This window comes from Beta vulgaris, chromosome 1, assembly GCF_026745355.1.
Source record: "Beta vulgaris subsp. vulgaris cultivar EL10 chromosome 1, EL10.2, whole genome shotgun sequence".
NCBI classification, from domain to species: Eukaryota; Viridiplantae; Streptophyta; class Magnoliopsida; order Caryophyllales; family Amaranthaceae; genus Beta; species Beta vulgaris.
The window spans coordinates 44,923,955-45,068,133 of record NC_079202.1 but is presented as its reverse complement, the minus strand read 5'-3'; the positions used below and the strand labels follow the sequence as shown (position 1 = coordinate 45,068,133).

At 35.7% G+C, this 144,179-nt stretch overlaps 9 protein-coding genes, 1 non-coding gene and 1 pseudogene across 19 annotated transcripts; 6 read left to right on the top strand and 5 right to left on the bottom strand.

Annotated features, from left to right (window-relative positions):
- Positions 1-10,826: 10,826 nt before the first annotated feature.
- Positions 10,827-11,837, bottom strand: LOC130592204 (uncharacterized). The gene is made up of 5 exons (XM_057396398.1): positions 11,785-11,837; positions 11,515-11,694; positions 11,317-11,427; positions 11,164-11,230; positions 10,827-11,076 (listed from the first exon to the last, which is right to left on the bottom strand). The coding sequence occupies exons 1-5, from the start codon at positions 11,802-11,804 to the stop codon at positions 10,963-10,965; spliced, it is 492 nt and encodes a 163-aa protein (XP_057252381.1). The 5' UTR covers positions 11,805-11,837; the 3' UTR covers positions 10,827-10,962.
- Positions 11,838-15,631: 3,794 nt separating this feature from the next.
- LOC130592199 (uncharacterized) lies at positions 15,632-16,975 on the bottom strand. Its single transcript, XM_057396396.1, has 2 exons — positions 16,643-16,975; positions 15,632-16,445 (listed from the first exon to the last, which is right to left on the bottom strand). Exons 1-2 carry the CDS (start codon positions 16,957-16,959, stop codon positions 15,761-15,763), a joined length of 1,002 nt encoding a protein of 333 aa, XP_057252379.1. The 5' UTR covers positions 16,960-16,975; the 3' UTR covers positions 15,632-15,760.
- Positions 16,976-17,552: 577 nt separating this feature from the next.
- LOC130592203 (uncharacterized) lies at positions 17,553-18,517 on the bottom strand (annotated as a pseudogene).
- A 9,523-nt stretch (positions 18,518-28,040) lies between these two features.
- Positions 28,041-31,184, bottom strand: LOC125499640 (uncharacterized). Its single transcript, XM_057396394.1, has 6 exons — positions 30,985-31,184; positions 30,740-30,898; positions 30,548-30,666; positions 28,832-29,059; positions 28,469-28,748; positions 28,041-28,378 (listed from the first exon to the last, which is right to left on the bottom strand). Exons 1-6 carry the CDS (start codon positions 31,064-31,066, stop codon positions 28,347-28,349), a joined length of 900 nt encoding a protein of 299 aa, XP_057252377.1. The 5' UTR covers positions 31,067-31,184; the 3' UTR covers positions 28,041-28,346.
- A 6,603-nt stretch (positions 31,185-37,787) lies between these two features.
- Positions 37,788-53,030, top strand: LOC104892900 (CLP protease regulatory subunit CLPX1, mitochondrial). Of its 4 annotated transcripts, none has more exons than XM_010678925.2 (15): positions 37,788-38,843; positions 39,754-39,812; positions 39,994-40,085; positions 40,171-40,250; positions 41,348-41,398; positions 43,339-43,413; positions 43,534-43,611; positions 48,581-48,637; positions 50,092-50,162; positions 50,253-50,352; positions 50,526-50,630; positions 51,846-51,908; positions 52,115-52,237; positions 52,331-52,480; positions 52,676-53,030. In XM_010678925.2, the coding sequence occupies exons 1-15, from the start codon at positions 38,046-38,048 to the stop codon at positions 52,739-52,741; spliced, it is 1,968 nt and encodes a 655-aa protein (XP_010677227.2). In that variant the 5' UTR covers positions 37,788-38,045; the 3' UTR covers positions 52,742-53,030. The 4 variants fall into 4 exon arrangements, 3 of the variants coding, with proteins under 3 accessions (XP_010677227.2, XP_010677229.2, XP_048498696.1); XM_010678927.2 differs by having other exon boundaries at positions 52,331-52,490; XR_007273217.2 differs by lacking the exon at positions 52,676-53,030 and having other exon boundaries at positions 52,134-52,237; positions 52,331-52,470.
- Positions 53,031-68,772: 15,742 nt separating this feature from the next.
- On the top strand, positions 68,773-73,717 carry LOC104894097 (uncharacterized). Its single transcript, XM_010680266.1, has 5 exons — positions 68,773-68,855; positions 68,905-69,005; positions 69,088-69,969; positions 70,065-70,701; positions 71,026-73,717. The coding sequence occupies exons 1-5, from the start codon at positions 68,773-68,775 to the stop codon at positions 73,715-73,717; spliced, it is 4,395 nt and encodes a 1,464-aa protein (XP_010678568.1).
- Positions 73,718-75,414: 1,697 nt separating this feature from the next.
- On the top strand, positions 75,415-96,726 carry LOC104892916 (uncharacterized). 4 transcript variants are annotated; one of them, XM_048642747.2, is made up of 10 exons: positions 75,415-75,897; positions 77,807-77,921; positions 78,059-78,183; positions 78,968-79,124; positions 86,043-86,310; positions 86,405-86,507; positions 94,491-94,602; positions 95,367-95,545; positions 95,629-95,749; positions 96,062-96,726. In XM_048642747.2, the coding sequence occupies exons 4-10, from the start codon at positions 78,978-78,980 to the stop codon at positions 96,389-96,391; spliced, it is 1,260 nt and encodes a 419-aa protein (XP_048498704.2). In that variant the 5' UTR covers positions 75,415-75,897; positions 77,807-77,921; positions 78,059-78,183; positions 78,968-78,977; the 3' UTR covers positions 96,392-96,726. The 4 variants fall into 4 exon arrangements, with proteins under 4 accessions (XP_048498704.2, XP_048498706.2, XP_048498714.2 ...); XM_048642749.2 differs by having other exon boundaries at positions 77,762-77,921; XM_048642757.2 differs by lacking the exon at positions 77,807-77,921.
- Positions 91,523-91,629, top strand: LOC125494533 (small nucleolar RNA R71). Its single transcript, XR_007270780.1, has one exon. It is a non-coding gene; the product is annotated as a small nucleolar RNA R71 (small nucleolar RNA).
- A 6,290-nt stretch (positions 96,727-103,016) lies between the features above and the next one.
- LOC109135367 (uncharacterized) lies at positions 103,017-111,910 on the top strand. 4 transcript variants are annotated; one of them, XM_048642759.2, is made up of 10 exons: positions 103,017-103,292; positions 105,654-105,940; positions 107,134-107,283; positions 107,394-107,595; positions 107,959-108,203; positions 108,314-108,515; positions 108,876-109,120; positions 109,234-109,444; positions 109,801-111,195; positions 111,646-111,910. In XM_048642759.2, the coding sequence occupies exons 1-9, from the start codon at positions 103,223-103,225 to the stop codon at positions 110,736-110,738; spliced, it is 2,550 nt and encodes an 849-aa protein (XP_048498716.2). In that variant the 5' UTR covers positions 103,017-103,222; the 3' UTR covers positions 110,739-111,195; positions 111,646-111,910. The 4 variants fall into 4 exon arrangements, with proteins under 4 accessions (XP_048498716.2, XP_048498724.2, XP_048498721.2 ...); XM_048642764.2 differs by having other exon boundaries at positions 103,018-103,292; positions 105,654-105,916; XM_048642775.2 differs by having other exon boundaries at positions 103,018-103,292; positions 105,646-105,940.
- Positions 111,911-123,229: 11,319 nt separating this feature from the next.
- LOC104892922 (hypothetical protein) lies at positions 123,230-126,740 on the top strand. The gene is made up of 3 exons (XM_010678948.4): positions 123,230-123,467; positions 124,401-124,572; positions 126,471-126,740. The coding sequence occupies exons 1-3, from the start codon at positions 123,275-123,277 to the stop codon at positions 126,562-126,564; spliced, it is 459 nt and encodes a 152-aa protein (XP_010677250.1). The 5' UTR covers positions 123,230-123,274; the 3' UTR covers positions 126,565-126,740.
- Positions 126,741-127,454: 714 nt separating this feature from the next.
- LOC104892932 (probable beta-1,3-galactosyltransferase 8) lies at positions 127,455-129,465 on the bottom strand. Its single transcript, XM_010678959.4, has 8 exons — positions 129,214-129,465; positions 129,060-129,124; positions 128,759-128,952; positions 128,376-128,633; positions 128,183-128,270; positions 127,978-128,103; positions 127,760-127,869; positions 127,455-127,603 (listed from the first exon to the last, which is right to left on the bottom strand). The coding sequence occupies exons 1-8, from the start codon at positions 129,463-129,465 to the stop codon at positions 127,455-127,457; spliced, it is 1,242 nt and encodes a 413-aa protein (XP_010677261.3).
- Between the last annotated feature and the right edge of the window lie 14,714 nt (positions 129,466-144,179).

Below are 144,179 nucleotides of genomic sequence, written 5' to 3'. Positions count from 1 at the left end.
AATTCTTTTCCCCACACCTGCATTTCACCTCTATTGGTCCCATTTTTCCTCACTTCTATTTCTTCAAAGAACAAAAAAAAAAGCTTATATTAAAAACTAAGAATCAACTCTACAGTAATTCCAGAAGAATGAGAGAAAAATTATATATAGTAGTATCGATTTGTTCCGATTGACGGGGAAGTGAAGTATTACCTGAAGGAGAAAATAGGAGAGAGATAAGAAGAGAAAGGTAGATTTTAAATAAAAAAAACCTTTTAAAGACCCTTTAAGAACCCTCCCCAACCCATGCCAACCCTTTTAATCTCTGACCCTTTAAGGACCCGCCCGTTTATACTAAGGGTCGGGTCATGTGTGTTTTAAAAGGGCTCATTGAGGGTTTTTATTGGGGCCCCGCCCCAATGAACAGGCTTACATATATGTAATTGCAGTAAGACTATGTACATTAATGTAATTGCAACACATTTTCAGCAACAACATGAGGATACTAATAGGCAATCGTTACACCCATCATAGAGGAACAGAACAATCCAAAATATTAGAAAATAAATATAACAATGAGGGCATTACACATAAATGGTTGAAAAACACAGATAATGAGGGAATTGAGAAATTTCGAGGCAAACCTATACATTAGTAGACTGAAAGAAGGTGAAGTAGCACGCAAAGACAAGCCCACGAGAAGGATCTTCATCCAAATCCAAAAATACTCATAATAAAACCCATTATTGAATCTTCTTCCAAATATAGCTCACGGAGAAAAACTTCACTTCTCCCTATTTTTTCCCTGAATTTAGTAAACCCAAATATTTCAGAGAAAAAGAAGAAAATGATTAGGATTGCTGACATAATATCTCATCAAAATTAAGTAAATACACTTCTATATTTTAAAGAAAAGAAACACATATATTATAGATGTTTACTAAGCAAGGCAATCAAACTGATATAATTGGCAAAAATCAAAAAGAGAATAACAATAAAAAAAATTAAACATTGAAAACTCCAACAACAACATATAAGATATTAGTTCATACCCAAAATTGGAAATTGAAACACCATTGCATCCTTCACCTTTGCGTGCTCTGCCATAGATAAACCCTAACTTGTTCAGGAACTGAAAATCAATGAAATGGAGAAAGATCTGGAAAAGGTGACTTTTGGCAAAAGAGGAGAGAGAGAGAGAGAGTCAGACATTGAGGAGAGAGAAGAGGAGAGATAACGAAAGACAGTGAAATAAGGCAGAAAGAAAATATTGTGCGGCTGAGATGAAGGCTCAGATGAAGGGCTCAAATTTGCCTAATCTTATGAACAGTGAATTTCAAGGATTGCTCACCCATTTCACTATTGATTGCTACAGTAGCAATAATTGCCACTTTTGAAAGGTTATGGAAACGTATAAACATATTTGAATTTAGAGTTTTAAGACCAGGAATGATATCGAATGCTAAAGGTCACAACCCAAATATCTCAACAGGGGATTCTAAGACAGGAAATGTGTTTCTCCACTCCCAGTATGTTACATATTAGAAATCCATTTTACACAGTAATAAAAGAGCGACATTGAAGGGACAACACCTACTTTATTACCGCAAATGACGAACCATACTCGAACCAAAATGAAAGGGTCCAATAAACAAGCAAAAATCTAAAATATAATCAATGGTGCTCCTACCAGTCAACATTGTCTACACTCTACAAAAGTAGTCCTATACCGAGCAAGCATTAAGTGCAAGTAAATTCATGCAAATTTGGTAAGCTTGCTTAACAAACCTAAACCTGGAGCAAGCATTAAGTGCAAGTAAATTCATTAGGCCTCATAGCTTCAATAAGTATATAGGGAAAGTGTGAAATACTTAGCTTAGCAAAACAATGACGCACAAGAGAGTTCAAGATATAATTTTTCCTTGAAGCATTTCGTCGAACACGTTGAGTGCATTACTAAGATCACCAAATTAATGGGCATATCAAAGAGAAAATTGTTATTGAAGAAATGCAAGAGTGTTTTTTAACGTGCACAAGAAGTGGTTTTCCATTGCGAAAATCTGAAAGTCAATGGGCACATTTAGGAGACCAATGAACCCTCTTCCTTTATATGTTTATATATTACCCCAAATAATTGAAGTTTTTGAAGCTAAGATTGTCAATAACTTATGAAGAAAACACAAAAACAAATAATGGGCTCTCCTCTCCTCACTTGAGCATAGAAGCTAGGAAGAACATAAACAAAAAAAAAACAATAAACTGGCAAACTTAACCTTACAACACAGTCGTGCATAATAGTAGCTCTTACATATTTAACTTAAACTTCATAAATTAAACTTAAAATAGGTGAATTTAGGGAAAATTGAAAGGAACACTCACCTCTTCAAGCAATTCAACCAAAATCACCACATCTAGCTAGAACTTGATCTTCCAAGTTTCTTATTTTTCTAGCTTAAGCAAATGTTCTGTACAAAAGAAACCAGAATACAACAAAAAAGATTCATAGTCCAAAAAAAAAGGATATGAAAACTAACTTAGAATCAAAGGAAAAACTCCAAATATAAGTGATTGCTCCATAAAATTTAGACCCACAAATAAGGGCAACAAAAGTATGAGTATTTAGTCCCATTTAGTAGTGAAAGGTTGACACTAAGCAATACTACAATACTGAAAAGTAATACCAAGATTATCCATTTACATGAGAAAAATAAAGTTTGAATAAGATTGCAAAATAAAGCTGTTAGAAGCCTAGCTTGATATTTAACTTTTATACAGAATTGAATTTCCAAAATAAAGCAGTTAGAAGCTTGATACCAAAGTTTGTAATCTAGAAATTCCTACATAAATATTCAAGTATTCAACTATACATTAATAATTCAAATGACTACACAAATTAGCCTTATCATAAAAACAACTCAATCATAAGATTAGCAATAACCTCGATCTTTCTCCTTTTTCATGCAGATGCTACACACCACAGCAGCAAGTTTATTTGTGGTCTCGTTGATGTTACCATTTTGAGTAGTACTCCCTTCCAAGGATGCCTCGTCTGCTTCTATTTTTTTAATCTCATGTAACAAATAACATCCAGTTCTGCAAAGAGAAGTAAAATCATTATGATTTAAGCACTTTCTCCCCCAAAAAATCTAAAAGATAGTTTGATGTCGCTTCGACTAAAAAATCATAGTAACATTGAAAAGGGCATATGGTACCAAATGGTAGTTAATTGCAAGCTCTTACTTGAGTACAAGAAAATTATTGGCCAACTCAATATAGTTTTCCTATGAGACGTGTAACTTTCCTTGTAACTGATCAATCAAGAAGGATTAATAGCATGTTAAAATCATGAAAAATATATTACATGAGAAGTAAAATAACTTACAAGTAGTTCAATTTTCTGGGAAGAAAACCAAGTACTATAACTGTAGATCTCATATTTGAACTACCATATTCATCTCAATTACATATCGAACACCTTAAACAAACATGATCATTGATAATCATCATAAGAAAATCCAACAGTTTTGACAAGTCAACACTTCTATACCTTCGTAGAAACAATCCAACTCGGAACTCGGATATGATAACAGAAGAAAAATATATCAACTTCATGAAATTGGAATAGTATAATTATTATAAACATATGAATTCATATAGAAAGGAAGAAGGAAATGGAGAAGAAAAGGCAACATTGATATTGATTCAATTTGGTGCCTCGAGTGTGCTTATTACTGGCTTCATGAGAAATTTGTTAGCATCAATCATTTCCTTTATTATCTAATTGTACCAGCAACCCATAATCAATGAAAAGAGAGCAATGTACATCAATTTCCTTTTTACACTAACCCATATAAATTAATCTCCATATATATCACAAAATAACTACTACTCACCTTATGTAAATTAAGTTCTCCAAACACAAACAAAGAAAAGTAAACCCAGATCCAAAACTTAAATCGAACCTAGAAAAGCCTTATTAGATAACACAGACTTATTAGATAAAATACAATGAAGTAAAAGCTGAACAATAATAGCAATCTCTTCCTTCCTCAGAGTAGTTGGTGTATAAATACACATATATAAAGAAAAATTAAACAAAACTCTAAACCATGAAAAATTAGGGCTTTAAAATAACAAATAACAAATATCAAATCAGAAGAATACCACTTTGCTTTGCTTTAAGTCGGATCAAAGTCCCCTGGGCCATGGTTGCTTTCTGATCTAGGCTTCCTCTTCTCCTTCACAATCACACTCCATCAAATTGAAACCCTGAAACTCGAAAATAAACAGAAAAGGATGAGAATCCACATCAAGTAAATGGGAGGAAGAAGATTAAACCAAAAAAATAGAAACCTAAAATTCGCAAATAACTAAAAAAAAAGGAGAGGATTTGCTCACTGTAACACAGAAATGAATGAAGGAGAGTGATAATGGAGAGTCATGGAACAGATTCTGATTTCTCACTCAAATTAGTCTGAAAAATACAAGTGTTCAATCTTAAAGCTTGTATGAAGAATTACTCGTAAACATACCTTCGATTTTTCGGAAATTCGAGTTTCGATTTATGAAATCCATGAGAATTATGTGAGGTTTCTTCAAAGCCCAATTACATCCTAGTAGAGAATTGCTTCCTTCATGACCTGCCAAAACAAAACCCCAGACATCTGCGATTGTCGATGAAATTGAAGTCCTCTTGAGAGAGAAGGTAAAATTCCTACAAGATGAAACCCTAGAAATTGAATAAAGAAATTCAAAGCGAAGAGAAAGAGGAGAGAGAAATTGATGTTGGCGGTTGTGTGGAGGAAAAACCAAAGACAGAGAAAGAAGGGTTAGGAGAGGACACAAGAGAGGAGGAGAACAATCGGGTGGTTGAGAGTGAAGGAACAATAGATGGCTCAGATTGGTTGGTGCTTATGAACAGTGAATTGCGGATGTTTGTGACTCAGAACACTGTAGAAATGAACAGTGCCCAACTTCCAACTTTTTAAGGGTGTAAGATTATTGTCTTAATTGTTAGTTGACAAAAAATTTAAAGTTAATATTGTAAAAAATATATTTTGAGATGTATTTGACAATATCTCATGTGACCCAATTTTTTCATTTATATAAATCATGAATGATCAAAGTAAATTATATGAATGATGTCAAACTAAGAGATATATAGATTACATACTAAAAAAAAAGTTGCATGTCTACTTTATAAAGAAAGAGGATAATGTTTTGGCCTAGTGGTTAAGATTAAGTTGTTGTGAACGAAGGTCACGGGTTCGAACCCTCCTCCCGTCTTTATACTTTGAGATGGAGGACATCAAACCTCTATAAAGAAACAATATCTCAATTTTACTATAGGAAATAATAAAAATCCAAAACCACATATGACTATCTTACATAGAAATATTAACCTTCAAAGCAACATCAATTAACATCATCAACTTTTATTTTTATTTTTTAAATAAAATCTCTAATTAATTGCACAATTCCTGATTAATTGTTAGACACAACTTTACAACTTTTAGTTTTATTATAAAAAACATAAAACAACCTAAGCAAGCTATCGTTTCTTAAATAAATCAAAGAGGGTGATACAAGGAAGACGACTTATGATATTGCCTTGGTATGAATTGGGAACAACATATTGTTGTCTCTTTTGCCCAAATAAAATAAAATTGTGTTGTTGTTTAGCAAAGAAGTAATTTAGAGGTCATTCATTTGGAGAACAAAAATGACATCATTTCTAAAAAAGTTGTTTCGTTACAAAATAATGGGGGAAGTAATTTGAGCCCTCATTGAGAAAGGATAAATACACGAAGTGTAAAGAATTGCTTTTAGCAATAGTGAGGAAGGATTTCCTTCTTTTTTTTAGAAATATTAGGCTCGAGCTCGAGCTCAAGTCCAAAACTTACAACTTAGCTCGAGTTCGAAAGGCTCGAGAAGCTCGCAATACACTTTCAACCAAGATTATATTTTATAAGCCCAAATATTTGATAATTTAATGGCCCAACGTCCAAACAGTTGTTACCAAAGCCCAAACATATAACCAGCTTGCTATAGGGAACTAGAAGGTGAAGGCTTTCTTTTATAACAACTTGTAAGCATTTCCTCAAGCTATCCCACCAATGTGGGATTTGTATATGCCAAGAAGGCTTTCTTTTATAACAACTTGTAAGCATTTCCTCAAGCTATCCCACCGATGTGGGATTTGTATATGCCAGGAATTTTGTTTTTCAAGGTGAAACTTTGCTCTTTATTTTTCTATATGTTATACAACTTTATTATTTCTTTTTCTATGGTACACTGCCTGCCTCCACACCTTAAGGGCAACAACCATACTTACTGTAATTACATTTGGTACTCTGTAAAAATTTTAGGTGGTTATGTTAGTTTCTTGTGTATGATAATAAACTTATTTGAAGTTTGTCTTACTTTTCGTTGTATGAACTTTTCCTATCAGAAAAAAAGTAGTAATTGATTTTTAGTATTTCTTTTTCTTCTTTCTGATTTTTGTCCATTTTTTAAACGAATTTAAAGACTACAAATTCATTTCTTTTTATGTGCTCCAAGTCTTTAACAAGTGATTTTTAAATCATACATTTTTACAATCAATTTATTTTCTCCCAAATAAATGCGATAATTTGACTACATTTACTTTTTATATGTAGTACTAAATTTGACTAAGTAAAAGAATAATTATGTAATATGGTGAACTACTCGTTAATCTCTATGTTACTTTCTAATTATCAACTCGTTATACTTTTTGTTGATAAATAAGTAATTAAGAAATTAATGGGCAAAATTATGTGTTTGAGGTATTAAAGTTAAATTTCTTGTTTTTTAAAAAAAAAGTTAAAGTGCTACATATATCGAAAAGATTATGATTTATTAAAAAAGAATACAATGAAAGCATTTTCTAATAACTGACATGAAAATTATAAACTTTGAGATTGACTTGGTTCTCATTACCGATATGTGTATCATAAAATATTGTTCATTTTCTTATTTTACTTAATATGTTCATATTAGATGGTTTGTTGAAGACCCCCCAAACTTAAAGTCTTGAATCCGCCTCAACCCCTAGTTGTCCCAAATCATGAAGCGAAAAAGTACACAAGCACTACAAGAAAATACGTCATCAATGACGGTTAAAAGCCGTCGCTAATGAGGAAATCCCCGTCTATAAAATGATTAACAACCGCCAACCGTCGTTAATAGTCGGACGTTGCAGATATGGTCGGTAATTAAGGAATCAACGACAGTCTGGCCATCAGTGAAAAGCCAACGACCATTCTTTACCCAATCACCGATTGCTTCGAAAAGCCGTTTGAAACACTGACGGTTTAAAGCCGTCTCTAAAATAATGACGATGCTTAACCGTCGTTAAATCAACGACAGTTCATAGCAGATGTTATTTGAGCGACGGCTTTAACCCGTCGCTAGCCGTCATTGTTCTTAATTAAATTCCCTGGCAGCAATACTTTCTTTGTACAACGACCGTTTAGCCATCGTTGTTTGATGTTTAGCAGTCGTTATTATTTTAAATTACATTAAATAATATTATAATATTATATATTATGATTAAACCTGTACCTGCTGCACGACATTACCGAAATATACTACATTAAACCTGTTCCCGCATCGTCTCCTTCGCATTCTATATGTTAAACTAAAAAAAATATGCAATTTAAATATGAAATAGATTAGATTTATGTACACAAAAAATACATGCCGATGTCGGGGAATAAGTTGTAAATATCTATAATTAGACAAACTACCTAGATTAATTATATGTAAGCAAAATAGATCCTGGTGTCGGGAAATCAAGTCAAAGTCGAGTTCCGAAAAATTATACCTACACAGCTAAAATCAAAGGTAGATATATGCCAATAAATATAAACACTAAATGCATATATATAATTAGACTAAGTATGTAGAAACTATAAGTTAGTAATCTAGTTACCAACCAAACAAACTATACTGTCGCGGGTGTCTCTGTAGCACCAGTGCCACCACCAGACCCTGGGTCATCGTCTGGTCTGCGTTGTGGAGAGGTTCCTGTGTTGCAAAGTGGCCGAAATTAGACATGTTCCGCATCATTTCCTGCAGGAGGTCCCGATTTGACTCTTCCAGCTGTGCTGCGACCCTTGCTTCCACTTCTTCTATCCGTGCAGCGACCTTTGCCTCCACCTGCGCCTCAAGCTGAGAAAAAATGGACGGCTCATATGGTTGTGAAGAGCCATCTCCTCGCCCAGATGCAGAGTTGTAATACAGGTGATCTCCCTGACCCAACCCCTGCACTTTACCTATGTCCCTCTCACCGTCTCCGATCCCAATACAATAAATCAGGGTTCGGCTATGACCCTGAGTGGTAAAATCATCCAGCTTCTTGTTGTATGTCTCCTGCATTTGGTTAAATAATATACTCATATTCACACATTTTAAAGCAATATGGCCTAAAATGAGCTAAATGACATATATTTGGTTCTAACTATATTTTATTTTGTAATTTCAATCAAAAATACAATCTAACACATCAAACTAAGTATATATAGGATGTCTGAGATATTTACAACTCAAACTAACTCAAAACTACTCATATTCATGCATTTTGAATCAATATGGCCTAAAATAAACTAAATCACCTATATTTCGTTCTAACTTGCCTATATTTGGTAATTTCAATCAAAATACAATCTAACACATTAAAATAAGTATATATAGGATGTTTGAGGTGTTCATAACTCAAACTAACTTAAAACTACTCATATTCATGCATTTTCAAGAAATATGGCCTAAAATAAGGTAAATGACCTATATTTCGTTCTAACTTACCTAGATTTGATAATTTCAATCAAAACTACAATCTAACACATTAAACTAAGTATATATAATATGTTTGAGGTGTTTTTAACTGAAACAAACTTAAAACTACTTATATTCTTGCATTTTCAAGCAATATGGCCTAAAATGAGCTAAATGACCTATATTCGGTTCTAACTTGCCTATATATGGTAATTTCAATCAAAACTACAATCTAGCACATTAAAATAAGTATATATATAGGATGTTTGAGGTGTTTATAACTCAAACTAACTTAAAACTACTCATATTCAAATGAGCTAAATGACCTATATTACGTTCTAACTTGCCTTGATTTGGTAATTTCAATCACTAGTGGAAAAAAGCAGTAGGGCTGCGCTGAAAATGGCATGTAGGGCTGCGCTTTTTGAGGGCAGCCCTTTCCATCGCAGCCCTTCAGTATTCAAGTAGTTTTTTCAAAAAAGCGCAGCCCTTCTAAGCTAGAAGGGTTGCGCCTCCTTCACAAGCGCAGCCCTTCTAAGTTTAGAAGGGCTGCGCTAGTTTAAACTAGCGCAGCCCTTCACTTTATATTTTTTTTTTTTGCTTGCACACAGTCTGCACATACCAGCAGCACAGCCTGCACCCATACACCAGCCCCACCCCTACCCATAACCTCCCTTGGACAAGAAAAAAAATGCAAATTGCAATACGATAATATATGACAAGTGGAGAAAGGTAATAATTAACTTCAAATATATTAAAATAATGTAAAAAGTGTACATAGGATGATAGAAACTAGCTAGTACATTGTTTGGAGCGAAAATCTCATCCTATGCAATCATCGGTAATGTGGGACGCCAACTTATCCCGAACTTCGTCAATTTCTTCTTTGGTGAAGTTCCTCAAACGTGGTATGGAACTAGCATAAACCTTGCAAAACAACCAAGGAATAAACATATACAAAAAGTCAATCATTTTACCGTAGTTAGTACTTCTAAAAATGACATATATCTTCCCGAAATGGAATCAAAATCAAATGCAAGCCTAAAAGTCTACACACTAGTTATAATATATCTCATATAATCATGTTCAAAGAGAATTTGAGGTTAAATCACTTCATAACTACATTTTGGGAGCGAAAAGGCCAAATAGGCCAAAATAGACCGGAAATGGATTTTCGTTCCCGAAATGCAACCAAGAACAAATTAAAGCCTAAGAATCTACATACTAGTTATAATATGCCTCATATATCATGTTCAAAGAGAATTTGGGGTTAAATCACTTCATAAGTACATTTTGGGAGCGAAAAGGCCAAAATAGGCCGGAAATGGCCTTTTCGTTCCCGAAATACAACCAACAAGAAATAAAAGCCTAAGAATCTATATACTAGTTATAATATGCCTCATATAATCATGTTCAAAGAGAATTTGGGTTAAATCACTTCATAAGTACATTTTGGGAGCGAAAAGGCCAAAATAGGCCAAAATAGGCCGGAAATGGCCTTTTCGTTCCCGAAATGCAACCAACAAGAAATTAAAGCCTAAGAATCTACATACTAGTTATAATATGCCTCATATAATCATGTTCAAAGAGAATTTGGGGTTAAATCACTTCATAAGTACATTTTGGGAGCGAAAAGGCCAAAATAGGCCAAAATAGGCCGGAAATGGCCTTTTCGTTCCCGAAATGCAACCAACAAGAAATTAAAGCCTAAGAATCTACATACTAGTTATAATATGCCTCATATAATCATGTTCAAAGAGAATTTGAGGTTAAATCACTTCATAAGTACATTTTGGGAGCGAAAAGGCCAAAATAGGCCAAAATAGGCCGGAAATGGCCTTTTCGTTCCCGAAATGCAACCAACAAGAAATTAAAGCCTAAGAATCTACATACTAGTTATAATATGCCTCATATAATCATGTTCAAAGAGAATTTGAGGTTAAATCACTTCATAACTACATTTTGGGAGCGAAAAGGCCAAAATAGGCCAAAATAGGCCGGAATTGGCCTTTTCGTTCCCGAAATGCAACCAACAACAAATTAAAGCCTAAGAATCTACATACTAGTTATAATATGCCTCATATAATCATGTTCAAAGAGAATTTGAGGTTAAATCACATCATAACTACATTTTGGGAGCGAAAAGGCTAAAATAGGCCGGAAATACAACAAACAACAATTGGAAACCTAAAAGTTACATACCTTTCGAAGATCAACAACATCTTTGCAATAGTTGACGATATCGAGCATGAACCTCATGACGTAATACCCACACGCAAGTCCACCTTCTTGTACCGGACACTAAAATTCACCAAAGATGCAATAAATGACATGTTATATGTGTATTATGTGTTTGTATAAAAGGATGCAAAAAATATTACATGTTACCTCGACTAAATACCAAACAGGAGCTTTTCCTTGTCGAAGTCCAGATGAAGTAATCTTCTTCATCACACTACATCAATACACATTATTATAAGATTAGATGTACATTTAATATTTAATAAGCTAAGTGTGCATATATAGTTTCGATTAGGCTACCTATTTAACAATGATTTGACTAGTAAGGACCGTATTGTTCCTTTACGCAAAGAATCAAAGTGGTAGACTTCGTTACTTGACACACATATTGCAATGAGTGTCCAATGGTTCCTACAACAATAAAAATAATGTTATTGTTATCGTAGAACAACTAATAGGTCAATTTAATTAATTAAAAAGTCAGTTTAAGAAGCATACGATTCAATGTAAGGAAGAAGAACGATCTTATATCCAAGACGAGAACATGCGTTCAAAGAATCCTTGAGATATACTTTCACCTCTTTTTCGTTTTGTACGCAACTGTCATCTCGTACAAAGCTTGGACATAACCAACCAAAGATTGGCTGACTAGATCGCCTCACATCATTGTATAATAGCCTGAGAATTCATATTGATAAAAATAAAACTTACTTATTATGGAAGTTATTATTAGTTGGATTGAATACTACTTAATTAATAAAGTATTACCTCATGAATGTTTGTATCATGGAAACATTCAACTCTTCCCCAAGTAAGAATTCTTTAATATCACCTTAGAAATGAAGGTCGATGTTTCCTCATCAATGTAGTGGAATTGGTGGTGCGACAACTTAATCTCAATCATTGCTTCATCGGCTGCATCGCTAATGCACTCATGTAGCCAGAAGCACGGTTTAGTAAGGCGTTGCACCACCTCCATATCCGTAATGAGTGGATACTTTCCTGAAGAATTCGTTCCCACTTGGGCACGTCGGCCTCCCTGAGGTGAAGCTACCTTCTTTCCCTTCCTGTCGGCCTTCCCCGAACCCTAGTAATTAGTTAAATTAAAAGATATTACTGACAATCATATATAGGAACTATAAAAGAAAACTATGTATATAACTTATGTTAGAGATTGTACCTGATTGACTAACCGCACCAATGCACGCGGCCATAGAATATAACTGCCAATGGAATCAGACAATAACTGTAGACCAACTGCTGCATTCGGCAGCGGAAGAGGAAATGCTTCGAAACCGGCACAATGTCTTAACGCTGACCACATAGTGAATATCAGCTACTGGCTGGTTGTGCAATAGTGGCCGGTCCCTAGGGGGCTGTACAGATCCATAAGCCACGATAATGAATCTACCATGACCATCTCCTTGATTACATAGCTCACATGGTGTCTCTTCCTTTAAAAAAAAACTCTATTCAAGGTTAGTCTATGAAACAACATATTTAAGAACAATAGTTGTGATATTAAACAATTACCGTTAACTCCGGTTGTGGACGAGGCTGCGTAGGAACAGGTGCGTAGGAACAGGCTGCATAGGAACATTGCCCTGCGTGAAAGCACCAAAAGTCGGTAAGCCCATCTGCGCCAAAATGGCGTTGAAATTCTGAGTCATCTCCGCTCTGAGCTCCTCCCGAAGTTCGGCTTTCATAGCCTCCACATCTATGGAAGGTGATGAATTGACACTGGAGGTAGTGGATCTGGACGTAGAGGTGTATTGATCACCATACACCTTTCTCACCCCGAGGCGGACACCTCCTACGCCCCTCACACGTCCATACTGGTCCCGTCCTAGAGTCTCGTGTAAGGCATCAACTTGTCCTCTAGGAGTGAACTCACCAGCTGCCTCCTTTTCCTTCAAGCCAATCTGCATAAATGATAAGAGAGAAATACTCGTGAGCGCAGAAGTTATATTATTATGTAAACCTTATCAATAACTTATAATATGTACTTACAATGGCATTAGCTATCTGTTTTGTTCCGGGATCAGGTATGACTCTCTGTCCCTTTGCATCAACCCCATGCATGGAACACCACCAATCGAGCACTCTATCTGGTTGCCGCTGTGCAACTGTCGTCGTAGAGCTAGTGCCCGATTGCGTCGTGGGGTAATGGTCATACATCCACGATTCTTCGCCTGACCATACGATGAGCACCCAGATGGTGATAGTGCTTCCTAGATTTTGCATTCGCGCTATTTTCTTCACGAATTGCCTGAAACACACAAATATAAACAAAGGTTAGATATGGTGTTATATAATATTGGATCTGAAGTATTAAATCTTAGCTAGTAAAAAATTCTTACAACAACTTCTGGGGTAGTTGTTTTTTGTGCAACAAATGCATGCCACTGCTCAGCTGTGATATGCCTCCATATCTGATATGGAAGCTTGGAGGGATCCTCGAATGATGTGTCATGTGAAGCCTCAGAAGAAGGTGTTGCTTCCCCGTCGTAGATTTTCTTCTTCTTTGTTCCCCCGACTTTTCTCCGCTTCGTGATCCACCCCGACACTAGCTTGGCCTTGAAGTCTCGAACTTTGGGCAACTGCGGATAGAAACAATTCTTCTTCGCTTCATCATTTGGAATATGGAATTGATTCTACAAAGAACGCTTTCACAAATTAGTCAATATTACATAGTATATTTAACAAAGTGTTAAAATTCTAAATAATATACGCGAATCTTACCATAGTATCTTCCCAAATCATCTTCTTCAAAGACTCGGGGACCTCTTTCCATGAGTGGAGAATGGAGAGCTTATGCATGCAAATCCCAATTTGCATGGCATACTTTTGACGCCATTTTCCACAAGGTTGCCCCAATGATCGTACTCCAAAGTCATTAGGGTGGGTTTCCCTAGTGACTTTGTAGGTCCCCTTCCTTTCCTCTTTTTCGTCTGCAAGTTCTTACTTGCAATTGACGTTTGTATACCTTTTTCTTCACGGCGAGCCATAACCATTTGCCGTTGTTCCTTTTTGTGATCGAAACACTCATCCTCGGTAGTGTGTTCCGCACTCGTATCCGTATGCACATCCTCCATGTCCCTGAAATGGTAAAAAAACATACGAATTAATTAAAAAAAAAAAAGGCAAATTAAAAATGTAACTAGTAGGAGGGGGGGGGCAGTGGGGGGGGGGGGGTAAGGTGCTGCAGGGGGGGGGGAGGGGGTTGCAGGGGGAGGGGGTGTGCAGGGGGGGAGGGGGGAAGGGGGCAGGGGGGAGGGGGGGTCTGCAGGGGGGAAGGGGGCAGGGGGGGAGGGGGGCGGGGAGGGGGCAGTGGGGGGGGAAGGGGGGGCAGTGGGGGGAGGGGGGTCTGCAGGGGAAGGGGGGGTGGGGAAGGGGGCAGGGGGGCAGGGGGGTCTGCAGGGGGGAAGGGGCAGTAGGGGGGGGAAGGGGGCAGTGGGGGGGAAGGGGGGTCTGCAGGGGGGCAGGGGGGGGCGGGGGGGAAGGGGGGCATGGGGGGAGGGGGGTCTGCAGGGGGAAGGGGGGGGGGTCTGCAGGGGAGGGGGCAGTGGGGAGGGGGGGGGTGTGCAGCAGAGGGGAGGTGGGGAGCAGGAGAGGGGGTGGGGGGGGAGGGGGTTGGCAGCAAGGGGAGGGGGTGGCGGGGGGGAGGGGTGTGCAAGGGAGCGAAAAGGCCAAATAGGCCAAAATAGGCGGAAATGGCCTTTTCGTTCCAAAATGCAACCAACAAGAAATTAAAGCCTAAAAATCTACATACTAGTTACATTATACATCATATAATCATGTTCAAAGAAAATTGGGGTTAAATCACTTCATAAGTACATTTTGGGAGCGAAAAGGCCAAAATAGGCCAAAATAGGCCGGAAATGGCCTTTTCGTTCCCAAATGCAACCAACAAGAAATTAAAGCCAAAAATCTACATACTAGTTACATTATACATCATATAATCATGTTCAAAGAAAATTGGGGTTAAATCACTTCATAAGTACATTTTGGGAGCGAAAAGGCCAAAATAGGCCAAAATAGGCCGGAAATGGCCTTTTCGTTCCCAAAATGCAACCAACAAGAAATTAAAGCCTAAAAATCTACATACTAGTTACATTATACATCATATAATCATGTTCAAAGAAAATTTGAGGTTAAATCACTTCATAAGTACATTTTGGGAGCGAAAAGGCCAAAATAGGCCAAAATAGGCCGGAAATGGCCTTTTCGTTCCCAAAATGCAACCAACAAGAAATTAAAGCCTAAAAATCTACATACTAGTTACATTATACATCATATAATCATGTTCAAAAAAAATTTGAGGTTAAATCACTTCATAAGTACATTTTGGGAGCGAAAAGGCCAAAATAGGCCAAAATAGGCCGGAAATGGCCTTTTCGTTCCCAAAATGCAACCAACAAGAAATTGAAGCCTAAAAATTGGAGAAATTACACACACCTGAGTTTATGTCTCATGATTATTGAGCTTCCGCCTTTTCTTAGGATCCTCAAGTACATGTATCCCTTCCGTGTGATCTACACGCATATAATTCTCCGACATATTTACATCATCTTCCACACGAATTTCAGGATAGGTAAAGGGGGGAGGTCCTCAAATGCATCATATTCTTCCTCATTATCAACATCACCAATACCGAGGATACTCCTTTTACCAGGTACAACAATTGACCACTTATGATCAGCAGGATCAGTTACAAAAAATACTTGCTTCACTTGTGATGCAATTACAAATGGCTCCTCAGTTTCACGAAACGACTAAGGTCAACAAGGGTGAAACCGCAAGGATCATCGTTTCTTACACAACGGCGATTATTGTCAACCCACGTGCAACACAAGAGGCAAATATTAAAAGTACAGTAGTCCAGCTCCCAGATTTCTTGTATTCGCCCATAGTAGTTGCTTTCAGCATGTACAGGCGACTTATCTTTCGAGCTTGCATATTGTGTAGACGACGCCACAAGTGAAACACCACTATTTTGTTGCGATCTTGACTTGAGATCTTGACGTTCAGTCCAAAAAGTATACCCATTAATATCATAACCCTCATAAGAGCGTACAGCTTCACGAGGACCAAATGCTAACCACTTGACTGTTTCAGGAACACTTTCATCCAAATCATTGAGTACTCGTTTATGAAACCAATCAATGAAAGTCTTGTTATGCATTTGCGTCAATGCCCTCACTCCTTTTCCAGGATTGCTAACACGTAATTCCTCCATATGTTCACTTAAATAAGGATGGACATCTGGTACGTGATGCAATACAAATAAGTGAGCTTGTTTACGCTTTTCTACGGAAGGTGTGATCAATTTTGAACCAATTGTACCCTTGCCCTCAAGTCTGCCCTCGTGTCGGGATGTCGGAAGTCCAACAGGATCAACACTAGCAAAATACTCAGCCACAAAATTACTGATCTCTTCACCCACAATCCCTTGAATTATACTACCTTCTGGTTGTGCAGGATTACGAACTTTATCTTTCAAAGTTCCCATATATCTCTCAAAAGGATAGCACCACCTCAAAAACACTGGACCACACAGCTTAATTTCTCGAACTAGATGGACAATGAGATGGACCATAATGTCAAAGAATGCGGGGGGAAATACATCTCAAATTTGCATAGAGTTTCAACTACTCTAGTCTGCAAGGAATCGAGGGTCGACGGGTCTAGGACTTTGCTGCAGATTGAATGAAAAAATGAACACAGTTCTGTAATGGTGTGCCTCACATGCTTTGGAAGTATCCCACGAATTGCAATCGGTAAGAATACTTGCATCATGACATGACAATCGTGCGATTTCATACTCGATAACTTCAACTCACCATTTAAGGTAACAAAGCGCTTCATATTCGATGAGTAGCCAGTAGGGACCTTAATGCCATACAATGACTCGCAAAAAATCCGTTTCTCTGCACGCGACATCGTGTAGCAAGCTGGTGGCAAATAATTCTTCTCCGAATCCTCCACCTTTTTACTTTTCTGATTTTCATCATCAACCCTTTCCTCCCCTCTTTTCTTCTTCCTTCCGTCCCTTTTCTGAGCCCACAACTCTGGTCGAATCCCCTCTTTTTCCAAGTAAAGTCGTGACGCCTTAACATCTTTTGTCTTGCCCGGAATATTCATAAGTGTCGCGATAATAGCTTCACAAACATTCTTCTCTATGTGCATGACATCCAAACAATGTCTGACCTTTAGATCTTTCCAATATGGGAGTTTCCAAAAAATGGACTGTTTTTTCCATAATCCTGTAGGTCTATCAACCTCACTAGCAGGTTTACCAAAGACTGTTTCAATGCCCTTCACCTGATTATAAACTTCAGTACCAGTTAATGGTCTATGAGCAACTTCTTCTTCAACCGTCCCATCGAATGCCTTCTTCTTAAACCGATAGGGATGGTCGCGGCTGAGGAGCCTTCGTGTGCGCATATACACATGTTTGCAGCCCTTAAGGTGTGTAGATTTCATGTCATCTAAACAAATCGGGCAAGTTGTTTTCCTTTAGTCTTATACCCAGATAAGTTCCCATAAGCTGGATAATCGTTCATAGTACAAAAAAGCATGGCACGCAGAGTGAACATCTCATTAGCATACGCATCAAATACTAACACTCCTTCGTTCCACATCTTCTGTAAATCTTCAACAAGCGGCTGAAGGTATACATCTATGTCATTTCCAGGTTGTTTGGGCCCCGATATAAGAAGCGACAACATCATGTACTTGCGTTTCATGCACAACCAAGGAGGCAAGTTATAAACCACTAAAACTACTGGCCATGTCTATGCTGCGAGCTGAGATTGCCAAAAGGGTTCATGCCATCCGTACATAATCCAAGCCTCAGATTCCTATCCTCATTACCAAATGACTTATGCACCCTGTCGATAGTTTTCCACTCAGGCGAATCAGCCGGATGCTTGAGCAGACCGTCTTTCTTCCTACGATCTGCATGCCACCTCAAATTCTTCGCATCTCCTTTCATTGAGAACATGCGCTTAAATCTAGGTATTATGGGTAGATACCACAACACCTTGGCTGGTGGTCCTTCACTACCTCCAGCTCCTTCACGCTTGTACCTCGACAATCCACAACGTGGACACTCATGTAAATGCTCATACTCATTACGATAAAGCACACAATCGTTAGGACAAGCATGTATCCGCTCGTACTCTAAACCCAAAGGACACATCAACTTCTTCGCATAATAGTACGACTTTGGCAGTTCATTTCCTTCAGGGAGCATCTCAGCTAAAACTTCCAACAACGATGTGAAACTAGAGTCCGTCCAACCAGCGTTCGACTTAATGTTGAACAGTGTTACCACCGCAGAAAGTTTGGTGTACTTTGTACAACCTGGATACAACGGCTTTTCAGCAGCCTTAGACATAGACTCAAAAATACGAGGTCGTCTACACGACTGATCTTCAACCTCGTGTATCATCTCGTCTACCCGATCCCTATCATCATCTCCAAATTCATCATCCAAATTCTCATCCCCTAACTCATCATCATCCTTTTTTTTCTTCACATACATCATTCTTTAATCCAGAGCTTCCCATATACCTCCCCTGCTCACCATGCCAAATCCATACATGGTATTGAGGCCTAAACCCACGGCGAAATACATGCTCCCTAACCACATGTATACTACTAACCTTGCTCACATTTCTACAATCCAAACAAGGACAATAAAAGTCGACTGCTCCAGAGGATGTTTGATATTCTAATGCACTTCTACAGAATTCCGAGACCCCATTCACAAACTCAATCGATTCACGACTACCATACATCCAAGTACGATCCATCTCATTCAAGAAGACCACCTCTAATAATTAAACACAACATTCATTATAATGCATCAATCATTATTAAAGTACACACACTCACATATTCAAATCACACACGTATACAACAAGCTAAGATAGTCACATGTTCAATTGTATGCATGCAGTCAAAGGTCCTTATCACTCCAACCTAACCCATCCTTGGACGTCTAATCTCACTAGTGAATATATGCCAACTTTCAATTCTAAGGAAAATCCGGCAGCATTTCCCTACAGTTCTCCAAGTACACAATGTAGATAATTGCTTATCTACATATGTACCCAGAGAACAATGTAGCGAAACGATAAGCCAAGATTTTCCTCAGAATTGAAAAGAAGACACACATTCACCACCTAAGTGAGATCAAACGTCCAAGAACAGTCCCAAACCGGGGACTATTCAAGACTTACCCCTAATGAGTAAGTCTTGAACGGGTATCTAGGCATATATGATGATGATTCAAACAACTATTTATATTTTCATTATATATAGCTAAATCACATTGCGTTTTCATACAATCTCATATCAACAAATAATATATATTATATTCATTAAAAAAAATACATATACATTCATAAATTATCAACTTTGTCTACATGTTAAAGTAGTTACCTCTTAACACCAACGACGAGCAATGAAGAGAAAAGAGATACTTGGAACTTTACTTGCCTTCCTTAGCCTCTTCTTCCTACAATTGACAAAACCCACATTGCACATTAACCATTTAATTCAATTAACAAAACAAAAGTAACTTAAAAACAAAATTAACCCATACCTAATTAACCACTCAAATGGTGGAGAAGAGAAGAAAATAAAAAAGAAAGAGAAGAGGGTGGTGCGCAAAGGGGTGGTGCGCAAGGGGTGGTGTGCGCAAAGGGGGTGGTGTGCGCGAAATGTGGTGTGCGAATTGGGGTGGTGGTGCGCGAAATGTGGTGCACGAAGGGGTGGTGGTGCGCGAAGGGGTGTGTGTGCGCGAAATGTTGTGCGCGAAGGGTGGTGGTGCTCGAATTAGGGCAGCAAAGTGGTGATGGTGGTGGTGGTGCAACACTCGAAGAAGTGAAGAGAGAGAATGAAAGTGGGAATATCGCACTTGGGGTAGTAAGAAGTGAAGAGAGAGAATGAAAGTGGGAAAATGAAGTAAAGGCGCGCATGCATAGTGTATATCGAAAAAAAAAATTGATAGTAGGGCTGCGCTAGTTTCAAAAAAGCGCAGCCCTTCCTAGAGAAGGGATGCGCGTTTTAAAAACGCGCAGCCCTTCCCCTACAGAAGGGCTGCGCTTTTTTATAAAGCGCAGCCCTTCTGTAAGTAGGGCTGCGCTTTTTAAAAAAAGCGCAACCCTTCATACAAAAGGGCTGCGCTTTTTTTTAAAAAGCGCAACCCTTCAATTGTAGGGCTGCGCATTTTTAAAATGCGCAGCCCTACTTGCGCAGCCCTTCTGCTTTTTTCCCCTAGTGAATCAAAACTACAATCTAACACATTAAACTAAGTATATATAGGATGCTTGAGTTGTTTATAACTCAAACTAACTTAAAAATACTCGTATTGATGCACTTTCAAGAAATATGGCCTAAAATGAGGTAAATGACCTATATTTCGTTCTAACTTGCCTACATTTGGTAATTTCAATCAAAACTACGATCTAACACATTAAACTAAGTATATATAGGATGTTTGAGGTGTTTATAACTCAAACTAACTTAAAACTACTCATATTCATGCATTTACAAGAAATATGGCCTAAAATGAGCTAAATATTTGGTTCTAACTTGCCTAGATTTGGTAATTTCAATCAAAAAGTATAATCTAACACATTAAACTAAGTATATATAGAATGTTTGAGATATTTATAACTCAAACTAACTTAAAACTACTCATATTCACGCATTTTGAATCAATATGGCCCAAAATAAGCTAAATGACCTATGTTTGGTTCTAACTTGCCTATATTTTGTAATTGCAATCAAAACTACAATCTAACACATTAAACTAAGTATATATAGGATTTTTGAGGTGTTTATAACTCAAAGTAACTTAAAACTACTCATATTGATGCATTTTCAAGCAATATGGAGCTAAATGACCTATATTTGGTTCTAACTTGCCTAGATTTGGTAATTTCAATCAAAACTACAATCTAACATATTAGACTAAGTATATGTAGGATGTTTGAGGTGTTTATAACTCAAACTAACTTAAAACTACTCATATTCATGCATTTTCAAGAAATATGACCTAAAAAGAGCTAAATGACCTATATTTCGTTCTAACTTGCCTAGATTTGGTAATTTCAATAAAAACTACAATCTAACACATTAAACTAAGTATATATAGGATGTTTGAGATTGTTATTTCACTAGGAACAATACAAGAGGGGGGTGAATTGTATGTGTAGAAATAAACGTAACTTTTTGCGGAATTTCAAACTTAAACAAATAAACAAGCTAAAGGAACACAAGGGATTTTTACGAGGAAAAACTTATTGGGCCCAATAAGAAGAAACAATCTCGGCCACTAGGGATTTTAAACTCAACTCTTCCACTAATTAGGCCAAACAATACTTTGTTACAACCTAATTCTACTCACAAGCCACACCTTGAGTTCCTAAACTCAAGTTCCTGAACCATTGTTCCCTTAACAGTTGTTCCTCTCAACTTCACTTGAAGTTTTCTCACTTTAACTTGCTTTACTCAAAGCTTCTCTCTTACAAAACTTCACTCAAAGTCCCCTTACCCCAAAAATCAAAATACAATTGATCGAATAAACTTAGTGGAATTAGAGTAAGAAGGCAAAGAACAAATAGCTTTTATGAGAGAATGAAGGCACTGACACTATACTTTAAACTCACTAAATCACTTGGTCAGACACACTTTGGAACTTAATTAGACATTAGTATTTATAGTGGTAGTAACTTAGAAGTTAGAACGTGGGATTAAAACATGTATTAGTGGAAAAACCATTATTCCATGATGTTCCTTACTCAGAGGAACACGTTCCTTAAACATCCCATGATCTCCATGATCACTGTTAAACATGGGAGTGTTTTTAGTTACTGCTCCTTAATTTTAGCAACCACTTTAAGCATTACTCGAAAATCTGATTTAATTAAAAATATATTAATTAATAAAACCGAAATAAAATCCTTTTAATAAAAATATTATATTTAAATTATTTCCGTAAAAACCGAAACAAAATCCTTTTAATAAAAATATTATCTTTAAATTATTTCCGTAAAAACCCAAAAATATTTTTATTATCTTTGGATAAATAAAATCTTTTCCTCAAAAAGATTTTCCATAAAATCAGATTTTTCCTTAAATAAAACGGTTACCTAGATTCCAGGCATAATTTACTAAACTGCCATAAATGTACCGTTGTAATGTTTCATCCTAAGTCTAGTTCCTTTGACTTATAAGTTTAGCGCCAATTCATCTGTTCCTTTCCAAGGAACAACCGATCATTCTCATTCTAAACTGCCATATTTCCTTACCATCTTCACTAGTTCCTTTACAATGGAACTAGAAACAAAAAACCTCGCTTTAGTCTTCTTGCTCCAATGCAGCTCCAGTACCAAATAGAGAAAGATCTTCATTTAGTCTTCAAAATCCAAACTTGATTATTTCTTCCTTGACTTATCATTCTCTTTGTTCCTTTCATTGATACCTTGAAATTCACTCACTTAAATAACTTGTTAGTCCAGTACTTAGTTTGCATCTTTGTTCCTTTGTCATCATCAAAACTAGGGTTCAACAATTTCCCCCTTTTTGATGATGACAACAAAGGTACAAACTAAGGAAATAACAAATAACATAAGAGAATGAAAAAGACAAAATAAGAAATGAAAAAGCATGAGCAAGAATCTTAATTTTGATTTTTCATTTACCTCTTTTTGTAAATTGTGATTTTTCATTTACCTCTTGGATTAAGAACCTTAATTTTGATTTTTCATTTACCTCTTGTTGCAAATTTTATTTTTATTTAGTAAAGTTTGTTCAGTAATCTTTTTCCCCCTTTGTCATGGTAAAAAAGATCAAACGCTTCCCTTTTTCATGAATAGTGATCAATACCTTGAGACCATTAACAAGCACCATAAAAATGGTTAAGTTAGGATATGCAAAAGCTAGACTAGCTCAAACATCAATCACAAAATACTAGTCATTCCAAGTAAGAAATTATGCACATAAATCACAAACGAAGACAAATATAGTCATGTATTTAGAGCACTTGTTCCTTAAAGTACAAAAAGAGACAAGGAAAGAAAAGAAAAGAAACAAAAGCTAATAAGTCTTGTTCCTAGAAGAGAAACAAGAACTAGACGTTAGGAAGGGAAGGGGAATGGTGTTCCTTAACAACTTCTTCTTCAACCATATCTTCCAACTTTTTCTTCAACCACATCTTCCAACTTCTTCATCACCTCTCCTTGGTGCTCATCAAGTTGCTGCTTCAAACTCTTAATGGCTTGGGCCATTGTCTCCATGTTCTTTTGTTGTTCAATCACGCTATCACTTAGTACTTTTATTAAACCCAACATCTTATTAGTTTTGGCATCTAAAGTCCAGTGAAGGTGATTATAAAACTTAATCATGTGTTGTGCAGGAAGACAAACTTCATTAACCTAGCCACAATCATCTGAAGGAACTTGTTCTTCTCCCTTAGAACCAGAGGCAGTAGATGGTTTTGGTGGAGGAACTGGGGTGGTTTCTTGTGAAGGATCAACTGTTCCTGGAATAGAAGCAGATGAAGAAGTGGTAGTATAAATGGGAGGAAGAAAAGGTGGTGGTGGTGGAAGGTCAGTAGAGGTAGAGGAGAAAGGGTTGGGGGCAACCATCTCAACCTTTTACTGTTCAAAGCTAGAAGGAACAGAAAAAGACGAGGAAGAGATGGAAGAGAGATTAGTGAGGGGAACAGAGATTTTTGGTGAGGGTGGAGGAGTTAGTTCCTTAGGTGAGTTGTGTTCCTGTTTCTTTATATTAGATAGGACTAAAGGAGAGTACTTATTTGAAGGAACAGGGACAGTTTGAGCAACTTTCAACCTAGTGTTTTGTCTAACTCTTTTAGGAACAGGAGGGGTAGTTTTTTAGCAATGGTTTTGCGCCTCTTTGATTTTTGTTCTTTTGATTCTGTAGGAGCAGGAACTTGTTCCTCCAGAATTACTTCAGTCGGTTCCTCTTCTACTGCCCCAGGCAGTTTTCTCTTGTGAGAGAAATTGGGAGCAATTCTCCCTTGAGTCAATATGCCCTCTTGCACATAGAGATACAAGACATGTAAAGTTTTTTCATTGAGAATATTACCTTGTTTTATTCCCAATGTTGGCCAACCGATTGTTTTCACTTTAAAGAGAGTAAGAAGAGAAGTAATTAAAGCTTCATAGCCAACAGCACAATTATTTTCAATGCAATGAGTGAGATGTTGGATAAAGAGTGAAGGAAAGTTTATTTGAATGTGTTGGTCAAGGCAAAACATGTAACACATATCCAAGAGACCCACTTCATTCCTCTTCTCAGTTCGAGGAATGAGTGCTCTCCAAACAAGATTAAATAAAATTTTGTAGACAGGAGAGAGAAGGTTGTGGTTGATTTTGTTTTGGCCAGCAGTTCCCCAAAAAGATTCAACAATCTTGTCTTGAGGGAAATTAGGAAAGGAGACAGTTCCTTTCCTCTTAAAATACACATCAGTTCCTTTGCAAGGAACTTCCCAAAATTTTGCCAAGGTTTCTTTAGAAGTTTTATTTTCTTCCCCCTTACTTCAATAGTACAAATTCCATCAGCATTATTGAAATTTGCACAAAATTCATCTATAGCTAAAGGAACTAAGGCATTGTTAAATGCGGTTTCAAACAGGTATTCCATACCCTGTTCCTTTAGTATGTCGGTTAATTCATTGAATTTTACTTCTTTGGGCCACTCTAAATCTACACAAAAACCTAAGACATACCTTGATTCACTTCTTTCTACTCGTTTCTTGGAGGAAGAAGCAACAGTTCCTTTAGAAGGAACAAGTGTAACTTCTTCTCCCCCTTAGCTTGTTCCGGGGATTCTTCTTCATCATCCTCCCCAATTAGTTTTCTTCTTCTCACACTTCTTCTTGGTGATTTCAATTTTTGTTCTTCTTCCACCATGGTTGTTTCTTGAGATTTTTCGATTTCTAGGGTTTTTGATGGAGAAGAGGGTTTTTCCATTTGAGAGATTTTGGGAGATTTTGTGTTTGGAAAAGGTGAATTGCATGAGGTTTTTGCCATTTTGTGAAATGAATTTGGGATTTTATGGCGCGTGAAGGGGTGTGAAGGAGATGAATAATCACTAGTAGAAAAAAGGCTACTTGCTGCGGTTAAAAAGTGCCGTATTGCTGCGGATTAGGGCGCGCAACAATTAAGGGCGCAACAATAGGTATTAATAATATTGCTGCGGTTTTAAACCGCAGCAATATAAGGAAATATTGCTGCGGTTTTAAAGACCAAACCGCAGCAATATTAAAAATTGTGGTGAAATAATTGGCCCTGACAGGTAATATTGCTGCGGTTTCTGGCCCAGAACCGCAGCAATATTACCTTTTTTTTTTATTTTTTTGTTTTATATTAGTGAAGAGGAAGCTATATATGCAACCTTGATGAAGCTATGCAACAATATGCTAATAAATTTTCTGCATAAATTTCGGCAGAGCTCCATTTGTAAATTGGATAAACCCATAATAGGGACTTAATTAACCTGTACAACAACCAATAACATCTCCGAATCCACCATCCAATCAAATCCAAAATCCATCAAACAACCACCATGATCTCCAACATACATCATCCAATATTCAAGCCAACAAACCAACATCATATTCAACCCAACCAACATTATAAATACAATTCCATAATAATCCAACAAAAATATTTAGCGCAATCCAACATATATATATCATGATAATCCATCACTACAAAGTTGGTTGTACAAGTTGCAATAATGTATATGTTCGTCTAAAGTTAGAACAAAAAAAGAATATTAACATAAACTAACTAACCTATGCAATGCACTTATCAACAAAGTATCTTGCCCACTTATTCTTCACCTTATTGATTTGATCCTCCGTATAAGGATCTTTGGTAAAGGTTTGAGCAACCTGAAAATAATTTACCAAAGTTAGCATCAAATAGTTATAAAATATATTAAATATGAAATGAATAATTATATAAACTTACTTTGTCCATATCCAACGAACCAAAATATGAAGCGAGTACGTCAAAAATGTACCGCATCACAAAATAACCGCACTCCGTGCCTCCTTATTGTTGCGGGCACTTTATCAAAAGTTATAAGAAAATGAGAAAAATTACCGCATAATGAGAATAAAGTAAGCTTTAAATTGAATCAAGCAATTCGATCAATACATACCTCAACATATTTCCACAAAAGCTTCTCTCGACGAACTCTATGGCCGCTCATCCAAAACCTCCTAAAAGCACTAGATAACACAACATTGTTTGATTTAGTCCTTAATTGTGGAATGTTACCATCTCAATTCATATAAAGTATATCAAACATATATCAACTTACGCTATCATAGGCAATTTAAGCTTTAACTTCCGCTGTTTGTGATAGCTGGCAGAATCGAAGATATAAACTATCCCAGGCAAGGGACATATGGCAAGGAGCATCCAATGTTGGCTATTGAAAGATTAAACAGCAATAATTACTTGAAAAATCACATATCATGCAACAATAAATATTTGTAGATATTAAGAAAGAATATTATTCTTGAAAGATTGGCGCGAACATGATACTAGCATTTACATCGACGCATCCAACCATAGCATGCAGAATGTACTTTGTTACTTCCTCCGATGATGAATGCGACTCCATAATGGTGCTTTGCGGACACATCCAACAAACACGTCCAATAGAATCCCCAAATCCATCCAAGTCCGACTGCGTAGCCCTAAAAATTGGCAAAAGTAAACTATATGTGAAAAATACAACTACCATATAATTAAATGTTAAAAAAAAGCATAGCTTTGATTATTGTTACCTCATGTACACTTGGATAATAGAAATATTAATCATTTCTCCTCTCAAAAACTGACCAATATCCTCCTTGGTCAGAAAAGCGGTGCCATCATCTGTCAAATAATGGAACAAGGATCTCGGCAAGGTAACACCAACAACATCATCATCTGCGACGGCAAGGGAAAGCGTATCTGCTAACTCCCTGCAGTCCTCAGTAAGGGAGTCCAAGAACGACGAATCGTCGATAACTGGACTAAACTGAGAAGCCGAACCGGCTGATAAATGCAACTGGCTAGAAGATCTAACAGCCTCCCCCGAAATCCCTTTTTGTTTTTTAGGTGTCGGTGTAACCTAATAATTATTTTTCAAAACGGGAATAAGATTATGAAATTTTTAAATTGAAAGCTATTATTTTTACAAAATTGGAGGCCTATATGAACAATTACCTCATCACTTAACATTTGTGCTAAATTTTTTGGCCATTGCACCCAAGTACCCAAAGCAGTAGTTGTAGTGTCGATCTCATATGCAGGGACATGAACAGGTAGTGGCAAATGACCATATTTCTCTATAATTCGATGAATTTTCACTTTCAGGTGATCATTCATCATTCTAGACCCATGAACTGTAGTGGTCTCATCAAAAGCATAAGAATATGCATCTGCCACTAGACAAGTCTCTCCACTAGTTGGATCTACCAAATAATCGACATGGAACCTCGTCCTAACAGCAACACGTAATATTGATATTATTTGAATAAAACACACATGTAAATATGATAATTATTTGTATAAAGGACTTGTATATAAGATAATTTTTTGTATAAAGCACATGTATATATAATAATTATATGTACCTTCACCTGAGGAGAATGAGTGTCTGATCCAGATAATGGAGTACGTAGATGAGTGGGCTGTGAAGCAGCTATCTCAGGAGCTGGCCCAGGAGATGGCCCAGGAGGTGGCCCAAGAGGTGGCCCAGGAGATGGCCCAGGAGATGGCCCAGGAGATGGCCCAGGAGATGGCCCAAGAGGTGGGCCAGGAGATGGCCCAGAATATGGCCCAGCAAATGGTGAAGCAGATGGTGGAATAGGAGGCTGAGTCGGCTGTGTAGGAGGAGATGGCACAGCAAATGGTGAAGGGAAAAAATGATACAGCCCAGGTGACTGAGTAGGTGGCTGAGTAGGTGGCTGAGTAGGTGGATGTACATGAGAAGGAGATGGCCCACCAGATGGTGAAGAATATGGCCCGGTAGATGGATGTGAAGGTGAAATCATCACATTCTGCATATATGTGGCAATGTCCTCCCTCCACCTTTCACTCATTTTCTGTATGAGTATCTCCTCTTGTTCCTTCATCGATCTCCTATAGTGCGTACGAGGTACGTGCCCAAAAGCCTTGGTATAGCCAACATTAACGCCCCCAAAATCGTAACAGCGACCCGAATGATCTGGCTTCTCTCCAAGAGCCATAAAAAGGGCGTCTCTGTTACGAATCGGAATGAACTCACCCTTGGCTTGCTTCTCCTTGTACTCCAACTGCCCAAAAAGCAAGTTAACAGTAATAATGTAGTTAATAAATGAAAAAATATTCATGTCAAACTAAAAGTTAATTATAATGATATATACATACGTATTTGTCAGCTGCTTTCTTTGTTTCCTCATCTGGAATGAATCTCTGTTTAGTAACAGGATCTTTCTTATGCATCGCGCACCACCAATCATCACCCCGGTTAAAATTGGAGGACACCGAGGAGGATGGTGTACTAGAAGACGATCCAGAATCAAAACTAGGTGGACCGAATTTCTCCTGCCTCCACAACTCTCTAGCATCTCCATAACTCCTCTGACCTAAGTGGTGATGATGTGTGTTCTTCTTTGCGCTCTCAAGCGCCTTTTCTCGCTTTTTCTGCAAAATAAAAAAACACATTAAGTTAGTATAATATTATTTAAATCAATAAAACCAAGTTAATAATTAGAATATAAACTTACTATAGCATGATCTGACATCATCTTTTCTTTGAAAGTGGCCCAATCCTCCTTCTTGATGTGCTTGTATACGTCTGGCGGACTATCACTTAACTTCTCTTTCTTTGATCTAACTCTCGTCATTGTTATCCAACCAGATACCAATTTGCTCTTAAAATTCCTCCATCTAACGTTCACAGTAGACAAGTAGAGCTTCTTGTATCGAACCTCGTCGGGAATGTGAAACATGTTCTGTTTTTCAAAATGGCTAAAATGACTAATTTTGGTTCCAACTAGTCTATATGTTGTGTTACCAATCAAATCTACTTATAAATACATGAAACTAAGTATATAAGATATGTTAGAGTTGTTTACAACTTAAACTAGCATGAAACAAGTCATTTTCATTCATTTGGGAAGAAAAAGGCCTGAAATGGCCTAAAAGGGCTAATTTTGGTTCCTAACTTGTCTATATGTTGTATTAGCAAACAAATCTACCTATAAATACATCAAACTAAGTATATGTGATATGTTAGAGTTGTTTATAACTTAAACTAGCATGAAACAAGTCATTTTCAATCATTTGGGAAGAAAAAGGCCCGAAATGGCCTAAAAGGGATAATTTTGGTTCCTAACTTGTCTATATGTTGTATTAGCAATCAAATCTACCTATAAATACATCAAACTAAGTATATATGATATGTTAGAGGTGTTTACAACTTAAACTAGCATGAAACAAGTCATTTTCAATCATTTGGGAAGAAAAAGTCCCGAAATGGCCTAAAAGGGCTAATTTTGGTTCCTAACTTGTCTATATGTTGTATTAGCAATCAAATCTACCTATAAATACATCAAACTAAGTATATATGATATATTAGAGGTGTTTACAACTTAAACTAGCATGAAACAAGTCATTTTCATTCATTTGGGAAGAAAATGGCCCGAAATGGCCTAAAAGGGCTAATTTTGGTTCCTAACTTGTCTATATGTTGTATTAGCAATCAAATCTACCTATAAATACATCAAACTAAGTATATATGATATGTTAGAGGTGTTTACAACTTAAACTAGCATGAAACAAGTCATTTTCAATCATTTGGGAAGAAAAAAGGCCCGAAATGGCCTAAAAGGGCTAATTTTGGTTCCTAACTTGTCTATATGTTGTATTAGCAATCAAATCTACCTATAAATACATCAAACTAAGTATATATGATATATTAGAGGTGTTTACAACTTAAACTAGCATGAAACAAGTCATTTTCATTCATTTGGGAGAAAATGGCCCGAAATGGCCTAAAAGGGCTAATTTTGGTTCCTAACTTGTCTATATGTTGTATTAGCAATCAAATCTACCTATAAATACATCAAACTAAGTATATATGATATGTTAGAGTTGTTATAATTAAACTAGGATGAAACAAGTCATTTTCAATCATTTGGGAAGAAAAAGGCCCGAAATGCCTAAAAGGGCTAATTTTGGTTCCTAACTTGTCTATATGTTGTATTAGCAATCAAATCTACCTATAAATACATCAAACTAAGTATATATGATATGTTAGAGTTGTTTACAACTTAAACTAGCATGAAACAAGTCATTTTCATTCATTTGGTAAGAAAAAGGCCCGAAATGGTCTAAAAGGGCTAATTTTGGTTTCAACTAGTCTATATGTTATATTAGCAATCAAATCTACCTATAAATACATCAAACTAAGTATATATGGATATGTTAGAGTTGTTTACCATAGTGTCTGTCCACATCACATTCAACAAGGTAGGAGAAATGTGTCTCCATGACCAGTTGATGTTCAGCTTCTGTATAGAAAGACCGATCCAAACACCATACTTGGCTCGCCATGGACCTAGTAAAGAAACAATTAAAAATCCAAATATGAAATTGTAATAAGCTAAGTATGATAAATTACATCTATTTACCTGTTGGTCTTCCCAAATCATCGAACTCTAAGACCATATCTCCTGTGTTGTGGAGATTCATCGTGGGACCTCGTTTACTCTTTCGTGTTGCCTTTGGATTCCCACTTGACTTCTTCCCGCTCCCCTGTGCACCATAATATGTAGTGGTCTGACCTGAACCTAACAATCAAAATAAGAAAATTAAATTAGAGAACGAACAAGTAAATTACATAATGAATATTTAAAAAATTGAAATAAACGCGAACCTGACGGGGGTGGCTGCCCATCACCTGTCACCTCAATGCCAAGTAAAGCATTCCTATCAGCCTCTAGCTCAAATCTCTCCATCCACTCATCTAATGCATCTGCATCACGATCACTGGCCTCTCCCTAGTCAGGCTCCTTTTCTGGGTGAAAAGGGGCATCAGAATCCGATGAATGCTCGCTCGAATCGTCACTAGCCATATCTGTAGCATATAGATAGAAACAAGAAAGAGTGTTAACGAAATTTAAAACAATATACATCATCACATTATTGTAACAAAATTCAAAACAAGTCAAATTACTCATATGGAACATTTTTTACCTTTAATTTTGGTCAATAGGTTGCTCAATGACTGTTATACTTCTTGGTGATCCATTCGCATGTAACTATTTTCAGTATCAATCACATTCATCATATCGTCATTTGGGATTGAGAAAGGGGGGATGTCATCAAACTTATCATATTCTTCTTCGTCGTCAACATCACCCACTCCTAAAATTCGCCTTTTACCATTAACAACAATGCACCACTGAGTGTCTACAGGATCAGATACATAGAACACTTGTTTTGCTTGCGATGCGAGGATAAAAGGTTCTTCAGTGTCACGCAGACGACTCATATTGACCAGAGTAAAACCGCACTCATCCTTTTGCAAACCACGTCTATTATCCGCCCACTTGCATCGAAAAATAGGCATAGTGAAGTCACAATAATCGAGCTCCCATATTTCTTGAATGATCCCATAATATGATTGTGTAGCATCAATCGGAGTTTTATCCTTTGCACTCGCATACTCCCTAGATGATGCAATCGTTGAAACCCCACAATTCTGGACCACCTTTGATTTCTTATCCTGACGTTCAGTGTAAAAGGTATAACCATTGATATCATATCCTTCATAGGAGTTAAAACTGTCACGTGGACCGTATGCCAACCACTTAATTGTATCAGGTACATGATGGTTGTTTCAGACAATTCACCGATTACTTTATTGTGAAACCAGTCAATGAACGACCTGTTATGCTCATTCATCAATGCCCTCTCCCCTTTTGACGGATTTTTGTGACGCAATTCACGCATATGTCTTTCTAAGTATGGATTAACTTCAGTAACATGGTGCAACACAAAAAGATGAGCTTTATGCAACTCATCCAATGAAGGTGCAATATGTCGCATTCCGACCCCACCTTTGCCTTCTAATCTACCCTCGTGTCTCGACTTTGGAAGACCTATCGTCACACCTTAGCAAAATAAGAAGAACAATATCCTCCAACCTCTTCGGCAATTGTTCCTTGAATAATACTCGCCTCTGGTCTTGCTGGATTCTTCACTTTCTTTTTCAAAGAACCCATATGTCTCTCAAAAGGGTATGACCATCTTAAAACACAGGACCACACAGCTTAATCTCCCTTACCAAATGAAGGACTAAGTGAACCATAATGTCAAAAAAAGAAGGTGGAAAATACATCTCAAATTGACAAAGTGTATCACCACCTCATTTTGCAAAGCATCCAACCTATCAGGATCAAGTACCTTGTTGCATATGGTATTGAAAAATGAACACAACCTCGTGATAGCAAGTCTGACATGTTTTGGAAGAATCCCGCGTATTGCAATCGGCAAAAACACTTGCATCATCACATGACAGTCATGAGATTTCAACCCAATTAATTTCAGATCAGTCATGGAAACAAGTCTTCTCATGTTAGATGAGTATCCAGTGGGAACCTTAATACCGTATAAACACTCACAGAACAATCGTTTCTCTTTCCTAGACAATGTATAGCAAGCTGGAGGCAAATACGTTGTTGTTCCCTTTCCTTTCTTAGCCTTTTCCTTAACCTTTGGCCATAAATTAGGCCGAATCTTCAATTTCTCCATATCTCTACGAACCTTAAGACCATCCTTAGTCTTTCCTGGCATATTCAACAGAGTACCGATAATTGCATCACAAAATTTTTTTCAATATGCATTACGTCGAGACAATGTCTAACTGGTAAGTATTTCCAATAAGGAAGTCTCCAGAATATAGACTCTTTTTTCCAAACGACACCATCGTCTTCCGAAGGTTTAACCCCCTTACCAAATATTGTTCCCATCCCCTTAACACGATTATAAATTCTTTTCCAGTTAACGGTATAGGAGCTGGACCATTTTCAACAAACCCGTTAAATGGTGCTTTTTTCTTTCGATATGGATGAGAACTATGTAGGAATTGCCTATTAATGATATAGACATGTTTCCCACAATGTGGCAAATGTGTAGCCTCCATGCCATTCTCACAAATGGGACATGCCTTTTTCCCTTTGACCTTATACCCGATAAATTCCCATAAGCAGGATAATCATTTATAGTACAGAATAGCATAGCACGAAGCCTGAAATCTTCATTAGAATACGCATCAAACACCATAACACCTTCGTCCCACATCTTTTTGAGATCTTCGATGAGAGGTGCAAGATATATGTCTATATCATTTCCCGGCTGCTTAGGCCCAGAAATTAAAAGAGACAACATAATATACTTCCGCTTCATGCACAACCATGGAGGAAGATTGTATATCACTAAAAGAACAGGCCAAGTGCTATGTTGACTACTCAAAGTACCGTAAGGATTCATTCCGTCCGTACACAATGCAAGTCTCAAGTTCCTAGCTTCCTGACCAAAGTCTCTATATCTGGAATCGATAGCTTTCCATTGAGGAGAATCTGCTGGATGCCTAAGCATCCCATCTTTCTTTCTGCGATCAGCATGCCATCTTAGGTTTTGTGCATCTTCTTTGATAGAAAAGAGCCTCCTAAACCTTGGCACAACTGGAAGATACCACAACACTTTCGCAGAAGGCCCAGTATTGCCCGGTCCGGGCACAACCCCATCCGGCAATTTGTAGCGGGACTTACCACACCTCGGGCATTCATAAAGGTCCACATACTCATTTCGATACAACATGCAATCATTCGGACATGCATCGATGCGCTCATATTCCAAACCCAAAGGACACATTAATTTTTTGGCATAGTAGGTAGATTTTGGTAACAAATTACCCTCAGGAAACATATCATGTAAAGCTTCTAAGAGTTCTGTGAAGCCTACATCAGTCAAATTATGTTTCGCTTTTATGTTGAAAAGAGTTAAAATCCCATCAATTGAGTGTATTTTGTACACCCTGGATAAAGGGGTTTCCCAGCAGCTTCAGACAAACTGTCAAACACTCGTGGCCGCTCATTAAAATGGTCACGAGCCCCTTCCAACATCTCACCTATTTGATCACCAAACTCTTCATCCTAGTGTCACTATTATCTCCGTTGTCATTTTCATCACCTACTACATCATCACCTTCAATCCTAACATGATCTTCTATCACAACTTCATTCTCAACCCCGACATTCGACATATCAATTTCTAATGAATTACTAGTGCCAACATCAACATTAACCCTATCCTGAGTATATTTTCCCTGCTCACCATGCCATAACAAATATAATACTCAGCCCTAAATCCACGACGGATAAGATGATCCCTTATGGTCCTAATATCAGAAATCATATTCACATTGTAGCAATCAACACATGGACAATAAATCTCAGCCTCGCAAGTAAGTTGTTGATGTTCTACAGCACGTTTACAAAACTCATTCACACCTTCTACGAACTCCAACGTATTCCGCTTTCCATACATCCAACTTCGATCCATTTCTAAAAACCCCAACACATACATATATACAAATTATTATCAATTTAAAATTCACATAACTCCAACACATACAACAAACTAATATTCAATGCATGCTTCCATTGGGTCCTTATCACTCCAACCTAACCCATCCTTAAACGTCCAATCCCACTAGTGAATGCATGTATCATCTTTGATTCTAAGTAAAATTCGGCAGCATTTCCCTTCAGTTCTCCAAGTACACGATAAAGATAATTGTTTATCTTATATGTACCCGGAGAACAAATTAGGGAAATGACTAACCGTATTTCACTTAGAATCAAAGAATCAACACACATTCACCACCTAAGTGAGATGTGACGTTTAAGAACAGTCCAAAACGGGGACTATTCAAGACTTACTCCTAATGAGTAAGTCTTGAACGGGTATCTAGGCAATATGATGTACATAAAAACAATCGCATTCAAGCGATTCCAAATATTCACCAAACAATAATCGCATTCAAGCGATTTCAAGTTATCATCAAACAACAAATACCAAACCATTCCTTAGATTTCCCTTCCCCTCCCATTGGTAAGTCTATCAATATAAAGGCATTGCATTCATATCACTTTAAACAAAGAATTACAAAAACATCACAATAACTTAAGCATAAACAATCCGTATAACATATTAGGGCATACAAAAACTAAAGCAAAATTATCACAAAATCAGTTTTTAATACTCAAATCTTATAACTAAGCATATATATACTTTATACTAATCATTTTAAACTACAATTTAAGCCAAAAATTTATTAAAACACTAATTAAGAAAAATTTACAAAAAAACTAACCTAAGATGACAAAACGGCGAGGAACAAGCTTGAATGCACCGGAAATTCTGAGGAGAGGCGCTGGAGGAGAAGCACCGGAAAAATTGAAGTGGCGCCGGTGAAATAGAAGCGGAGGTCGATTCGTTGGAGCAACGAAGAAGAGAGGCGGCGGAGGAATTCGAACTCGCCGAAAACCAAGGACTGAAACGCCGGAAAACGAAGGGGGGACGTCGGAAAGTTGTTGTGAAATCGCCGGAAGAACGAACGTGTCGCCGGAGGAGAGAGAGAGAGTGTGTGAGGGGGTCGAAAGTGTGAGAGACGAGACTGAGAGAGTTTGAGAGATTGTGAGAGAGTGAGCAATTCGACAAAACCCGCCTCCTTTTTTTTTTGATTGCCAACGAATATTGCTGCGGTTTCCACGTGGAAACCGCAGCAATATTTGCTGCTATGGGCCCACATGTTTTTCAAAATTTGTCCGTTGAATAATATTGCTGCGGTTTTTGGCGGGAAACAGCAGCAATATTGTAATTTTCAATTTTTTTTTCTTTTTGCGTGTTATATTGCTGCGTATAGGTAAAACCGCAGCAATATCAGCGCAGCAAATAGCATTTATTCTACTAGTGAATGGCGAAGATGAAGCGACTAAGGAACACGGATTTGGGATAAAAGAAAGAAGAAGATGCATGTAACAGTAAATGAGGAGTTATATGCGGAAAAAAAAACAAAAGATAAAAGAGAATCATGAATTGATTAAATCTGATTCCTATATTTTGGGGATTTTCGGATTTTTTTGATTTTTTATGGACTTTTTAATTTTTGGATCGGAAAGACAATAAACTCTAAGGAACTTGTGCTATAGGAACAACTTATGCTTAATATCAACGTTCTTCATATTATGCATGTTTCTTTAACTTAGGAACAATAAGGGGAGTATTATGTGACATTTGTGAGTTGTTTTATTCCTTTTAATCCATGTTCATGTTTTTAACATCTTAATTTGCAATGGTCTTAGGCAATCAATCACATTCACTTAATATCACAAAGAGTGAGACAAATCAATTCAGACATGAGGGATTGGAATAGGAACAATTACTTAAGTTTATTAAACCTAACTCAAGCCTTAATTTTTCATATCTATCTCTTTGTAGAGGCTTAGTTAGTATATCAACAATTTGGTTTTCAGTTTGACAAAACTCAAGTTTAATCAAACCTTTTTCCACATTTTCTTTTAGAAAGTGATGTCTGATGTGTATATGCTTAACTCTTGAATGATGCACTGTATCTTTTGAAATACTAATGGCACTAGTATTATCACAATAAATAGGAACACAATTAAAGTTTATTCCATATAGTCACAAAGTTGTTGTTTTATCCAAAACATTTGAGAGCAATATGCAGCAACAACTACATATTCTGCTTTAGTAGTGGATAAAACAACTGTGTTTTGTTTCTTGGTGCTCCAATAAACTAAACTATGACTAAGAAATTGAACCAAATCTGAGGTGTTTTTCCAATTTACAAGATTTCCAACATAATCAACATCAGCATATCCTCATAACTCAAACGTATCACTTCTTGGATAGTAGAGTCCAAGATCATCTGTTCCTTTAAGATATCTAAGAATTCTCTTCACGGCGGTTAGATGAGATTCCTTGGGATTAGCTTGAAATCTAGCACACAACCAACACTAAAAGCTATGTCTGGACGACTAGCAGTTATATACAAAAGTGAACCAATCATGTCTCTATATTTTGTTCACAAAATTGTTCACAAAGACCTTAATATTTTTAATTGTTCACAAAGAGTAATATTAAGGTCATTCTATATTTAATCATACAAATAACATAATTGTTCACAAAAGTAACTATATTTCTCATACAAGTAACCTCATTCGTTCATAAGAGTAAAATGATTAGTAATCCCTTTTGTTATAAAAATAACCATATTTAATTATAAGTTTTATACCCTGTTATTATTAAGAGTAACCAAATATTCATGGTATAAGTAAATTCATTTGCTTATGATAGTAACTCTATTTGTTCATAAATATTTGTGCACAATGGTCAACTTCAAAGACCATATCTCATAATCTCACATCACATTCGAAATCTTTGAAAAATTCAAAATTGAAATGAAAATTTGACTCAATATCTTTCCAACAGCTGATCCAAAGCTCAATGTCAACAAAAAAATAAATGAGATACGACCTTTTGAAAATATAAGTGTGGCCAACCAGACACTTGTAAAACTGGGCGAGTATCAAAATCTCCTAGTATAAAATCCCTTTCTTTTTAATTTAAATCTCCCTCCCCCCTTCCCATTTTTCCTTTGGGGTCTCCTGCTGCAAGCGAGATGATAGGAGAAAGCATACATCAAAGAGAAAAAACAGGAGAAAAGCGAGGGAAAATATTTGCTCAACTCAAATCTTTTCATCATCTCTCATTCTCTCTTCCTAGTTCCTACAATCCTACCTACACTTTCGCTTCTTCTCCAATTCTCATTTTTCTCTCTCCTCCATTTCTTTAAAATCACAATCGATTTCTTCTCACCAAACCCATGATTTACCAACTCCAATCATGTTTCGCTTTCTCCGCTGGACAAGATTGGCCCAATCTTCCGCGAAACGAATTCTCTTTTCCGGCGATACTAGGAGAGAGATTCAAGCTCCGCCGTCGTTGTTCTTTCGTTTTCCGGCCACAAATCAAGAGAGATTTAAATGGGGCGGCGATTTCCCTAATCGCCGCCGAATTAAGGCCGAGGTCAATTGCCCTAGGTGCTCTAGGATTATCGATGTTCTTTTTTCGAGTAATCGTCCGTCAAATGGTAATGGTAACGGTAATGGTAATGAATGTGAAGCTGTAAGTGTTTGCCCCAATTGTAAGTCTGAATTTCACTTTCAGCCCTCTAAAATGGCTCCTCTTGAAGGGAGTTTCTTAGAAATTGGGAGTTCTGAGGTTGTTAATAATAATAATAATAGTATGATGAGTGATAGTAGTGGTAGTATTGGTGATGATAGTGATAAAAGAATTAATGATGATAATAACATTCCTTTGCAATTTTGGGAGGTTATAAAGAATTCATATATTGGTGGTGCTGGTGCTGGTGTTGGTGGTGGGGAACCGCCGCCGGGTGTTGGGAATGGGATGATTGTACACAATCCACCGAATCCGCCCTATGTGCCGGGGGCGCATTTTATTAAGGCGAATGGTGGTCATGGTCGTCGTGGTGGAAAGGGGAAAGATAGGCGCAATGGGGGAAATGAGAGTGGTCAAACTAGTTGGGGAGGAGCACAGTTAGGGAAGGATTTGCCTACACCAAAGGAGATTTGTAAGGGATTGGATAAGTTTGTCATTGGACAACACCATGCCAAAAAGGTTTGTTCTTGACTGTGAGTTTATTGATTAAGCTTTTAAGAATTATTTGTTGTCACATTTAAATTTTTAATCTTGTAAAGCTTGTCATATCTGATTTGGTAGCTTAGAGAAACTTCAAACTTGTATGGTGAAATTAGTTAGTAGAGTACTTTTTATCATGGTTAATATTTTAATCTCTCCATTCCACATTATTTTGCGCCCTTACCTTCGAGATGGAGATTAAGGGTCGTTTTGCTCAAGATATGGAATGAAAAGGGAATGGACACAAGTAGAGAAGGGGAATGCTAACAAAAATGATTACCTTTATTGAGTGTCTGGTTCAAGCCAAGGAATGGCAATTATTACCACCAAGTAATGAATTTTGTTACTTGAGGAGGAGGGTAACAAATTGAGGGAATCTATTACCATTAAGTAATGGTAATGGATTGATGAGGGGGTGAACCAAACAAGTAGAAAGGGAATAGGCAATTAGTTCCGTTTCTTGGAGCCGAAAAATAGTGAACCAAACGACCCCTAATAGTGAATAGAGAGAATAAGTAAGATAAAGTATGGAGTTGGAGAGTGAACAAGTTTGAGAGAATGTTTACTTGGAAAGGCTTGTTTGCAACTAATACTTCGTGGTATACAATAAAGTGCGTAAAGTAATTTGCAACACAGGGAGTACAGGGTTGGTTTGCTTAGCACCTATATCGTACCATACCATAAATGCACATCTAACCCAGTGCCTTAAACAAGGGTCTCGTCTAACGTGTAGTAGAAGGGACAACTGTGGTGATCATAGAAACACTGTTTTCATTCAACCTTTAAACCATGTAGACCTATGTGCTAGTGGTGATTCCTTATTTCGTTTTCTTGAAGGTTAACCAGTTTGAGACTTTGTTGTTTTACGTTAATAATTATCATTTTGCAGGTCCTCTCTGTGGCTGTTCATAACCATTATAAGAGAATACAACATGCTTCATTGAAAGGGTTTGTCTCAAGGATAATCCCCATTTTCATGCTTTCTTCCTATCACATTATGCATTTCTTGTGGATTGGACAAAAACATGTGCTCTTGTCTGCGAGTTTTGAAGTTATTATACCGTATATCTTAGGCTATTTGTTATTGGTTATTATGTTCCATCCTATGCTTATATAGTGTTGATACTAGATCAGAAGCACAATTCCATGCTCCGGAGGCAGAGAATGATGATGTTGAACTAGAAAAGAGCAATGTCATATTAATGGGCCCAACTGGTTCTGGTGATAATCTAGAATAAACATTTCTTTTTGGAAAGTGAAAGTAATTTATACTTTCTATCTAATTTTGGTGCTTGCCAAATGCCAGGTAAGACACTTCTTGCAAAAACACTTGCTCGGTTTGTAAATGTACCCTTTGTTGTTGCTGATGCAACAACCTTGACAGAGGTAAGATATCTTTTCTTCTATCTTTCCAGGTTTTTACCTTGATCATCTCACAAATAGATTTCATGTTAAGGGATCAGCATAAAATGTAAAGTGTTTTGGGTCTGGAATAAAGTGTCAAGCATTTGTACACAAGTTTGAAATCAGACGCAATGTGTGTGCAGTGTATAAAAGAATTATATTAAAATTAGGGGAATTAAGATTAGTTTATTTCTTCTGGAGACTACCTCTTAACAAAGAATAACTGTTTCTCCGTTTCAAATAAATCCTACTTTTAAAAGAAAAAGTTATTTTAATGGGTGAAAGTACAAAAAGGCCTTTTAGCTTTATATAAAGCATAGATATGTCAGAATGTAATGTGCTGTATATTAACATTGGCACTTGAGGTTAAATTGAAATGAAAGTCGAATAACATAGGTAAAACGAGGAGGAGAAGAGAAGAAAAATGGGACAGCTCAGTGATGCTTACACTTTAATGTAATCCTATATGTTTCCTCCAACTTCTATAACTTTACTATGTTTAAATTGGGGTATAAGTGGGAGTATACTATATAGAGCTCCGCCTTCTAAGCATCGGAATTAGAATCCCATAATCCATCCTCATGGTTTGCAGGCTGATTTGTGATGTGGGATTTGGCCAAATTTCCCCTTTGGCTCTACCATTAGCCAAGGCTAGATACACTAGATTGCGCAAATTGCTAGGGGGTCCGTTATTCAAACTACTCCTCTAATTCCGATCTAAATGTTACACTTGGTATGGGCAAGTTCATTTCATAAAGAAAGAGAGAGATAAGAAGAGGAGGGAATCTTGCCTGTTTGGATGAGCAGAGACATAGTGAGCAGCATATGTTGAAATTGGTATGCTACATATAACTTGAAACGTCTAATGATGTGCAAGTGTAACATCTCATTTGCAAAAATTAGTGCCTCATGCGAGTGATGCGTGGGCATTGTTCTTGCAGTTGCCACTAGACATCTTTTATTCCTTGTGTGTTTTTATGTTGAAGTTCCAATACCTTTTATTTCTATCATAGGTGCCTATTGGACGCTTTAGCCTCTTGTTAGGTGCTAACTTAGGTATGCAATACCTTTCTTTGCAGGCTGGCTATGTTGGAGAAGACGTTGAGTCAATATTATACAAGTTGCTTACGGTATGGCTAGATTGTTAAATAAAAGGAGCTCAAATCAGATTTTGGATCTCTTAACTCATTTTGTATGACTTCATTTACTTGTAGAATTATGTCATGACTTCATGGTTTTTTAGACTTCTATTTCTCTTGAAGAAAGTTCTTTTCCCCCTTTTATCTCTTTCTCGTTGGGGGAGGGGGAAGGCAAATTACCCTTGAATAGGACCCTTATAGTTCAGGAATCAGGATAATGGAATCTTTTTACAGTTGCCTCTATAGTTTCTATTCCCCAACTGTATTGAGTATTTGAGTTGCTAATGTATGGGTACGACTTTGGTTTGCTTGCAAAGACTGCCCGGTTAGTTTTTTTTTGTTTTGTTTTCGATGGAGTTTAGAGTCTTTTTACTTCTTGGTGAAAACCTGTAGAATTGTCATAGTTAATCTTCGAACGTGATGCAAAGACTTTAACCCTTGAAAATTGATGCGTTCGTGTGTGATTAATCTAGAAGATTACTTACTCTTTTTGATTCGTGAGGCCATGAAGAATGGAAATCTTAAGGCTAAAAGAATCACAAGACTGAGCCTGATAGTGAGCATAAAATTGTTGCTAGGTTAAGTAATTCCACACGTTAACCTGTCTAATCGAGACCATACGTTTGTGTAACACGTTGTATAAAGTGGTGACATAGATTGTGGTGAATAGGCTCCAGCCGCATTTGCCATGATATCCAAAAATCAAAATAGCTTCACTAAGAGTATAGGGTCCGACATAAATCTTATAGTCTCGTCAGAAGTTCTCCACTCAATGCATAAGAAAACGGTAAAAATGGGAGGTTTACTTTAAGGTGGATTTAGAAAAGGCTGACGATCGTATGGAGTGGGTTTACATAAAAAATTGTCTAGAGTTTTAGGGCATTGAACATCTAACGATTAAGCTAATTATTGATTTTATACTAAAGCATCATCCTCGATCCTCATTAATGGAAGGAAAGAATCTTTCCCTCACTCTTCAGGCCTTAGACAATGTGACCCCATGTCCCCGTATCTTTTTAATATATGTCTTGAGACTCTGTCCCATATGATAAATAAGGCATGTTATGACAACCTGCGGAACCCTTTTTGGGTAGGTAGGAAGTGGGTCCTCGTTTCGCATCTCTTTGGAGATGACCTCTTGAATATTTGGAAGAGTTGATAAGTATACTGCTTTTGCCGTTAAAGAGGTTCTAAAAAATATCTCTTATTGGGCCAAAAAATTGATGAGGATGAGAGTAGACTTACCTTCTCTCCAGATACACCTAATCAGATCCGTCAGTTGTTCTAGGAAAGTCTAAATATCAAGGCAAATGAAAACCTAGGACTCTATCTTGGCATGCCCCTATCCCACAAAAGACCAACTAGGTTGGCTGTTCAATTCGTGGTTGAAAAAGTAAGAAACAAACTTACGAATTGGAAAACCAAATTTATGTCAAAAGCATTTGAATGAAATTGGCTGAATATGGAACAATCTTCTGTGGGGGAGGAGGAGAAGGGTAGGAGGAAACTTCACCTTGTTGCTAACGAATCTTTTACTTGATAAAGTCAAAAGGAGGCCTTGAAATGCGAAACCAAATATCTAAGAACAAAGCCTGCATGGCCAGATTAGATCGGAAATTAGCTACGGAAACCAAACATCTAAGAACAAACTAATCTATGCTCATATTAACTAAATTGTTTATTATCATATTGAAATTATGCACATGTTGCATTTTATTGCAGTCGGTCATTACAAGTCAACTTTATCATTTTATGTATTTCAGTTAGATCTATACTTCTATCGGATATTGTCCCTGTCTTTCAAACTGTATTCATTTCATCGTTATTTGTTTACATGTGCTTGATGATCTCTATCAGAAATCCTTTTATTTTTAAATCATGTCCTCTTCTACAAAGAAACCTCTTATTAGCCCTTTCAACGTAATGTTCAGGCTGCAGATTATAATGTACAAGCCGCTCAGCAAGGGATAGTGTATATTGATGAAATTGATAAGATAACTAAAAAGGTATTTTGATTTCCTCCTTTTTTTTGGGAAAGCAGCACTGTTTTTTTAAAATGCTTTGCTATTTGTTATAGTTTTCTACTCTTTATGTTTATAAAAGGAGATTTTCTTATTAAATTGCAGGCTGAGAACTTTAATGTTAGCAGAGATGTCTCTGGTGAAGGTGTGCAGCAAGCCTTGTTGAAAATCCTCGAAGGAAGTGTAAGTGATGGTTGATGATTCCTACTCAGTTATTATGCAACGAGAATCTCTAATCTCAACCTATAAATTCTACGCTCTTTGTACTATGATAATCTTCACACTTGGGTTGGGCACAAAGACTAAGATTGGTTTGTTAGTGGGAGTGGATTAAGAAAGAAAAAGCGTTGGGTTCTTGAGAAAAAGGACTGAAGATGGAGAGAGATGTGGAGAAAATGATATATTAATTATTAATTTCACTTGAAAAAAGGTTCCTCTATGCTTGTGTGCATGCATGTCTCTTAAGAGAAGAAAAAAAGGTAAATTTATGGAAATAGAAAGAGAAATGCAAATGGGAGAAAGGCGAGAAGTTCCTACGTTTATGCCTCATATTGTACATTGTGCACGTATGACTTGTCTCTCATTGAACTTAATTCTTTTAATGTCAATCGGAATTGGGATGGAATTTAAACTCTCATCTATATTTGATGGACAACTAAGCCTGGACAAAACTAAACCTTGTGAAATCATATTGAATATTCGATGATACATTACGTACCTTGCTAAAAAACTGATCCTTATTTACCAAATCCAATTCTCTCTCGATACGTTCCTAAAAAAAAAAGAGAAAGACAATCAAACAATTCCCAATCATGGTCCTTTAGGATCGGATCATCAAAGAGAAACTCCAGATGTTTGATACATTCGTCGGGATCCTTCTTTTTTTTAAGTGGAAGGAACGTAGATAGAATCAAACCGATTCCGAAAATGCACTTCTGGATTCCTCAATGCCTCAACTATTCACGGATTGCGAGAAGCGGATGATCATTCATCAGCTTCCGAAAGAAAGACTTCTTCAGAATCCTACAAGATCTATTCGTTCTTTTTTCTCTCGTAGATGGTCCTAACTCCTAACTTCATATAGGTTCAAATCCTACTGAGAGGTCCAATAGAGATCACTTAACATGGTATGAGAGTGAAGGTTGGCCTATTTAAGCCAATGAGCTTTAATAGAATGTAGTTTGAGAGGATGGAAGTGAAATTCTTGTTATCTCATAAGTTGTGGGCAACTTACATGCGAGGAGTAATGAGACCCCAAATTATGTAGTGTGCGCACATGTGAATGATATTTATGGGTGTTCATAAAAAACGAAATCGAGAAAACGAAAAATTGGTCCAAATGTGTGGTAACCGTACCGATAATTTTTTTAACGGTACGGTTGTCGAATCGGTAAAAGTAATGGTTAAACCGTACGGTTACGAACTACGGTTATGATTTTTGAACATTGATACCGGGAACATGGTACGTGGCCATGTTCCACGTTCGAGGGGACGCGTCCCGGAACGCGGAACGTGGAACGTGGAATGTGGTATGTGGTACGTGGTCTAGGAGTCCATCTGATTTACTCTAGAGGCTGCGTTTCGCGTTCCCGTTTCCGTACCACGCTCTGGAACGTTATGCGTTCCATGTAACAATGTTTTTGAGTGAACGGTTAACGAAAAATCAAAATATCTTTTTCTCTCTATGTAATTATTGTGAAACATTTTCCAACAACTATATTAATTCAAATATTTGTTACTAAGTAACAACAATTAAGGGAAGTATGTGATTATTTGATAACTTTCGTACTAATATAAATACTATAATTAGGAAATGGAGTAAATTCTTAGTGTTATTATGTTTTCAATAGATTTATTATCCACTTTATAATACATGATATATTAGAGTGTATATAATATTAAAGTATATGCACCAAAAAATAGAAATCATATATTTAAATTAAGTAAAATATACTTCCTTTGTTCCAGAATAGTCTGAACACTTTTCTTTTATGTTTGTCCCAAATTAGTTTGAACACTTGCATTTTCGGCATGATCCCACTATTAATATATTATTTCTTTTACACTCCTTTGGGCCACACTCTACCGTTTATCAATAAAAAGTCATCCAACTTTCTCTCTTCTCTAATAAAAAATACCCCACTAACTTTTATCACATCTAATTTTTAAATAAAATAACATTTGATAATCACACTACAACCTTTCACCTTAAAATACGCGTCGTAACAAGTGTTCACATCTTTCTAGAAAGGAGGGAGTGATAGTATAACTTGAATAACGATTAATGGTTAACCGAAAAACATTCCGAAATAACGGTTAACAGCTTAGGTTAGTAGCTAGTCTCAACGATTACGATTATGGTTCACAAAATGAGAGAACCGAAACTTTCGCTTACCGAACCAAAATGTTATTTCGAGACGGTTAACCATCATGAACACTCTTAGTGCTATCACATCGGAGAATATGAGAGAAACTAACCACTTTGTAACTTGTAAGCATAGGGTGTTCCTCTTTCATTGCCAATTGTTTTGGGGAGCCTTAATTGGGCTAAGTACTATCCAACCTCTTCTCTCCTCTCCGTCATATCTAAGCCTATTTTACAAATATAGAAAATGCTAACAGCTTAAGAACAAAATAACACCAAAGGTCAAGAATTAACCCTATTTAAGGAAGTCTTTTTCCACAAGTTTTACAATCAACAGCTATTTTGAAAAAATCTATATAGAAAGTCAATGTACTCTAGTAAAGTAGACATGGAGATGCAAGTATGAGCTGTTGTTGTGCACATCTAAACATCTACAAGCTGGCTACCATGGAATTGTCTTAAGTTTTCCATCTTTGTGTATAGAATTGCCATTTTTCTCCTTGTCCACAAGTTTTAAACTTTGCATCTTCCTCCTATTAGGCAGTGATTCTTTTTTTCTTGGACAGCGCAGAAAGAAATGACTTCGTAATTGTGTTTTCTACTTCTTGAGAAACTTCCCTATTAGGAGAAAGGTGAATTAGTAATTGTCGAATTCTTTCAAAAAAAATTTGTTGAAAGCAAGAGCTATGTTAGGGAGTTGAAGGAGAGTTGCTTGATTGGGTGGAGATGCTATTATTGGTAAGGTTTCTATTTCCGACGAGGAATTATTTGCTTGAGATAATAGTACTAGCCAATAGCCAAGGATTTGAAGTGGAATTTCTATTACTACAGGGATCACGAAATGTTACAAAGGTTATTGAGAAGGGGAAGGGTGGGGTGGTGGGCTTTTCACGAGGGTTCAAACAAGGTGGCTTCTAGGTTGCTTCCTCCCCCTCTTTTCTTAGAGACTTCGGTGTGGGTTTATTAAGAAGGATTAGGGTAATGATGTGGTTTTGATACGTGCATACGGGGAAGGTGTTGTGTTGATGAGCTTTCTTCTTTCTGTAAATAACCAATTGTTCAAGAGAACACTTCTTGCCATTTATTGGATTGAAGTGGAAATTCTATTCTTACTAGGGATCATGAAATTTTAAAGGGTTACTTTGAGGAGAAGGGTGGCTAGAGTGATGGTTTTCCATATGGGTACTAAGCAAGGTGGTTTAGAGGTCCTCCCTCTTTTTCTTCTCAAAACAAACTTCAATTAGGGCTTATTGGGAAGGAGAAAAGTATAACTTTGAACAAGATGGCTTCAGTGCGCCCGTAAGCGGTCTTCCCTCACACGACTTTTATACTTCCTCCGTTTCATATTACTCGCTACACTTCTCAATTCACGGACTCCTATGCAATTTTTGGAGAAGAAAAAGGTAGAGTAAAAAGAAAAGGGGCCCATGTGAGAGGAAAGAGATAGAGATTTATTGCCCAAAAAGGAAGTGTAGTAAGTAATGTGTAACTTCCCACAATGGAAAGTGTAGCGAGTATTATGAAACGGAGGAAGTACATGAACTTTAATAGAGTTCTATGAGATTGGGGTTGGTCCCTTCTTCTGCAAATGATGACATCCATGTTTTTTTCTTGATCCATGATTCATTATTATGGTTAGACTTTAGTTCAATATGCCCTATTAGTAGAATTATATCTGTTTTGGAACACATTGCCAATTTAAAGCCTAGGACTGTCATACTATATTACTATCTTGTTGGTGAAAAGTTATTAATTGGGATGTAAGAAGTTTCGACATGCAATTACTGTATTGAAGGGGTGGATGAGTGGGATGTAAGAAGTTTTGAGATGCAATTACAGTATTTAAGGAAGGGGTGGATGACTGGGATGAGAGATAAGGGGAACTTGTGGAGTCTTTTCTACAGTCTTGGTTTTATTCCATGAGTTAAATTTATAATCACTAACGTTATTTTAATCTTTAATTGGTTGACCTGTGTACAGTAGAAGTGGTCAGTAGGTTGGTTCATACTGCCCCTAAGTAGTCCACAAAAAGCTGCTAGGCTAGGCTTGGTTCTAGGCCTGTCCTGATCCAGCCTTGTCCAAACTCCAGGGTATCAATTAGGAAATTTAAGGTTAGAGGTTTGACTTCTTTTCTCAAACCAGTTGTCTAAATTTTCTTCTTGTAACCTAAATTTCCTAAATAATCTTCTTGCTTTAAGAAAGAAAATCATACTGTTGAAGTATTAAGTGTTTAGGCTTACATATAATATTAAATTGCATATCACAAAAGAATAGAGAGAGAAGAGTTCTAGTTATTGATATATGAGCATAGAAACTTATTCCAAATAGATGTGCAGTAGCTAGCGACAGCCTAGGTGTGCTTGGTTTTGTTATGCGTCGTTCTTCATTAATCAAATTTGAGATGTGATATGATTGCATCTTGATGTCTAAGAACACGATCTAATAAGTCGTTGTATCGAGTAGTTGGATCATAGTCTGTTACCATAAATATGGCTGCTGCGCAGCAGCACCAACTATGAGAAATCCACTAATCCACATCTGATGTGTAAACAATGACAAAATGAAAATGGTAGAGAAGACTGACATGTATCTGAAGAAGCATGTTAGCATATTAAATTTGGTCAAGATGACATCTTGCGAGCATATATCCTGTGTGGGCTAATTATGCTTTTGATTTATGGAAAATCTACCACTCTTACCACCTATTTTCTTGCTTACAGAACATGTGCTCTTCTTCCTATTCTTGTGTCATTGCCTTTGATGTTTTGGCATTATTGCTTTTGTCAGATTGTAAATGTTCCTGAAAAGGGTGGAAGAAAGCCTCCTCGTGGAGAGCATGTTCAGGTACCTGCTGTTGAACTTTCTTCATTGAATGCTACTTCCAATGCTATTTGAATTTGTAACTGGCACTTCGAATAATTATGATAGTCTTTTCTCTTTTTTCTCTTTGGACTGGGGGGTGGCAGAATGGTTGCATGATAGAGAAGTTTCCAATACTTGTAAATGCATGTAAGGGTATGAATGAAGGTCTATCATAGCAAGTAAAAATGTGTCAAAATTTTAATTGTCCAGTATACTGCCCACGAAAGGCAAGAAGAAACCTGGTTGAGCTAATCTTTGAAGCTTAGTCTCAAAGCAAATTGGGACTTGAAACACATTGCCTGGTTAAGATAGAATTTTGCACCAGCTTCCAGTTCATCTGCTAAAGATGCTGTTGTAGGCTTCCTAGGAGCCGAGTTATAGGTGCGCAGTGAGAGATGTAAGATTAGGGTGCTTTACTTATTAGGTAGAGAACAGGACCAGAGAGTTTAGCATACGTACTATATGGTAGATCCGTAGATGTGCTAAAGTATCTGTATATTCAGCATATTTTGGTACATAAACTTTCTCACTTACCTGTGAAATCTATATACCTTTTTATTGTTCTTTTTTTTTTGGGGGGGGTGGGGGGGGGGGAGTTCACTTTGTGCAAACATATTAAGAAAACAAATTATTGCTTCTACTTTTGATGATTGATGAAATAGGTTTCACTTAGCTTGAGAAAAAAATCATGCTCTCTAGCTAAATAATTAACTAGTAGTTTTGGCTCTGAAAACACGAGTGAGAAACTTTATGTACTTAAAGTCAGTGTTGGCTCAATATGATTCTGTATGCTAGAAGATGCACATGTATGCCATATTGCCATCTTGGCTTAATCTAGAAGATGGTCTCCTCTTGGGGTAAACTATATGAATCTTAGATTGCCACAGTTTTTTCTATCCTAGTCCATGACTTTGGTAAGTTCTAGGTGGCCAAGTCTTTCTTTATCATCACCGATTACCCCAATAGTAAAGCAAAGTGATGAAAAGTGAATCTGAGCTGAAAGACTTGTATCTAATCATTGACTCATTTCAATTTTGACCATAACACTGAAGTCTTGGAGTTTCTCAGGTTTGGGTGATCCTGAGTATCTGATTCTAAACTTGTGTTAAAATAACAAAATTCAGTTATGGCTTTATGTCCAGTCAGCTTTGGTCAAGTTTACGTATCAACATAGGTGCACAATGACAAGTGTGTGAAACTTAATTAAATACAATGCTTCCGTTATGTTTTGTGAAGTGCATCACGGTGCATTCTCTGTATTGCTAATGATGTACACCACGCTTTGTTTCCACTCACGCTCCTTTATCCTTGGGTTTTCCTCTGATGTTTGATTTGTATTAAGATTTTAGCAAATGCGTTTTAAGTGTTTTACTTAAACTTGGCTAATGCTTGAATTGTCTTGTTAAGCTTCAGCATTACCCATTGTTGTTTTGCAGATTGACACTAAAGATATCCTTTTCATCTGTGGTGGTGCCTTTGTCGATCTGGACAAAACAATTTCGGAGAGGTAATGTGCTTTGGTGATGTTTCAGAGAAGCGAATATATTGTTGAAAAGAAAGCCATTGAGATCTTTCTTATTAACTTGATCATCACCAGACGACAAGATGCTTCAATTGGTTTTGGTGCGCCCGTCCGAGAAAACTTGAGAAGTGCTGGAGTAGCTAGTGCTGTGGTGACTTCAGCTTTACTTGAGACTGTGAGAATGCATTCTCTGTTTCACTGCAAAGATCACTTTCTTTTTCCTAATACACAAAATCCATGCTAATCTAACTTATCGGCATTCTGCCTTTAGCATTTCTTAGCTTCTTGTGATTTGGACTTGTTTTTGTTTAGGAGAGAGGTTGAGAAAAACAAGTTTTATATTTTCAGGTAGAGAGTAGTGATCTTATTGCCTACGGCCTCATTCCAGAATTTATCGGCCGCTTCCCGATTTTGGTCAGTCTATCATCATTGACTGAGGACCAACTTGTTCAGGTAACATTCCTCTTGAGTTACGGTAGCATCTGATGATGTTATTATGGGTAAAAACACAAAAAGGACAAATAAACTTGAGATCATGGCAAATTGACTGGAAATACTTTATGGAGGAATTGAAGTTTCCTGTTTGTTCTACCTTTGTGGAAAGGGGAAGGCTATTTTCCTTGTGTAACCATTTCTCAGTTTCTGTCTGGTGGCAGGAAGTGTTTACTCTTTTGTTTTTAAGATTAGTCATCCTTGGTTTGATTGGCAGGAAGTAATGAAGTATTTTATACTCCACCATTATTGCATCATAATCTAAATTAAGCAGAGAAGGAATTTTACCCCTCTTCATTTCGTCTGATGCATGAATAAGTTGCACTTATTATATTTTATGTTATGTTTTATTTCATTTAAATGTTTTCAACAGAAAAAAAGATTTTCCTCAATTAGGCTGAACTTTAGTTGTGCATTTGTTGCTTTTATTGAGGGTTCCTAATGTGTAACTGGCTCTTTTTTGCTGCTGATTATATTAGAACAATGGCGGATTTGGAATGGGAAGTAGAGATTGGGAAGAACTTCTAGGCATGTGATATATGCTTTCCTAATAGTCTAATATAAACCCTACAAATAGGGGATTGCGGTATGAATCATGTTTATTTTATTTGTCGCAAACTCCAAGGCCTAAGCACAAAACTATAGAATTAAGCAAGAGAAAGTGATTCTTCGTCATCATTTACACATGGGATATGCCTTCTATGTATATAGAATAAACGAAGAGACATGTCCTGAATTACACTGTAACTCAATGTGGACATTATCCAAAGAACAAATGAGCAAATTTTTTGTAGCATTGCATCCATTTGCAGGGCTGCAAGGGCTTGCAAACCAAAACAGTTTTAGCATTCTGGACATTCTGGGTATGCCCTGCACAGGTGGACGTGTTGCCTAGGCTGCATTCTGATCATCTGTTTGGCATGCTAACTTGCATACATGACCCATCAAGCCTCATTATGCTCGTTTTTAGCATTCCTTACCGCTCTTTTGCACGTTGCATTATGTTAAACTCTCAACACCATGTATTGTGTGTACCGCAAGAAATGTATAATTCGCCAGCAACATTTGCATCATAAATTTCCAAGACTGTCAAGTGCCATATCGGAGAGTTATGTTTATTTATGAATATGCCATTTCAGATCGCATCTTATTAGGTGAGCTATATTGTCTCTGCAGGTCCTTACTGAGCCAAAGAATGCCCTTGGGAAGCAATACAAAAAATTGTTTAGTATGAACAATGTAAGATTTTAGACACTTGTCTTCTCAGTTGTCATCCTCCCTATCTTAAGCTTGAACAATAAGAATTGGTCGTCATGATACTGTGTCTGTATCTTGCAAAATCTATCTTTTATTCATAGAACTTGCATAGACTTGAAAGCTTTTGTTCTGCTACTCTTGCAAGATATATATGAAGCTCATAGTCTTATTGTTACATATTTGTTAAGGTAAAACTTCACTTTACAGAAAAGGCTCTGAGATTAATTGCCAAGAAATCAATGGTCAAGAATACTGGGGCAAGGGGTTTAAGAGCCCAATTGGAGAGTGTACTAACAGAAGCTATGTATGAGGTAGGTAGTTCACCATCAAACAGTGTCGCTACTGAGACTTGTAATAACATGACAATTTTAATACTTATGTGAACACCTGTGTTTACACTTCAGATCCCAGATATGAAGGCGGGAAATGATGGGATAAATGCTGTGCTAGTTGATGACGAGTCTATGGGGTCAGTTAGCTCTCCTGGATGTGGGGCCAAAATTCTTCGGGGAGATGGTTCACTGAAAGACTACCTAGCTAATGCCGAACATGGAGTATGTTAATGTAACTTTCGTGGTGGTGTTAATACTCATAAGTCATAACCATCTTGCTAAGTAGTAGGTTTTTATAGATTACAAATCATACTAAAATTTCTACTCCCAACATTTGGTTTTGTCATTAGTTTTTTGTGATGGACAAAGTGATTGTTCTTATGTTAGTTGACTTATGTCTGGTCATTTTTGTTGCAGGATAGTGCTGAACCTGTAATCAAAGAGTTGCAAAGAGGGGTCGTTCAAAGAGGTATTAGAGTATGATGTAGGACGTAAAGTGCAAGATCGTGGAGGATGCCAAACCTAGAATCTGTAGACTGTCTATGTAGTATTATTTTCCATTCTTGTTAGCCATCTTTCTACTGATTTTGTTGTAGGGGTATGGCTGTGTCTGTGTGTATCTTTTTTTTTTTTCTTTTTTTGATAAAGCCTTTGTATATCTTGATCTCCCTAAATCCCTTCCAATTTGGGTTCTACAACTTACAAGCTGTGTTGTGGTCAATATTATATTATACTCCCTCCGTCCCATAATATAGTGCTTGTTTCTTTTTTACACGGTCTCCAAGATGTAACTTTGACCATTAATATCTTTAATTCTGTATTAATAAAAAAATAAAAAAAGTTGAGATTAGAAAACTACGCATTGAGATGAATCTAACAAGATCCTACATGACGACGTTTTTTTATATATACAAATGAGAATATTCGGTGAAATATTTTAAAGTTTGATCCACCAAAAATGAATATTATGAGACGGAGGGAGTAGTTACTTTTCATCCATTATTTGCAATTGGCGGTTGGGTTCCATTATTACATTTGGAGCCCTAAACCCAGCTTTGATAGTTTCTTCTTTGGCAGCATAGTATTTCATATAGCGCAATTGTTCCTCTAGATTATCAGTTTAATAGAACAAATTGTATTTTGATGGGCTATTTGTAAGCATGATTATTTGTAGATTTGTAATCGTAATTATATATTCATATCCAAGTGTTCCTAATTTTGGCGCAATCCCCTCCCCCAACTTTGCTTATGCCTTATAAGTACGCATCAATTTTCTTTTTAGGGTGCTTCAAAAGAATTCCTTTTCTTTTCTTTTCTTTTGTGGTTGGGGGGATTATAGATCTTATTAATTAACTCTCATAGCTTGAAGAATGTCTTTCACTTTTTGATAGATTGAGTAAGGGGATAAAAGGAGTATCATTTTGTCCAATCTAGAGGCATGAATAACTACTACAAGAAAAATAATCAAAGAGGGTGACATAAGGAAGACGAGTTATGGTATTATCTTGGTATAAATTAGGAACAATATATTGTTGTCTCTTTGTCAGATAAAATAAATTGTGTTGTCATTTAGTGAAGATATGATTTTAAAGGTCGTTTAATTAGAGAACAAAAATGACAGTAATTTTAAAAATGTTTTATTTTTTGTTGATAATTTGGTGTTTTCTCATTGATTAGCCCAAAGGCTTATTCCATCATTACAATAGGCAGTAGGCTAGAAGTAGCCCAGAGGCCCATATGATTTACAACATTTATCACATTTAATTGAGAGTCATGAATCAGAGTAGCTGGTATTACATTCAAGCCCATATGATTATGTACTACAGCCATGCAAGGAATTCCACGTCCCTTCTGAGCCCTTGTTTTGCTAAACAGTCAGCCACATGATTGGAGCCCCTTCCTTTGTGAATGATGGATAGGTTGAGCCAGGACTTGCGCGCGTTTCCGATAAAGTTGAGAGGAAAGGCTAGGTTCCAAGGACCACCTGAGTCATTTAAGCACCATTTGACTGCATTTGCTGAGTCAGACTCGATGATGATATTGAGATTTTTAATTTTGTCGCAGCCAATGGATATCTTTATTGCTCGCAAAATTGCAAATATCTCAGCTGAATTGATTTCCATTTGGGGAATGGGGCTTGAGAAAAGAGCCATGAAGTGTGCCTGCACACCACCCACTGCTGCATTTTGAAGGCGCTTGTCATAAGAAGCGTCCACATTCCATTTAACCCAACCAGGTGGAGGGACAGTCCACGATAATGGTGGGAGACCATTGAGAGATGAATTCAGAGAAGTGTGGCTTTTGTGGTCCAGCCAGAATAGATAAAGAGGGTTTCGAACAATTTCTCCGGCAGAGAATGGAAATTTGGAATTCCATCCTTTGATCCACCACCCTAGGCGCAACAGAATTAGATCTCTAATGTCTTTTTGGGAAGAAATCTTTTTACAGAAAATCCTTGCATTTCGTTCCTTCCATATTGACCAGATTATGATAAAGAAAATGGCGCACCATATTTTTTTGAAGAATGGGGGGCTTTTGGGGAAATTCCATTGAAGGAAAGCCTCTTTTGTATGTGATGGAAAAACCCATTGAAGATCCCACAAATTGATCCACCACGACCAAATACTCCAAGAAAATTCACAGTGGAGGAAGAGATGACTTACCGATTCAATGTGCGAGTGGCAAAAAACGCACAAGGCCTCCGAATAGGGAATGATTCCAAGGCGAGCAAGTTTTTCTCTCGAATTGATTTTTCCAATGAATACCAGCCATAAGAAAATTTCGATCCTATGAGGGACAAAACCGCTCCACAGGCCCTTGATGAACTCGGAATTGGCTGGGCATATGGATTTATCCATTTCCATCGAGGCAGATTTCACTGAGAAGAGGCCCTCTTTATTGGGGGTCCAAATAAGTTGATCTTCATCAAATGGGGTCAGGGTGACTTCCTCGAGGAGGAGAGACAATTTTGAATATTCGGCCCTATCTCTCGGTTTGAAATCACGAGTCCAGCTTAACGCCCATTTCCAAGTGTGTCCATCCCAGAAGCCCAACATTGCTATGGATGCGTTGGGAGAGGAGGAGATAGAGAATAGCCTCGGGAAGGCTGATTTTAAAGGTTCAGGCCCAACCCAAGCCTCATGCCAAAACCTTGTTGATGATCTGTTACCCACTTTCTTCCGGACTTTGTGATGGGCGAAATTTTTCGCTGTCAAGTGCGAGAAAACTGCCTTGCATAAGTTTCACCATGGACCTCCCTTGGTTGGTACAGATAATTCCGTGATCACCATTGAAGATGGATACTTATACTTTGATTGTATAAGACTTCCCCAGAGAGAATGTGGGTGGGAGAAATATCTCCAAATCCACTTAAATAATAAAGCAATGTTGCGGTGAAGAAGGTTCCCCAAGCTTAGACCTCCAAGAATTTTTGGGAGAGATAGACGATTCCATTCCACAAGGGGCAATGATTTTCTGTTTTCTGAGCCATGCCATAAAAAATTGCGCTGGATTTTGATTATCTTGTCAATAATACCTTTAGGTATGGGAAATATTGACATGAAGTACAAAGGCATATTGGTAAGAGATGATTTAATCAAAGTGATTCTTCCACCCAAGGATAGAAGTTTGCCCTTCCATGAAGCGAGCTTATTTCGGATTTTTTCAATTATGGGATCCCACGCTGCAAGGTTGCGAGTTGGACCACCAATGGGAAGCCCAGGATAAGTGAACGGAATATCTCCTTTTTTGCACATCATCATATCAGCCGCATGGTTGAGCCAGTTATCCGTAACATTGATTCCCATCAAGGATGTCTTGTGGAAGTTAACATGTAATCCTGAAACAAGATCAAAGAGGATTAGGGTTTTCTTGATATTGATTAGAGCATTTAGGTCAGGTTGGCAGAAGAGAATCGTGTCATCAGCGTACTGAAGGTGCGAGATCATGACTGCATCCCTCCCAATTGTAATCCCTTGCCACAAATTCTTTTTTATTGCCTTGTTGATCATCAGGTTTAAAGTTTCCACCACTAGGTCGAATAAAAATGGCGATAGCGGATCGCCTTGTCTAAGGCCTCTTTGGAGTCTGAAGGGAATTGTTGGGGATCCATTAACAAGAATAGACGCTGATGCAGTGGTAATGCATGCCGATATCCATTTCCTCTATAAGGAAGGAAAGCCCATTTGAGAGAGGGTCCAATCGATAAAGCCCCAGGCTACACTGTCAAAAGCTTTGTTGAAGTCCAATTTCAGAATGACTGCCTCTCTTTTCGATTGCTTTAGTGAATCGATGAGTTCACTTGCTATAAGAGCCCCATCTAGAATCTGTCTACCTTTGATGAAGGATGTCTGGAAGGGACCGATGAGATGATTCATAACAGATTGCAATCTCCGTGCTAGAATCTTCGAAATTATTTTGTATATACATCCAATCATGGATATTGGCCTGTAATCTTTGAAGGATGATGGAGACTGTATTTTTGCAATGAGTGCCACGAATGTTGTGTTACATCCCTTTGGGAGGGAACCTGATGACCAGAATTTTTCGACTATCACATAGACGTCTTCTTTGATTATATCCCAGGCTTGCTTCACAAATAGGAAATTGAACCCATCCGGTCCGGGAGATTTTTGACTGTCACAAGATGATACTGCCGAGTCAATCTCATCGCGACTCACTGGCTCTATGAGTTTTTCAGCCTGCCATGGGAATAATTTCTTGAATTCAAGATCATTCAGAGTCGGGCGATTATGATGATCCTCCTTGAATAATGACTTGAAGTAAGAGACTGCTTCGTTCTTTATATCTGTAGGGGAAACAAGGTTAGCGTTTTTTGATAAAAGTGATGAAAAGTTGTTTTTTCTTTTCCTTATCGAAGCCATGGTGTGGAAGAATTTGGTATTTCTATCTCCCTCCTTGAGCCACTGGATGCGAGATTTTTGAGCCCATAGGGACTCCTTGTTTTTGAGCCACTGCCAAAGCTCAAGTTGATAGTTTTTACGATCAGCTACTTCAGAGTCATTCAAGGGTCGAGAATTTGAGATTTCATCAAGATTCATAATCTTCTCCTCCAGATTATGGATCATTGAGTCTATGTGCCCAAAGTCAGTTTTGTTCCAGTCTTGAAGCGCCTCTTTTAGGGCCTTAAGCCTCTGATGTGGTTCCAGGCTTTTGGATTCAGACCATGATTTTTTTATTGTTATCAAGCAACCTGGATTAGATAGCCAACAGTTGATAAATTTGAATGGACGGGGACCCCAGTTTTGGTCATAGGAGGAGGCCAACAGTGGCCGGTGATCTGATAGAGATCTATTGAGGAGCGAAGCTTGGAGATCTGGGAATATCTCCAACCATTCAGAGGATATGAACATTCTATCCAGCTTACTTTTTGAATGACCATGGAACCATGTGTAACCATCATTACTCGGGGAAATTTCCATGATGGACATGGAGTTTATAAAGTCAATAAAGTCACTTGAACCCTGCTGACTTAACCTTTGACTTCCTCTATCATGAGGTGAGATAGTTTCGTTGAAGTCGCCTATGATTAAACATGGAAGATTTTTGGTTCTCTGGAAGTCATAAATTTCCTTCCATATTTCCTTTCTTTCCTCCACACAACATGAGTTGTAGATGTTGATTAAGGAGCATTCAAATTTGGACAAAGTAAGGTGCCCAGTCAAAGCAATCCAATTTTGGTGCGATTTGGATTCATGTAAGCTGGAGTGGTCATTGTTCCAGAATGTAATAAGGCCTCCCGAGCGACCAATGGATGGACAGGAGAACCATCTTATGGAAGGGTCATTCCAACAAGAGTTTATGATCTTTTGGGAGCAATCTTCTATTTTGGATTCTTGGATAAAGACAAAGTGGGGATCATGGGTTCTGATAAGGTTTCTGAGAAGGGTCCTTTTGACCCTTGCATTCAATCCTCTAATATTCCATGAAAGAATAATCATCAGGGCTTTTTTTTTTAATGAATTGTATCATTGGTTGTGGCTTAGTTTCTGGAGTGAGGAAGCCATTCGGCCTTATGTCGGTTGAGAATGACATTGATTCTTGACTCAAGCTCTATTCGAGACCCATTGAAAACGAGGCCTAGCTCATCTGCAAATTTTAGGATATCTTGTGATGTGATTTGGGTGTGTGGTTTGGTAGGAGAAGGAGAGTGAGAGGTTGGTTTGGGCTTCAGGCTGGGTTTTAAGATCTTCTTCTTTTTTCTTTCTTTCTTTCTTTTTAAAGTGGGCTTTTTTGATTGGAGAGGGTATCAAACTTTCAAAGCCAGGTGGAAAAAGTGGACCAGATAGAGAAGATGATGAGATTGAATTGGATTTAGGTTTTCGGAGAGGTTCAAATTTGTTTTGTATGGGGATGGGAATAGGTGATGGTGGGGGCCCATGTTTTTGGATGTCTGCTTTTTTAATTGGAGAGGGATCAGGGGAAAAGGCTGACAGCTTTGAAGGGAAAGAATTTAAGGTTTTTTGTTTGGTTGGATGACTGACGTCATTTTTTGCAACGTCAGCAGGTTTCTTTTTGCTTTGGATTGATGGTTGTGTTTTTGCTGTCTTGGGAGAAGTGAAGGGTAAGTGGGTAGTTAAATGATGGGTGGGAGATTTGATTGATTGACGGCTAGGAGTCCGAGGTTTATTGAAAGTGGCATGGGAAGTCGTAACATCTTTGGCAGTGTGTTCCATTTGGGGAGTTGGAGAGGTGTTATTTTTTGGCTGCTCAACATAATTATTGTCACAGTTCCCGAGGGTGAGAATTGCATCAGTCTGGTCAGGGGTGGATGTGAAGTGACTGTTTGTTTCTTCAGGGTTCAGACTGTCGTTTTTTGACGGAGACGGAGATCCGATTGAAGGTTGCCATGGGCTTGGAATTCGGACATCATCATGCTGCATACTTTGCCTACTAAACTGCTTTTTTTCTGAAATGAAAATTGCATAATTTTTCTGATCGATTTCCATTGACATTTTGCAGTTAATCTCAAATAAACAATCAGTAAAAACAAGAATATTTGCATGATCATAATTCTTGTAATCTACTGATATTACTCTTCCGAAGACGCTCCCAATGTTGAAAAAATTCTCATAGCCCCATGCAGTGAGAGGTACCCCATATACATTAATCCATGTTTCTCTCCATATGGATGCACTTTCATCATTAACATTGATTACTTTAGAGAACCATCGTTGCAGCTAGTTACTTTCCATCATGGATTTTTTATCTTTGAATGAGTCAAAGGTGATTAAATGCAGCATGCCCCCCATAGGAGAAATTTTGAGACAATTTACCCCTTCCGATAATATATGGCTAAGTATTATCTCTGAGGATTGGGATGAGTCTGCAAAGGCAACAGCACTTCGCTCTAGCATTTCGGTTCTTTCTTCACATTTTTTACCCTTGATAGCAGCTACGTAGTCTCCATCAAGATCACTTTCTCCAAGTGATCTTCTGATTTCTTCTGTTTCGGCTCCCAACGCCCTTGAGCTCATGATTCTGTGATTAGATGGTTGGGGTTTAGTTGTGTTTGGGAATTGAATGAATTCTTTGAATGGGTAGGTGTGTTGGATAGGCAGGCCAGGAATGATAGGAGGGTTTTGGGTTATTGGGTGGGAATTGGATTTGTCAGTAGGGTTATCCATTTGGGCAGCAGCTTCCCTGTAGGTCCTGTAATCTCGTGTGTTTGAAAACGTTTGATGGGGTTTTTTGTGGGGTTTAGGCTTAGATGGGAGAGGGTGATTGTTGTTGTGGGAGGGGTATGAGGGTACCGGCTTATCATGTTTTGCTGGGTGTACAGATATTTGGAGGTTGTCAATCCATCTACCATTTTCATCTTCGATGGCAGTGGTGAGCGATTGTGGGTAGTAGAATTGGACAAAGGCATAGTTGTGGTTTGGATTTTTTTGGTTTAAAGGGATATGAATATCTGCAATTGCTCCATGGGACCGGAATATTTTTGCAATATCTGCTGGTGTTAAGGTAGGGGGAAGGTGGTTTACGAAGCAGGTGTGGGAGGCTAGTGGTTGGGTTCTTCTGGGTTTTTTCCGAGTTACTGTCCTCCATTGATATTCCCCTTGGTGGATTCTCTCTCTTGTGTTTCTCTCTCTAGGTTGCATTTTCTCTCTTCTATCATAAACCAAATTTAAAAATGTTTTATTATATAACTATTGGGGAAGCAATTTGAACACTCGTTTTGTTATTTAGAAATTGCACGAAATTTAGTAGTTACTAGAGAAGAAAAAAACAATTCACTTATATCAAATTGAAGTTTGTTTGAATCAAAATTATCATTCTTTGAATATCAAATTCAAATTTGTCAATTAGGTATTTTGCAATTTATGTTTATCTAATCCTAGGAAGGACGAGGAGAGATAATTTTTTGTAGAGAGTTGGTTTTTATCAAAGAGAATATGATAACAAGGTTTTTAGGGTTGTGTTTAGTAAAGTTAGGTTGCATTTAGCAACCATGTTTAAAAAAAAATGAAAGATAATAACCATCCATTATTTCCAATAAATAACCCTCCATCCGCCATTGTAAATTACTTTTGACTAGAAAATTTAAATCCCAACAAACCAATCTAGTCCCATTTCAATTTTAAAAATTGACATTGGGTTTTAGACTCGAAAAGTCTATGTTCAAGCACTAGTGCAAAATATTATGGACTTGAAAATTGAGTCTAAACTTATATTAGTCAGGTACAATCCAACAATTTTGTATTAGATTTGGACTTCTCCTATGGAATTTCACTTATAAGTTCCGATAAGAAATTATGTTTAAGATCAATAAGTTCAAATAAGTTATATAGGTTTATGATCAATAAATTTAGGTTAAGGGCCTCAATTAGTAGAAAAGCTTCATCTATATATATATCTAAAGAAGAATCCTTCAAGCCACGTGGCGCAAAGTTAGAGCTTTCAAGCCCACGTGGCATGCTCCACTGATCAATATTTTTTGAAGCTCAATTAGATGGTCCACGTGGCAAGGGAATCAAAGAGTAATCCCTTCCCTTAATCACGCATATAATTGAGCATATAATCGATTTGAGATTGAACTAAATTAGGAAATTAGTAAGATTCACAATCAAATTGATATGTAATCGATATAATTAAGGAAACAATTATTAGTATATTAATGTGATTGACGTTAATTATGGTTACAATATGTAATTAAAATCTCAAATTGATATACTTTTAGCCGAAATTTTTAGTTGTCATATTAGTTATGTTCGAAAATTTTACTAAGCAACTAAACATGACAAGTAATTTAAATTATCAATTAATCTTAATTATTGCCTCCGTTGATGGTAATTGTCAATCAATCACTTAATTTAAATTGATAGTATCCGAAATTAATAAAGAATTATTAACATGGTAATAAAATTAAGATATCAATCAATCAATATTTACGCTAATTTTCAATCAACCATATTTTAGGTGATTTATGACTTTAATTAGACAATTAGTATCCTCAAATCTTTATGAATTTAAATCACTACTAAATCATTGCCATTTTTTATTTAATTGATTGATATTACAATCGTAGTTTAGGGGTAAGGGATCCAAAATGTCAATCAAGTCAATCATATATATAATTGGAATTAGGAAAAAAAAATCAATTAAATATACAATATTACAAGTATAAATATAGACCATGTCATAGCTCACCATTACTCCAAAACGTGCCCTACTCCAAAATCATGCATTGAGTTATACGTATGCTTGGATATTATAGAGTAGGGAGATCTCCTTTTCTTCAATATCATATGTATACAAAAGCCCATATTTTTAATTGGAGCACCAACTACACCACAATATCATAGTAGTAACGCAAACAAAGCAGCAACAACGTAAGAGGCTAAAGAAAGCGTTACGGCTTAAGTTGATGAATTCGAAGATCATATGTACATGTTGTTGTGCTAATCATGTTTTTTATGGTTTCTAAAGATTACATATATGGAACGTTTTTTCCATGGGTGATGATGTACAAGTCATATTGGTGATCTATTAATAAGTGATGATGTATAAAAATTTCATATATATTGGTGATGATGTACAAAAAAATCAGCTTATTTATTTATGCTAATTTAACAATTGATACTAAAGTAAATTTAAATATGCATATCCAATCTAATTGATGATAATTAGGATCATATACAAATTTTGGGAGGAAGGCAGCATGAGTTGTTGTGGAAGACCGCCATTAATGAAGAGGAGATAAAAAATTAGATGGAGTGTGCGAGCGAGAACTAACAAAGTGTTGAGACTGAGTGGTGGTGGTTTTGGAGAGAGAATGAAAAGGCCTGATTTTGAACGAGTGTGGAAAATACAATGATCTAGAGAGTAAGTTGAGAGAAATAACCTTCCTCATTTTGTTGTTGTCGTTGTTGTTGTTTGGATTGAGTCATGCACAACAGAAATGAGGAAACGCCGGACAATTAACATGCACAATAAATTCATAAAATTGTAGCACCTACTGAAGATAATAGGATGATATGATTGTATGTCAAGTAGGTGCCACAATTTTATAAATTTCTAATGTGTTAAATATAATAGGATGATATGATTATAGGATATATTCTAATTTAATTATTTAACACATATAACTGAAAATGGAGATATATGTATTTATTAGAATGAGAAAGTCTACCGGACATTAAATTTAATAGTTGTAAGAAGTTGCTTCAGGTAGAATGATCTTTTGTTCCCACAATAAAAGTGTAAATAGTATTTACGAAAAAAAAGAGAAGTCTAAGGATTACTATAGAACACATAGAGTATTATAATCAATTTACTTCAATTTTGAAGTGAAACATACAAGACTACAAATCAATTATATAACAAAAAAGTGGTAGCGCATAAAGAAAAGAATAAACCTTAATGCTTTAAGAATGTATATGGTCATATTTAGTGTTATTTTATTAGATTTTTGAGTGACAATTTTTTATGAAAAGTGACATGGTTGAACATTAACATATAGTTATAAAATATCGATGTATGTGAAATAACAAACATATTTGAAAGTATCTGACTAATAGAAGTGATGAAAAATAAAAAATAAAAAATAAGAATTGAAATCTATAAAATGAAAAATCACATAATGCATGATGAGTAAAAAGATGGTGAAAATTCAAAAGTTGCTTTAAGTAGAAAGTTCATTCCTATCGTAAAAATGTAGATGGTATATATTATGCGACAAAAGAAAATGAAAAGTACTAAAATTACTCTAAAGAAAGGTGAGTACTATTAAAAATTATTAGTTTACATTAATTTTTAATATAACGCACAATGCTACAAGACTATAAAGTAAAACAAGTATATATAACAAAACTATTATAATGAGTCTTTTATCACATGTTATTAAAGAATCTTATTTATGTGCATTCACTCCCTTATTTGTAGTTACTGCCAAAATTTTCTATATATATAACATCTGCCAAAATAGCCAACGATACAGAACATCAGTGGTGCAAGACAATAAGAGAGAACTGAATGCACAAGCTGAAATCATAATATAACTTTTGTAAGAGATAACTTTTAAGTTGTTAGGTATAATTAATAATCAAGTTTTTAAATTTGATATTTTTGCATGTTTTTTTTCCAGATATTTCTGATTTCTTTACGAGTATTTGCGTTTACTCATATTGTAACAGTTATTAAATAACGATCGTTTTTAAATTTGGGTTAAGCGTAATGTGAGTCACCTCTATCGCAAGTAAATCTATTGAATTCTATTATATTGATTTGGGACAAAAATAGATGCAAGTAAATAATGTTATATATACACAAGATATAATCCAGTTAAGCAAAAGGTATATAACTAGATGAGAATCTTGACAAGAAAATTACATAGTGGTATTTCAAGTTCAACAAGTACATGCCAATCATAAAATTTTGACAAAGGTTCTTATTAATCTTAATGTAACATCTATAGCTTTGTTTTGTTTATTTATTTATTTTATATAGTTGTTGTTAAATCGTTTCAATCATATATATCCATTACCCATTAAAAAGTGGGAAGTGCAAACTACTGTTCCTTAGTAACAGTGAATGGTCAATTCTGCCCTCCCAACTTCCTCTAATTACTGTCTGCCCATTAACCCACACGTGGCTGCTTTGTCACCTGGAAGTCCCACGTCAACTTCACCAGCTCCATTTCCATTCCTTTGTTTCCTTCTGCCTTCCCCATCTGCATTCCCCTTCTCTAACTTCTTGGTGCATGCGATTCACCATCCTCACCTGCGAAAAATCGCCGGCTAATCACCCCTACCATCATTCGCACTTATTCCCTCTGTCAAACCACAAAAAGGGCAGCGAAAAGAACAGCGAGAATTAAAGAACAGCGAGAATTAAACACGCCAATGGATTCTGCCATGCTCAGTTGTTCTCGGATAAATAATTGCAGCGTTAGATACTTTGAAGCCATCTCTGGATTTGAATACAATCGAAAAAAGGTATTTTTTACAAATCAAATTGCAAAATTATTTCTTTTTGTTGATGGGTTCTAATTGGAAATTTGGTACCACTTAAATATTTAGTTCCCTTAATATTGAACATTCAACTTTTACAAATTGCCAAAATCAAATACTCTTCAGTTCCCATGGGTTAGTTGTAACTGTTTGTTCTCCTTCTCTTGATGGCTTGTTGGCTTCTAATTACAAAATTAGTATATTAGTTGAATGCTTAGTTGCGTTAATATTGAGCCTAATTTCTTAGAATTGGGAAGCAGGGCACTGTCCATACTGATTTGGTGAGGCATACTGTTTGCCACTGACACTACTGTTACTCGCCGTACTTCCCACAAAATGTGCTCCTCTCTATTTAGTATTTAAAACTACTCTTATATAGACACACACAAAAGAAAGGCAGCTGAGGTGGGGTGATTAACTGATCATAAACTTCCTCATTTGTTCTGTTGATAGCTTTTAATTGCAAATTTACTATTAGTTGAAGGCTTAGTTGCGTTAATATTGAACATCCTGATTTCTTAGAATTGGGAAGCAACCCACTCTTCACACTGATTTGGTGAAGTGCTACTGTTTACCACAGCCAATACTATTCCTTTTACGTACTTCCCACAAAATGTGCTCCTTTCTATTTATTTAGTATTAAAACTGCTCTTATTAAACCCAGACAAAAGAAAGCCAGCTGAGGTGGGGTGATCAACTCATCATAAACTTCCTCATTTCTTTGTTCCAGCAACTCCAAAAAACTAAGGTGGGGTGATCATACTAACCCTTGGTTTCCTTATTCTTTCTTTTGTGGTTGAAAGTAAACTATTTTTTGGGTGGAAATGGTAAAATTAAGTAGCTTTGATTACTAATATGAACATCTAAACTTTGTGCATTATTTGGTAGATTACTAATATAAAAAATGTCTTATGTATATTTGATTAGAGAAAAGTATAAGTATGTAAGCTTTCTTGCAGAAAAAAAAAAAACATGATCCATTTAAATATTATTCAAATTAAATACATGATATTTGAATGATTCTGTTAAGAATTATGCTTGATTAGCTAGATTTATTGCTTCTTGATGCTGTCATTCATGTTAGCTTTACTCTCCTTAGATCTGGTATATTCTAAAAGTGCAACAATCATGTTACTATGCCTTACTTGTTGTAGATCTGTTGTCTTTTGCTTGTCTTCCATATTACTGTTAAAGTATTAAAGTCTGACCTCAGGTTTCTTAAAGGGAAATGTCATAGTTGATATTGATACCATTTTTGAAAGAGTAAGTTATGCTTTTAATGCATGACTGTTGGAAAAAGTGGATGTATCTGTTTGTCTATGCTTACATGTCTTGCAGAAGTTATTCTTGATACTTTTACCTTTTGGATGGTTGTTTATTTTATTTCTCTAGATGTTCTTACACATTTGTAGGCCTTTTTGGTACCTTCTTCTGATCTTAAATGAATGTGGTGCAGAAAGAAATGTCATAACTTGTCTTGTTGCTTTTTTTGGAAAAAAAACACATGCTGCCTTCTGTTATTTGTGTTAGTATTTTCAATGTTGCTTTGTATTTTCACAGAGAAGGAGGGTGTTGGGGTGTAGTATATATATACGACATGCTTAAATGGTTAGAGGATTAGGCAATCCTAAATGAATAGGGCCTTGATATGCATAAGAAACACAACCTTTGACTGGCTATTAAACTATACATTTGTGCCTTAATTTGCTTATGAAAATGTTACAAAATGGATTTATAACGGCTCACCTAATCTCCTTGCTAAGATTTTTACAGTAGAAAATTATTGTTTCTTTTTTGTGCCTGCTTGACCACTTTCTGCCTTCTCCATTTTATTTTCTAGATATTAGTTCATGGCCTATTGTTCTATGTAGAGTTTATTGTTTTTTGGATAGGCTAATCATACTTAAGTTACCCTACATCCACTTGTTCTTGTCAAACCAATAATCAGCCTTTCCACCGTTACAGGTTATGGATCCAGTGCCTACACAAGTCATCCCCTTCCACCCTTTATTGGAGCGAATAACCACAGCTTTGCACTTTCCTCATCCGGTTTATCAGTTTGTAGATGCTTCTAAGAACAATGTATGTGTGTCTGTTAAGGCAGATTGTGGTCCAATAGCCTACATTTATGTTGGCGGGGAGGCTGGGAAGGTGGAAGAGTCATGCGAAAAGGCTGCACAAAAAACTGTCCATGACCTTATGAAGAAATATGAAGTTTATGTTGAAGATGTCACCTCTATTAAGAGACAAATGTTTGACCGTTGTGCTACTTTGTACAACCTAAAACGGGCAGAATTAGATCGCATTGAAAAGGGTCTACCAAAGATTGCCTTGCATGAACCCTTGTCTGACAATGAATCGGGTTCTTCTAAGTATGTGTCCGTTGATTTCATGTCAATATTGCGAGTTGTGTTTAGAACACTTGCTATTCGATGCACTCCTATTGAAACAATTGAGCACAACCCTGAACAATACACTTCTTGGCTCACAATGACACCTCCAAAAAGTAAATTTGCATATGAATGCATCTTTGGTGATTGTTGTTGTACACTTGCTGCAGCAAAACAAAGCCTTGCAAAGAAAGTACTTTTCTACTGCCTCAGTGCTTACAACTTGGAAATTGTCAATGCAAACTACAATCCTACAACTAATAAGTTTGATGCTCTGATGTGCACCCTTGCAAGGGAAAGTTATCTGAACCAGAAGGAACGTGTTTTGGGAATCAAAGAAAGCCTAGAACCCTCTTTACTGCTTGTAGAGCAGGATTGCCTCACTCCTCGAGGTGCTGCGTTCCAAATACCCTCCACTGTATCTTCTCCACTCCCTCCTAAAAAACGCAAACCACATCCAATAATTGCAAATCCTTCTGTTGTTGCTCCCTCTGGAACTGAGCTCCCACTTGACTTCATGACTCTACCAGAGCTTGATACTGTTTTCAAGCGTTCTAAGTTTGTCTGAGATGTATATATAAGCCACTCTTATCTTATTAGGAACTAACCTTTTGCATTTATGTAGTTCCCTTTTGTCATACCTAGGGTATAAAACCTCTACCGGCGTGTAAGAGTGCTTAAATTATAATGCCGTGCAGCAAGTTCTTGTAAAGTAGGGTTGTTAGCTGTTTGTCGTTGGCAATGATAGTTGTTAATGTTGCCTTTTATGTTTCTTGCCTATGTGAGCGCATTGTCGCGACTTTGTAAGTCTATGTATTGTAGCCTGAGCTGTAATTCTCCACAACTTATGAAATGGCACTACTTTTGCACTTTGCTTATGCCTTTTGCTTTTCTAAATCTACTTTTCAACTGTATGCGTTTATTAAATCACGATTCCTATATGCCACTGGTCTTGTGCTGTGATGGATATATCTAATGGCTAAATCTTCACTTTACCTTCTTCTTTTTGTAAGCATATTAAATCCTATTCTAATGTCTGTCAACCTGACATTGTAACCACAGAAAGATGATCTATATACTGCAGTCTGCACAACAAGTATCATTCACATCCAGTTGAGGTAATTTCTTTTAAAAAATATCTGTTAATCCCATGTTCTGTAGGTATTTGCTCCATTCCCTGTTTACCTAAATGAGTTCTTCATCAATTCTTGAAGAGCTAGAAGTCGTTATTGTGATTTGGTACTATGGTAATACAGTTGAAAAGCATTATGACCTTGCTTTCCTAAATCTTCTTTTGCTATGTTTCTTACATGTAAGACTCTTGCTTGCCTATCACCCAAGGTGTCCCTATAGCCAAAACGGCACTACAAGGGTGTCCATAATTACTTTTATGACCTAATTACCATATTATAACTCCCTAATTTTCATAAATTAATAGTAACAAAAAATTTATCGCTATACATGTGATATAGGTACGATACTACACCTAAGGTTCAGCGTCCAATCACAAATACAACCTATTCAACAATAGCATGGGTAACTTGATTTTACGCTGCCACTTCTCTTGTTCACAGGACCTTTTCTACCTTAATTTGCATATCTCTAAGGTCCCATCTTCATCTTTATGTGTACTAATTGATCCCTGTCATCATAAATGGCAGATAAATTTACAAGTTATTCCCGTGCTAGCAAACGCATAAGAGTTGTTCATGCTCTCTCTCAAATTGGTTCTACTAGGTAATGTCAGATTAGTGAGCCTGTTCTGTTTATGAAAAACCATTGTCAGCAAAATTACACCTAGGTGTGCATTCCATAGTTGTACAGGAGAAGGTAGGACTCGACAAGCTAAAGTACCGCGGATAAGGCATCCCATAACAAACCGTGAAAGTAAGTGTGCGTACATCCCAAAATTAAATTCAATGGACACCCTAAGATGATCTGCTTCTAATTATTGCTGCATAAACATCAGAAGTCCCTGCTGCAGTAATTGGGCAACCATTACCACTAGAACCATTCAAATTGCCTCAACCTCAGTACTGCCCAAAATGTAGTGCTAAAAAATTTGCATATGAATCGTTGCATTTCTGTTGTGGTGATGGAGAAATTGATTTGGTTTCTAATGAATATCCCCCCGAACTTGTAAGGCTTTTCACTTCTATGGAAGAAGATGCCTTACATTTCAGGAAATATGCGCGCATATATAATAACATGTTTGCTTTTAGCTCACTTGGGGGCAACTACGGTGCAGAAACACAAAAAGGAATATATGTCTTTAAATTACATGGACAATTGTATCACTTTGTACCTAATTTACTGCCTAATGATGAAAATCCTAAATATTTACAATTATATTTTTATGATGCCCAACATGAAGCTGAATATCGTGCTGGCTGTTTCCCAGAATTAAGACAAGATATAATAGATATACTCATTAATATCACCCAAAAAAACCCTTATGCCCACTTTTTCCGATCTTTGAAAGGAATCCAAATTAACGAAGACACTAAAATACTTATAAACAAAAATACTGTGCTTGACCAGCGAACTTATAATGCCCCTACATCTGATGAAGTGGCTGCCATATGGTTAGAGAGCACTTCCTCAAGCCAGTCTAACGGTCCATATATAGTTGTATCTGGAAGATCTAATACCTCGCATAGGATCATGCACTATTATGGGTGCTATGATCCGCTCCAATATCCCCTTTTGTTCCCATGTGGGGATTGTGGGTGGAGCCAAGGACTCAAAAGAATGTCACATGGAGGTCGGACCCAAATAGCTACGCAACAAGACCCCGTTGCCTCTTGTGCTGTGCACACTGCTGACGCCTTGCTAATGGAAGAAGCTTCACGTATGGCCTTCCTGTTCTTTATTTCCTTCATTTGTAATGTATCCATGGTAAGTATTAATCAAATACTGACCTGTGTTATAATTTTTACTAAATAGGTGCGTCTCAAGGCCGATCTAGGCTTCAAAAGCAAATTTCATGCAGAGAATATTATGCGTATAAGCTCCAACATCGACCTAATAACATGCTTCTAAGGGCTGGAAGATGCCTGCAGCAGTATATTGTAGACATGTATGTGAAAATTGAAAACACGCGATTGGATTTTTTCCGCTACAATCAAGAAACCATCAGAGCAGATCTATACCAAGGCATACTTGATACACTGCAAAGCGGAGAAAACAGTGCAGCTAATGTTGGCCACAGAGTTATATTGCCACCTTCGTTCCTCGGAGGACCTAGAGACATGAAGAAGAGATATTTAAATGCAATGTCTTTGGTGCAGCGCTATGGAAAGCCTGATTTGTTCATCACAATGACATGCAATGTAAATTGGCCAGAGATCAAAAATGAGTTGGCTGCTGGAGAAGAAGCTCATAATCGCCCAGATTTGGTTGCAAGGATTTTTCGTGCCAAGCTGCTAGCATTGAAGAAACATATTATGGAAAAACAAGTGTTTGGAGATGTTGCTGCAATTGTTTATGTTGTTGAATTTCAAAAACGAGGTCTGCCACATGCCCACATGCTCATCATTTTGAAGCCCGCCTTCAAGATTAAATGTCCAGCAGATTTTGATAGGTAATCTACTTATATACTAACCTAATAATTGTGATGAGCATTAGTTTAATGATTATTAAATTACGTTGCTTATTTAATACTTCTAAAGAACGTCAATAGAAATGGCTCTCAATAGGATAGTTATATTCGAAAAAACGCATACATACTTACCTCGTGCTCTTTCTTCGACAAAAACATAAACAATAACATTTTCCCGATTTCCTTTCATCTTTCATACGTTCACTGCATATTTTGCACAGGAATGCTTCTTAATCAAGTGTTTTGTTTCCAATTCTATTAAACATATTTATCCAATAAATGACAAAATCTAATTAATTATGATAGATTCATTTGTGCTGAAATCCCACCACAAGATAATCCTCGCCTTAGGAAAAGTATTCTGAAGCACATGATGCATGGCCCGTGTGGCCACCTGAATCCCGAGTGTCCATGTATGAAGCATCTAACGAGCAAGGGATCTTGCAAATATGGATATCCAAAACATTTTCGCAGTGAGACGACAAACAATGGTGATGGTTATCCGATGTACAGGAGACGGGATACTGGTGACAGCGCTTCTATACGCAAAGCAACATTGGATAACAGATGGGTAATACCATATAACCCTTATCTTTCAGCCTTGTTTGATTGTCATTTAAATGTAGAAGTATGCTCGACAATTGAAGCAGTGAAGTACTTATATAAGTACGTTTACAAGGGGCATGACAAGATCTCGTTCAATGTTGAGCGGAAAGGTGGGGTTGACACTATCGATGAGATAGAGCATTACCAGTCAGGGAGATGGGTTTCTGCGTGTGAAGCTTCATGGCGCATTTTTGGATTCGACCTTTTTGAAATGCACCCACCTGTCATGCCCCTCCCAGTGCATTTACCTAATATGCAAACAGTCCAAGTAAGGCCTCATGAACAACTTGATAGCATTGTTTTGAATGACAAACGCTCTCGAACTCCCCTCACAGCTTTTTTTAAAGCCAATGCCACAATTGAAGGTGCACAAAATTATTTATATGGCGAATTCACAGAGTACTATAGGTGGGATCTTTCTTCGAAGGAATGGGCTAAGAGGAAAAATAAGGTGATTGTCATTGGTAGGCTCACATTTGTAGGTCCAACAGAAGGAGAAAGATATTTTTTGAGATTGTTGCTTCTAAATGTACGAGGGCCACGGTCATTTGAAGACCTTTTAACAGTTGATGGGTATAGATGTGCATCTTTTCAAGAAGCAGCTATTAAGCTCAGGTTGCTAGAAGAAGATGATGCAATTGATAAGTGCTTAGCTGAGGCATGTGAAGTGCAAATGCCTCCTGCTGTCCGTCGCCTTTTCTCAACTGTCCTGATTTTTTGCCAACCAAGTGACCCAAATGCATTGTGGTTAAAATACTATGCCGCCCTCTCAGAAGATTTTAGCCACAAATTTCCTAATTTCCCAGAGAAGGTTAGGCATCTTACTGCTAGACCAGTTGAGCAATATTTGGAAGCCATGGGTAAGTCACTTAAAGCATTTGGGTTGGAACACTTACAAGGTCAAGAAGATGATGAGTTGCGGAGGACAAAGGATATTGTCGATGCACTGGATGCACCAATACCGCAAGATTGCATTGATTGTCGTTTGAAACTCAACTTAGCACAACAAAAAGCATTTGATGTAATAATCCACCATGTTAAACAGCAAAAACCTGGTGCATTCTTCATAGATGGCCCTGGTGGAACAGGCAAAACATTCTTATACAATGCGCTCTACGCTAAAGTTCGCTTAATGAATCAGATAGTCCTCCCTACTGCCACTTCAGGTATCGCTGCATCTAACATACCCTCTGGAAGAACTGCACATTCTCGGTTCAAAATACCCATTGATTCAGATGCTTCACTAGCCTGTGATGTTCCTAAACAGGGTAGCCTAGCTGCATTGATACGGGCAGCAAGTTTGATAATTTGGGACGAAGCTTCAATGGCAAGGAAGGAAAATGTCGAGTCACTGGATATGCTTCTCCGAGACCTTTGTGATGCAACTCTGCCTTTTGGAGGTAAGATCATTGTTTTTGGGGGAGATTTTCGACAAGTATTGCCCGTTGTGCCCAGGAAATCACAAAGAGAAGCTGTTAATGCTAGCTTAGTGAGTTCAGTGCTTTGGCCTAAACTTATCAAATTTAGGCTCACAGAGAACATTCGAGCTAGAGAAGACCCTACATTTTCATCTTTCCTCCTTTCACTAGGGAATGGAGAACTGCAAACAGAAGAAAATGGATTCGTTCTGCTGCCATCTGAAATTGTTAGCAACCCCAGGGAAAATGAAGATCCTATAAATGAGATAACCTCAGTGGCATTCCCTGAACTTGATATGAACAAATTCACAACTGATATATTCACAACAAGGGCAATATTAACTCCCCTAAATGATGATGCCGATTCAATTAATTCAGTCCTTATGGAGAAGTTCCCTGTACAAGCTGTCATTTATAAGAGCTTTGATACAATTCTTGATGATAACTGTGCAATATATCCTACTGAATTTATAAACAAGCTTTGTCCTGGTGGAATGAGCCCACATGAACTTGTGCTGAAGGAAAATTGCCCAGTCATATTACTCCATAATATCTTGCCTTCTGCTGGGTTATGCAATGGAACACGTCTTATATGCAAACGTTTCTTCCCCAACATAATTGAATGTGTTATAACAACCAGCCACCACAAAGGAGAACACGTCCTTATACCACGGATTAAATTGCGGCCAGCCGCCTCAGCAAATTATCCATTCCAATTTCAAAGGAAACAATTTCCTATCAAACTCAGCTTTGCAATGACAATTAACAAGTCCCAGGGGCAAACACTATCACAAGTTGTCGTCTATCTCCCTCGACCATGTTTTTCCCATGGCCAACTATATGTTGCACTGTCACGTGCTAGGCGAGCGGCCAACGTTAAGGTCATATCAAAAACTGATCCACTACATCGCTCTCAGACCTATGTAAAAAACATGATATCCTATGACAGTCTCAAAATGGCTGGCATTATATGATGTTCACCATCTACAGGTATGTCCTCTCTTAAATCATATTTACTGAGTTCTGCATTATGATTATATTCAATGACTGGTCAAATGTAACCTGCATTAAGTCTTGGATAGTCTCCCAAGATTAACAACCAACTAGGAATTTCACACAGCTTCCATAATCTAATCTGGAAACTAAACAAACTTCAGGGTATATGGTCAGTCAAATGCTTACTTGCCTTTGTGGTCTTTGCAGATATCATGCCGCATCAATGACACTCATAGGCTCACTAAAATGATAACGGGTCTGCTTTTGGTACATTTCCTCTGTAATGCTAGATGTGGTTGTACATGCACCTTTTGATAATGTTATCATCATTTCTTTTGTTATAGTAAACGAACTATTATTCTGTGCTATTGCTTATGCAACCACAAAGGCTGGTCATTCAGATAGTTAACTAAGATAAGTAGCTTATTGATCGACTTCCTTTTGCTGTTTACCACGTTTTGATTTTCTCGGTTTAGCCTACGTATGTGACCAGTATATATCCAAAAGATGGCTTCCGCTTTTCTCAATTGCTCAAAAAATCACAATTCCCAGGTATCTTTGACTCATTCTTGCCTTGACTTGTTCATGTTAAGCCTTTATTTGTTGTATCTTGATTATTTTTTCCAGTTGAAGGAAGCCTAAAAAATTCAGAAGAATGCCAGATAAAGATACAAAGCGAATTGCTAAAAAACCGGTAAGTCCAATTTCTCACTCTTTTGAATTGTGATTGTTTTGGTTGTGGTTGTTATGGATTTTGTTCCTAAATCTAGGTTCATTATTGTAGCCTATGATTTATTTTATGTTTTGATTTGTTTCAATGTTTCAATTTATATTATTAGTACTATATATCATTACTTTTCAAGTTGTGCTTGTTAATAAGTTGAATTATATGAATTCTAAACAGCTGAAGCCATTGATCTAAGTGAAGGTTTTGTTCTTTTTCGTTTTTTCTGGATTTTGACCTAATTTTTGTTTTCCAATTTGGGTTTTGTTATTTGCTTGAATTTTTTTGGTTCAATTGGAAAGTAATAACCTAATTGTGTTGATTAGGGATCTTGATTTGCATATGATCTTGATTGAAAAGTAATACCGGAAATATACTCATCGTCATAAATCCATTTCAAAGACTGCCTCATCTATATGATTCTCACATGATGCAACAATACAAAGGGGCACCATCGAGATAGCCAAGCCTTCATGTTTTTGCAGTTGCTGATGTTGCTTGAATGTAATATTCGCCACATAATATTCCATTTTATTTATGTAAGTGCCTAACATGAATTAATTTTTTGATAGGGCTATGATAAACGAGGGGAAAAGCAACTCCATTCTTGTAAGTCGCGAAAGTGGAACTGGTACAACTTAGGCTACCAAGCTGCTGATGCAATACATTGCTTTAATGGGAGGTCATTCTTCAACTGAAGCACGCACAATTGAGCAACAAGTTCTTGAAGTATGATTATACATATTTATGCTTGTATTTCTTTTGTTTTTCTTATAATGTCATAAGAAGTTCATTTGTGGTAACCGATTGAAAAACAGTCGAACTCAATTCTTAAGTCATTTGAAAATGCTAAAACAGTTAGGAATAATAACTCCAGGTGAAGAGTTACATTCCTCCTTTATGATAAAAGTATGCGGTCATTAGTTCTCTCTTAGTTGAATCTGTATGATATATCTCGCTACAACATAAAATCTAGGGACATTTGACTGCTAAAATATCAATGTTGATCTATCATGTTGTTTAGGCACGGACTACACTGATATTTTTCTTCCCTTTCTAATATTGTGAAAGGTTGTCAATGAGTATTGCTTTATAGGTAACTTACTTTTCTTCTTTTTTCCATAATGCTCCTCACGAATTGTGAATGCTTTCCTGACTTCATCGTAGTTTCATCTTGTCTCTTTCATCTGAAGGGTAGTATTTTAAAACATGGTATCTAACTTTGCGCTCTGATACGGAAAAGTGCTTTCGGGTCTTAGCTTATTAGTAAGGCTGAAATAAGTAGTTGTCCTGGAGGTACATTATATCAAATTATTACTCAATGACTGATGTGAAATGTTGTTCATGTTCCAGATTATCAGAAATAGAAAGGGTGTTATATTTGGTGGGCTCCTTGATTGTCCTCTTAAACCTTGTCCAAAGAGGAAATATCAAGTGAGTTGATTCATCGTTGTTGACTTTCTTTTTTTACCATGCTTATGCTGGACTGTGCTTATGCTGAACTTAATGATATAGTATGTGACAAGGAACAAATTATTCTTTTTTTTTTACAACTAAATTTGGTGCACCAAGGTTGTTTAGAGCAATATGTAAAGATCTATCCTTTGACTATGCGTAAGCTGTGCAATTAACTGAGCTGCTTGGTAGAATGTGTTTTCAAATGACAGAAACAACCTGGTATTAATCCCACGGGGGAAGGGGTGTGTGTGTGTGTGTGTTTAATATAGTCTACCTTACCCTTCTCGTGTTCATACAAGTAGTAGAATATTTTTTGCGTGTTGCTAAGAAAAAGATAAATGTAGTTTATGTACTATTTAATATGTTACTCTTGGATTTTACTTTGTTTATGCCAAACAATTACAGTTTCGTTAACTGCCCCTAATGCCTTTCACTTTAGAATCATATCTGAGTAATCAGGATTGTAGCCAAATTTATCGATTAAGCCTCCTTAAGGGTGTTTCCTGTGTTTGGAATTACAAGAGAGCTATTTGTTATTCTTGTCTTACTACTGGACCATTGTTCTGTTCTACATGTTTGAGATAATTATTTTTGTTGTCTCCTGTCCCGTCCAATTGTGATGCTGAACACGCACGCATAGTTTGTGTTTGTCCAATTGAATTGTCATGAGTTGGTAGAGTGTCCTGGAAACTTATGGACCGACAGATTGTTATAGACCTAGATTGGTTTTTATGTGGTTCATGCTCATTCACAAGCTCTGCCTTTTCAACTTTATCTATCCTTATCCATCCTTGTCTCGAGAATGCTCATGAAGAGATGACCAAAGAGAATTGGATTAACTAAGAAACGAATAGTTGTAGAGATACAAGTGCAATACATCCATTGAGAGAAAATGGTAGTAAAAGAAGATGGATAAGTTTCTCTTTATGATTATGGGTTTCACACTGTCATTTTATAGTAACATTCATTTGTAAATTTGTAGTTAGTGTCTCATGATGTAAGGCTTGTGGAAATCCCATTACTTTATGATTCTATTTAGAGGACTCGTTATTACTAATAACTTCATTTCTCTGTTCTGATGGCATGTTTTATTTTAAAAGTAAAGTTAAATGCTAAAAGGTCTGATTTATAGCCAATAAGAAGGTCAATTTTTATGAGGAAAAAGAATTATTTTTTTACACTCTTCCTCTCATGATTGGTTTCTGTCCCTGTCACATATAATTTTTTTATAGGATGTCTCTTAATAATCGCAGGGAAATCAATGGTTAACTAAAATATAGCTTCTAGATATTGGTAATTAGTGATGTTAGGATAACCTTGTTATATGCTATTATTCATAATTACTTTTGAATTGTGATTGTTTTGGTTGTGGTTGTTATGAATTTTGTTCCTAAATCTAGGTTCATTATTGTAGCCTATGATTTATTTTATGTTTTGATTTGTTTCAATGTTTCAATATATATTATTAGTACTATATATCATTACTTTTCAGGTTCTGCTTGTTAATAAGTTGAATTATATGAATTCTAAACAGCTAAAATGCTGTCATAATGTATATGAGTGCACAATGAGATTATTTATGTGCACAATAAGATAAAATCTTCTGTTTTAAGGTCACAATCTCCTAATAACTGGCTAAAAGAAGCATGCCTCTCCTTAGTTTATAATGTTCTTACTTAAGAGTTTAAATTTCTTCTGCCATATAAATTAACAACAACTTATAACAACAGTACAAAATATACACATATAAATTAACAAGCTATGATAGATGGTCTGGATTATGAACATCAAGTGGGTGCAACTTTAAAGCATAAACATATTATTTTATTTACTTTCACAGTTATGTACTTTCCATGGTCCTAAAAATAACTCCCACTACCCCTAGAAATCCGGATGGTCCTTCAGAAGAAGAAATCCAGAAAAATCTTTGAAGGACAGTCACATGGAAATATCTAAGAGGTTGATTGACTAGCATACTAACTATGGTATGGCTGTAGCAGGTAAAGAGCATGCTTATCCTTTTTTTCAGCTTTACAAGTACTCAACAAACTGTTCATGTACTTTTTTTGGTTGATTGTGACCCACTAAATCTACCTGTTTTAATACCACAACTTAGCCTGTATAAACATATCTACAGCTTAGAGAAGCTTTTATCACTCTTGAAGTTGAACTTCTCCATCCTTAAACAACATTAGAGGCTGCTCAAAGGCTTTGTTTTCTCCACCAAACTCATCCTATCTGACAGTTACACGAGCTCAGAAGGTATATTCACTTACATTCTTCTTCCTTGCCTCCCTTTTTGTAGCTATGCTCAAATTTTGTATGTTTGTTTGCTGCACCCATCCTTCGCATCATAGCATAGAATCTATTCAATGCCCTCATGATCTTGCTTTGAGTACAATAGAAAATAATATGCCATGCATCTAATGCACAGGTTGCCTAAAATATATTTCTAACTGACAACTTAGATAATCTTTGATACCTCCTTCATGTGCTTTGCTTTCAAAACTTCTTATTGTAGTGATACATGCTATAGTTAATTACTAGATGTTATTGTCAACTGTTAAAAGTTCACTCTCTCTTTTCATGTATAATAAAAACTAAAACAAAGTTATCAAGAACCTTGAACAACTACTGTAAGATTAACAAAATTTAAATGGTTTTAAGGTAATTAAACACTTTTGCAGCATCAACATTATTTTTCAGCATTTTAAATATTGGTTACTATATCAATATAGACACTGATGTTACTCTTATAGATATATCTACCAGATGTTTGGGTGATAAATCATAGTTACGCTTCATAATCTCACTAATACAAAACTCAGAGTTTATTACTATATGAGCCATGAGGTAATTATTCTAAATGGTACAATGATTAAATAGTAGATTAATTAGCTAATAAATGTATTATGCCTTTCACTAGACCTATTTCATACCTAGCATTCAATTAACATTCTCTTGAAAGATAGCCTTAGCCTGCAAATAATACTCAAATCCCCCCCCCCTAATACTATATTCACTCATTACATGTTCATTTTATTAGGAATTACAAGATGAAGCCTGAACGTGTTTATTTAGATGAATTAAACAGTAGCAGCAAGGCTTACAAAGTCAAAGTCAAGGTAATTGAAAAAGGTCGAGCTAAGGTCTCTCCTAAAAAAGGCATACTCTACCAAAATCTTATTCTAGAAGATGACAAGGTATTGACCCTCTCACTTCTTTGTTATCTTTCTTATCCAATAACGCATAACCATTCATTTTGATTACTCATTGATATCATCCACCATGAGTTTAATTTATAGTAATTCCCACTTAGCAAATGTCACAATATCATTATTTGTAGCATGCCTCATTCAAAAGGAACACTTAAACTTACCTATACATATAAATCTGCTAATACATGAACACCTTTAGAGGGTCATCTTCTGTGGCCAATACATCAGGTATTACTGTTATGGGCCATTTTTGCATTTTAGTCTTTTTTGATATTGAGATACTCCATCACAATGTTGCCAGGCATACACCGAAAGTATGCACATTGGAATGGAGTCCATAGAGGAGGGAAATTTGGAATTCATATCTCAAGAAAGGATAAGGAAATTGTAGACAATAGAGTTTCCAGGTGGTCATAATGGATTTGAAATGATGTTTATGCTTTAGGAGTTCATACAAAAGACTTGTAATTGTTTAATATGCTAATCAAAGATCGAGGTTTCTTCTTTTCTATTTTTGCTATTGAAGGAAAATGGTGGAACCTAAGTAAAAAAAACCAACTATATGCAGTGACAATTCTTAGAAGAATGTAGGTGGTATCTTATGCCATATCATATTATCCAAACCAACGTCTCTGACTTGCACCTCTAAGCTACTAACTACTTCTACATTTGTCTATCAAACTGTGAAGCAAAATAGGTAATAAGGTATGACTTGTAGTTTCACTTTCTTTCTTGCTGTGATATTAGTTGTTCTTCCTTAACAAAAAAAAAAACTACATTATCTATCGGGGAAGAATGCTCTTTTAATTTGATTGTATGTATATATTTGGATAACCTTGCTTGATATGACACAGTCTTGATTTCAGTTAGTGACTTAAGCTGATATATATTTTTGACGAGTCCTTGTATAGAATTTGATATAGGTTAGAAAGCAATTATGTAGAAAGATATTGTCTAAGATGCTTCATTTATATTTGCTTATGATTCTCGTAAATGTTTGCAATTGGTTGAGCATGTAATGACAATCATATTAATCAATGATTAAATAGCTGAAACTTCTTTATTTGGTTTTTGTATGTCTGACAAGGGTTAGTTGAAAATTTCATAGGCAATTTCCTTAGTATCCAAAAAATATCTATAGTAGGTCCAAGAACAATGTAAGTAGCTTTTAAAGATGTTTCATAAGGATCTAAAGGGACGACAATGGCTTGCTCACTTGCTCCTTCCGTATCGAAGGTCGGCTATGCTTTGAATCCTGAAGAGCTCACCGGTTATGCTTTTAGCCCTTTGCATTAATTTCACTTTTACGTGGAAAGGAAGGAAGAGATTATAACACTTTTAAGCAACCATTTAAGAGTATACTTGAGAAAATAACACTTTGTAGATTTTTAGAGCACTTCATAAAATTTTCTCTAACATAGTAAGAGGGAAGGAGAGGGAGAGATGAGCTCTTTCAAGAAAACAAATATATAGTGTAGTTCAGGAAGTGATAAAATTTATCATGAGAGCACTTTTAGAATAGGATTTGTTTGATGAAAAACAAACACAAAGTAGGAAGACTTTATTAGATCAACTCAGCTATAGTAAATGAGTGAGACGGACAAAACAGAGGGGAGCAAATAGGAAAAACTTTCTAAAATTTGCAAAATTAGAAAAATTGGGTGTTCTTTTATAATGAGGGAAACTCTAATTAGCAAAGACCAAATTCACTAAGAAATGGAGATTGCACTGCAAGGACTCCATGTATATATGAGTATTAAATATTACTTCTCAAGTTTTGAAGTGAAAAGACCTAGCTGTTACTTAGGGTTTCTATGGTGCTTCCTTTATGTCAAAATATATCCGATAGTTCTCAACACTACCTCTTATTGGCACAATTAGATACCTTACCCGCCATCATTAAACATATTGGAGGGCAATCTTTTTTGTTATGTTCGAGCTTTTACAAGGTTGTATTATCTACTTGATGCTGTTTGGTTTATGATTTGTTTCTTCCTTGTTATCTAAAAATTAGCTTTATTGTCATCACTGCAACTTTAGGAAGGAGACAATTCAAATTGATTAGGCCCACATAGCTCACTATGAAGCCGGAGAGACATTTCCACCCTTTATATTGGACTAGGTTTTAGGCCCGTGCATAATGCACGGGAACTATTTAGTTGTTATATATCAGCTACAATGAAAACGTGTAAACGATTCTTACGTTAACTTGATAAAAAATTATGTTTAAGAGATATACACTTTTATATTAATTATAAAGTTGTTTAACATATACATGATACTCATATGTTTTGGAAGACTTCTTTTTAGTGCAAAACGAAATTTATTAAGAAGTTACTCCCTCCGTTCTATTTCTATAATATTGCAAAATGAGATTTTTACATTATCCATTCACCATCATAACCTTTCACTGTATATTATGATTTTTATGTAAGGAAAAATATTATCAGTGGGGTCTTGTTAGATTATATTCGTCTCGATATATACTTTCAGAATATCATTTTTGTATAATTTTACTAAAAAGTAATTAAAAATATTAATAGTTTAAATAGTGCATTGGCAAACGTGAACAGTACTCAATTGTTGCAGTAGAAAAAGAACGGAGGTTGTATAACATAGTCATAAGCAAAGCCAACAACACCTTAAGAGAAACTTTGGAATTCCATATTTTCTTCACACTTTCGATACAATTGAACCGCTAATAACTTATGTATGGGAATTCTTTGAAAAATTAATAAAGTGATGACATGATTTAATACTTCCTCTGTTTCTAAATAAGTGCAACACTTCTTGTTTTCACGTTTGCCAATGCATTATTTTAACCGTTAATATCTTCAATTACCAATAAGTAAAAATTATAAAAAGTTGATATTAAAAAAATTTACATTCAGACGAATCTAACAAGATCCCACATGACTATGTTTTTCCTAAAATGTAAATCACCAAAGCTAATTAAAGTTTAAACTGTGAATAGTAAACACTATGCAAATGTTGCACTTATTTTGAAACGGAGGAAGTATAATATACCAATTTTGGTGTAGCCCCACAAAACCATCATCTAAGGGTTGAGATGACAAAGGTAAATTAATGATCTCAACTGCTTCGAAAAGGGAGAAAAGTTGCACGAACTTGGTCTTATCCCAGTAAGCACTTAGGGGTCAATTGTCTTAGAAACCCTCTCCACATTACAGTCTTCATTTTTTACTCGAAATGGCCTTAAAGTGTTAGACTTCCCATGTTCTTTCTCATAAATTAGTACTATTAGTCAATTTTTACTCGTGACTAATAAATGGCTACATAAAATTAGCCATGACTAAGAACTGGTCTCCGGGGATACAAACCTACCATGTGATAGGGATTGTCATTGACTTTTAACACACGGCCGAAAAAACTGTTTTTTTTTAAACATCATAAGAAATTTTTTTCCAACTGACGGAATAAATACTATATCGGGTATAAATACCTTATTGCCCGTTGCTACCTGAAATTACCACAATTTCGATAATATATTGTATCATGCCTTATTCCCCGTTTCATCTGACGTAATGAGTATCATACGGGGTTTCCCACTTTACTTTTTTGCCTAAATACCTTATTCCCTGTTGCTACTTGAAATAATCCTTACTCATTAGTTTCTTCTAAAATAATTTTAGAATATATTAAGCCACCACAATTTTAATATTAAGAATAGTTTAGAAAATGATAATTTTGTATAGTAAACAAATATAAATACACAGTACTTGTATAATGTATGTGTGTTTTATAAGTTCCCCATATGATTTACATTTCAATATTATCTTTTACATCAAAGAAAAAAGAAGTTGTCAATAAAACAAAGGGCATAGGCAAATTAACAACTTTTCTAATTCGATAACTTCTGATCTTTCAACAACACTTTTACTCTCTTATAGACCAACTAAAATTGAATACTTATAAATCCCTCTTTTGATATATAATTAACTCATTTTGTTGATTCACCTTCTCAATTAGTGTCTCGAAACTCATTAAAGAAAGCTATATTTTATAATTTGAGCACATGGGCCATGTTTCACTCTCTCTGCTAATCCTTTATTTTAGAAAATTTATATAGAATGGGCCGAATTCAAAGTGTGAATTTTCTTTAAAAATGAAATTAATATCAAGGTAAGTTCATAAGTGGATGTATTCATAATTTTTGTTTCATTTGAATGTAAGAGCGTGGGAAAATTTTGAGTGATCCTAAGGTTAAACCCTCTTAGACACAATAAAGTAATAATATTAATATATATACAATAATTTGGAGAGAGAACAATCATAAAATTAATGTCTGAATGTACTATTGGCCGAGGAAATTTCAATAATTAGAGGGTTGGCAACCCGTTGGATCACCTAATCATCTAAATTTTTTCGAACTTATATCGTCATAGTTTTGTCAAAATAAGCTGAAGTGAACCGACCCTTATATGTTGGTTTTCACTTTTTTTTACCTCATTTAATTTCTTGTTTTATATATTGTCTCTTGTCTTACTTCTCTCACTTTAAGGTATTGTTCTCCCCACCTTATTTTCAGTTCAGTTCAATTCCTAAATTATTATTAGTTATGATTTAATTCAATTCAGTTCAATTCAGTTCAGTTGTTTTATGCTAAAGAGAACAGACCTTAACTCTTTTTTTAAAAAAAAAAAAATTAGTATGTATTGGTCGTGGATATGATTTGTTATGATAATTCATATTATCCCACCTAGACCACTTCGGGATTAAAGATTAAGTTGTTATTGTTTTTGTTATATGTAACCTCTGATCATAGTCATGGTGTGACATATTTTTTTTTTTTTTGAACAAAAACATGGTTGAATATTAGCTCATGAATTATTATAATAATATCGTGTAATTAAAAATATATTTTAAAATCGACTTATGATCCGTGTGTTCAGTGACTGATGTAACTAATGTCATGATAAAATGCACGGGAAGTTTTTTTTTTTATTAGAAAACTAATAATATATCGATTGAATTTTTTATTTATACAAATTCTTTAGTACCACAAATATACAATAAGTTATTATTACATGGAGGTAACTTTTTGTCATAAATACATCAGTTTTCTTAATCCAGAAGTGATCCATTTAAGATTAAAAGTTACCGCTTTTACCAATAAATTTTATTATTCATCTAGATATAATAGTTGGAAACCATTATTTTTAACTTGTCGAAAAATTACATTTTGAACATATTGCTTTAGACCCTTGTAGATTATATGCATAATTTTTCATATATTTTTTTCAATATGTTTGAAGTTCAATACTATTTTAGGTATACTTAATTACATCTAATAGTTGTTTTTTTACTTCATGGTATCTTGTGTAAAGTCATATATATTATGTAGATTACGATCTATATTATATTACTAAAAGTTACACAAGAAACACATGTCACTTCGTACTATAAATTTCCCAACAAAATAAATTTTTAGTATTTACTATTTTTCCGCCTGTCCATCTACATTATGGCCAGAAGTTATACGTTTAAGATATGATTTGGACTTGTGCATAATGCATGGGAATTGTTTTTTTAAGTAGTTATTTTTTACAATTTATAACCATAATAATCAGATTTCATGCATTTAAGGTTGAAATAATATAAAATATAAAATTATACATGATATATAAAAATCATTTTTTACAACATTTTAAACAATCTTTTTAATCGTGATATATACATCTATAAATAGGTACGTAAATGAAACAAAAAACATTAAAATGCGGGGGAATATTTTATAAATTTCAGATTTTAGGATGTTTCTCCTAAAATCATGGTTGAATATTAGCTCATGATTTAATTTTTTATAATCATATCGTGTAATTAAAAATATATTTCTAAAACTGGCTTATGACCCGTGTGTTTAGTGACTGATGTAACTAATGTCATGATAAAATGCACGAAGAAGTTTTCTTTTAATTAGAAAACTAAAAAACATTGATTGACAATTTCATTTATACAAATTCTTTAGTACCACAAATATACAATAAGTTATTATATAGTAGGGATTTTTGAAAATAAAGTGAAGAAACAATCTTTGATAGCCGAAAATCAAGGAATATAATACTCCATATGCTGCTTGGTCAAGTTTTCTGCTATCAAACAGGTTTTGTAAATGATTTTTATTTCCTTAAAGGTTACACTTATGTAGCAAGTAATTGATTTAATTTTAAAATCCTAACATAACTGGTTCATCTAATTGATTTGTTGCCTAAAATGCTAGAATGATGAATAAAAGGAATTCAATTACGCCTAAAATTATGAGCTGAAAATAGATCACAAGGCTAATGACACGTGGCAGATTGATGAAAAGCAAAGGAGAAATCGAGGAGCAATGTGAGGCTTTGAATAATGGTGGCTTGACACGTAGGCAGAATTTTTCTTCCTTTAATATTATATATGATGACGGCCATTTGTAATATATTCATGCTTTTGAGAGTGCATCTAGCTCAATGGATACAGGTGCAGCTTCTGCTAAGAATATTATAATGTGTTTAATCTGTCAAGACTTTTGGCTGAAGCATCTTCAAGGCCACCTGATGTAAAGAGCACCACTTGCAGCAGAATTAGGGATGAACTACTTTGAGATTAGTAGTGTGATGCATATATTTTGGAGGAATAAAACGCAATGTACTTGTGTAACATTGTATTAATATGTATACATCGTGTCAAAAGCATCCTTGACAATAGCTATTAAAGTTGGCTAAATCGAAAAAAAAGTCACTTATTAATATAATATTGAAAGTTCATGTCCCTGAAAATAGCTTATACTGCATCAAATTGTATTGAGTTAATCCAAATAATCTGTGATTAAAATAATTACACAACTGATTCACAAAAAAACCTTTTACATGCGAAACTAAACAATTGCACTTTTGTTCACAGGGAAATCGAATGAGAGGAGCACTTTTTGGCGATCAGGTGGAAGGCTACAAAGAAGCTTTTGTGTACAAGGGGGAGTACGAAATAGCTAACGCTCCAATAAAGCCCGTAGAAGAGCAATTCAAATCCTCCTCCTCTGAACTTGATTACCAAATGAGCTTTGGAAGACAGACAGTAATTCAACCAATAAATACTGAAGCTAATCCTGTTCTGCCAGAGTATCAGACCATATCTTCAATTCCAAAAACCTGTGATCCTTCTGAAAAATTTGGTAAGTCTTGCATACAGTTGTTGTTGATAGTGTCTAGAATACATCTATGCTTTTCGTGACACACCCAGTTTGACCTTTACACGTTATTGTTTAGATATCCTTGGTGTGGTGCTTTATGTTGAAGAAGAAGCAAGGACTATTTCAACGGCCCAAGGACGTGATAATCTTGTCCGCGAGATTGTTATAACTGACCACAGGTAAAATAACTGATGTGTTTTAAAATATGCCGCAAGTGCACGGTGTTTGTTTAGCAGAAACTGGCAAATACGGGTCGATCCACAGGGAGAGGAGTTCTACAGATTTGTGTCAATTATCTAACTATTTGCAGAGAGTAAATGATTGATTAATTAATAACTAAACTAAAATAAACTAGAACGCAGAAAAATGGGATTTATCAAATAATTAAAAGCCTAGGGCAATCGATCGGTCCACCATGCTTATACCAGTTTAATCAATATAATATAGTTCAACAACACTTGGATTGAGGTTCGAATAAATGAAATATTTCGCTAATCCTTGGTCAGGCATTAACAACTCCTAGATTAACATATGCCAGTACGGTCGCTCATATAATCAAATCTACCTATTGTAACTACCTCTAATGAATATGATCTTTCGATTCTAATTCTTATTAGCTAAACATAACTCATGATATTGCGCAATTACATGAATTAAACAAGTATAACAAATCAATAGGAATTATTCTAATTCAATCCAATTATTGAAGAACATCAAATCACAATAAAAAGGTATAAACATGGCTTCCCTCTCTAAACCCTAGAAATAGACTACTCACTCATGATGATATGAAAACGATAAACATAATCAAAGTAAAAGAATTCATGAAATTAAACTAAGTAGAGAAGAATACCAAATGATTGAAGAACGATGGAAAAGGAAATCGACGATCTATATAATCTTCCAATGTAAAAGTTCAACAAAAGTAGAGAGAATAAACTAAGTGTTTGGCCCTAAAAAACGTAGAAAATAAGATAGTCTAAACGAAAATATTAAAAACCTATTTATACTCTTTACAAAACCGGCTAAAAAACCCGAAAAAACGTGTCCGGAGAAACCGCCCGGTCGACCGGGCGAAAACCGCCCGGTCGGGCGACGGTGATTCACAACTTACGACAAAAAAGCAAATCCGCCCGGTCGGGCGCGCAAGCGATTTTGGATCTTTTCTCGCCCGGTTGACCGGGCTAACATTCCTTGCATTTGGTGAAAAATTGATTTCGCCCGGTCGGGCAAAACCGCCCGGTCGACCGGGCGGAGAAACAGTGATTTTGCGTCAACTTGTGAAGGCTGTATCTCTCGAACCAGATGTCGGATTGGGGCGTGTGACCTATCATTGGAAAGCCCTTGAAGTCTAGTTTCCAACCCAACTGGAATTTCTTGATTATCAATTGTATATCAAAAGTTATGGCCAAAATAGTGAACAGGTGTCAGTTTTGACACTTCTTTCACCAACTCTTTGCTTCATTCTAACTCGAAATTGTCCCGAAATGATGCATTGTGATCCTTGTGCAAGATATCTTCATCTTCAATGATTAATAGGCTTGATCTTAGGTAATCATAATCAATTTGCATCAAAGTAACCTGAAAATGATCAAAACAGCAAACGGGGAGTAGTAGAGCACAACTTACGTAATTCATTCCATTATGCACCTAAATGCTCTAAAGAGAGTTCCAAATGCAATCAAATGCATCTAAAAACTATATATATTGTGACATATCAAACTCCCCCAAGTTAAACCTTTGCTTGTCCTCAAGCAAACAAGACATGAACATGAATATGATTGCTTCACGCCTTTATATATGAAACAAGAGATCAAAATCTTTTATAAGGCTCATAAATTATTCAAGCAGGCACAAATTCAAGTTCAACTGTTTAGATTACTCTATTTGCCAATCGCCCAAATAAGCAATCAAAGCAGCTGCCTTAGATGACATACAAATCTCGAGAAGGCTCTCACTAGGGTGTCACTCCTCTCGACATTTTTGTGGCAGGCAAAAAATAGCCCGATCACTCACCATCCCAACCATAATAACCCTTCCCACTCACACTCTCATGTGTTTAGAAAGGTAATAATGCCACTCATCTAACCATGTCGACTCAAGTAGCGAACGTACTCTTTAACCTTGACAAACTGACCACATCAATCTGATAGACAATGTAAGCGCAAGCTCAAGAGGACTTTTTCAGGGTTGTAATGGGGCTTAGGTATGGGTATGGATTATGTATGGGAAATGTGGTGGAAAAACCAAGAATAGGGGAGCACAAGTTACTAGAAGTATCAACCTGAATATAGCAATAACAGTGTCCCAATTCTATAAATCACAAAATTTTCAATAAACTCATCCTTGAAGCAGTGTGATGAATTTTTTTTTTCTTGCAAGCACTTGTAAAAGAAAGAATTTTTGACTTTTTGTTCGTTTCTTCTTTTTCAATCTTTCTTTTTCTTTCTCTTTGCATTTTTTTCCAATCCCATAATCACATGTATTTCATTTTGCTCATTCTTTTCTTTTTCTCAGCTTTTGTACCTTAATACAATCATCTCCATCCAAAGTAACTCATAAAAACTATCTCAGATACTAACTCAAACATATGCTCCCCCAAGCTAGGCTTGGGATTAATATCAAAATAAGGGCCATGGGCATGTAATGAGGTTTAGTAACCTGAAATAGTCATTAGGCTCAGCGGGGCTAAGGAGGTAAAAGTATATCACAAAATTACTTTAAGGCTCAAAAAGCAGACAAAAGAACGCCTCTATCACAACAATTGCCACAAGTCATCAGATATCAATGCGTACGATGTCAAAGTCAAGATCAGTCAGCTAATGAGGAACTAACACACAAGAAAACAGAATGGATATAGAAATGAATCCATTGGCAAGAATGAATCCTCACAGTCTAACCAATTCAAGTATGCAGTCAAGATAAGCGCTTTATTATCAAAACTCATTGAGGGTCAAGGCATTTAGAGTTCACATTCCAGCATCACAATCTCAAGTGCCCAACTATCCAGATAAAGAGCCCAAATATACTTTCAAAGAACATCATGGGCACAGGGAAGCAATCACACCAATCTAGTCAAATCGTATTTTTGTATTTTTTCAGCAATATTTGTTTTTTTTTTTGTCTGAAAGCAAATAAATCTGGCCTAAGAAAGCAAAAGAACTACACTAAAAGGTAGTAAAAGAGAGAAAATACATACAAAAATCCTCCCCCAAGCTGAACGTGGCAATGTCCTCAGTGCCGCAAGATGAACTATAGGACTATGCTTAGAGGAAAAATTAACGTTAGTACGCTCCCGCTCTCTCACTCTCTAAAAGGGAAAAAATGAAAAAAATAATAAGAAAAAAAAGATAAGAGAAAAACTACGGGTTGCCTCCCGCTTAGCGCTGGTTTATAAAGGTCCCGCACGACCATATTACCTCCTCAATCTCAAATCGGAGGGGCTTGGCAATGAGTGCCCCCCTCATCAAACATTTTCCTCCTGCAGCAATTTTGCTCAAGCATAGGAGACTTAACAGCATTGGTTAGTTTAAAAGTGACATTATCATCACCAACATCAAAGTTAAAGACCCAGACTTGACATCTATAACAGCACCAGCTGTACACAAAAACGGCCTACCAAGAATAATAGGAATTTGGGCATCCTCCTCCATATCAAGCACCACAAAATCAACAGGAATATAAAACTTTCCCACCCTAACAGGGACGTCTTCTAAAACACCTAGAGGGTATTTTATAGAACGATCGGCCATTTGCAAAGTAATTTGAGTGCACTTAAGTGCTCCCATATTCAGTTTCTTATAAACAGATAAAGGCATGACAGACACAGAAGCACCTAAATCACACAATGCCTTATCTATAAATAACGCACCTACATGGCAAGGGATGGAAAAACTACCAGGATCCTTCAACTTAGTGGGGTTCTATTTTGTAAAACAGCACTACACTCTTCAGTTAGAGCGACTCGATCTACCCCACCAAAGTCTTTCTTTTTAGTAATCATGTCTTTCAAAAACTTAGCATAAACAGGCACTTGAGAAATAAGTTCAGTAAAAGGAATTGTTACCTCAAGGTTCTTGACCATAGTCAAGAACTTACCAAGTTGTTGATCGACCTTCGACTTCTGCATCCTATGGGGAAAAGGTAGCCTTGGTGTAATAGGCGTTTCAGAAACCTTTTCCCTCCGCTTTCCTGTCTGATCTTCCTTAGCTAGTTCGACCTCAGACATCGAATCTCTTCTCCGCTTCTTCCTCTACCACTTCTTTCTCCTTGCTAGGAGCATCATCATCAATGGGCATGGGAGGAGCATCATAAACAGTGCCGCTACGAAGTGTAACGGCATTGACAGTCTCCTTTGGGATGGGTTGTCCCGGCAGATGACCTGGTTGCCTCTGTGCATTATTTTCCGCCACCTGAGCAAGTTGAGTCTCCAAATGCTTGGTGGTGTTCTTCAGCTCCTTGATGCTCTCCTCATGATTTTTTTGCATAGAAACCATCATTTTCATTAGATCAGACATAGTAGGCTCTTGAGAGCTGGTATTATGAGGAGTTTGCTGCTGATAGCCTTGGGTGAAGGCCTATTGAAACCAGGAGGGGGTTTTGAGGAGCCCCTTGATAATATGGTTGTCTAGCAGCATGTTGTGGTGGGTTTTGATGTGGTGGTTGGTAGGAAGATTGTGGTGGAGGTTGAGGATTTTGAACATTGTTGTTCTTGTAGGAAAAATTAGGATGTTCTCTCCAACCTGGTTGTGTGTGTTAGAGTATGGGTTGTGAGGTCTTTGCTGAAAAACATTTGCATGCGCCATTGATTCGGATCAGGTTGATTGTAGCAACAATCATGACCAAAGTGGCCTTGAACACCACACACTTCACAAAAGGAAGAAGTAATAGGAGCCATGGAAGACATTGCATTAATACTCATAGGAGGAATATAGACTGCAAAGATTTCAGTGAGTCCATCTTCATGCTCAACTGGGCTACTTGTGAAGACAACAAGGCATATGCATCAACATCCAACTTTTTCTTTGTAATAGTCCTGGAAGAACTATGATCATTCTCTGCTAAGTTGGCCAGAAAATTATACCCTTCATCCACCTCCTTATCTAAGAAGACTCCCCCTGCAGATGAATCAACTGTACTCTTGATATGGGGTTGTAGACCATTGTAGAATGCTTGGGTGATGAACCACTTATCCAGATTGTGGTGTGGGCATTCTCTCTGCAGATCCTTGAATCTATTCCATGCTTCCTTCAGTGTTTCATCGGGTTCTTGTTGGAAGGTGGCAAGCTTGTGTCTTATTTCTGCAGTTTTGGTGGGAGGGTAGTACTCTTTCAGGAATGCTTCAGATATAGCACTCCACTCAGTTTCATTAACATCATTCAGCCACTTCTGTGCCTTGTCCTTTAGTGAAAATTCAAAGACCATGACCTTCAACTGATCAGGAGTGACCCCTTGGTGCTTAACGGTACGACAAAGCTGTTGAAACCGTTGTAAATGATTTGCAGGGTCTTCAGATGGATGCCACCAAATGATTCTGCTGGATCATGTTGATGAGGCCAGGCTTGATTTCGAAGTTGACTGCTTGTATATCAGGCATAGTAGGGCCTGTGGGAACATTGCCAGGAGAAGGTACCCCATAAGATTTCAGCGACTTAGGAGGCATAATTGGTTCAGTTGGTTCTTCCGTGGCTTTTTTCTGATTAGCAGACTGCTTTTTCTTCTTTTGTGTCTTCTTGAGCTGCCGGATGGTTTTCTCAAGATCAGGATCAGTCTGAACTGGAGAACCTGTTCTTTTAGACCTGGGCATAAAAGAAACAAAGAAAATGTGCAGTAAGATGGCCTCAATTGGAACTTGAAGTTCCAATGAGACAGCAGAAATAGTCAAATAATTAATCAGAAAGCTATAGAAACTAGCCGTCTCCCCGGCAACGGCGCCAAAAACTTGATGTGTTTTAAAATATACCGCAAGTGCACGGTGTCTGTTTAGCAGAAACTGGCAAATACGGGTCGATCCACAGGGAGAGGAGTTCTACAGATTTGTGTCAATTATCTAACTATTTGCAGAGAGTAAATGATTGATTAATTAATAACTAAAATAATAAACTAGAACGCAGAAAAAGGGATTTATCAAATAATTAAAAGCCTAGGGCAATCGATCGGTCCACCATGCTTATACCAGTTTAATCAATATAATATAGTTCAACAACACTTGGATTGAGGTTCGAATAAATGAAATATTTCGCTAATCCTTGGTCAGCATTAACAACTCCTAGATTAACATATGCCAGTACGGTCGCTCAACATAATCAAATCTACCTATTGTAACTAAGCCTCTAATGAATATGATCTTTCGATTCTAATTCTTATTAGCTAAACATAACTCATGATATTGCGCAATTACATGAATTAAACAAGTATAACAAATCAATAGGAATTATTCTAATTCAATCCAATTATTGAAGAACATCAAATCACAATAAAAAGGTATAAACATGGCTTCCCTCTCTAAACCCTAGAAATAGACTACTCACTCATGATGATATTGAAAACGATAAACATAATCAAAAAAGAATTCATGAAATTAACTAAGTAGAGAGAATACCAATGATTGAAGAACGATGGAAAAGGAAATCGACGATCTATATAATCTTCCAATGTAAAAGTTCAACAAAAGTAGAGAAAAATAAGTGTTTGCCCTAAAAAACGTAGAAAATAAGATAGTCTAAACGAAAATATTAAAAACCTATTTATACTCTTTACAAAACCGGCTAAAAAACCCAAAAACGCGTCCGAGAAACCGCCCGGTCGACCGGGCGAAACCGCCCGGTCGGGCGACGGTGATTCACAACTTACGACAAAAAAGCAAATCCGCCCGGTCGACCGGGCGAGCCCGCCCGGTCGGCGCGCAAGCGATTTTGGATCTTTTCTCGCCCGGTTGACCGGGCTAACATTCCTTGCATTTGGTGAAAAATTGATTTCGCCCGGTCGGGCAAAACCGCCCGGTCGACCGGGCGGAGAAACAGTGATTTTGCGTCAACTTGTGAAGGCTGTATCTCTCGAACCAGATGTCGGATTGGGGCGTGTGACCTATCATTGGAAAGCCCTTGAAGTCTAGTTTCCAACCCAACTGGAATTTCTTGATTATCAATTGTATATCAAACGTTATGGCCAAAATAGTGAACAGGTGTCAGTTTTGACACTTCTTTCACCAACTCTTTGCTTCATTCTAACTCGAAATTGTCCCGAAATGATGCATTGTGATCCTTGTGCAAGATATCTTCATCTTCAATGATTAATAGGCTTGATCTTAGGTAATCATAATCAATTTGCATCAAAGTAACCTGAAAATGATCAAAACACGCAAACGGGGAGTAGTAGAGCACAACTCATGTAGTTCATTCCATTATGCACCTAAATGCTCTAAAGAGAGTTCCAAATGCAATCAAATACATCTAAAAACTATATATAGTTGTGACATATCAATAACCAAGATATTTATCCTTCCTTAATTGTCCATAGCCTCATTATGCTAATCCTTACCTGGTGGCCAAACCACTTTTGCAGCACGAACAACCCCTTATCATTTCTGCTTGGAATGATCTTGCCGGGCCAGATTGTGATCGGCTCTCAACTTGGGCTGCAAAATTCAATATAATTGGATTCACAGCCTTAAAAGTCACATCTCATAAGGTTGTGCTTACATATTAATAAAATAGCAATCACTTATTAACAGCCTTAAAGCTAAGTTTGACAAATCATGGATTCAAAAGAAGTTCATCAATCATTTATTAACTAATATACCATCTGCTATAGGATTCTCACTTGCATCAAGCATGTCTACTACAATAATTCATGAGCCAAATGGAGACAGAGCAGCTGCCCTTGCAGAATGGTAATCGATATCCGTGTTTCGTCAAGCCATCCTTTTATCAAAATGTCCAAAAAATACTCCCTCTGTTCAGATTTAATGTTGTTCCAGTTTAAGGTGTTTTTGTTAACTGAATTTGTGATGTTGTTGCGTTTAATTGTGTTGTTCTAAAGATCTATTCGTTTCTCATAACTAATTACATGCAGAAAACACAGACTTTGGTATATCAATATAGATACATTGCTAAGAAAAAGCATGAATGAATGTAGTACTCTAACTTGTGTGTGCTTTTTAGGGCATTGCGCCACAGGGACACCCTGGCTGATAGGCAAGCAAGAGTCTTAGATGTAAGGAACACATCAAAAGAAAGGCAAGTCATGACAATCTGTGCACTAAAGGAAAAAAAGGTCAGATATTACTTACCACATTAGTAATTTAAACAATCATTTGCCATTATTACTATTTGATAGCATGATAACATAATATAATAGCCTTAAAATATGAATCTTTATGCCTCAACAATGTAAATTTAAATTTGTGAACTATCTTGTGTTAAATTTGCAATTGGATGCAGTTATAAAAAAGAAGTATATATTAGCTGTTGTTCAGATTTGACATTCACTAACCATATTCTGCAAAATGTGGACGTATAAAATTTCACATTCACTTGAGTGTGTTTTTGGGTTATTGATCGAGTAACCATATTCTGCAAAATGTGAACATCTGGAGAACTTGGGAGTCTAACTATACATACTTCTATTAGACTTATTGAAATCTAGCTGGTTTGCAAGATATTGCTTCAATGTGGCTTTTCTCTAACATTAACCATGATATTATCTCATGGAATACTATGATTATCTCTAAATATGCCTGGTTTTCAAGATATTGCTTCAATGTGGCTTCTCTCTAATGAATGGTATGTCATCCGCAATTAAATGTATAGTTCTTAGTTCATCAAATAAAGCATGAATACATATTAATTAGAACATTACAGATTGAAGTTGTAGTCCGAAAAATCTTGACATTACAGATATTGCTTCAGTGTAGCTTCTCTCTAACAAAAAAATGACCAGCCTGTTGTAGTTCAAAAACAATGCATAATAGGAATACTTAATTAATTTCAATACCCATTCTTAAGTCTTAACGTGGTTATGTGTGTCATTTAAACAAGGTTGTTAACACACTTCAAGACGAACGACAATTCTTGAGAGTGGTTGTCCCCGAACCTAGCTTTGAAAAATTGCACGCATACCTTGGTTGCTCTAACTGCAACAAGCGAACCGATGTGCCAGCAGGGGAGACACACACATGCCTTAATTGTGGACAGAAAAATGTCATCTCCATCCCTAGGTAAGTTCTACTTTAAACATAAACTACCAATTACTCCTACTACATGTTTCTTCACCATTTTAAAATGTAAATGGTGTATGTAGAGTTACTTTCAACTGCGACGTCTCTGATGGAAACGCCACCCTCCCAGTCACAATATTCAGCAAGGATTTGGAAAAACTTTTCAAATTACCGGTTGAAGACATCTTTCGGATGAGGCATTCTGTATGTAATTTCCACTTATTTTGTTAGTTATGTTCATACAAGTTCCAATATGATATGTCTGCTTTCCCTTGGTTATACACAGCCTGTTAATTATGCCTCAATTACCTTACCCATATAGCATCCAAAACTACCAAGCCTATAAGCTTATCTTGCATATATACCCACAAACATGGCAAAAAAACAACCAACTAAATAGGTACATGCTTCCAAATATACACATGTTCATTCCTAGAATTAAACACACCTTTAATATCAAATAAGTATATACTTTCTTATATGCATAACCTAACATAACTATTATCAAATTGACAGGATGATCTTGAAACTTTCTCAGCTATCCAAAAACTCCTGCAAGTCTCTTTCCTAATTGAAGTGGGTCCAAAAACAACCCTCTCATTGAACAATGTGTTGCAGTGGATTCTCAAAAGAGTTGTGGCTGAAGATGAAGTTGATGAGGTCAACCTAAAACCAAAGGCTATCACACAGCTCATGGATTACCACACTGTTAAGCCTGATGAACCAAATCCAAAACAGAAGCTTCCTGGCAAATCCGCAGATCAGAACACAGAGGGACCTAAGAATCCTACACATGAAGCTGCTCATGTATTTGTTGATGAAGATGTTCTTGGGTCCACCAACTAACCACTATATCGGCCACCTAGACCTCCTTTTGCTTGCTAACATAGACTTATGCTACATGTTTATAACTTGCCCTGGGACCTAATCATGCTTCTTACTAATTACTCGCTTTTGCATATAGGCATAAATGATTTCTTGTAATATACATGCCAAAAACCTAAGGAATCTTGCAATAGGCCCAGTGACCTCCACATCTTTTGTATAATGCAAGCTAATGACAATATGTTTGCTCAAATCATGTTCTAATAAGAACAAGAGCCTTTTGTATAGTACCATAGCATGGAGTCAAACATGTGTTTTAAGAACTCTGTGAAGTAATGTGAGACATTTACTACCTATTCTATCTTGTTCTATCTTCTATCTTACAGTGATCATTACTCTATGTGGATAAATGAACAAAGATAAATTACCTATACCAACACTACCTAATAGATTTTAAAAGTATTAAGACCACTAATTTCAAATGGTTGGAGTAATTAATTATAGTATATACTTTTATCATTCAGCGTTATAGTTGTTAATTTACATCTATAATATAGTGACATTAATTTTCTTCTTGAATATCAATTTAGGATGGCCTAAAAAGGATATACTATTACATATTTTCGTATTTTATGTAAGAAGTAATATAACTTTTGTACTTCGTTTCAAAAAAAAATTTAAAAACTTTTGCACTGACAATTACATACACAATTCATATCAATTTATCATGCTCTAAGATACATAATGTATATCCTCCCAATTAGTGCTCGATCATCTTAAGTGAAAGTACTATTGATGGCTTTGACAAGTCTAGATGTTGTAAACAAAGCCGACCTCTCAACAACAAAAGGTCCAACGAAGAAGTGTGTACTACCTTTTTTAAAATTCTTGTACATTTGGTTTTACTTTTTCCAATCCTCTAATTATGTACTGTAAGGGTCACAAATGAATCAAATGGTGCGTATACCTCTCTTTATTTATGCAAATTTAGCCAATGTAAAAAAAAAAAGCAAGAAGATACATGTACACATATTTGCTATTTATCCTATGTCGTTTATGATACACTTGGGATCATACTAATGGTGCTTCCATGCTAACACATGCACAACAGTTTAATCACTACCTCAAACAGTCGTGTTTAATTTACATACCCATATATATACTTTGCGTACGGACAGTAGCAACATTTTTACATATGTATCACCCCATCGACACACCATCTAAGAACCTATTCTCCCCAACTTGTATTCAGTTCAGTTCAGTTTAGCTCCAATAAGTTCAGTTCAGTTCAGCTCCAACAAATATACACAAGTGTTTATTAAACGCACCACTCACGATATATCAAATTTATTTAACAATTATGCTCTAACATACTGCCTAACTCGGCACACTGTTTGCAAATAGAATTAATCTACTATTCAGCTTTTTTGCAAATACAATTGATTCTATTCACAAAAGAAACTATTTATACAAATTAATAACTACAAAAGACCTAAAATACACAAGAGATTTATTCTATTTGCAAATAGAATTAATTTACTATACTATTACTTGCAAACGCTTATTAAGAATAACTGAATTTTATAAATTATAACTACACATTCATACTCACAACTCAACATTCATATTTACAAATAACAATAATAATAATAATAATAATAATAAAAAATAATAATAATAATAATATAAATAATTATAATAATAATAATAAAATAATAATAAATATCTAGACAAGTTAGTACATAATGTCATACAAGTTGTAACAGTCATACGCCTTATACAGACACCTTTCCTTAAAACCCAATGTAAAACCGAAAACCTTGAAACCCTCATCTCCAAACCTTTTCCTTCTTCTCCCTTCATGTTCTTCACCTTCCTTCCATACTTCTTTTCCCAAAAATCCTCCACCAAAAATGGCATCTTTCATAAACATAGATCCACTCAGGAAAGCAGCGACTGCTGCTGAAACAGAAGAAGAAGCGCACCTCTGCAGGCTTCTTGCGAACGCAATCTGCGACGGTAGCCCTCACGCCTGGAAACTGTTCTACTCTCGCGAAGCAGCTAAACAACTCAGCAAGAAATCGCTCGAAGCATTGGAAGAGGTTATGCAAGAAGCTGAAAGAAAATTCGGAGTTCCTCCTTTTAGGTCCCCATTACCCCGACTCGCTAAAACACATTCTCCCACCCACAAACCAGCACAGGGCATAAGCATCCGTGAACCGATTTCTGAGAAAGGGAAAGAGAAAGTGCAAAAAACAACACCCATAGGAAAGGGCAAAGAAAAAATGTTTGAAATACCGACACCAAACACAGGAAATCCAGTTAAAAAGGAGAAATTGCAATCAGAAAGCCGACAAATTGGGAGTGGTTCATATAAGATACATCGCAAACCGGCTGATATGTATTTTGAGGGTAGTGATGGGGAATTACATCCTGCCTATCCTATAAATTACTGTTCCGAAGACTCCGACTACGTCGAATGGTCTACTGACGAAGGCTTTGACGATGAAGACTCCGGCGATGAAGACCCTGATGATCAAGACTCTGACGACATGCCCTGCTTTTTTGTATGGAAAAAGTCAAATTTGCCTTAGGTATGAGTATAATCCCATATAGTAAATACATTTATGCTTGCGTTTAAACTATTTAGCATATTTAATAATGAAAACAAAAAAACTGTAGTCAATTAAAAGATAATTTTTTACCAAAATAATGATCTTAGAAAAAAAAACGTTGGAGTCAATTGAAAGATAAGTCTCTTACGAGGCAAGAGTATTTGTTTCTTTAGTTGTTAGATGCTGTTATGCCATTGTTTTTCGGGTAATGGATTAGACCTCTTATGCAAATCCTTGATTATGATTATTGATTTACTATAATCCAGCCTATCACATGATGAAAATGTATAAATTTAGGACTTCAGGTTGATAGGTGATTAATTGACCTTATTGAGCAAAAAAAAATAAAAATTAACTGCAATCAAAATAATATCGGTGTTTCATTTTACCCCTCATTTTTCTTTATGCTAATTTATGCTTAAGTTCGTAAATTGAGCAACACATGTTTGATGAAAAGTTAGGACTCAAGATACCAGATGACTAAATTCTTAATGGATTTAAATGGTGGGACAGGCATGTTAACTGAATGATCAGGTCATGAGGCATCAAAATTCATTTCTAACATGTGTATGAATGCTTGATACTAAATGATACTCATTTGAAATCTGACCTTCAATTCTCCTCCCCTAAAGTTGTAAAGAAGATGATATAAATGTTAATTCTGTCATGAATTGATGTAAATAAAATGATACACTGTTATGGCTATTTGCTTGAGCATCCTAATTTTACCTTTGTTGACAATATATGCAGAATTATGTGGATTTTTTTTTTTTGGAAAGGGAAATGTAATATGGAGGGGGCATATAGTTTCCAATTCTCACTTATGAACACCTCTTGTATCAATTAAATATTTTTAATAGGTAGTTGTTTAAGTTTTTTTATTACTTCCCTTCATGTGTTAAAGTGTCCAATAGGCTATTAATTTGTGCTCAAACGTCTTTCTAAGGTTTTGATATTTGATCCGTACTTATGCATCATGACTATCGTTCATAATTACTTTCTCGTTTCAATAGGCATTGGTTAGTTGTAGATGTATACAAAACCAAGTAGGTTGGAAATGGTTCATCTCTTGGTGTCTGTCATTTCTTGTTACATAACATTTCTGCTTTTTATAACCACTCCAAGTTGTTCTACTTCGTTAGTCATATTTGCTTACTAATTGTCTATATCTTCTTGTAGCTTTGAAACGAACCCCAATAGTAGGCATTCAACAAAGAAGACCGAAAGATCGTCAGCTTCTCCAACATGCTAAACATGAGCAGTATTTCCTTTTTTGGCTTTTTTGGGGGACTATAAAGACAAATGTACATTTGTTAATTTAGTATGGAAATATGTATGCAATTGCTAGGTGAAAGTGCATTCTATTTTGGACAAACAATAGAACAGTCATATGTAGGAAGAGGAGAAGTTGGAAATCATTTTGTTGGTTTGTAAATAGCTATGTAAGTCATTCACTTTAAAACTAAGGCTTATCAACTATGCAGACAAAAAAAACCAATGTCACTTTTTCAATTTCCCAATTATTACAAAAACAAAACCGTAAATGCCAAGTTTTACCGTGCCTTTAGTCGGTTCGATAGTCATACTATAAAACCTTTTACAACAACAACATTTCCAACCGATATATGAACCATTTTTTCAGTCGTTTTCTTTATGCACACCGTTAACTAATATTTACCGTTTAGTTGAACACCGCTATGGTTGCTACCTTATCGCGCGCGGACCAACAACTAGTTAAGGATAAACATATAAGTGTATATAGTGTAATTGCTTGCCATAATGTAGAAGGGAGAATCAAATTCTAATAGGAAGTAACAATAAACACGATTTTTTTGGTGTGATTTTTAGTAGAATAATTTAAATTGTGATATAAATAATATCTACAACTTTATAGAATATAACACCAACTACAAAAAGACACTATATGTAATTAAGTATACAGTAAAATACTATAAATACTCAAGCATATCGGAATATTAAAGTTTTGTGTGCAACCTTCACTGGAGTATAGCAATATGTTCAAAATGAATATATTTTTTCAACAAAGTAATAACAAACTTTAAAAATAATTTTGGTGAAAATACTACTCCCTGTATTTTCTTTTGTCGTTTCTATTTTGTAATCGAAAAAGCCAATATAACTTTAAAAATGGGAAAGATTTCACTATTTTAAATAAAATAAAATGAACTAAAATAAAGAATATAAGCCTTTGAGTTAATCTGATAGGCAACCAATAGCACAAAAGTTTGAGAGGTAAAAGATTAAGTATTTATCATTAGTGTGAACAAATTTGTTGGAGTTTAAAATCAATGGAGATTTAAGTCATAAAATTACACTATGTATGAAAAGATTTAGAATAGGAATAAGATATTGAAAGTTCCCGACAGGGAATACATAATCAACAAAATAATATGGAGATAGTATTATACTTATTATTTGAAATAGATCATAAGTCAAAATAGTGTAACACATTTAGTGGCGGATCCAGAATTTTGCAGCTAGCTGGTGAGTCACCACCGTCCACAACAAAATGTCACTCAATAATCAATGCATGAATTCAAAACTTCACAAAAAGTTTCACTCTGGAAGTAATACTCCAATCTAATTTTTCGATATTTAAACCATATTCATAAAAAATGTGTTTTCATTTAAAATCACCACTTTTTATTAGTAAGTTATGATAGTTATGGTAATCATAATTCTTTATGTTATTCGCTTATAATTATTTAAAGAAAAACCATAATTTTGTTTGAGTAAAATTAATGACTTCAAAATAACATGAATGAATTATACAAATAATGACATCAACGTAATGTACTTATCTCATCATGCCGTTTGAGTTTTTTTTATTGCACGGGCTATCTCATCCCGTGCATTTTTATTAAACGTAAATTATGAATTATTTAATTTTCTACAAAAACAAATCATATTTTCTACCAATGGTAGTGTATTTCTTCTACTAAATTTCGTTAATTGTGGTACATGGATAATCGAACATTCATCTTCGAGGTCATAGACATGTTCAAGCTAAGGGGCTCCAAATAAAAGGAGACCACACTACTAAAATGAGAATAAAAAAAAATGGAAAAACAACCAATCAGGCGGTGGCAAGGACACGGGGTGGCTCAAGGAGCCAGCAACAAGAAAATCAATCACGTTACTTTTTTAGGTGGGGAAAGGGAAATGATCCTATATCAACTATATAGTAGAAAACATATACTTGGTATTTCCTAGAGAATCATTTAAAGGGGCGTGAGTATGTCAAGGAAAGGGGAGTAATATGGTATTTATACCCGTATGACACTCATTATGTCAAATGGAACAAAATTTCCCTTGAATTGTGGATTGCAATGACTATAAATAAAAGTCAAAGATATCCCTATCACATATTGGTTTGTATCTCCCAAGTTCGGTTTTCAGCCTTCAGCCATAGCCAATTTCATGTGGTCATTTCTAAAGTTACGGGTAGAAAGTGTATAATAATACTGATTTGTGAGAAAGAACATGATATGTGTAATATTACAACTAATGACATATATAAATAAGTCTTCTACAACCTAAGAGTGTCATGAATTTTTGCAAAACAACTTCATAATTAACATAAAGGAGCATTTTTTGTCTTTCTGTGTAAAGTGCATCATTGATGCTTTGTTTTTGGTTAAATATGTATAGGATTATTCTGTATTTCAATACATCGTTCAAAGTTTATTAATTTAATATGGTATAGAGGTTAAACTCATTTGAGTTTTGAGTAGTACATAAGCGTATATTAAATCGAGTAGACCTAGAGAATTTTTTATATGCCTTTACTGTAATTGGTATATAAACATGCTTATTAAACAAAAAAATTCCCGTGCATTTTTGCACGGGTCCAAAAACTAGTAACTTTATGTAACAATTATACATGCAAATTTATATTTAAGATCAGTTTATAAACACAAGTAAGCACTTTTAAATGATAGCTCTTGATAATTTAAAGTTAGAGAACAATTTCCCCTTAAAAAAAAAAAAAAAAAAAGTTGAGAACAATTTTACCATTAGCAATTATAAATAATTTATCACAAACAAAAGGCATAATAATTTTATTTACCATAGTCATTAGTCCATACTCCATAGGCTAAAAAAAAGGCTTCGGATTGGGATAACAATTTCAAACTTCCCCCAAAATCAATATCGTTGAAAAACCCTAATTCCAGTTTTACCAACTCCTTTCGTTTTGAACCGCAATCAAGTTTTAATGGCGGAACAAGCTGGGTCTCCGTCTAGCTCACCCGTAGTACTATCCGAGCAACAACAACAGCATCAAAGTAAGAAATTCATCATTTCAGATTTTCATTTTTTTTTGCACTGTAAAAGTTCAGCTTCCATGTTATATTATTTTTTCTTTTCAATCATTCTCTCATATAATTTGCGGTAGAAATTGGGGGTTTTGATTGGGAATTAATAATCAGTAGGCTTGGTTTTGTTTGGTTTGTTTATGTTAAATATAGTTTTTTAATGAGTTAGTGGGTGATTTCTGCGGAGTAGGAAAAAGAAAGAAGAGAAGAACAGAAGATCAAAGAATCCAGATTTAATTCTATAGTGAGCTAGAGTAATAATGTCACCGTCTTAAATACAACATTTTACGATTCAATAGGCAACATTTGTTTTTGTTTCAAACAAAAAGTTCATAACAGTTATAATTTGAGAAATTTCTCAATTTGAGTTACATGACATGGTAAACTCCTCCTTCTAGTGACCTTGCTTTGATGTGTTCATCACACACAGTTGGTATTTCCGTATGTTGAACCTAAGCAGAGGGAATTTGCCTGAGATAACTTCTATGTTGGCTACAGAAAATTGCAGCCGGGTTAAGATTATAATTTGCTTACCAGAATTGGGGACTTATTAGGTCATCTCTAGATGTGTTGTTCTAGTAGCTGGGTTACACTATTAAAAGTGTGTTTTGCTAGTTATCGACACTCAAGAACTGGTATATGTGTAGGGGTTTTTGCATTCATGAGATTTGTGGCTAAATTCACACCTCAAGTTCACTTTTTGTCTTGTTCTTTTCTGTTTATTTTTTCGTTCATGTGAATGTAGTGGTTTTCTTTCACTCTTGCTCGTGCTAAATGTTCCAAACGTGTGTAGGTGTTTGAAGGTTTACTTGGCTTCCTAGAAACAGAGTTTAGGCTAGGTCTCTTATTATATAAGTGACGAGACGTGGGTGTCTTCATGGTTAAGTGGTTTCACAAATTTGAGGTCTCCAATGGCTATGATACTCCATTCTTTTTGTAACTATTGCTAGCATGGTGTCAAAATAAGGTTGTAGTGTCGTGAATGTTTTCAAATCTACCAAACCAATACTACTTGCATCATATAGGTGTAAAAAAAAACTGTATTTGAGACGAGTTCAATGTATATCACATGGTCTAAGCCGATAATTGGCGTTACGACAACCGTATCATCCCCGTTCTGCATCACCACGATCGTGACCAAAACCGCATTTCGAACTATGATTACAAGCACTACGATTGTGCCATTCTTTTTGACTTTCATCATGTAGGAAAATGCTAATTGAAAAAGCAGTTTACCTTATAGCAAGGTGTAGGGAAAGAGGTTGGGTAGTTCATCGATTTAACTTATTGGTTTCATGTATTGGTTGTTCTCTCTTTGTGTCTCAGTGGGAACTCGTTTGTGGTCAAAGACTTAAAGTTATTAACCTTCGGTATTAATTGTAGAAGGTGTTTTTGGAAAATTGCACAGTGATTGCAACTAAGAATTTATTGTATGCAGCTTATGTTGATTTGTGTGTTATACTCATTGTGTGCTAGTGTTAATATATATCTCACAATCTAAGGCCACAATGACAGTGGGAAGAGAAGAGCAACAGTCGCTACATCCCCGAACATTATTAGCATTAGCTAGAGCCTAATGATACTGGAAATTAGGGGTGAAAGTTATTTAGATAAAAAACGAAATCCAATTCAATTCAAACCGATGCACTCAAACTATGTTTAATTGGATTCGGGTTGAGTATTTTTTGATAAATTGGATTTTGGAATTGGATAGGATTGAGGTTTATTGGATCCAAAAATCCAAAATAACCGAATAGTAGATAGGCCTTATATTGTATATCTGTGAGTGAGCTTAACCTTTTTTTTTTTTTTGAAAAAAGACCAAATGGTCCGGTAGCCCTGCCCTTCCCCTAAAAGTTAAAATCTTAACTTGTTGTGTAGTTGAACATGTTGTTATGTTGTTGTTAAACCTTTTGTTGTTATGAATTATGAGTTTGTAATGAATTATTAGTTGTTATTAGTTTATTAATATATTTTATGGGGTCGTATGAATTACTTCTATTATCGAACATTTTATATTGATGCTCGCACTAAATCTATTTCATAAAAAAATAGTTTAAAAAAATTGAATAATTCGGATCGATCTAATCTAGTGTCTGCAAATTCGGATTGGATTGATTTGGGCTCAAACTCTAATTGGATTGGAAAATTAAAATCCAAATTTTGTTCTGATCGGATTGGATTAGGCTTAAATCCAATCTGCACAGCGAACTTTCATCCCTACTGGAAATGGGGTTTTACAAATTACAGTATTGAAATGTATAATGTCTTGTTAAGCAAGAACTACGTATTTCCTGTCTCTCACCAGTCACACTAATGTAAGTTTCCTAGATAATTTGTTGTGGAAGGATCGTCTGCACGTGTTTACCTGTAGAGCACGTAAACCAGCTCCAGTTTATCATACCATCAACGAAGCAGGACCGCAAGATGTGCCAAAGTTTAGGTCTACAGTTAAGGTAGATGGAGAAACATATTCATGTCTCAACACCTTTTCCAGCAAAAAGGCAGCTGAGAAAGATGTTGCAAAGGTTGCATTGGAAGGCATATGTAAGAAGATGGGATGGGTTGAGGAAGATGGAGATACAATTCTTCAGGTTCATTTCAAATTTAAGTATAAGGTTTTTCCCATTAATCTATCGTTTTATGTTTTGCATCCTTTGATATTAAAAATATTGGAAAGTTACTTTCTCATAGTTTATCCCTTTAGAAATAACAATCAAAAGGTTTCGTTCAACTATGTAAATGCTTAATGATTGCTATTTATACATTTCAAATTCACGCATTCTAGATTTTTGAGTTCTTCTTAATATGCATAAAGATAGATTGATGTATTATGGAGTGTTTAGTGAGTATCTATTATGCAAACAATCCTTCAACTTTGGATAAGCACCTTGGCAAAATGGAGTGGGCCATGCAAACAAAAAAGCAAGTGCACATATTGCTTTGGAGAAATTAAACTTCCGATCTATATTTTGTATCCCATGTTTACGCATCCTCCATATGAATTTATAAAGTGTTGAGTCTGCTCAACTTAGAATAATCAAATTTTGACTTCATTAACATTAATGGTCCTCACCAAGCATAAAATATAGGACCTTTAAATCTATTACTCAATAAAATTTGCGTGAGATAAAACAGGACTTCGTGAGGCTCTTAGGGGTTGATTGGTTCAAGATATGGAATGGAAAGGGAATGGAAACAAATATAGGAGAGGAATGGTAATAGTAATGATTACCTTTATTGAGTGTTTGGTTCAAGCCAAGGAATGGAATAAATGATAACCATTACTACCAAGTAAAGGATTTTGTTACTTGAGAGGGAGGGGAAGGTAACAAATTGAGGGGAATCCATTACCATCAAGTAATGGTAATGGATTGATGACGAATTGAACCAAACAAGATGAAAGAGAATCAGTAATTGATTCCGTTTCTTGAAGCCCAAAACTAGTGAACCAAACATGCTCTTAATCTAGGGATAAAGGTGGTTTCGGTCCTTTTGGCTCACAACAATTCTGCAAGAGGAAAAACATGCATGTTATCCAAATTGGAAACTTACTTGTAAGTGTAGTGATGAAATTAGGGGAAGCAGAACCAAACTCAAGATGGTACAAATCAACCCCTTGTTGCTACAAAGATCTTACCTTTCCAAAGGAAATTCCATCTCTTTTCCATTTAGTGTAATATTGACTTGGATATGATGCTGATCTCTTTTTCTGATATTCTGTACGATAGTATCTTTATCTCTTTTGTGATATCATATTCCATAGGATAGCTTCTTAATCCTTGTATACATCTACATCTCCCTTTTGCAGTCAGATTCAGGAACTCCCATTGGGACTTCAGCAATTAAAGTAGATACTCGAAGTTCTAGACAAGCTGGCGAGCTTCGAAATGTTGTGGCATTGACCCCTTCAGAGGCTGAGTTGAGTGCAAGTAGTGAACTAGTTAGTAAATTGAACAATGTATGCATCTTGATGTCATTTCATGTATAATAAACAATTAATGCACTTTTCTATGCCTTTATATTTGATTTTCCTCTTCATCCCGGTTTTCTTGTCTTTCCATGTTTCAGGATAAGGTCAAGTCCATACTCCATAAGTTTGCTGCAAAGATGAATATGAAAAAGCCCAAGTATGAAACTGTTAGAGTGAAACAGCCTTCTCAAGTGTTCACCTCTTTAGTATTGAATGGGATGATATATACTGGTGAACCTACCAATAGGAAAGAAGAAGCTGAAAAATTAGCAGCACGTGCTGCTATCTTATACATTTTGGGTATTCTCTCACTTTTATGTGCTATATATATGTTTATTAAATACTCCCTCTGTTTCTGAACAAGTTTAAGACTTGTTAAATATGGACGTTTCGCAGTAAGCTTAACATTTGCATCTTACCTTTATTTTGGCGCTTGTTTTCTCCCTTCCTCTCTCCTACCACATGTGGTCACTTTTTCTTCCTGTCCATACTCCATATCACCCTCTTTCTAGTTTCTTGTTTCACAAAAAAAGAGGTTATTGTTAAACAGGGCGCTTATGTATATAGTATACATATATATTTAAGTTTTTTTTTTTTGATGGACAATTGTATATCTAGCTCTTTAGATTGTTTCCTCATCTTTCTTGCTTTTATACTGTGCAGTGAATTCTGGACTCAGAATGCATCTGTTAAAGATAGTCGAATCCGAAGCTAAACTTAGTTCTGCAGAGCACGATCATAAAGTCTCCCTTTTGCAGTCAGATTCTGGAACTCCCATTGGGACTTCAGCAATTAAAGTAGATACTCGAAGTTCTATACAAGCCGGCGAGCTTCGAAATGTTGTGGCATTGACCCCTTCAGAGGCTGAGTTGAGTGCATGTAGTGAACTAGTTAGTAAATTGAACAATGTATGCATCTTGATGTCATTTCATGTATAATAAACAATTAATGCACTTTTCTATGCCTTTATATTTGATTTTCCTCTTCATCCCGGTTTTCTTGTCTTTCCATGTTTCAGGATAAGGTCAAGTCCATACTCCATGAGTTTGCTGCAAAGATGAATATGAAAAAGCCCAAGTATGAAACTGTTAGAGTGAAACGGCGTTCTCAATTGATCACCTCTTTAGTATTGAATGAGATGATATATACTGGTGAACCTACCAAAAGGAAAATAGAAGCTAAAAAATTAGCAGCACGTGCAGCTATCTTATCCATTTTGGGTATTCTCTCACTTTTAAGTGCTATATATATGTTTATTAAATACTCCCTCTGTTTCTGAACAAGTTTAAGACTTGTTAAATATGGACGTTTTGCAGTAAGCTTAACATTTGCATCTTACCTTTATTTTGGCTTTCTCCCTTCCTCTCTCCTACCACATGTGGCCACTTTTTCTTCCTGTCCATATCACCCTCTTTCTAGTTTCTTGTTTCACAAAAAAAAGAGGTTATTGTTAAACGGGGCGCTTGTGTATATAGTATACATATATATATTTAAGTTTTTTTTTTTTTTTTTTTGATGGACAATTGTATGTCTAGCTCTTTAGATTGTTTCCTCATCTTTCTTGCTTCTATACTGTGCAGCGAATTCTGGACTCAGAATGCATATGTTAAAGATAGTCGAATCTGAAGCTAAACTTAGTTCTGCAGAGCACGATCATAAAGTCTCCCTTTTGCAGTCAGATTCTGGAACTCCCATTGGGACTTCAGCAATCAAAGTAGATTCTCGAAGTTCCAGTCAAGCCGGTGAGGTTGGAAATGTTATGGTGTTGACCCCTTCAGAGGCTGAGTTGAACACAAGTGAAGAACTAGTTAGTAAATTGACAAACGTACGCCTTGATCTTGATGTTGTTTCATGTATAATAAACAAATAATGCACTTTTTTTGCCTTTATATTTGACATTCCTTTTTGTCCTGGTTTTCACGTCTTTCCATGTACCAGGATAAGATGTTATGCAAGTCCGTACTCCATGAATTTGCTGCAAAGATGAATATGGAAAAGCCCAAGTATGATACTGTTGAAGTTGAAGTGCTTCTTACTGTGTTCACCTCCTCTTTAGTATTCAATGGGATGAAATATACTGGTGAACCCAGCATAAGCAAGATAGAAGCTGAGCAATTAGCAGCACGTGCTGCTATCTTATCCATTTTGGGTATCCTCTCACTTTTAAGTCCTACAATATATATATATATATATATATATATATATACTCCCTCTGTGTCGGAACAAGTCTGGACTTGTTAAGTTAAATATGGACGCTTCGCAGTAAGCTTAAAATTTGCATCTTACCTTTATTTGGCGTGTGTTTTCTTCGTTTCTCTCTCCTACACATGTGACCACTTTTTCTTCCTGTCGAAATCCCCCTCTTTCAAGTTTCTTGTTTCACAAAAGAAAGGTTATTGTCTAACAGAGCGATTATGTATATATCCAAGTTTTTATTGTGATGGGCGATTGTATATTTAGCTCTTTAGTTTGTTTCCTCATCTTTCTTGCTTGTATACTGTGCAGCGAATTCTGGACTCAGAATGCATCTGCTACAGATAGTCGAATCCAAAGCTAAACTTAATTCTTTAGTGCATGATCATATTTCCGGAGATACAGAAGTCTCCCTTTTGCAGTCAGATTCAGGAACTCCCATCGGGACTTCAGCAATTAAAGTTGATTCTCGAAGTTCTAGGCAAGCCGGTGAGCTTGGAAATGTTGTGGCATTGACCCTTCCAGACGCTGATCAAGCTAGTAATTTGATCACAAATGTTGTGTCAGAGGTGCACCAGGGACAGTCTCATGTTCAACCCAGACATGAATCTAGTGAGCCGAGAGTTGAGACTATTTCTCAAACAGTTCCGCTTCCGATTGCGTTTGTACCATCGTTTCTGGCAGAAAATTCTGTTAATGCATCAACTAATGGAGGGGGAAAAAAGGGGAAGAAAAGAAAAAGGGCTAATAAGAAAGCAAAAACTGATCAAGCTAGTAATTTGATCACAAATGTTGTGTCAGAGGTGCACCAGGGACAGTCTCATGTTCAACCCAGACATGAATCTAGTGAGCCGAGAGTTGAGACTATTTCTCAAACAGTTCCGCTTCCGATTGCGTTTGTACCATCATTTCTGGCTGAAAATTCTGTTCATGCATCAACTAATGGAGGGGGAAAAAAGGGGAAGAAAAGAAAAAGGGCTAATAAGAAAGCAAAAACTGATCAAGCTAGTAATTTGATCACAAATGTTGTGTCAGAGGTGCACCAGGGACAGTCTCATGTTCAACCCAGACATGAATCTAGTGAGCCGAGAGTTGAGACTATTTCTCAAACAGTTCCGCTTCCGATTGCGTTTGTACCATCATTTCTGGCAGAAAATTCTGTTAATGCATCAACTAATGGAGGGGAAAAAAGGGGAAGAAAAGCAAAAGGGCTAATAAGAAAGCAAAAACTGATCAAGCTAGTAATTTGATCACAAATGTTGTGTCAGAGGTGCACCAGGGACAGTCTCATGTTCAACCCAGACATGAATCTAGTGAGCCGAGAGTTGAGACTATTTCTCAAACAGTTCCGCTTCCGATTGCGTTTGTACCATCATTTCTGGCAGAAAATTCTGTTAATGCATCAACTAATGGAGGGGGAAAAAAGGGGAAGAAAAGCAAAAGGGCTAATAAGAAAGCAAAAACTGATCAAGCTAGTAATTTGATCACAAATGTTGTGTCAGAGGTGCACCAGGGACAGTCTCATGTTCAACCCAGACATGAATCTGGTGAGCCGAGAGTTGAGACTATTTCTCAAACAGTTCCGCTTCTGATTGCGTTTGTACCATCATTTCTGGCAGAAGATTCTGTTAATGCATCAACTAATGGAGGGGAAAAAAAGGGGAAGAAAAGAAAAAGGGCTAATAAGAAAGCAAAAACTGAAATGAAGTAAGTCCACTGTTTTTTTTTTTTCTTTTTAATGTCTTTTTTCAGAATTTTGTGTTCTTTTATGATTTGCTGCTTATAGTATGTCTTAGTGCATCATGTGTCACTATACTAAACCCAAATCACATACAATCAACTTTGTAAGGGGTAACTAGACCATGTTGTAAAAATACTTTCGTCATATGCTAGATTTTGTTACCTTTTAATACTTTTGGCATTGTCAAGATCAAGTAGTTAGTGTCTTCGTGTGTGTTTGTTTATGGTGTATGATCTTTCCCATTTCACTTTTAAATTGTACAGGTGCTATAAGCTATCTTTGCAAAAGCTATGCATGCATGTTGAGTACTAAGTTTTAACTTTCTATCATCTTTTACGAATGATATTCATTTCTATATCATGATTTTTTGTGCAAATAGCGTAAGATCTTAATTCGTGCAACATGATGTCTTGCAGAACACAGGTGGCTGAGGTGCCTCAGAGCCAAGGGATGTCTTGTAGTGTAGCTTAATGAGCAGGTTGTTAAACTATGTATTTACATTTTACATGTTGGATTTGTCTGTGGTAACTTGTCTTCCCTTTTTTGGACCTTGAACTTCTATTTTTGGAAATGTCATTTTCCTCAGGAGTTGCAAATTTGTAATTTTTTGTTTCTCTAAATTAAAAGTTGGAAAGCAAAAAAGTTTTGAAGGTAATGATCAGCCATGAGCTCTTTGGTCAAGTGTTGCTTGTCAGTTGTTGGGCTTACTTCCTGAAGTCTCTTCCACCTACGCCTTATGGTAGAATACAAAATACTTATTTTCTCTTTCTTTTTACTTTGTTGTGAAATATGAAAGTTTTTTGACTCACATATTACTGTTAGTTTACCAAGCAAGGCTTGCCCTAGTGGTAAAGGTTTGACCTTATAACTTGAAGATCATGGGATCAAAATCCCATTATGCTATGTTTGGATAGCAAGATTTCATTTCAAATTCTGGATTTGGATGAAATCTATTGTTTGGATGGCATGGGATTTGAAATTATGGAATTTGTCCAAATTCTTATCAAAAGCCTATATTGGTAGAATTTGAAATTCAAGCTATTACCTTGTCATTTGAAATTCTCTCCTCATATATATCCAACTCCATGAGTGTCTATATCCCAACTTCACTCATTTCTCTCTCCTTTACTAAACCCATACTTTTTCTCTCTCCTTCATCAAACCCCCATTTCTATCTCCTCTATCAAATCCCTTTTACAAAACAGTGATTAGAAATTGAAATACAAACTTTAAATTCCAGATTTCAATTCCATTATTTGAAATGAAATACAAGTTTCCAAACACTACCTTAGGGGAGATTTGGTCACTTTTTTTATATATAAATCTCATATCTGAAATGTAAAATCTGATTCAATGTTGCGCAATTCCCAATTACCCATAAGACCTGCTGCTAGCACAAATGATTAGCCAAGCTTTCTGTATTTCTTAAATCAACATTTCTTAAGAATTTCGTAGCCCAATAGATAAAACAAAAAGGGGGTATTTGAATTCATGGTTGAAAACCTCATTTCTCTGCCAAAGCTTTCTCTATGCATATATGAGACACAATTAAATTGTAATAATAAAGCAGTAAGCAGATAAAGTGGGTTCTTGCTCAACTTCAGATTTTGCTTCTTCAACCTTTTTTGTTTACCACAAATCTTCTGTTTTCGGTCTTCTGAATCTCCAGTAAATTCCTTTGAATTTATGGGTTTGTTGTTGTTCCGAGAAATGGTTGTGCAGGAAACAAGATCAGAGAAAGTGGGTAACAATTTTTGGTGGGTTATAGCCTTATGCTGTCAAAAAATGACCTGATCTGATAATCCGACCTGAACTTGTAACTGACTTGCACCTGAAAATTTGGCAAAACAAGTCACCTGTAACATGACCTATACCCGACCTGGTAATAACGGATACCTGCTCTTGACCCGATACTCTATGACCTGAACCGATACATGTATAAAAAAGACCGATAACTGAAATGATCTGACTGGACAACGAAATGAATCCGATTTGACACCTGACCTGATTAGGACCTGAAACTGATTATAACTCGACATAACTTGTTATTAACCCGACCTGTTGCGACCCGTTACCTGATTTTACTAAACCTGCTGCGACCTGGTACATTATTTTACCTGACTTGTTGCTACATGTTACCCGATTTTACCCGAGTTGTTGATTGCTGATAACTCGACTTGTCAATTATTTCACCACATAGTAACATAAATCATATAACACTACTATAAAAAGGTATATAATTAGATGAATTATTCAAGCATTGTTTTCCAATGAAATATTGAATAACGATACAAATTTGAAGCAACGCCACACAAAATTCATGACATGTTCCGTGCTCGAAGCGACCCGAAAGCGACCTGAAATCAAGTATGGTACAACCTGATAACCACCAACCTGAACCCGACTCGAAACTGACCCAAACCGCTATTGTCCTGACCTGATAAGTATCCGACCCACGCATGACCTGAACTTGAAAGCACCTACCACAAATTTGTTCCGTATCCGATTCGAAAATCAGACTTTTTTCGAAATATCCGAAAATCAAAAATACGGATCAGACATCTGAAATTTCCGATCTAATCGACGAATAATCGAATCAGATTATCCGGATCGAATCTTTTTACACACCCCTAACTGCAAGTGTAGGGGTTAGTGCGGTTTTTATCTTGGAACTTTCATTTTTTTTCTGTTAAGAACCTATACTATTTTGTTGTTTTGTAAAGGATTTGATAATGAACTTTAGTTTTTTTTTTTTTTTGAGTTAAACTTAATGGCAATGTGAAATAAAGGACTAAAATAAAGAAAAAATGTATATTATTTAATAGTGATGAATATTTTGTATTAGTTTTTTTTTTTTTGTGAATGGGAATGGGAAGTTATCATGAATAAAACGCCTTACGACATCCAACCATAATGGATTTTAGATGACTCAACATCTTTAAAGCTTGATGTAATGGTAACCTGAAATTTGACCTTTATCTCTGTTAACACCCCGATAATTCTCTCTTTCTAGAAAATACTTTTATAACGAATCTAGAGAATTACCCAGGCATTATCGCCCGTGTGAAAACGTTTCGGCTTACTCAGAATTTTGCAGCGGAAAACAATTACTAAAATAAAATCAACTTTATTAAACTTATGAAATAAATAACTGTTTCGAAACTAAAGCACACCAACTAAAAACCTCAAACTTAAGTAAAGATGTCCCTACGAAAACAACTTCAACTATACTAAGTATAAGCCTCTCCATTCCAGATTCCCAATGCAATGCATCTGCAAACCTGTAATGTCAATGCAATACTGACTCTGCTCACCAGAAGGATCATCACAGGATCAATAGGCAAAGCCATGATCACACACACAAACAGCACGTAATCAGCAAAGCTGAGTACTACATATCAGACATAAATAATCCTAAACATGATACTACAACATAAAATAATAATAAGCATATAAAAACTGCAGATGACTCTTACTGAACTAGACTCTAAACTTTTATTTCTTCTTTAAATGGAATAGTTATGGGACGAGTTGTCTATACTGAAGTAGGAGATATGGGAGCTACCACATATTCCAATTGACCTGCGATATCGAGGAACCTTTGAGCTAAAAGGAAAGGTGATCAATCCAATCCTAGGAAAATACATATCACGGGGGACTATGTATCCCAACCCTTAGTGTCCAACTCTAGACGTGCACCAGTCTAAAGTCTATAACCTATCTCGTTTCACTTTACGTTGCATTCATTTTATACTTGTGTTGACACCAACCAAGCACACAACACTCACAACTAATACTCACATAACATCACAAAACTCCTTTTTAATCTTAGAATCAACAAGTGTTCACAACTTATCATTCAAGACTCTTTTATTTCTTTTTATTCTTTACTAACTTGCCTGTTGAACCTAGCCAACAGTAAACTGTACCTTTATATAGGTATAACTCAAATTACCAAATAAGATCCACGGTTCTTATAAGATAAATAAATAAACTCAGAATCTATGTAACACATGATTCAACTTACTTACATTAATTCACTCACGAATTAATACATGAACTGAACTTATCTGCTTGCATCAAACTTCCATACAAACATACATATTCATAACTATTCTAGTTTACATGTAGCACATAGGCAAAATACATGTAAAACAATTTCAGTAAATCATATATATGAACAACAAGGTCCTATACATGATACTAATAAATAAAAACATCCCTAAGGCATGTTTCTAACCATATAGCACGTAGACTATGTACGTACCTTGTGTAAACGCAACGGTAGGCCACTTTTTCGATCTAAAAGTCCCCTACAACGAATTCTCCGCCTAGAACAATAAAATAACCAAGTAAATACTTGAATTAAAAAAAATTACAGCAACTTTAAAAACGTCCCAAACCCTTTTAAACGTCTTTAAAAAATCGTTTTTATAATTTAAACTCTCGTTATTTTTAACCCCTAGTATAGTACAACTATTCTAGTGATTAAAAATCATTAAAGCCTTAAAATACTAACTTTCTGAATTTCCAGCATTTATAAAATTTTCTAAACCTTCTGAAAATATTTTAAATGCATATAAAAATCGTATTCTAATCTAAATTCATATTTATACTTTAAATATACGGTTTTCTAGTGTTTAAAACCCTAAAAACCCTATCTTTCATGATTAAAACTAAAAATAATAAATCTGAATTTTTTTTTACTTTTATACATATGAATTGAATCGAAAATATATTCTTCATAATAAATGAGGAAAAATTGTGAATAACCACCTGCCAGATACCCTTGTTTCAAAATAACCACCCCAATTTCATTTGCATTTAAATAACCACCTCTACTTAGCTTCACGTTTTTAAATACCCACCTCTTGATAGAAAAAGGTGACTCCGTTACCTCTGAGGCCTGTTGACACGCTTTTTATTAAATTTCCCGCCAATTTTCCTCGACTTTGACCTATATATATATCTATATATATATATCTAACATTTACAAACCTAATCTAAACAAATTTGGCAAAGATTTACTTCAATTCCACTGTGATTTCTCTTGAAGCTCAAATTCAGGTATGTTCTTTGCAATTTCTAGGGTTTTAATGAAATTTCTAGGGTCAAGTGCTGAAAGTTTGGATGCATAATAACTAAGGTAACTGAACCCCCCCCCCCATACTGAACCACCTTCCTCCCTTTAATAATCTTCTTAGCGAAATCCCCACCAACTTGAAGCCTAATTTGATATTTCGACATTCTAGCAAGGACAAAACTAAAATTAGGATTCTACCAATTTCATAAGGCAATCAACAGCAATTAAAAATCAATCAAAAACGGAAAAGCAATTGCTTAACCAAGCTTCTAATTACTTAATTGAATAATTTATACATAGATTAGTATAGTATAAAGGTTAAAGTTTCAGTTTTTTACCTTGTTTAGGGCATATAATCAACTTCACTGGGCCCCAACTTCACGACACAATGCAGTAACACCACCGTCACTTACACCTTCTTCTCACTGTAAAAAACTAAGTTGCAGATTAGAGAGAAAAGAATCTTGTCCAGAAAATTGAATGAAGAATTTAAAATGGGGAGGGGAAGGTGAAACAATAATAGAAGTTTGAAGAAGAAAGACGAGAGAGGAAAGAGAGAATAAGAAGAAAAGTATGAAATGCGTAGTTTGTTGGAGGGAGATTAGGTCAGTCAAAAAAAAAAAAAATGGGCCCCACTGTTAACGGCGTCACCTTTTTCTGTTAAGAGGTGGGTATTTAAAAACGTGAAGCTAAGTAAAGGTGGTTATTTAAATGCAAATGAAATTGGGGTGGTTATTTTGAAACAAGGGTATCTGGCAGGTGGTTATTCACAATTTTTCCAATAAATGATAACTTAAATCATAAACATGTAAATAGTAATAAAATAACAATAAAAATTAGGACTTTAATGGAATCTTAAGGGAGAAGTAAAGAAAACAACCGAAATTGGAGGAGGAAGAGCAGCGCCGGACTGAAGGACAGCATGGCAGCAGGGTTTCGGCTTCAAGAAAATATTTGTGACGTTTCTTGTTCAACAAGAAATGTTACTTAGCGAAGAAGAAACGATTTTTGAGAGCAAAACAGGAACTCACGCACAAAGAGATAGGAGAGAGAAAATGTCGAGTGAGGGAGAGAGAGAATTCAGAAGTACGTGCAAGGGAGGAGAGAGAAAATAGAATGTAGGGCAAAATATTTGGGTTTTTAGGATATTTAAATAGGCTAATCCTTTTGGGCTTAGGAAAAAAAATTTCAATAATTAAAACTTTGATGACTAACAAGATGGGCTTATTAGGACTTTAGTCATCAAATTATCCTTTCCCTTTTTATTATTTTTGGGCTTTCGATTCCATTAAGTTTTCTTTTCAAATATGCTTTTAATAATTAAACTCTTATTTAAAACATGCTTAATTAAAATATTACAAGTTTTATTAAGCCATGAAAAATATTTTTAGTTGACTTTTAAAATAGTCAACCCTTTTTTTAAAAAGTCAAACCATTTTCCAAACTCATTTGGATTTAAATATAATCACATAAATACTTTAATATATTTATGAAAATCCTTTAAAAATGTGGGGGATTACAATCTCGATATTCTTGATTTTCAGTCGGAGAGTATGATTTCTCATATCTGCAAAACGATGCTTCACCATTTCCACAAATCTGCAAGATGAAACATCCAAATCTATATCCTTGAATCCATACACAAAAAATAAACAAAAAAAGGACTAACCGACCCACCATGAAGGGGGTGATTACAAATCCATAAAGGGAACCAAAGTCATCACACTGATGGGACTTATTGAAACCATAAACCTAGCAGGACAAAAAAAACAAAGAAAGACAAAAGAAAGGGAAGGGAAAGAGGGCTCGACGGCCACTAGCGAGGTGACATCTGTCGAGCCCCCCATCGCTTGGGGTTTTCCATGATGTGTTCCTTTGAAAAAAAGGTTTTACGAGAGAGAGAAAGAAAGAATAAGCCCTAAATTTTGACTTTGAATTCCCTATTTTATATTGGTTTTCAAATATGTAGGAGTATCTTTTCTTCAGCTCTACTATCTTATATTTTCATTCTAGCCCTTAGTTGTTATATGAAAGTATATACATGTAGAAAAAAAATTCCAATTTTAAGTTAACATTGTTAAATTTGACCTCCTTAATAGATAAAAAAAATATAGGTCGTTAACAAAATGAAACAACACAGTATAAGTCTTTATAAGTGATAAACTGTCGTACACCTGTCAAAAATAATTCCTGCAAAATCTTCTAACAATGTAGTAAGGTAAGTAGGGCTGAAGCCACAGAGAGATGGTCGTTTTAATCTAGTTTCTAAGGTATAGTGGAACTAAACAAGATCACAAATATTTGAATTAAAGTTCTAAACTAATCAAACTATGAAAATCAAACTAAAAAAGGATCTAGGGTAATGGTTCACCATGTTTATAACTATAATCTATCAAAATATCATCAATAATGCAATTAATCAGATATCTAAAGCACATGTTAATCCTACGGCCGGGTCTTAATGCTCTCAAATCAACATATGCTAGTACGTTCGCTCAACAAAATCAGATTTGCAAATTGTAGGTAAGCCTCTAAAGAGTACTATCTTTCGATCTATGACTCGATATTATCAATATTTAATCAAACAATTGATCAGATTGCAAGATTGACAATAAAAACACTAATCAATTAGAAAAATAAGTAACTAATCAGACCTTCAATAAATATCAATCCATAATCATATCATATAAACATGGATTCCTAAATCCTAGAAAATAAGACTACTCAATCATGAAACAAAGAATAAAAACTACATCTACCAAGGAAAACATAACCAAAGAAATCAATGAAAGAAAAGAGATGAAAATAATAAACTCATGAATTAATGATGAAGAATAACAACTAGGGTTTACTAAAAAAGTAGAGAAGAAAAAGAAGAAGAAAACTAAACTAAAACCTCTCATGTCCCCATCATATGGTCTATCATTACATTATTTGTTCAATTTTACTCCTTTTATCTCTCCTACTTTAACCCCCTTTTTATCTGAACTTCTAATCTTTGCCCCAAAATTACTTAAAATCGTCCAAAAAAAAATTAAAATTACTTTTTTAACCCCCACCCAACAACCACCCTTCTTACCTCATTCTTTCTCTTTCAACCCCCAACCCGACCTCCTGTTTCTTCTTCCTCCACCAGTAAACCTGTCGTTTCTTCTTCCTCAATACCCAACCTTCTGGTTCTTCTTCCTCAATACCCCAACCTTCTGGTTCTTCTTCCTCAATACCCCAACCTCCCGTTTCTTCTTCCTCCACCATTAAACCTGGAAATCGGGCCTCCCCTTCACCTTCTTCCTCTTCTCTTCTGTGGCGCTGGTTTCCAGCGAAATTTTTTTAGGGTCGTGGGCGAACGTCCGCCTTGGATGTTCGCCCAATGGCCCGAACATCTAGACCAGACGTTCGGGCCATGGGGCGAACGTCCACGGCGGACATTCGCCCACGACCCTAAAAAAATTTCGCTAGTTTTTGCGGGTGGGTGATGGAGGCCGCGAATGGGTGGAGAAGGTCGCAGGTGGGTGGTGGAGGTAGGTGAGGTGGAGGTCACGAATGGGTGGATAAGATCGCGGGTGGGTGGAGAAGGTCGCATGTGGGTGGTGGAGGTAGGTGATGGCGGTGGAGGTAGGTGATGGGTGGAGAAGGTAGGTGGTGGTGGTGAGGGTGGTGGAGGTAGGTGGTAGTGGTGTGGAAAAGAGGAAGGGTAAAATAGTTTATAAAAATATACTTGGGGAGATTTTAAGTAGTTTTAGGGCAATGTTTAACAAACCTCCTTTTTATTTGTTTATTTATCTTAACCCTTTTCTCTCCCCTACTTTACCCACCTCACACCCCACACAAATTGATTCTCATTGGTATATGTAGTAACAATAACAAGGAAGATCTTTAGGAAATGGAGGGAGTATTGTGTAAAAATAAGGAGGGAGAGAGAGAGAGAGAGAGAGAGTGAAAACCTAATATAATTAATACTAGGCAACCTAACATGACTAGGAAAGTAAGTTACAAATCAATATATATATATATATATATATATATATATTATATATATTAATATTTATATATATGAGAAACTTTTCGAGAGCATAGAGCGCGCCACATAGGATTTTCATGTCATCAATATTATTATTTTTCTTTTTAACAAAAATAGAGTTCTTCATAGATTTAAATACTTATATATAATTACTTTTGCTACGTAATTCAGAATATTATAATTTTTGTACCACTGGATAGTGCTAACATTTTATAATAGGTCCAATTTACAGAATTAGACATATTATCTTTTAAAACCTCAGCCTTAATTGCTCCACTAAATCAAACTAATTTAGTATTGCAACAAAATTTTAAAGTAAAAAATATTATTACAACAAAACTAAAATCTATAGCGATAAAGTTACATATATATATTAGAATTTTGGATCATGAAAAAATTAGAGTTTGATTTTGGAAAAAAAAAAACCTTAGAATATTATAGAGAACTCCATCTAACATGTCATATTACTATTTTTTTTTTTTATAAAAAAAAATAGTATTCTCTATAGAGATAAATACATATAAGGTGTTTAGGATAAGTGAACATTACATTCGGATTTTAGATAAGAAACCTAAATTATTATACTATGTAAATTGAATATAAATTCGCAATATTATGTAATTTTTTTTACCACTGGAGAGTGCTCAAAATATGTTTCGAAATAAGTTTCATATATAATATAGTTTTACGGCTTATGAAATTTATTTATTTGGATGAAAAATAACATGTAAAAATAATTACATGTAAAAATAATTATAAAAATAGCGTATTATATGCGGGACAATATTAATTATATCTTTGAAAATCATAATTTTAATTATATCTTTGGTCTATAAAAATATATTTTGGGCGATTTTAAGTATTTTATGGGCGATGTTTAACAATCAACCAGAATAAACAAGATGTTCCAGACTAATTCTCCAAGGAGAGAGAAAATGGAGAGCCACCTCTTACCCAATAATAGGGCTCTTGAGTGTTTCTTCATGGAGACACTTTGCAAAGTGGCTCTAGTCTTGGGGGAGATACCATTCGGGTTGATGGAGAGGTGGATTTCCAATGTGTGGGACCCACTTCTTACTGCAATTACTTAAATTCTATTATCTTCATGCAACCATTTAATGATCTTTTTTATAAAAATTTAAAACAAGATGGTAATAATTACTATGCTAACAACTATAATTTTCCTTAATCTATAAAATGAGCCTAATATTGGATGTTTTACTATCTTTTTCATAGTATAAAAGTGTTGTATAATTTAAAAATTAGTTTTTTATGTTGTAGGTTAATTCTTCATTCCATGCCATATTTATGAAATTAAATATTAGCACTCATAATTAATATTATTTTTAAAAAATTCTACATTGCATAAATTATGAAAAAGATTAATTTATAATAAATTTAATTTACATGAATAACTTTATTTATATAACTTTGATCATAATATGAAATGAGGTTCGTTTATTGATACGAGGAACACAAAATAATGAAAAGTTGAATGGAGAATTCTTTAAAGAGTTTTATTGTTGTTGGGTGTTTTTAGACATGACTCTTGAGAGTAGCTTGAAGAGAGAGAATATGAGAGATAGTGTGGAGAGCTAGTTGGAGAGACACCAACCATTGTACATACTTTTTTTCCAATTAGTTCTCCAACTAGCTCTCCAAGGAGAGAGAAAATGGAGAGCCACCTCTTACCCAACAATGGGACTCTGAGGTGTATCTTGGCCCTTGGGTGTCTCTCCATGAAAACACTTGCAAAGTAGCTCTTGGGAGAGATACCATTTGGATGGAAGTAAAGATGTCTCTCCAATGTGTGAAGCCCACATACTATTGAAATTACTAATTTTTTTCCTATTCTTGCAACCATTTATTGAACTTTTCTATAAACAAAAATTATTATAAGAGACGGTCTAATTTTAATATAAAAGTAGACCTAATCATTAAATGGATTAAACTAGTCACCGAAAGTAATTAACCTAGTCACTATTGAATTTATTCTCTTCTTAATATTGAGCTTATCTCTTTTTAATATTGGGCTTATCGTTGCCTAATTTTAATTTAAAAATAGACGGTTTCTTACAAGACAAACTCTTCTATAAAAATGAAAAAGATATGGTTATAATTACTATCCCAAAATCTATAATTTTGGTTTATGTATAGAATAAGCCTAATTTTGGATATATTTCATATACAAAATCTACAATCTTTTTTTAATTTATGAAATTAAATATTAGCATTAAAAATTAACTTTAAAAAAAAAAAAAATCCACAATACATAAATTATGAAAAGGATAATTTTTTTTTGTAATTATGTTTAATTTACATGAATAACATAATTTATATAACTTTAATCATAAAATGAAATGAGGTTCATTTATTAATATAAGGACCACAAAACAATAAAAAAGTTGAATGAAGAGCTATTAAAAGAATTTTATTATTATTGGGTGTTTTTAGATATACTTCTTGAAATTACCTTGAAGAGAGAGAATAGATAAAAGAGACTGGAGAGCTAGTTCCAGACCATGTACCATTATACTCCCTCAATCCCAAACTATAGTTCCCATTTTCATTTTGGATGTCCCAAAATATAGTTCTCATTTTCATATTTAGTTCCACATTTGTAATTTGTTTAGAAAAATCGTTTCTCATCATTTATTTGCTTCTTGAATTTTGTTTATTCAACCAAAATGTTTCAATTAAAGTTTTTTTTTTTATTAATTGTTCCCCGTTCTCTCTCCTAAAATCGTTTTTCTATACAATATTTATTTAAATAAATAAAAAATCTTTAATTATCTCTCTTATATTCTACTTGCATAAATTTCCCTAAAAAAAAAAAAGAAAAATGGGAACTATGTCTTGGGACGGAGTCACGGAGGGAGTAGTACATGGGTGAGCATAAGAAATAGTAAGAATGAAGGTAAAAACAGCAGAGAGGAATTAAATGAGAAGAAGAGGAGAAAGAGAGAGAAAAAAGTGGAGTGGAGAAATGATGAATGGCGGAGATGACAGAGACGCAGACAAAGGATTAATATGGAAACTTCCAGTACTCAAAACTAAGGAGTTGGGCAAAATTGGCCCAGCTTTCGCCTTCGGAGCTGGCTGCGGTTTCGGCTTCGGTGTCGGCCTTATCGGCGGTACACATTACACAATACCAACTACTTCCATTCTTTCCTTGTTAGCTTAAACCCTAATTTTTCTACTCAAATCTGTTTTTTTTGTTTGGAAGATTTAATCAAATTGTCTACTTATTGAGCTGAATTGAATACGGAAAGTTTCAACAATTGAATTTAAAGAGGAATTTAGGTGTTATAACAAGTTGAATTTGATCAGAAAAAACTTTAGCAGCAAAGATGAAATGTTAAGTTGTGACTTGTGATTAAGGATATTCTTTTTAATCTACTTATTAATGTGCTAATGTGTATTGTCTAAGAATTATGGTTATAATGCGACTGAAAATGCAGAATTTTGCTGACAATTGTTGTAATTTGGCCTGAAGTTCAATTTATAGCTAGTTGAGTAAAATCACAATTTTTGGAGCTGGTATGCTCACCGATGAGTTTACGATGGATATATGTTAACAAAAAACTAGCTTGAATTGCTTGCAAAGGAGTTAATATGAAAGGCATTGCAAAGGTTCTTAATTAGTTTGATGAATGCTGTATTTCCCTCATCGTGTGTCAATAATTCAGGACAAGATTTTGCTGTATGAAATATTGAATTCTCGTTTTTGAGACACTTGGATACATACCCATATCTAATCTTCGAATTGTGAATTGGGGTTATGTAGCGACAAACATCCAACACAGATACTTGTTTAGTTGTTGGACTCGATTATTTGTGTCTAAGGAGTACATATCCATGTTGGAGTACTAGGTACCTAATATGGAGCAGGGGTATGTAAGGTGAAATGGAGAGTCCATATGAGCAATATAATGTTTTGTTGGTATGATGATATTAGCTTCTCCATTATACATACTGATGCTGTATTGCTTACAGATAGCCATCATTTAATATTTTATACTGAATTTTAGGAGTTGAAACTCTGCTGAATCCATTTGATCTCACAGGTGTGGGCTTTGGCCCTGGGATTCCGGGACTGCAGTTTGGTTTTGGCATTGGTGCTGGATGTGGTGTTGGTTTGGGTTTTGGATATGGCATTGGCAAAGGTAATGCTTATGATGAGGGCAGAAGATACTCAAATATTGGGAAGCCTTTTAATGGGTCAACCATTCCATCTCAGTAAGTACACTGGTTTCTTTGTATTGTAAATTAAACTAGTTCAACAATTCTGTTGTTTCCATCATATTCAAACGTTATATTGGTCTGTTATTTCGGTCTAACAAACTGATAGAAGGCTAAATCTGGTAGGAGATAGATCTTTCTAGTTTCTTTTCTATAGCATATATACATATGGTAGGTCTCAATTGTCGGCGATTGTTTCCCCTTCTTTTTGTGTCTGGCTCCTCTTGAACTTATGATCTGTCTGTATATTGATTTCATTTGACTCTGACTTTTGAGATAATCTAAATAAAGAAAGGAAACAAGATTGTTCCCGTCCATCTCTCTATCTACCTATATGCATTTGTGGTTGTTGTGCCTTGGGAGAAAGAGGAAGGGGGGAGGTTGCTGAAGTGAAATGCAACAGGAATAAGTCTAAATTGGCACGAGACTAAGTTTAAATTGGTGGAGAAGGAAATTGAGCGTCTGGTTGAAGATTCACCATATCAGCATCTTGCTAAAATATTAAGCGTTCCTTGTCATTTACATTAACGACAAGCTTGTCTTGGTCCTTTTGGGTGGCTAGACGATGACCACATCACAAACACCAAAAGTATAATTCTTAGAAATGATCAGTACACCAGAACTCACTAAAACATTATCGATCCATTTTCAAACTTTTATGAAGTATTAGGTCTGGGGTATAATATTATCCTTGCATTAATTCATAATGGACATTTCTAGGATACCTGGTTGATGTGCCTCAATGTCGCTCCTTCCAAGCATGTACTAAGATTATGAGCCCACATATTTGCTATTGTTCCCTTTCTCATCTAGCCAGCAATACAAAGTACTTATTTGAAATAGAGTCATCTAACTTACACTTCTTTTACCAATCCAATCTAAACAGGATACCTGGTTGATTTATACCACCATCAATTGTGTTGTTGCTATCTAATTATTTTTTTGACAAAATGCATCTCTCCCTAGATATTAGTGATAAGTCCTCTGTACTGAGAATAGTGCCACCATCAGGTTTCAGATTGTTCACTATTGAGCCTGAGATTTCTTTTGAACATAACCTGTTCACAAGAAGGATCTCTTGGTGGATTACAGGGTCCTTTTTTTTTTTTTTTTTTTTTTTTGGAAATTTCAGTTCTTTGTGAAGGATTGAGGTTTCAAAGCTTGAGTGAAATCTGCAACTTTCTCGAAAATGTATGAGTTTATCAGGCGTGCATCTCCCATGATTGTTTCTCCAGTCCAGCAGTCACTTATTCCTTTATTAATGTAACCGTGTCCAGCCTTAGTGGTCTGCACGTCCCAGGTTTTGAAAAATTTACCATTCAGAATCAGATAACAAACTAATGCCTTATTCTATGTAGAAATGAGTCCTGACTTTTTGATTCGGGGACATTTTCTAAACCAAATTGTAAAAACACATTACTGAATAGGTGAGTTCTCAAAATCTGATATGTTTATGTCTAAGCATATCATAAATCCAAAATCTTCATTCCCTAAAAAGCACGAAGTATCTTCATTTTATCATGTGTATATGTATAAGTATTAATATTACTCCTACCATATATGAAAATTGCATATTTCTATACAGAAAGTGATACGTGTATTTCTGGATCAGAGGAATATTTGTTATGAAATCTACATTATGGAAACACTTTGCAGGTTTAGTGTTTTGAATCTGATGTTTGACTTGTACATTGTGAGATAATGATTCTAGATCTGAATCCAACTTTTAATCCTTGAAGACTGAAATGTTTTGCTTCCGGTGTATTCCTGAAATATCTCACTGAGTAGTGAATTATTAGGAATAGCTTGTCATTTTAGCTATTCTGATTGCTTAAATTTTCATATTACTCTTCGTTGCATCAATGCATTTGGTTATCATTCGTGTGCTTTTTCAGGGATGAGATGGGTGCACTGGTTGATGAGCTTGTTATTAACTCCAAGAAGCTAATTGTCGCTGCTTCAAAGGAAATCGACAAATGGAGACGATAGGCAGGAGTTTACTAGTTCCTAGTGTAGCTACTATGAATCTTCTTAATAGTATTAATTGTTGCTCCTAAGGTGGAGCACATGTAAATTCTCCAAAAGGCATGCATACATGATAGAGCCATATCCTTTGTATATTGTTGAATATACATTATGGTATATACTGTTTATCTTGGTTCAAATGCTTCATTTTGGCCTTTTCTCCCTACCTAGTTTTCCATTTATTCATTTATTAATTGATAATAAATCTGTTGCATTTGCCAACTTTCTGTGATAGTTGATGAATTTTATGATTTTTTTTCTTTTGTGATATGATAATTAGTCCTTGAATCCATGAATATGATTTCGTACTTGAATCCATGAAGATGGTTTCGTACTTGAATCCATGAAGATGGTTTCGTACTTCTATTCCTCTTTCAATCCGATTCTGAAGCCAACATATTAGGATTCCTAGACATAAGGACGAGTTCTTGATTTTTAATTTCCTTCCTCGAGTTAATTAATAACGGGTTCCCGGAGCATATACCATAAAGATATTGCAACTTCCTCTTTCACCTGATTTGCTCTAATTGCATCCCGTTCTTTTATTGTGCATAATAATTGAATGTAGAAGGTTATGGAAAAAGACAGACATGAGAAAACTATGTTCCTTATTTTTAGTTCTTGAGACTTGCTTTTCTAGATAAAACTAATATAAGCAAGTATTACTGATTTATGCAATTGTTATAGCCCCCTCGCTTCCCAAAAGTACTCCAAAACAGAGAAGGCTTCAATAATACAGTTTAACAAAAAGGTACAGTAAATTTAGAATTGACCACCCTCCAACAGAAGAAGTTTCTATTCTGTTATATCCTTCTGTATCATCTATCCCTTGACATGCCAGGCTCTTGGTAGTCTTAGAGATCAACATTCCAAACTGCATCATCTCCTTCTCCGCAAGCATTGTGCACTTCTTTCATCCTCTCGATGGATTTGCATATTCCGCTGCACGACCAGTCGAATGATGCTACACATACATTTCCTGCCTGTGTTTTCCACTCACAATCTTTCACGCGTTTGAGGATGAATGTTTGAGTTAGATGTAAAGTAAAACAAACTTTCAAATGATTTGTAGCTTTATTATTGTCACTAATAAATTGCATTAAGATTAACGGTCATTGTATATAGTGAGATAATGAAGCGAACAGAGGTAATAGCATACCTGGAGGCGTTCCACAACACATGGTCCGATCGTTCACATGCTCAACTTCTAAGCCAAATAACCAGGAGCCCAGAGAAACATCTTCATTAGCATAGCGGTGTAGAATGGGTCTGTAAATTTTGTTAATAATCAGTTTTTATGACGAGATGAGGAGTCATTTGTTCTCTGCTAAAAGTAATACTGTAGTAAAGATACTCTGAAGATTATGAATAACTCACGCATTAATCGATATGTAAGCTGCAAGATCCTTAGAAATGCCGTAAAGTTGACCAGTAGCATGTCTGAAATATTTGTTCCCCTCTGATCCGAATTTCCAGTACTCTGGTTCATGATACTTTACACCCCTGCACTAATATGTTAGAACTTTGTGCAAGTCTTAAAGAACTTTGATTTTATTTTGAGTTTATGCATGTTAATACTCACTTCTGAGAAAGAACAGGTCCAGATTTCATGCAGCCAATGTAGATTCTCGGCTTTGATCGATGTCTTGCCAGAGTACTGACTAGCATACCTATCAAACAGTACATTTAGCAGGATTCATACTGTTAAAATATGAGGCTTTAGTTTTTAATTCAAGCAGAATTCATAATTTAACAGTAGTATAAATTTCACTGACCCAAGTTTAAGTGAACATCATCATCAACTTTGAAATAAAACTCTGCATTCCAGAGTGAAACTGCTGTTGAAAAATAGAGTCGCGTCTTGGTAGAAAGCTCATGGTAGCCTTCAACATGGTTGAGGCGTAGGAAATCTTTGTACTCGGCTTCTTCAGCGTCAATTGACTTGTCAAGAACCCCTCCAGGTGTTGCGCTGTGTCCTATAACAAACCGAATCACTATGCCTTTTTCTTGCTCTAGTTTCTTTAGTTTCTCACCTGCATCATCAATTTAGCTATCAGGGGATTTGAAAGGGGCGTAGATATTATCACCAATATTAGATCGTACAGATATCAAAAGTTACAAAAACGAACAAAGAATACGACATTGTATAATATTTCACCTTGCGGCATCCATGTTTCTCTAACGGATTCTCTGCGTCTTTTGCTGCTAAATGCAGTATTGATCCCAATTACAACAAAAGCCTTTTGTATACTCTGGTTAGTTGCTTTTTCACCTACAAACTGAGGATCTCCTTGACTTGTCCGAGCTACGGCTAACTCCATCTCCAAAGATGAAATCTTCTTATCAAGTGATCTGCAATTTTTGGTTTTACCAGTTCAAATCAATACAGCATTACAGCTGCAGTTAGAAATTTGGAAACAGGACTACAATACGAAGAGGTTCAGGCTAAATTTGCTTACTGAATTGCTTGGTGTGTCTTAGCAACTTCTCCCATAATATTTCCGGGTTTTCCTTCAACCAGCTTCTAATTAATTTTTAGAAGAAACACGTACAGTTAGGTAACATAGATCACATAAACCATATAAGATAATCTTAATGCTGAAAAAAACTTACGCGCTTGTTATGATCAAGATTCTTGGTTGTTGTTGTTGTCATTTCTGGTTTCTTAGTTTTGATATAATTGGGAATAAGTGAAACCTGATCTTTGACCTCTGAATTATGACGGCTCCAAGTCTGGCTAGTAAAGAGTGTTCCTGCCAGAAAGCTGGCAATGCAGAGTAAAACGATGGCTTTCCCTGGAACAGCTTTTCCTCTCATCTTTTTAGATTCGATATCAGTTTGTAATGGTGACACCATTAGGCACATAATCGATCTTATTCGTGCAACGAGCTTCGATAGTTCCTGTCGAAGTATCACCTCTCGTGAAGTTTGCAACAATAGTATTACATTTGTGCTATTGATAATTAAGTACTTGTAGTTGTATTAATTCAATCTACAATATGGTATGCGAATGCAACTATTTTGATTTTTGTAACTGATGTAGTGATATATAGTAGAAAATTAGTGATCTTTTGCCTGAAATAGCTTTGATATTCTCTATCAAAAGGGCCTTTTATAGAAGGAAATCAAATACAGTATCATGCAAGAATAGCAAGATCATGGGCAAGGAAACGAAATTCCTCTATGAAGAAAAAAACCATTTCTTTGGAATATAATTAGTGATAGAAAATATGACTGAGAAATGAGAATTACATCTTGCAGATAAAGATGGGCTTTTGTTCTTTCTTCTCATGTGCACCCTATGACCCTAACCCTAGTTCATTATAAGTCATTACTATTAACCTACCAAAGTTTATTCAGTTAATAGGCCATGAAAATTACATGGTCAATGTGTATATGTTGCTGCATGAACTAGAAGCAAATGGCCTAAAAATGTCTAGTTTTGGTAATAAGTTAGGTGGTTGGTCCAACCTTATGCTAAGGCAAATTTATACGTTATATGACTCGTATATAGGAACATCACATTATATAGAGAATTGATGATATTCGAGAACATACAAATTAAAGTTAAGCATATATATTTTTTGATTGAAGAAATGAAAGAACTTATTCACATGAGGTAAAATTACATAAAGATTATGCAAAACAAAAAAAAGAAAAGAAAACTAAACGTTTACGTAACAAGCAACAAATATATCGATTAAGTGGTATTTTGGACTTTTGTTTAAGGTGAAAAATAGAAATATTAGATGAGCACGACCTCGAACATGCATTAGAAAAGAGTAATATATATTATATATTTTGAGCGTTAATTAAAACTAACATGATTAGGATGAAATATAGAGAAAAATGAAAAGACAATTTGACCTCAAATTAACTCACAGAAAATTATAATACTCTACCAAAAACAAACAAAAAGAATAAGAGATGAAAAAAGTACCTTGCCAAGGCTGACATATTGATTATTTTAGCAAGAACACCAAGTACTGGTAAACCATCTCCTTTTATTTACTTTTATATTATCTTTTTCTCCTTATATAATTTTCTTGTTGTGTTATACCTTTGAACAACCTTAGTCTAGCAAATTTTATAAAATGAATCAACAATGAGTTTGCATTTTCTTGTATCTCTCATATTAGATGGTCGAACTTCTGCTGCTAGCTAGGGTGGTAGTTCACTCATGTGGTTTCCATGGTCTTAACAAACCCCATTTTAAGTTTTATTTTAGATGCATTCAACTTCAACTTCCTTAATATGTGGCTCCATCCAATTTTCTTTATTTATTTTTTCCCTCTCCAAATTATTCTACTAGGAGCCATATTTTTTCCCAACTAATTGTTATTAAAAAATCTACATTTTCTCACTATATACTCTTTATCATAGTTGTCTTTAATTAATCCATCGTCTTTTCACCACACGATTTACATGGGAAGAAGGTATATCTCTATTATATAACTGAAGGGGGGAGGAAGATGGTGTGTCCTCTTAAAAAGTCTACCATATCCTTAATGAATTTAAATTATCATATATATTGAATAATTTTTTTTCCTCCTACTTGCCATATATATTGAACAAGTTAATAACGGAATTGAATTTGAAATTTCAATTAAATATTATATTAAAGAGAATAATTTCCTCTTCTTACGTATGTGTGAAAAACTCTAAAGAGAATAATTTCCTCTTCTTACGTATGTGTGAAAAACTCTATTAAAAATTAAAATGACAACATAACTTGATTGGCACAATTAGAAGAAAAAAAAATGAGTTCATATTAATAATTTTACTCATAATTTTTCAAAACCTAAATGTTGATTATTCTTCAGTAATCTCTATTATGTAAATCAAACTCTTTTCGATGATTGAACCCGATACACACATTTTTTCACTTTTGATTGAGCACAAACTTTCTTCTACCGTATATTTCTTTCTCTCGATAATATATTTGAATAATGATGACAAATAACTAAAAAAAAATCAATGAAGCATTAATTTAAGAAAAATATAGTTGAAAAATTAATAATAATTATAATATATTTACAAATCAAATTTTTTATAACACTGATTAATAACCAATAGAGAAAATCAAAAAAGTTAATTAACTAGACACGCACGCATATCGTCAAAAAATGCTAGTTTAGAAATAATATGAGATTTTTTTTTTCAATGAATCGAAATTTACAACTAGTTACATTACTAATATGAGTAATATCATCTTTCCGAGTTAACAAGTACTTTAAACTGGTTACTTACAAAGTTCAACTTAATTTGTTATCACCAAACGTAAAATTCTTAATCTGTCATTATTGCAGTAACTTATGCAACATTGTTTCCTAAGACTTTTGAATGTACATCACCTGGTCTATGGGATTCTAGGGTCATCCAAAAAAAAAATCTTCGCTTTCATTGGAGAAATTAGTAAATGATGTATACTTTGGAAAGAGATATGCAACTGAAGCATATATGTTTAGTGTTTACCAAAACAAGGCAGCTTGATTACCTTATCTACATTCTAGATATGGCTCTAAGAAAGATACCATTTGTACCGATGCGATCTATATATAGGGCGTATAGAGCAGTTAAGACTAACATAGTTTATGTCGAAAAAACTATACACCTGCTTGCTTTTTAGCACGACGAGAATATTTTCTTTTCATGTACTACCAGTTAATGAACATTGCCTTCTTTTGCTATAAGGAATGCACCAGTTGATTTGGCAACCCCTTCTAGGAGATTAGTTACAAGGCATTGTAACCAACCATCTAATTTGAACATACGAATAAAATGTTTTATATACCCGGGAATATAGATAGAGAGAAAAATGTAATGTTACAAATGGAAAATGATTTCAAATTTTGGGCGTCAACTAAACTCAGTGTCATTTGTAAGAAGATCAGACGTGACATTTTTAATGTGCATTTATGAATAGAAGTAGGTGTCTAGTACGCGCAGACATCCATCAAGAAAAAAATACGTGCAAACACGAGAACAACTATAATAGCAAATTTGAGGTTCTTTTAACAGCCTACCACAATTTGGTGAGAAAGACAAGCGATATGGGCTGCCATGCAAACTAGGGAGCACATCTGCACATGAGCATATTAAACCAAATTTCATAAACTGAACTTTTGAAATTAGAATGATGAGCCTGAATGACAGCAACTATAGCTCCGGCCCACAAAACAATGTTTTAGGGTTGTCAAAATATTATTTCAAGCCCAGATTCATAGTCAAGCCCAAAAGTTTTACATATTTTCCTGGCTGAAATGAAGTCCCCATCTCCGGTTATAACTGTGCTGGGCCTTGATGGGTGAGCTGACTAGACCAACTTAGATCACCTTTAATCCAAATTATCAAACACCACAATTAAGTTAAATATTTGATCTTCTCCTACTCTCTCCGTTTCACAATATAAGGCACGAACGAGGTTTGAAGTCGAACTTTGACCGTTAATTACTCTCAATTTATGTTGATAAAAAAATTTAAAAAATAATATTATTATAGTATTTTTCAAGACGAATCCAACGGTATAATTTTTATAATTTTTATTTATCGTATTTGAGAGATATTTGTGGTCAAAGCAAATTTTCGTAAAGCGTGAATGCCTTATATTTTGAAACAGAGGGAGCATATTTTAAAATTTGAGCGATGTCTTGGATTATCATTTATTTCATACTTATATCTAGTTTTTAGGTCCGGGTTATTTCCGGGTAATTATAATATCATTTGCTAACATTTTACTTTAAAAATATAACACCAAACATTACTTGATTTGGTAGTTAAAGCTTTAGTGTATAAGCTTGAGGTCATGGGATCAAATCTAATAAGATTCATTTCCTATTTTTTTATTGTACGTGTTTTCATAAATAAACATTGTAAGGAGTATCGCCGCGTGGCGTAGTTCCTTGCTTAGTAACTTGATATGCATTTTTTTCTATTCCAAAAATACATTAAGGAAAACTCAACATTAAAAAGTTACAAATATAATAATATGGATACTCAAAGCATGATTAGAAATTGGTTGAGATGGTAATTATGTCATGTATAATAGCGATAGTTTAAGGGTTCAAATCTTGTTTTTTTTACTTTTGCTAATTGACATGACTTATGTATACATTGCGCAATTCTAAGTGGAGTAATTGAGGTGCCATATGACGTGTATATATTGTCGCGCACGCCTTTTAATATATTTGTAAACATTACTTGGGTTGGTGGTTAAAGCTTTAGTGTATAAGCTTGAGGTCATGGGATCAAATCTATTAAGATTCATTTCCTATTTCTATTTTTTATTGTACGTGTTTTCATAAATAAACACTGTAAGGAGTATCGCCGCGTGGCGTAGTTCCTTGCTTAGTAACTCGATATACATTTTTTTCTTATTCCAAAAGTACATTAAGGAAAACTCAACATTAAAAAGTTACAAATATAATAATATGGATACTCAAATCATGATTAAAAGTTGGTTGAGATGGTAATTATGTCATGTATAATAGCGAGAGTTTAAGGGTTCGAATCTTTTTTTTTATTTTTGCTAATTGACATGACTTATGTATACATTGCACAATTCTAAGTAGAGTAACTGAGGTGTGTTGAACCCTAGTTTTGATGATGACAAAGAAGCAAAGATGCAAACTAAGTAGTGAACTAATGAGTTATTTAAGTGTATGATGTTTAAGGTATCAATGAAAGGAACTGGGAGAATACGAAGTCAAGGAAAAGTCAAGAGGATTTCAAAGGCTAAGTAAAGAAGTTTCTATAAGTTGATACTGGAGCAAGCATTGGATCAAGAAGAATAAGCTAGGCGTTTTATTTTCTATTCCATGTAAAGGAACAAAGTAAGGATGGTAAGGAACAGTGGCAGTTTATTTGAGAATGAGAGTTTGTTCCTTTCTAAGGAACAAACTAAGTGGCACTAACGAATTGTTAAAGGAACTTAGTTATTAAAGGAACTAGACTTAGGCGTGCAAAGTATACGGTAAATGTGCAATTGAGTAAGTCATGCCTAAATTATAGGAAATTAGTTTTATCTAGTTTAAAATGATAAAATTAGTTTTAAAAAGAAAATCGTTTAGAAAAGATTTTTTTTTCGGAAAAATAAGAAAATAATTATCCGGTTTTATAAAGAATTTTTTTAAAAGATATTATTTTCTTAAAGATTAAAAATTCAGTTTTAAAGATAAAAAGTGTTTATAAAACTGATTTTCGGATAAAGCTCAAGGAACTCCTATTACTTAGGAGTATGGCTAAATATATCCACGTTCATTATAGATCATGGGATCATGGGACATGATGAGAAACGTGTTCCTTAGGGGAAGGAACATCATGGGTTAATGGACTTAACATGTAATCAGTTTTACTCCCACGTTCTTATTGATTATTACACTATAAATATGAAGTCTAATAAGTTCCAAAGTGTGTCTGACTAAGTAATTAAGTGAGTTTAACTAATTAAGTGTCAGTGCCTTCATTCTCTCATAATAGCCATTTGTTCTTTGCTTCTTACTCTAATTCCACTAAGCTTATTTCGATCAATTGTATTTTGGTTTTTGGGGTAAGGGAACTTTGAGTGAAGTTCTGTAAGAGAAAGGCTTTGAGTGAAGCTTGTATGAGTGAGAAAACTTCGAGTGAAGTTGAGAGGAACTGCTGTTAAGGGAACAGTGGCTCAGGAACTTGAGTTTAGGAACTCAAGGTGTGGCTCGAGTTAGAATTAGGTTGTAACAGAATTGTTTGGCCTAATTAGTGAAAGAGTTGAGTTTAAAATCCCTAGTGGTCGAGGTTGTTTCTTCTTGTTGGGCCCAAGAAGTTTTTCCTCGTAAAAATCCCTTGTGTTCCTTAGCTTGTTTATTCGTTTAAGTTTTAATTTCCGCAAAAAGTTACGTTTATTTCTACACCTACAATTCACCCCCCTCTTGTAGTGTTCCTAGGGAAATAACAATTGGTATCAGAGCTAGAACTCACGTAAGATAGGAAACCCTATTGAGAAAAAGATCCAAGGAACAATGAATACCACCGAGAAACTTGAAGAAGGTTATTCCACTCAAAGGCCTCCTATGTTCAATGGGAAGTACTACAACTATTGGAAGAACCGCATGGAGATATTCATAAGCTGAAAACTATCAGGTATGGAGAGTCATTGAAGTTGGTGATTTCGAAGTCACAACTACAAATGACAAAAATGAGGTAACTCTAAAACCCCTCTCTGATTATGACAAATCTGATTTTGAAAAAATGGAAGTAAATGCCATGGCTATTAAACTTTGCATTGTGGACTTGGACCCCATGAACATAATAGGATCATGGGATGCAAATCCGCAAAGCAAATATGGGATTTACTAGAAGTAACCCACGAAGGAACTAATGAAGTTAAAAGATCGAAAATTGATTTACTTATGAATCAATATGAACTGTTCTGCATGAAATCAAAGAAAGCATCCGAGACATGTTTACTCGTTTTACTAACATTATTAATGAGTTGGCTTCTCTTGGAAAGTTTATTTCATCTGAGGAACAGGTTCGAAAGGTTCTTAGGAGTCTTCCTAAGGACAGATGGATGGCTAAAGTCACGCTCTTCAAGAAACAAAAGACTTCACTAAGTTCAACTTAGAACATGGCAGGGTCACTTATGACTCATGAGCTTCACCTTGATACTGAATATGGTGAAAGCTCCAAATCAAAATCAATTGCTCTCAAAGCAGATGATGAAGATGATTCGGATCGAAGAAGAAGAAGCAGCCCTCATGGTTCGAAAATTTCGAAAGATGTACAGGAACATGAAGAATGGAAACTTCAAAGGTAAAACTAAGAAATTTTCTAACAAAGCTGCTTGTCATAAATGTGGGAGTACAGATCACTTCATCAAGGAATGTCCTCTTTGGGAAAATGACAAAACCAAAGAAAGGAACAAGGAACGCTTTGCTGAAAGGAACAAAGAATCAAAAGCACCTTTCTCTAAGGCAAATGTCGCAAAGCTATGATAGCTGCTTGGGGAGATTCAGAGACGGAAGAAGAAGAGGAACAACAACTGAAGAAACAGCAAACCTTTGCCTCATGGCAAACACTGACGAAAAAGAAGATGAAAAAAATTGAGGTAAGTCAACATGGTCTTGAGTCAGACTAGATGGTAAAACTAGGCTGAAATATATGATCTTCTTTATGATGCAATTCTTGAATGTAGAGATGAACGTGAAAAACGTAACAAACGGAACAAGCCTTAAAGTTGCAAGGAACACATAGAATGGCTTAAGAAAATGAGAACAGATGTTGAAACAAGATTCTTTGATTTATTTGATAAAAACTTAAAAATCAAAGAATGTTATGAAAGTTTGAAAAATGAAAATTATCTAATTAATTTAGAGATTTCACACTTGAAGGAATTTGTCCCTGTTCTGAGTTCCTTTGATATAAGATCAACCCCTTTGAAAGGATACAGATCTGAGATTGAAAAATTGAATAAAGAGAAAAATATTTTAAAGGAACAGATCTGTAATCTTAAAAAGGAACTGGTTGTCGCAAGGAACAGAGGAAAATCATGAAAGTTCCTAAGTGGATTGAGAAACCACAGACCAAAGGAAGGAAGGTCTTGGTTTTGAAAACTACAAGAAAAGGAACAAGACAAAGAAATATGTTGATCTACCTAGTGATAAGTTTGTATGTATTGTGGCAAGGTAGGTCATTACATAAATCAATGTCAACTAAAATCTGAGATGATTGGGAAAAATGTGACAATAAGTAAGAAAAAATGGGTTGTCAAAACAAATCCTAGTCAAGAACAGGAACCCACGAAAGATGGGGTTCCTACAACTAACACTAGTTGATTTTTGCAGGTTGGAGTGAGGGGGAACAACACATGGTATCTCGATAGTGGTTGTTCCAAGCACATGACAGGAGACAAAACAAGTTTCTCTCACTCACAACCTATGAAGGTGGAAGTGTAACATTTGGTGATAATAAGAAAGGTAACATAGTTCATGGGTAAGGTGGTAAGTCACCACTACACTCCATTGAAAATGTATTTTTAGTTGAAGGTCTAAAACATAATCTATTAAGCATTTCTCAATTCTGTGACAAGGAAATACTGTAAAATTTGATAAAGAAAAATGCTTGATCATCAACATTAAAACTAAGAAGGTTATCTTGGAAGGAACAAGGAAAGGGAACACATACATTGTGGATCTAGACCTTGTTCCTCAAATCAATTTAACTTGTCTTAGTGTTATTGAAGATGATTCACTTCTTTGGCACAAGCGTCTAGGACATGCTAGCTTTTCATTACTTGAGAAACTTAGATCAAAAGATCTTGTTTTAGGATTACCATCCATAAAATTTCATATTGATCAAGTTTGTGATGCATGTGCACGAGGTAAGCAAGTAAGATCCTCTTTCAAATCTAAAACGATTGTAAGTACCACTAAACCATTAGAATTAATTCATATGGACTTATGTGGACCCATGAGAATTCAAAGCAGAAGTGGAAAGAGGTATGTACTTGTGATTGTAGATGACTACTCTAGGTATACATGGGTTATTTTTCTCACTAGTAAAGATGAAACTTATGATGAGTTCCTTGTCTTTGCTAAAAGAGTTCAAAACTTAAGTGGCATAAAATAATGCACATTAGATCAGATCATGGCAAGAATTCGAAAATTATAAATTTGATGAATTAAGCAGAGATAATGGCCTAGATCATAATTTTTCTGCCCCTAGAACACCACAACAAAATGGTGTTGTAGAAAGGAAAAATAGAACTTTGGAGGAAATGTCTAGAACCATGTTAATTGCTAGTGAACTTCCAAGGAACTTTTGGGCTGAAGCTGTTAATACTGCTTGTCACATAATTAATCGTGCCATGATGAGACCTATCATTAATAAAACTCCTTATGAACTTTATTTGGAAAGAAACCAAATATCACTATTTTAGAACATTTGGTGCAAATGTTATGTGCATAATAATGGAAAAGATAATCTTGGAAAATTTGATGCAAGGAGTGATGAAGCATATTTTTAGGATACTCTTCACATAGTAAAGCTTATAGAGTATATAACAAGAGAACTATGTGTGTTGAAGAAAGCATTCATGTAATCTTTGATGAATCTGACAAATATAATCCAAGCATACAGGTTGATGACTATGAGATTGGTTGGACAACCAAGAAAGAACAAGATTCACAAGAAGAAGAAGAAGTGAAAGAGGAAAGGAACGAGGAATTTGAAAATAATGACATCAATGATGTTCCTGTTCCTCAAGGAGGAGAAGATGTTCCTGTTCCTCAAATGAAGGAACTGAGTCCACCGAGGCTAACAGAGGAACAACTGAGCAGAGTTCCTCATCTACTCAAGGAACTCATGAGGAACAACATGTTCCTATAAGAGAGTTTCAACCAAAACCTTGGAGATTACAAAAGTCACATCCTATGGAACTCATTATCAGCGACATATCCAAAGGTACGCAAACTAGATCTCAGTTAAGGAACTTTTGTGCATTTCATGCGTTCCTATCAATGATGGAACCAAGAAATCATGAAGAAGCCTTAACTGACTCTGATTGGATTACTGCAATGCAAGCTGAATTAAATGAGTTTGAAAGAAACAAGGTATGGCATCTAGTTCCTCATCTAAACAACAAAAAGTAATTGGCTTAAAATGGGTGTTTAGAAACAAACTAGATGAATATGGAACCATTGTAAGAAACAAAGCTAGACTTGTAGTAAAAGGTTATAATCAACAAGAAGGAATGATTATGAAGAAACCTTTGCTCCTGTAGCTAGATTAGAAGCCATTAGAATTTTAATTGCATTTGCTGCTTACATGGGATTTAAATTATATCAAATGGATGTTAAGTGTGCATTTTTAAATGGCTATCTAAACGAAGATGTATATGTTGAACAACCCCCTGGTTTGAAAATAATAATCTCCCAAATCATGTCTACAAGCTTGATAAAGCTCTTTATGGGTTAAAACAAGCACCTAGATCATGGTATGAGAGATTATCAAAGTTCCTTTTAGAAAACAATTTTAAAAGAGGAAAGGTTGATAAAACCTTGTTCCTAAAATCTAAAGGAACTGAATTTTGCTTGTTCAAATATATGTTGATGACATCATATTCGGAGCTACTAATGAAACATTGTGCAAAGAATTCTCAAGTCTCATGAGAATGAATTTGAAATGAGTATGATGGGTGAGTTAAATTTCTTTCTTGGACTACAAATCAAACAAACTAAAAGGATAATTGTTCACCAACAAAAATACATAAAGGAACTATTAAAGAAATATGGCCTCGAAAATTCAAAGATAAATCACACTCCTATGGGAACTTCAACTAGATTAGATGAAGACTCCATAGGAACAAGTGTTGATCAAACAAAATATAGAGGAATGATTGGTTCACTTTTGTATCTAACTGCTAGTCGTCCAGACATAGCTTTCAGTGTTGGTTTGTGTGCTAGATTTCAAGCAAATCCAAAGGAGTCTCACCTAACTGCTGTAAGAGAATTCTTAGATATCTTAAAGGAACAGATGATCTTGGACTCTACTATCCAAGAAGTGATACATTCGAACTAAAAGGATATGCAGATGCAGATTATGCTGGAGATCTTGTAAATAGGAAAAGCACCTCAGGTATGGCACAATTCCTTGGTCATAGTTTAGTTTCTTGGAGTACCAAGAAACAAAACACAGTTGCTTTATCCACTGCTGAAGCAGAATATGTAGCAGCTGCTGCATGTTGCTCTCAAATGCTTTGGATAAAACAACAACTTAGTGACTATGGAATAAACTTTGAATGTGTTCCTATTTATTGTGAAATACAAGTGCTATAGTATTCTAAAGATCCAGTGCATCATTCTAGAGTAAAGCATATACATATAGACATCACTTTTTAAGAGAAAATGTTGAAAAAGGTTTGATTAAACTTGAGTTTTGTCAAACTGAGATATCAGATTGCTGATATCTAACTAAGCCTTTGCAAAGGATAGATATGAAAAATTAAGGCTTGAGTTAGGGCTTAATAAAAATTAAGTGATTGTTCCTATGTCATTCCCCCATGTTTGAATCAATTTGAGTGACTTTGTGTGCTAAAAATAATTGTGTTTAATTGCCTAAGACCATTGCAAATTGGAATGTTCAAAACATAAACATGAATTCAAAGAATTAAACAACTCACAAATGTCACATAATACTCCCCTTACTGTTCCTAAGGTAAGAAACATGCATGATATGAAGGACATTGATATGTAGCATTAGTTGTTCCTATAGCACAAGTTCCTTAGCATTTATTTTCTTTCAAAAATTAAAATCATAAAAATCCGAAAAATCCGAAAAATCCCAAAATAAGGGAACAGTTTAATTAAATCTTGATTCTTATTTATCATCTTTTCGTTTTTTTTCTTTTTATTTTTTATTTGCTTTATTTTTTTCCCGCGTGTCATAAACACTATTACATGCAAAACTCCCTCCTTCAATTCACCATTATTAGAAACGTGTTCCTCCACCTCTTCATCTTCACCATAGCCGAAAAAACTCATCACACCTCTTGATACTCCATAAAAACCTCAAACCTTCTCAAATCATGGCAAAAACTTCAAGAAATCACCCTTTTCCAACATCAAAAACACCACACTTCAAAAATGGAAATTCTTCATCTCCAACAAAACCCTTGAAACCGACAATTCAAGAAACCCCATAGAGAACAACAATTAGAATCTCCAGAAGGAGATGCGTAGAAGAAATTAATTGGGGAAGATGATGAAGAAGAAACCCCGGAACAACTCAGGGGGAAGAAGAAGAAATCACCCTGTTCCTTCCAAAGGAACTGTTTCTTCTCTTCCAAGAAACGGGTCGAACGAAGTGAATCTAGGTATGTCTTGGGTTTTTCGTCGATTTAGAATGGGCAAATAAAGTGAATTTCATGAATTAACTCCATTCTAAAGGAACAGGCATGGAATTCTTGTTTGAATTCGCCTTTAAAATGCCTTGTTCCTTAGCTATGGATGATTTGTGCAAATTTTATAAACTAATGGACTTGCACAACTGAGGTTAGAGGAAAGAAAATAAGGTTTAATCAAGCCACTTGGCAAAGTTGGGAAGTTCCTTGCAAAGGAACTGATTTGTATTTAAACGGAAAGGAACTGTTCTCTTTTCCGAATTTTCCTCAAGACAAAATTTAGAATATTTTGGAGGAACTGCTGGCAAAACAAACTAAACCATAACCTACTCTCTCCCCTTCACAAAGTACTATTAACTTGGTTGGAGAGCACTCATTCCTCGAACTGAAAAGAGGAATGAAGTGGGTCTCTTGGATATGTGTTACATGTTTTGCTTGACCACCACATCAAATCAACTTCCCTTCCCTCTTCATTCAACATCTTACTCACTGTATTGAAAACAATTGTGTATTGGTAGGTGTTGATAACTTCTTACTTCATCACTTTGAAGTAAGCTACTGGTTGGACCACATAGGAGTAAACAAGGGAACATTTGAATGAGAAGACTCTAAATGGACTTGGCTTGTCTGTCCAAGAAGGGTTCTCATTCAAGGAGAATGTCATTGTTCCTCAGAAAAGAAAATGCCTAACTTGACTTAGAGAAGAAGATAATGATGTTATCTTGGAGAACCTGTTCCTAAGCCGGAGGAACCAAAACCAAAGAGGCGCAAACACATTGCACCAAGCCTAAATCTCTGTTCCTAGAGAGTGAGGAAGAAACATCGTTAAAATTGCTCACTGTTTCTGTTCCTTCCAAAGGACTCTCCTTTAGTCCTTTCGGATTGAGGAACAGGAACCCTCACTCTCAAGGAACCACTCCACCACCATCCCAAACTCTCTGTTCCTTTCAAAAACTGCCTCCTTTCTCCCTTATCCTTCTCTGTTCCTTCCAGTTTTGAGCAGTTGAAGGATGAAATAAAAGGACCAATCCTTTTGCTTCCACCTCCACAATTCTTCCACCACACCACCATTCCTTCCTCCCGTTTATCACCCTTCACCTTCTATTTCCATTCCTGGAACAGATGAGCCTTCCACTCAACCCCTCAGTTCCTTCAAAAATCCACCTCTGCTAGTTCCAAGGGTAAGGAACAGGAAATCTCCGGATGATGTACTGGGTTAATGAGTTTGTCTTCCTGCTCAACAATGATAAATTTTATAATCATCTTCATTGGACTTTGGATGCTAAAACTGATAAATGATGAGTCTTATGAAGACTTAAGTGATACGTGTTGCGCAACAAAAGAAGATGGACTCTATGGCCTGCTTTGGAGGAGTGAAGGAAAAGTTGGACTCACCATGGGGTGGTGATGAAGAAAATTAGAGGATGTGGTGAAGAAGAGTTGTAGAGGAACACCATTCCCCTTCCCTTTCTTAGTTTTTTTTTTGTTTGTTGTTCCTGTTTCCTTTTCAAGGAACACACTTTTGTTTAATCTTCTTTTCTTTTCTTTCTTTGTTTTTGTTATGGAACAAGTGCTATATAACAATGATTTTGCTATTATGTCTGTGTTTCAAATGTTTGCATAATTTCTTCCTTGGAATGGCTAGTATTATGTGATTGATGTTTGAGCAAGTTTACTCTTTGAATTTCTAACTTAACCACAATGGTGCTTGTATATGGTCTTAAGGTTTAAATCAATTCATAATACATGCAGAGTCTATTCTTTTTGAGGATGACAAAGGGGAAAAATGATTTAAGGAACAAACTGTACATATATTGAAAAAATTTAGAAAATTAAAAAATTAAAAAATTAGGATAAGGTAAATGAAAAATCAAAATTCAGTTACTTACATAATTGTGTTTTATTTTTCATTTTCTTCTTTATTATTTTCATTCACTTATATTATTTGTTGTTGCCTTAGTTTGTACCTTTGTTGTCATCATCAAAAAGGGGGAAATTGTTGAACCCTAGTTTTGATGATGACAAAGAAAAAAGCAAACTAAGTAGTGAACTAATGAATTATTTAAGTGTTGATGTTTAAGGTATCAATGAAAGGAACTGGGAGAATACGAAGTCAAGGAATAAGTCAAGAGATGATTTCAAAGGCTAAGTAAAGAAGTTTCTATAAGTTGATATTGGAGCATGCATTGTGTTGTAGCCTAAAAATCAACGGCTATTGCGCTGACACGTGGCCTCATCAGAGCCTTACATGTGGCATATGTGCAGGGGAGTAAAGTACAAAGGGCCTGAAGGTGACAGCCCTAAAAGTACGTTTCTCTGAAGAAAGTGTACTAAAGGTTGTTCTCCTGTCCCCAAAAATTGTACTTAGGCCCAGCAAAAATGATCTACACCTTTATATGAAAGTGAGGTGTGCTGACCAATTAATTGCTGCCACGTGTCCCACTACTTTGATTAGCCAATCAGATGCCCCCAAATTAGGGTGACATCAAGGCACAACAGTCATTTCAAACAGTATAAATAGTCCTTGATTTCAGGGTGAAAGGTACGTTTTTCAGAGCATAGTACTGTTACTCTGTCATAAATTCTTCTCTCTCTCTCTACTTTCTCTCTCTAAAAGTTCCTTTACCTCCCTGACATCTGACTTAAGCATCGGAGGGGAAATACCACCCAAACCTCCAGGGTGGGTCCCTTTTTGCAGGTTGCT

Coding starts and splice junctions, on each gene's coding strand:
- LOC104892900 (XM_010678925.2), top strand. CDS start 38,046: ATGTTTCGCTTTCTCCGCTGGACAAGATTGGCCCAATCTTCCGCGAAA. Junction 50,163..50,252: donor GACAAAACAATTTCGGAGAG/GTAATGTGCTTT, acceptor GATCATCACCAG/ACGACAAGATGCTTCAATTG. Junction 52,481..52,675: donor TAGCTAATGCCGAACATGGA/GTATGTTAATGT, acceptor TTTTTGTTGCAG/GATAGTGCTGAACCTGTAAT.
- LOC109135367 (XM_048642759.2), top strand. CDS start 103,223: ATGGCGGAACAAGCTGGGTCTCCGTCTAGCTCACCCGTAGTACTATCC. Junction 107,284..107,393: donor TAGTTAGTAAATTGAACAAT/GTATGCATCTTG, acceptor TCCATGTTTCAG/GATAAGGTCAAGTCCATACT. Junction 109,121..109,233: donor TAGTTAGTAAATTGACAAAC/GTACGCCTTGAT, acceptor TCCATGTACCAG/GATAAGATGTTATGCAAGTC.
- LOC104892916 (XM_048642757.2), top strand. CDS start 78,978: ATGAAGCCTGAACGTGTTTATTTAGATGAATTAAACAGTAGCAGCAAG. Junction 86,508..94,490: donor ATTGTTATAACTGACCACAG/GTAAAATAACTG, acceptor TGTGCTTTTTAG/GGCATTGCGCCACAGGGACA. Junction 94,603..95,366: donor GTGCACTAAAGGAAAAAAAG/GTCAGATATTAC, acceptor CATTTAAACAAG/GTTGTTAACACACTTCAAGA.
- LOC130592199 (XM_057396396.1), bottom strand. CDS start 16,959: ATGTCGCGTGCAGAGAAACGGATTTTTTGCGAGTCATTGTATGGCATT. Junction 16,446..16,642: donor ACTCTATGCAAATTTGAGAT/GTATTTCCCCCC, acceptor TGAAGAGATCAG/TAATTTTGTGGCTGAGTATT.
- LOC130592204 (XM_057396398.1), bottom strand. CDS start 11,804: ATGATACAAACATTCATGAG. Junction 11,428..11,514: donor CTTCTTCCTTACATTGAATC/GTATGCTTCTTA, acceptor TTATTGTTGTAG/GAACCATTGGACACTCATTG. Junction 11,077..11,163: donor CTGTTTGGTATTTAGTCGAG/GTAACATGTAAT, acceptor GGTGAATTTTAG/TGTCCGGTACAAGAAGGTGG.
- LOC125499640 (XM_057396394.1), bottom strand. CDS start 31,066: ATGGAGAGATTTGAGCTAGAGGCTGATAGGAATGCTTTACTTGGCATT. Junction 30,667..30,739: donor TGATTTGGGAAGACCAACAG/GTAAATAGATGT, acceptor TTTCTTTACTAG/GTCCATGGCGAGCCAAGTAT. Junction 28,379..28,468: donor AGCAGCTGACAAATACGTAT/GTATATATCATT, acceptor CTTTTTGGGCAG/TTGGAGTACAAGGAGAAGCA.
- LOC104892932 (XM_010678959.4), bottom strand. CDS start 129,465: ATGTGCCTAATGGTGTCACCATTACAAACTGATATCGAATCTAAAAAG. Junction 128,271..128,375: donor TGATGTTCACTTAAACTTGG/GTCAGTGAAATT, acceptor ACTGTTTGATAG/GTATGCTAGTCAGTACTCTG. Junction 127,870..127,977: donor GCTTACATATCGATTAATGC/GTGAGTTATTCA, acceptor CAAAATTTACAG/ACCCATTCTACACCGCTATG.
- LOC104894097 (XM_010680266.1), top strand. CDS start 68,773: ATGGCAGATAAATTTACAAGTTATTCCCGTGCTAGCAAACGCATAAGA. Junction 68,856..68,904: donor TCTCAAATTGGTTCTACTAG/GTAATGTCAGAT, acceptor AACCATTGTCAG/CAAAATTACACCTAGGTGTG. Junction 70,702..71,025: donor TGTCCAGCAGATTTTGATAG/GTAATCTACTTA, acceptor TAATTATGATAG/ATTCATTTGTGCTGAAATCC.
- LOC104892922 (XM_010678948.4), top strand. CDS start 123,275: ATGAGAAGAAGAGGAGAAAGAGAGAGAAAAAAGTGGAGTGGAGAAATG. Junction 123,468..124,400: donor CGGTGTCGGCCTTATCGGCG/GTACACATTACA, acceptor TTGATCTCACAG/GTGTGGGCTTTGGCCCTGGG. Junction 124,573..126,470: donor GGGTCAACCATTCCATCTCA/GTAAGTACACTG, acceptor GTGCTTTTTCAG/GGATGAGATGGGTGCACTGG.